Genomic DNA, 117,500 nt, shown 5'->3' with positions numbered 1-117,500 from the left:
GCCAGTTGATTTAGAGCCCACATCCTGCTTTACGTCTAATATGTACACAAGAATTGCAAACATTGGTGGATAAATACACGTCGTTAAATTATCGTGATCAGAAACACTCACCAGATGGAATTGTCTTTATTTCATAGTCATAAAAACCCCTGTTTTGTAAAACATTATTTCCGAAAAACACTACTGTTTTTTTATTACATAATGCTGAAGAGTCCTTTTCAGAAGTCAAATATTCAGAGACAATGTATTGTTTCTCAACATGGCAGCGGTTCTTTTAGCGATTTACGCTAAGTTTAATTACACTGTCATTTTAGTCATATGGAACCCTTTATTAGTAATTTACCAACACATCTGTGGGAAATGTTGATGTTCCGGATGGATTTAGTCTCATTTCGACTGTCATTCTGTTTTCATATTGCGTATATAAAACTCTGAGTGCTTATGTGCTAGATAGGTGAATTGTTAGCCTCAAACACTGCTAGCTTATGCTTAGTGCCCATATATTCCAGCAACATTGTTCTCACAACTATAACTACACCAATCAGCCATAACATTAAAACCACTGACACATGAAGTGAATAAACATTGATTATCTCGTTACAGTGGCACCTGTCAAGGGATGGGATATATTATGCAGCAAGTGAACAGTCAGTTCTCGAAGTTGACGTATTTCAAGCAGGAAACAAAAAGACAGACAAGAGCCAAATTGTGACGGCTAGACAACTGGGTCAGAGCATCTCCAAAACAGCAGGTCTTGTGCAGTGTTTCCCGTATGTAGTGGTTTGTACCTACCAAAAGTGGTCCTGTGGCCCTTTGCAGATAAGATTGGACACACCTGTGCTATAGGAAGAAGGCGAGCCAGTGGAGGAAGTGTGATGCTCTGGGCAATGTTCTGCTGGGAAACCTTGGGTCCTGGTGTTCATGTGGATGTCATTTTGACACGCACCTACCTAAACAGTGCTGCAGACCGAGTACTCCCCTTCATGGTAACGGTATTCCCTAATAGCAGTGGCCTCTTTCAGCAGGATAATACTCCCTGACACACTGCAGAAACTGTTCAGGAATGGTTTGAAGAACATGACAAAGAGTTCAAGGTGTTGACTCGGCCTCCGAATTCCCCAGATCTCAATCTGATCGGGCGTCTGTGGGACAAACAAGTCCGATCCACGGAGGTCCCACCTCACAACTTACAGGACTTAAAGGATCTGCTGCTAACGTCTTGGTGCCAGATACCACAGCACACCTTCAGAGGGCTTGTGGAGTCCACGTCTCAACACTATAAAACACACACACACACACACAAACACACATACATATACACACACACACACACACACACACACACAATTATGTCAAACTTTTACATTCATTTGCCAGCTTAAACTGCATTAAACATCTTTCTGCACGTCTCGTAACAACATTTTTTTTTTTAAAGCGAACAGAATGGCAACTATGTGAACATAATACTCATATTTCGGTTCTTCACATAGATTTCTCACGCAGCTAAGGTTTTAAATAATGAATTCTTGAAGTAATTGAGGTTAATTCATTTTTTTTTAATGAATCAAAAAAACTCACACCCCTACATACACACCCACACACCCACAAACACACACACACACAATGGCATTGCTTTCCAAACAGTATTAAACATGTTTTGTTAGATATAGAAAACAAAGGTGTGAGCGAAAGAACATTTTGAAAGAACATTTTAATGAATGAATAAGTAATCCCAAACACAATGCCATGATTATTGTTTTAATCTGTCACAATCTTAACTGAATTTTAATCTACCAAAAACGTGATTTTCCATCACATGTTCTATCATGCTCTGACATTCCTGCCAGCTTTGGCACACGATTCCACTTCAGGAACACAATCCAACCCTAAGTGCAATGTAAATCTGACAATCTTGGAATTATACCTGTAATTAAAGTCCATCAATCTGAAATGATTCCTACAAGGTGGTACGATCCAAAGCACTGCTTAGTAACAGTTTCTGTCATTACCTTGGTCGGATTTCATCACTTTCCCACGAATGTGTTTCAGTTTAAATCTTCAGATCTGGTCAATTATCATAGCCTGATATCTTAACAACATAAATGCTGGAATCTGCCCCCCCCCCCCAAAAAAAAACAGCTGAATGCAGAAACCATAACCAAATGTCACCAAATCTATCCATCCATCCATCTTCTATACCGCTTAATCCTTTTCAGGGTCACGGGGAAACCTGGAGCCTATGCCAGGGAGCATCAGGCATGAGACGGGGTACACCCTGGACAGGGTGCCAATCCATCGCAGGGCACAATCACATACACATTCACACACCCATTCACCAAATCTAATGACCAGGAATTCCACAAAGCTGGAGAAACACCAAAAACTGAGGAACTGGTGAAAATTCAACACAACCACCAAGGATCATGAATTTATGTTTGGATAAGTGACTTCAACAGGTTCCATGGATTATATAATTAAATCAATCTCACTTCAGAAGAACATTTCCACACCCTCAGCCTAGCTGTTTAGTGTTATTTCGTTAAACCTGTCATCGTTAAAAAATGTTTGTGGTATACGAGGGATGAACACATCAGGATGTGCTGTTATAGGAAAATAATCAGTTTTGGGGTGGTAACAGAAACTCACACCACCCTGTACCTGCAGCAATTATTCATATATATATATATATTTTAATTATTACATTCAATTAATTTGCTGTGTAATTTTACTTAACAGGGTGGAGGAGAACATGATGTTTCATGAGTTTCATGATGAAACTATATGAAGTATTTAAAAAGATGATATTTTATTCATAGTAAAAACAAAGATGAGTGTTACAATTATTCATTTAGCAGACGCTTTTATCCAAAGCAACTTAAAAATGACTTACAAATGTATATATATATATATATATATATATATATATATATGGAAATTGACCTGTGTAACTTTTTTTTTTAAAGAAAGTATATACATAATGTGACTGGAATAAGATTAAAGATTAACCTCCAGGGTTTGGGGTTTGAAAAAAGTTTGCATGTTATCCCCGTGCTTCAGGCGTTTCCTCTGGGTACCCCAGTATTCTCCCACAGTCCAAAGACATGCATTGTAGGCTGATTGGCATTTCTAAATTGTCCGTTATGTGTATGTGATTGTGTGTGCAATGGATTCGCACCCCGTCCAGGGTGTCCCCCGCCTTTTACCCTGAGGGATAGGCTCCAGGCTCCCCGCGACCATGTATAGGATAAGCAGTACAGAAAATGGATTGATGGATGGCTTAACATTTTATTGCATATAGTTTTTTACGGTGAGAACCTTGAGCCATATTTACTTTAAATTAAATAAAATAATCACATTGACCATTTTCTGACACTAGGCCCATCTTGGGTAACAGGTTGCATCGGTTTGCTGACTCACAGCATAGAAATTCACGTTCTCTGTGATAAGAATAGCATGAACGATAACGATCATGTACATCTACAAAATACAATAAAAACAAGAATTCTGGAATGTTCCATAGTCCTTCAAATGCCTACAGATTTTTTGTGTAGGCATTTGAACATGTAAAACATGTTTGATGTTTAGCATTTTCTTCATTACTTTTGTTTTCTTTATTTGCTGGAGCTACGAGGCAGTGACGTCTGGTCGTGAGATTAAGCGGTGGAGCTTAAATTCTTACATTTAATGTATAATATCTCTAGCTGGCAGTGAAAATATTAGGGTTGAGCAATGGATTATATTACGAGGTCACATCGATGGTATCGGGGCAAAACCGTCACTTCTTCATAACATTCTTTTGTATTTTTCTTACAAACCATTTGTGTTACAGTCACACTTAGTTCCACAGAAAAGATTAAAAAAAAAAAAGATAATGAGCCTTAAGACATTTTCAAATAAACATAATGGATGCCAAAAAACGAAACCTTATACTGATATCATTTGAAGACCGGAGAGAATAGCTCTGCTAGCCTATTTATACCAACCACCCCGCTATGAGGCTAACACATACTAGCTAGCAAGTTTCACCCAAAATATTTCCAGTGTTGTCACACACACGTCATTAAGTGGTTTAGGATATGGAGTGATTTACTTTTTTCATCCAAAAACATGGATATGTAAACTTATGGATATGTAAACCAAAAACATGTAAACTTCACAGTGTAACTGAACTCAGGAATATGTTATGGAGGCGGCCATCTTGGACAGCCACAATCCAACTCGATTTTTCCCCTCAGTGCAGGGTAGAATTATACCAGAAATCAGGAAGCAATTCAGATGATAATGTAGAAGTGAAGTTTCTTTGTAAGCTAGCTCTGGTGAAAAAAGAGCAAACATAAAACACTAAATATGTGTCTGATTTGGCACGCTCCAAAACAATGACAAAATTCGCATTTAGAAGATACATGCATTGAAAATTTACAGTCTCTCTCCACCACTGATACGGATCAACAATTTTGATGACATCATTCTGCACTTCAGCTTCTCATCAGATTTTCTGTCCAATCAAATGCTCTCTAGAATCTGAAGTGTCCAGCCCACAGCATTATAAAATTGCACAGAACTAACTGTCAAGTACGGCTTAGGCTGTGAAGGCTGTGAGGTAAGCTAAACACTATTGGCTATTTTAAAAGGGGGAGGAGCCACCAAATATGTATATACTCAATATACTCAATACCACCCTGACTTAAATGCAGGTCTCAGTCAGCTACAAGTAAGCGATACCAACTGTACCACCCTGGAGATTCATAAAACCATCTGTAGATACAAGATTACAACAAATATTAAAAGAGAATTCTAAAATAGCACCACAAGGGATAATAACTCAAAATGATATGGACCAATATCAGGATAAATTACTCATATATACAGATGGGTCAAAACAGCCAGAGACATTCCTCGGTATGAAGTAGCAGTCAAAAAAGGGCGACCGATCATTTATCAGTGTACACTGTAGAATTAGTAGGAGTCCTATTGGCACTGCAGTGGTTTTTTAAAAAATCATCAGAGCCAAGATGTCGCTATAGCTTCTGACAGTCTATCAGCACTATCAAGCAAAACCTCATCCCGTCTTCAAAAACATCATGCAGACAAGACATTGTTTACCAAATACTTAATTTGCTTCTCATACTTCATGCTAAGGGGCTGAGTGTTTCCTTCTTTTGGGTTCTTGCACATGTAGGGATAGAAGGGAATGAAATTGTGGATGTACTGGCAAAAAGATTGATAAAACATGAAACAGTTGATATACAAGTACCATTAAGTAGAGCAGAGATCAAAACCATTATAAAGGGACACGCGCATAAAACATGGCAGGAATACTGGGACACAGCTGACACCGGATGACACCTATATACCATACAAAAACAAGTAGGCATGAGCGTGAGGCAGGGCAGAAACCCAAAGGAAGAGATGATAATTACGCGTTTTAGAATATGCTGGCTTAAATCATGCTGGCTTAAATCTAGCATTAAACAGAAAAGGAAAACACCCCACTGGACTCTGCACACACTGCAGTACACAAGAGACGGTAAAACACATTCTGTTAGACTGCAAAAGGTATGAGGAAGAAAGAACTGAGCTAGAGATGCAGATTGGAAAACAAAACATGACACTAGAGAACTTGCTGGGGAAAACATCTGGGAAAATGCACTGCCCCCTAATAAACTATTTTAAAAATACTGGGATAAGTGAGAGACTTTAGTAATCTAGTAGGAATATCTACTATATAGCTATTTATCTCTTTATTTTTCTTTTATTTATGTATTATTGTTTTGGTATTATTATTATTATTATTAGTTTGTTTATTTTATTTTATTGTATTTTCTTTTTTTAATTTATTATTATTGTTATTATTATTTATTTATTTATTTATTTATTTTGCTTGTTTGTTTTTCTTTTCCTGCCAATCTACTGCCCACACTCCAGTCCAGTAGGTGGCGGTAATTCACCTTTAGTGGTTTGCCAACCGCCATTAAAACAAAAAGAAGAAGAAGAACCACCGTGACTTCCTGTTTCAGTGGAAATTACGTCAGTACATCGAATAACGCTGTGTGTTTCAAGGCACTTCATAGGGACTTTAATTGTAAGAGGCCTAATCTTAACTAATGCTCCTTTAAGAGGGACACTGCAATTCATCTATCTATCTATCTATCTATCTATCTATCTATTTATATGTTAAGGATAAGGTTTGGTATTAGGTAATGTATAGTATTTATATAGAGAACCAAAGAAGACTATATTCATCTGTAAAAACAAACAAGCAAACAAACAAACCCCAAAGAATATTATATTTTAAAATAAACAAAAAACTAAATTACGTACAGTAATTCAATCGATTTAAACTGATAATAATAATAATAATAATAATAATAATAATAACAACAACAAAGGTTAAAAAATGTACTCTCAGCATTTCCCGACTTTCCTTGCGGCTCCAGTCATCACGAAGACTAGACTCCCTCTCAGCAAATAGGAGTCGAGGATGACACTCGTTCTGACCAATCAGAGCCGTGCCAATGTTAAAGGCCTTTAAAAGGGGGATATTTGAAACTAAACAGCTCAGCCTGTCCTCCATTCGCGACTCGATTTGTTCCGCTGTCCGGCGTCGATCTGTTAAATAACACTTTTAATAGCAAATAGATATTTTAAATTAATGATAGATATATATGTATATATAAGACAACGTTAGATATTGTTTCTGTCACAAGTCATTTTTTATATAGAAGTTACTTTTAGGGGTTAGCGTTCGCTTGATTGCTAACTTGGCCAGCTAGTCGGTCACGCTAGCAAGACAGCGTTTAGGCTCAACGGTCTCCTGAAGTGCTGCAGAAGGTTTTAGACGCTGTAAGTTTGTTATTTAATGTAAATTATTTGTAGATATTAACCACGTATTGCTTGTATTTAAATACATATTCGATTTCTTGGCTACTAATGACTCACTGGCTGTATGTCAAAACCGCTGCGTGTTGAACATGAAGTGGGGAATATGTAGGGCGTATAACCATTCATTTATGTTTATATCTAGTGAGCCTATGTAGGGAATGTTCTTTGGTTTGTGATCCACCCATATAACGCGCCGTTAATATTTAAATTTAGATAACTAGCTAATTTACACCGCACTAGCAAATCAGCTAACTAGCTAAAGGACAATTATTGAGAAGTGTTTTCAGTAATAAATGCCTAGAACTATAAAACTTTCTAACTAATGACCCTAAATGTAAGTAATGTGTCGATTTCACTAATAATAAATGATGTTTACTATTATTACACTGAATGGAGTTTCTAAATATAGTGTTTTAGATATAAAAGAAGATGAAACGGTTAAGTATTGGTGACTGAGCACGTTATATCAGGGTGCTTCTCCATCGTGTTTGGGCAGAAGTAGTTCCGGCCGTAAGGCGAATAACAGGGTTGTATTCATGCGCCCTGTCATTCAGAGGGTCGTGCTACGTTAGCTGTTTCTCCATCTGCATATTTTTATGCGAATTTTGTGATATCGCAAAAAAACCCCACAATGTTGTATGGGGATTGCAGATGCAAATAAAATCTTGCATAAAAATTGCATGTGCTCAATTGAGATTTTTTTTTTTTTTAATTTATTTGGGATAAAACCTTGATCACACTAGGCTTTAAACATGTGTTTTTTGTCTGACGCCACATCAAATATGGGTGGAAACTGGATATGACCTCATCTGTCAACTTCCGCTGCTTCACGCGAGCTGTTTTTATAATCTTTCAAAGTTGTGTTGTAAAGAACAGGATAACTCGATACTGCAAAAATCAATGCTCCCTTTTTTAAATTTCTCCATGATTGCTTCCCCGGTTGCAAAAATGGCCATTTTGTATTGTTAGTTTGTGGCAGTTTCCCCTGAAGTGACTATTTTGTTCTCTTAACGCGTGGGATGGAAGCAGTGCTTTATTCGCTGATGATTTATGCGATATTTCGGATATAATGCCAGGCTTCTAAGGTAAATCCCAGACCTAGCTTGGATGCTGCATGCAAAAACACTTTCTCTTTGTGTGCCAATAATGTAAAAAAACAGAATAATAAAAATTGTGTTGCAAGTTGTTTTGTGTTGATGGTTCAGTGTTGCATTTCCTCACCGTGTGCTCCTCTGCCTCTGTTTAGGGTATGGATCCTGCTGCTAGGATCAGATCATCCAAGGACCTGATGATTCAGAAAGCAGACAGTGAAAAGGTAAAAAAAAGAGAGGGAGGGATACCTTGTTTAATTTCATATCTCGGGTAGAGCTTGTATAAATCGTAATGAGCTTTCAGTGTTGTGGCACGGTTTGCTTGATTGTGTTTTAATAAAGGTGACCCATGATGAAATGTCAGCATCATGTGATGTGAAATCCTGCACCTGAGGAATGTGTACAGTGTGTTGTTGATTTAGCCTCAGTATCAATATACCTGGCAGCTTTGCTTTTGTTTTAATCTCTGTAACGTTCGTTTGTTATTTCTAAGGAACTGGAGTTGGTTAGAAACATAATTCACCCAGGAGGTGTTGTGATCTAATTCCTCCTGTTCATGACAGCTTGGTAAACGTTTATGCACTGCAAGTGACTTGTAGCTTGAATGCTGACCTCTACACGTTGTCTTTTTGTGACTGTTTGTTCCTTTTTTTATTTTACATTCGTTTTTTTTTTTTTAACTTTCCCCTGCTTCCAGGGTTTAAGCAACTTGCCGAAGAGGGTTCCAGTGATGCAGGGCTGCCACAAACCGGCACCGACCCCGAGCCAAACATCCGTCCTCTGCGTTTCTCAGGGCCCGCAGCGTGTCCAGCGGCCTCGGAGTGAACAGAAAAGCTCGTGCGGTGGAGAGCAGAACGTTAACCCTACTCAGACTCAACTCAAACCACAACCAGCACAGAGTCAGCCCAAACCCGCTCACACCGCCACAGAGTGTGTTAAATTCACAGAGCACAAGCAGGACAAGCCTAACCGTAAGCACTTTATTTCTGCTTATTGTAAGATGCTCTGTGTGTTTTGAAATGTGTTTAATTTTTTTTTGTTCTTTCTTCAGCTAAACCTACCAATGGAACGACCAACGCTGAGAAGTAAGTCGTGCATCCCAAAAAATACACACACTAGGCCTTGTTTATCACGCTATCGTTCGTGTGAGGGTTTACCCAAGAAATCTGGTTTTCGTGGACATCCTGTCAATGTGGGAAAAACGTCTGTATCTTACTCGTGTAAATTTATGCATCAGAACACTAAACACTTACGAACGTAAAGACCTACTTAATCACATAATGTGCATGGATTACAGCACTTTTATATCTGGAATATACTGTTGCGTTTACGTTGTTTATTTTTTAAATTGCAGCGTTTAGGAGACATCCCTTATCCAGAGCAACTTGTAGAAGAGCTTTGGCGAGTGTAACCAAAATGCATCCTCATGCTAGTTCACTGTTTCAGCGATCAAGAGCACCACTGAGAACGTTTAGTGAAATCCAAAAAAACAAACAGCTGACGCAAGGTTTAGCATTTGTTTATTGTTATTTGTTTAATATTTTTAGCAAATCAAAATAACTTCCGCTTCTTCTGGTTTTTCAGCCTTTACCCTGATAGTTCATTTCGTACTCCCGGCTGCCTGTGCACTTGACCTTTTTATGGAGTTTTGTGGGTTTCGCTAAATGCAAATGAGCTGTGTCAGGGAAGTGCTTTGCACTTTACAGGCAGTGTACACACTTTCGTTAATATGGCGGAATATACGTGGCTTGTTTTTTGCTCGCAGCCTGATGGGTTCGTGGTTTTAAATGAACCCATCTGACGTCCCTCATGAGTGGGGTTATTTATTTATTTATTTATTTATTTATTTATTTATTTTTTATTTTTTAAAGCAGGATCGTTCATGGAAAAAGCCGTATTTCTCAATTCTAAATGTTTTCCAAAAGTAGTACGCTCTCGGATGCTAATGAGTTTTTTTTGGGGGGGGTAAAGAGGAATTTTGGTGTTTAAAATCAGTTATACACGACCGTATAATAAAGATTTAAATCGTTGACTATTAAACGGCACATTTACGATCATTTCGAACGAACCAGCTGTTTAACCCAAAGACATGGACCTCATGCCCTCAGAGCGTCTTGATTTGACAGTCCTCTTCCACCCCTCCCCCCACCCCTTGTGCTTCAGGAAGCCGTGGAGTCTGGAGAACTTCGACATCGGCAGGGCTCTCGGGAAGGGCAAGTTCGGAAGCGTATACTTGGCCAGAGAGCGACAGACAAAGTTCATCCTGGCCCTGAAGGTGCTTTTTAAAAAGCAGCTGGAGAAAGCCGGCGTGGAGCACCAGCTGAGGAGAGAGGTGGAGATCCAGTCGCATCTCAGGTGTGTGTGATTTGTGAATTCTTTGCAACGCAATCTGCTGATGGAGTGCGTGAGCTACAGGTCCTTTTTCTCACCCGTGACCTCACAGGCATCCCAACATCCTGCGCCTGTACGGTTACTTCCATGACTCCGCGCGCGTCTACCTCATCCTGGAGTTCGCTCCTAAAGGCGAGCTGTACGGAGAACTGCAGCGCTGCAGGATGTTCGATGATCAGCGCAGCGCCACGGTGAGAACACCATCATGTGTTTGTTTATTAAAATGACAAGACTGCATAAGTTTGGTTTTTTTTTATAATTTTTTATATATATATATATATATATATATATATATATATATATATATATAACGTTCTTTTATTTCTTTTCATTTTTATCCCTTCATTTGTTACATGTTAATGCTTTATAACATCAGAAAACCTCATGTCTTTGGTTACACCTCACTTAAAAAATAAATCCATTCATGACCCGTCAAGGCCTATAGATACAGATAACTAACACATTAGAAAGTGCACATTCTTGTGAACGATCAGAATCCTGAATTCAGGAGGTGTAAAGGAGCAATAGTGGTCAGGATTAGATTAAAATGAAAAGTATTTCACGTAATTCCTGTTTTGAAGAACGTTTTGTGCTACGTGTTTATTGTAATCCGAGCGGTAATTCCCGTTGACTTGTGTGTTCTGTCAAACGTGCAGTGCAAGTTCTTTCAAAGCAAAACTATTTTAAAATCCACAATGAAACGAATGCTTGTGCTGACACCATGTCCTGTGATTTTAATTTCCCTTTGTTTTTCCCTCTGCGTGGTTTTGTGACAGCACATCGCGTACCAGCTTTCAGTTAAAAATACGACGATGGGCGACGCCCAAGTGAATAGCGAGCAATTTTCTTTTTTTTTACAATTCATTCTGATGAACAAAAGGCAGACGAGCAGGTTTTTATATAATCGACTGGTGCAGCGTGATGGATATAATGTTATAACCTGAGGAGGAAACTATATAATAAGAGAATATTTTATTTCTGATGATGATTCGCAAGCTCTGTGAAACTATTTGAGGCTCAAGGGAATTTTTCACTGATGCCACACTGTTTGGGATTTTAATGTCCTTGTTTGAAGTTGTACAGTGTAAGGTTTTGCACTTGCCAAAAGCCGATGCACAGGTTTCAGCCTAGTTTCTGTATACTTTCCATATATATAATATAATATATATAATGATTCTTTATGAAAACGACTTTTAAAACAGCGTTAGTCCGTTCTCTTGCTGGGGGTGGGGCGGGGGATAACGTACGTTTTGCCTGCCGATCAGGTCGTCTCTTTGTGCTCTGTAGTTTCACCTTCATGCTGAGGAGACGGAACATGATCAGCGCTACGAGCCACACCGAGAACGCAGATATTGTATAAGACCCGGGCGAGCGCTTGGTATTCAAGCGTAAACTTAAGCAGTGGTTCCACCTAGGGATGGGTGATTATGACACATATCATATTGCAATACTTGTTGATGTTTCTATGGTACACGATGTGCATCATGATATGTAATCTGGCTCACAAACTGTCCACGAAACAGTAGTAAAATAAAGAAAACGTTAAACCGAATTTGACGATACTTTTCAAGTTATTTTCGGCAAATCAACAGCTTCCGCTTGGTGCTGTTTACTTTTTAGCAATTGATTTTTTTTCGATTTCTTGCAAAAGTGTATCACGTAATCGTTTATCACAATATCGATATTGTATCGATTATATTGCCCAGCCTTAATTCCACCTCTACATGTTTTTTGCTGCTCATGCTGAACATTCTGTAAACACACTTGGTACTGTTTGTCTTTACTCTTCTATACCTGTTTGCTGTAACTATTTATAATCCCATTATCTAGTGTTACTCAGAAATCTACTTCCTCTTTGATGTTGTCTCAGGGAGTTTTTAATCTTTTACACAATAAGTGCCATAAAGCAGCTTTACAGAAATCTGGAGGTAGATTTAAAGCACTATACAAATTAAACTGAATTGTAAAGGCCTTCTGATTTCTTTTAATAGTTGTTTATAATTGGAAAAACTTTTGGCACATTAGTTGCATATACTTTTGTTTTCAAGCTAAGGTTAGAGTGGGGCGAAATAACAAAACGTGGCTCACCGTCATATTATTTGAACTAAACTGTTGCATTTTCGCATTATTCTTTGAGAAATTGGTTTATTTTGTGTTTTACGTTTTTGCAGTATATAATGGAGCTAGCCGATGCTTTGTACTACTGCCATTCAAAGAAAGTCATCCACAGAGACATTAAACCTGAGAATCTGTTATTGGGAGCAAACGGGGAGCTGAAGATTGCAGATTTCGGGTGGTCTGTCCACACGCCGTCCTCAAGGTGTGTTTTTATTTATTCGAGAGATCATGGCATGTGCACATAGTGTAAAAACACTGGAGAGACTGATCATGTTGCACAGCAGATTGCATTTCCTTAATTTCAGGTCAAATCCTTGTTGGTTTAATGGTTTAATTACATGTTATAAAAGCGAGACTTTATAATTCTATGGCTTAATTCTTATGATGTTGTGTGTTATTTAATCCAAAGGAGGTCCACACTATGCGGCACGCTGGACTACCTTCCTCCAGAGATGATCGAGGGCAAAACCCATGACGAAAAAGTGGACCTCTGGAGTCTGGGAGTTCTCTGTTACGAGTTCCTGGTCGGGAATCCTCCTTTCGAGACGAAGAGCCACGAAGAAACGTACCGGAAAATATCCAGGGTAAGCGCAAGGACCGATTCGCCGGGCGAAATCGGTTGGCACGAAATCGCGACCCAAATGCTGGATGATCTTCCTCTAAGTGTTGTTGGTGATGCCTGCTTGTGTACAAATGATTAAGAATTGTTAACTCTAGTAACCTTGGATACTATAATGATACATGCCCTAGGAAATTAAGCAGATGTGTAAAATAACACTGATTCCTCCTCTGATCATCAGCAGACTGCATTCGAGACCGTCTGTCATTTTAGTTCTGAATTCTGATTGGTCAGAAGGTGTTTGACTGAATTTTCTTAACACAGCGGCATTGAATGCTCGGTCTGATTGGGTTTTTTTTTTTTTTTTTTAACTGTTTGACACTTTCTGTAAGGAGATGATTGTTTATGTAACGTTTTATGGATGGCGTCTCCAGTGTCGACGCTTTTGTAAAAAAAAAAATTCTGACTTTTTTAAAAATGTATTATTTATTTTATTAACTTCGAGAGAGAATAAAGAAAGGGCTGGTGAGGAAGCGACTGTTCATAGCTGCTGTAACATAAGTGAGAACAGGAACTAACATGTTTTGCAGACGTTTCATAAGATGTAAATGCAGCTATAAAAGGAGGAGTATGATTTTTAAAAAATTATAGTCATTGGTGAATTTCTGTTGTTTAAAAGGAATAAAACCACTTTGGTGTGGTCACAGGAACTCCACTCTGTTCTTTTTATCCCTTATTTTACATTTCAGCTGGTTGTTTATAAATCCAAATATTCCTGCAGTTTTATATCGGCGTCTTATAATTTGTGAACATTTTTTTTTTTTCTTTTCCCTCTTTCACACTTCTCACTGTTCACTCGTGTGTGAGCTCTCTCTCTCTCATTCACATATATATATATATATATATATATATATATATATATATATATATATATATATATATATACACATATATAAAATTAATATTTGTCCCTTTTTTGCAGGTCGAGTTCACTTATCCTTCCCACGTGAGCGAAGGTGCTAGAGATCTGATCAACAGGCTTTTGAAACACAACCCAATGCATCGACTTCCTATCCAGGGAGTCCTGACCCATCACTGGGTGGCGGAAAACTCCACCAAGAAGCCGAGTAGTTTCACTCGAACCGCTGAAGAGTCTCCATGAGCACGTTGTGCAGCTCAAACACAAACTATGGATTAGAGACGCTGAGAAACGGCAGGAATTCCTGAGCCTTGCTGCCTCTCGTGTGCATGTCACATTTTCCTCTCCTGGCTTCATTTTCTCTCTCCTTCCTTCCTTCCTTCCTTCCTGTAAATATCTAATTGTTTAGAATTATGAAAATGTACCTGTTTTACTTGAAACAATAAATCCTATTTTTAAAGTGTTTCCTTCAATAAAGTGAGGTTTGTGGAGCTTTTAAAAGTACAGTGATTTACTTCAGCTTTGCTTTTTTCAGTTTTTCCAGGCAAGATAGGAAGTCAAATTAATTCTGTGTAATTGTGATGAACATGTAGCCAGTTTTCAGCATTTCAGAAATATTCGGTGTTCATTCGTTTCTCCAGAAAAGTGCAATATGTGAATGTGATCTGCTTCTGCTCGGGTTAAAGTGCTTTTGCTGGAGGATTTGTGGGTTTGTGTTTAAACGTTTGTATTTGAAAACATTTCACATCACCACTATTTAAAAAGCTACACTGAAACAACTTTTTATATGCTTGTTTATTGCAAAAATAAATATTGTTGAATATTCTCCTCATTCTTTGAGTTCATGGTAATCAGTGGTGTGTTTGTGTGTCTGATATTTGGTAAGAATGTGTGACTTCAGTGAATAGTTAAGAGGAAAAATAATAGAGGTGAGCTGTTCGGGAGTCGGTAAATCTGACTTGGTCTGAAAAGACTCATCTTTATTGGTGGTGTTCACAAGTGAGTCGACTCTTTGAAATTAACCTTTTAGATGAACCCTGGGAAGCCGATTCGCAAAACAGTAGAGCTGATTATTGTTATTATTATTTATTTATTTATTTATTTATCTTAAAGATTTGGACAATGTAGTGTAGATCCCATGGTAGTTTAGCTGAGTAATGCTCAGTACTCTGTTTTCATGATTGGGTATTGCTTCATGCAGCGAAGCATCTGAATTGAAGTCATTTGACACAGTATAACCCCCTCCATAAAATCTGTATGGAGCTTTCTGGAGGGACTTCTTGAATATTGTCTCCAATTGCTTGTGGTCTGACTCAACCTGAACTCGGCATCCACACAGGTATTGGTGAAAATTCTTACATCTGTGCACAATTGCCAACAACTCTTTCTCAATTTGCACATAATTTTGTTCAGTCTGGTGCTCTTGAGCCATAGGCTACTGGTTGTCCCTCTTGAAGGATCACTGTTCCTAGACCTTGTGAACTGGCATCTACTGACAGGATAACTGGCTTGTTCACACCATAATATTTCAACACTGGTGCTGTGCTCACTAGCACTTTCAGGTGATTGAAACTATTTTTCTGTTCACTTTCCTAATGCCAGTGTGTTTGTCCTTCCAGAAGCTTCCACAGTGCTGCAGTCACTTATGAGGGATTTGGGATGAACTTTGCCAAGTACTGTAACATGCCTAAGAACCTCTGTAGCGTGGTTTTGTCCTGTGGCTCAGGCATCTCAAGTATAGCTTGAGATATACATTTGTCTTTGTTCAGTTTCAGGTTTATGCTTCTCAATCTTCCTGACAGCTTTCTCAGTCTTCTGTCATGTGAGTTTTTATCTTCTCACACAAGAATATAATCTGTTACATTAATTACTCCTTCCAGTCCATCCAGATGCTGGAATAAGCACCTTTGAAACACTTCTGGAGTCAATGAAATGCCAAGTGGAAACCTTGTCAAACTGTACCTCCTTAAAGGCATGTTAAATGTACAAAGGTTAGATCAGTCATCATCCAACCGAATTGGCCAAAATCCTCGATTGGTATCTATCACTGAAAATACCTTTCATATCTTTTATCGCTCTGCATTTCTGCAACAACTTCCTTGATTGATTTGAGAGCATAGTGTTCCCTTCTTATTGCTTTGTTTGGATCTTGAGGGTCTATGCAGATCCTAATCTTCTTGTTGGGTTTTTACAATTGTCCCCATGCTATTTACCCGTTCTGTGGGCTCGGTTTGTTTTTTGATGGCACCCAATTTTTCCATTCATTTCATTTCTTTTTCAACATAATTTTTTTCAGGGCCACTAGCACGTTCCTGGGAGCATGAATCACTGGCGTGACCTCAGGATTGATCTGAATGTGGTGGACTCCAGAAAGACAACCCAGTCCTGTGAATAAATCCTCAAATTGACTCTGAATGTTTGTTGCTGTGTTTTCTTTTATTTCATAAATCCTTCTTATTAAACCCAAGATGTTGCACCATTCTCTGCCCAGAATTGCACATGCATTTTGCTCGATGACTTGAAATCCCAGAGTGTAATACTTGTCTTTGTATTGGCATTCTTGGCCTTTGTAATGGCGATATTTTGGCCTCAATACGTCACTTGTTTGCATCATTTCTGTCAAGCTTCAGAGCATCCAGATCTCTTAGAGGTGTGGCATTACAATCTGTATCTAGCTTTACAACCAGTGTCTGGTTGTTTACCTTGAGAGCTTCAGTCCATGGTTCCTGTCATGTTTGCAGTTCTTTCTTTTCATCAACTTGGGTAGTCGAAAGAATTGATTCTTTCGATTCTTTTCGAGCCGATCGGCTCTTATTGGTGACCTGAATCGACTGGAGCTATTCAGTGAAAAGAGTAGATTGTCGGTGGTCAAAAATGTACTTTTAGTGTGAACAGAAAGGCAAAAGGGATTAGAAAAGATGTATTTTCAAATATACCTATGTTAGTGTGGACTAGGCCTAAGTTTTGCCTGGTTATTTGCATCCAAGTTGAAGTATCACCGAAAGACGAATCCTTCTGGTGTTTCTTGTCCTGCGCTCAGGATTTCTGACCTGTCCTGTCCTGGGGAAAAGAAATTGAAGATGTCAGTCAGACAGTGATGACACAACCTGGGAAGATGTTGAAGATGCCGTTAAATAAGAAAATGAATTTCTTATAGTGTACTTTACAACGTAAAGCCACTTAGGCTCTCTCTCTCTCTCTCTGTCTTTTTTTCCTCTTTACTAAAGGGGAAGATTTGTGTAACAGGCAAGGATAGTAAGAGTTGCATTTTTCCCCTCTTACTATTACACCTTCAGAAAAAATCAAAAACTTGAATTCCACTGTATGATTTTGGAGAAACAACATTTTAAACATAATCTCCATTGACTACAGCTGTATACTGCCCCCTAGGTATAAACTGAATAATCTTTCTCTCACTGTATAATCATCTGTCCTTTTGTTACCGCATAAATATATGCAATCTTAAAATGTATACGCCTTAAATAAATACGTCACAGCAAAGCATAATATATCTTAGATGTCGAAGTAAACCATATGAACAACGTATAGAAAATAAAATATATTTATTTTCATAACTGTTGTATTGTGGTTCTTTAAATTCAGTATTTTGTTATTTGTGTTCCCGCGCAGCAGAGTGGCGCAGCGGAAGCGTGCTGGGCCCATAACCCAGAGGTCGATGGATCGAAACCATCCTCTGCTAAGAATTTTCTATCTTTAGTCTGATGGCTTTGTGGAAGAAACTGGCCATGAGGGTCCATATGCTTTCCAGACGGCAGGAGGGTGAAGAGGGCGTGAGGGGTGTGGGTTTCAGCCATAATACTGGTGGATTTGCAGATGAACTGTGGTTTAAACGTCTGCGATGGAGGATAGAGAGACCCTGATGATCTACTCAGCTATTCTCACTATCTTTTACATGGCGTTACGATGCAGTTTCTAAACTAGGCAGTGATGCAGCTGCTCAGGATGCTCTCCATAGTCCCTCTGCAGAATGTGGTGAAGAAAATACAGGTGCATCTAAAAAAATAGAAATGGAAAAGTGCATTTTCCCACTGTAATTTAATTCAAAAAGTGGAACTTTCATATATTCTAGATTCATTACACATAAAGTGAAATATTTCAAGCCTTTTTTTTTTAATCTTGATGATTACAGCTTATATGTAATGGAAATAAAAAATCCAGTATCCCAACATATTAGAATTATGAATTTATAATACAGAAATGTCAACCTACTGAAAAGTATATTAATTTATCTAGACATTTCTGTATTATATAGTCTTTGATAGGATCAATACTGTACATCCTGTGAGAGTTTCTCTGCAACCAACTCACAGCAGAGTGGCGCAGCGGAAGCGTGCTGGGCCCATAACCCAGAGGTCGATGGATCGAAACCATCCTCTGCTAAATATGTTCTATTTTTATTAAATTATTTTTTCTTCAAATGTAATAATTACAAGATTGCATTATCAATGACGTCAAATTAATTATAAAAGCAATTATTATCATAAACTCAGCAAAAAACAAAGAAACGTCCTATGAAATTCAACTGCTTTTATTTCCAGAAAATTTCCTAACATGTGTACATATTTGTATTAACATAAAAACGATTCAACAACTGACATAAACTGAAAGTGTCTTAAAGACTGTTCCACAGGTGCATGTGCAATAATTGTTTAGGGTTCACTGAACACGCTTGAAAAACATCGTTTCCAATAAAGATCTGTAAAGCTTATCTAGATTTTACAAAATTATCTCCTGAAAAAGGGGCATATCTTTTTTTGCTGAGTTTATTATGTTTACAGTGTCCGTACTAGCAAAATCAGCGACACTTTATCATGTAGAAGCGTTTTAACTAGAAATAGAAATACAATTTACAAGCAGCCAATCAGGGCAGAGTCTTGACTCTGACGCCAAAACCGCTTCTGCGTAATGACGTCATCTCCAGGCGACGCCGGTACCACATTGCTGATGAGCAGCGATTAGGTTGTTAACGATTGTAAACTTTACAAAGTGACACTTACTGAAGTGTTTCCGGTTTTATTTCAAATTAATAAACATTGACATGCACTTGTACTTTAACATTTATTGTTTATTATTTATCGCCTGCCGTTTTTTTTTGATTACAAGAAGCCAAAATTCTGGTTCTGAAATTAAGCGAGTCTGTCTAACCGGAGTCGCTGCCTGTTTTGATTTGATTTGATTTGATTTGATTTGATCTGATTTGATCTGATCTAATCTGATTTGCACAGATATTTCACCATTAGAGATCTATTACCTCGATCTCCGGAATGAAGTGTCATTACGAGGTGCTGGGTGTGAAAAGGGACGCTGGAGACGATGAGCTGAAGAAGGTCTACAGAAAATTAGCTCTCAAATGGCACCCAGGTAGGTCAAAGTGCTCCTGTGTGTCTCATTCCTATTAATGCGCCAATTCTTATACATGATCTATCTCATGTTCTATAGTAGAAACTCATTCCCCAATCATAGGATTTGTAACGTAGTCACTGAACATAAACAGATAAAAAAAAAACCGTGTATGATTGTTGATATTGTGAATTTTCTCTGAGAGGAGACCTTAAAGTTTAGTTCAAATCTGTGGAAGGAGTCTGCAGTGTCAGTGCTTTGTAACAGTCAGATGTAAAGCTGTAACTTCTTCAGGACAAAGGAGATTATACTTTGCGGTTTCTCATTAACATGGCAAGCTGTTTTTTTGTCTTATTAACTTTGAGAGAGAGAGAGACTGCTGAGGAAACGATTGTTTATAGTTGCTATAACTTTAATTAGAACAGGGATTAGCTTGTATTGTATCGTGGACGTTCCACGCCATTAAATGTAACTATAAATGGATAAAAATTATGACATATTGTTTCATAGTTAGTATGAAAGTATCAACACCCTGTGTCACTCAGTATTTTACTGTAACAGCAACACACACACACACACACACACATACAAACACAGTGTTTATTACGTCCTTATGCTACATTGAAAAAGGGAGATGAAAACTTTTGAGCTGAGATCATTTTATTTAATTTTTCACTATTAATATCGTACCATGCACCATTTGACAATTTCTGCTGCTTAGTAAAACGAAGGAACATTTGTGAAGCCCAGCACACACAGGCTAACATTTCCCTTTTCATTTTGTTCAACGGGTGTACAAACTTTTGACTTTCTCATGTTGTAACAGGTCATGGTGTGCTTTTTTGAGCGCAATAACATGATTTGCTGATTTCAGATAAGAACCTGGAGAACCCAGAGGAGGCAGCGGAGCAGTTTAAACTGATCCAGGCAGCGTATGATGTTCTCAGTGACCCACAGGAAAGAGCCTGGTGAGCACCGTTTTAATGTCACGCTTCAGAACACACATTAAGATACGCGTAATAACGTGCTTCACAATGAGTTGTAAAATTGATGCTAGAATTGGTGCTGCAACTTTTCAGCAAAGCATAAATAAATAAAATGGAAATTTGATTCAAGAATGCAATTCAAACTTTATTTCAACCTTACACTTTTGTAGCGTGTGTATAATTTCACATATCTGTTTTTTTTTTTTAAATATTACAAACCGAAAATCCACTAGTGCACCTTTAACATGTAACAAACCTTAAATATTTTAATATAGCATTAACTGAAAGTCCCTTATTGCTCCTTTAAGGTAATACAAACCCAAAATCCCACAGTGCACCTTTAATATAAAATGAACCAGAAAATTCTATAGGACACCTTTGATGAAACAGAACCCCCAAAGCAGACCTGAAAACACAAAAAAGAGAAGCTGTTGAACGTGAAAGCAGAGTGTAGAAGATTATTATAAGTTCAGGTATTCATTTATTTCCTAACAGACTCTTTTTCTTTACAGGTATGATAACCACCGGGAGGCGCTCTTGAAGGGCGGAGTCAGTGGAGAGTACCAGGATGACAGCCTCGATCTCGTGCAGTACTTCACTGTAACCTGTTACTCAGGTTATGGAGATGACGAGCAGGTGAGTGAGCCAAACAGAAGGAAGAAGTGATGAGGACCCCATGCAGAGACGTTACTGCTACAGTACTGCGGTACCACTGTCAGCCACTAGGGGTCAGCAAAAGCGCGTAATTACCCTGCAGCTGGTCTTCAGTCAGTGCTGCTCTGATGTTTTTAAAAAAATTTTTTTAGAGTGTAGTAACAGAACAGAAAGTTGTTAGAATTAATTGAAAAATTGTTTTTAGAAATACCTTGATATAAAACAACACATTCATGTCTTTTTACTCAACTTTTGCCTTTTTTTCTCTCCACTTCATAATTTGTGTCCAAGTCAAATTTCTCATTATTGAATCTCACTTGGAACCTGAAACCTGCAGGGCTTCTACACGGTGTACAGGAACCTGTTTGAGTCCATCGCAAAGGAGGAACTTGAGCACGGTAAAGACGAGGATGATGACTGTGATGATTTTCCCACATTCGGAGACTCTCAGAGTGACTATGCTACGGTAACCAACTGCACTAAGTGACACTGTGCCATTGTTTAGCGTTCGTGTTGGTGTTTAAAACATTTTTTTTTTACCCCTATACATCTCATGTGTTTGCTCTACGGCTGCTCGTACATGGATTTGAGTTAAGTGTGTATATATGTTGTCAAGAAAGCTTGTTTTACTTTGATTTTAATCTTAAAACTCCACCCACTCCACGTCTTCGTTTTAGTGCTGCTCGTTTAAATTATGTTGCTTGAGGATTTGCCATGGAGACAGCAGCACTGGTATCGTACTGGTTAATGAATTTCAGCTGGTGAACTTTTACGTAGTCAGCGTTCAAACAGGCGCTGATGGATGGGATTTAAATACATTGCATGTAAATACAATGTACCTGATGTACAATGTACCTGATGTACAATGTAATGTGATACATTAACAAAATCCCATACTGTACCTTTAATCTAATACCTATTTAAAAAACAACAACAAAAAAAAAAACCCACCCATAAGTGCACTTTTATAAGTGCACCTGTAATGTGGTGCAGGTGGTGCACTTGTTCTATGGCTGCTGGCAGAGTTTCTGCACACGGAAAAACTTTGCGTGGAAGGAGGAGTACGACATTCGGCAGGCCTCGAACCGCTGGGAGAAGAGAGCCATGGAGAAAGAGAACAAAAAGACGCGCGACAAAGCCAGGAAGGAACGCAGCGAGCTTGTGCGCCAACTAGTGGCCTTCGTGCGGAAACGTGACAAACGAGTGCAGGCTCACAAGAAACTGGTGGAGGAGCAGAATGCAGAAAAAGCCAAGAAAGTGGAGGAGCTGAGGAAGAAGCAGAAACTGGAGCAGGCTAAGTGAGCATCTCTGTCGTTACACTACAACAGAGCAGTCTAGTCCTCTTCAAGCGAACTTAAATGCCTCAATCTCCATCTCTCCATCTCTCAGGCTGGCGGAGGAATATAAGGAGCAGAAATGGTCTGCCATGGCTGGACTGGAGCAGGAGCTGCAGCAGATGGAGCTTCAGTACGGACGAGAGTTCGGAGACACGGAGGAAGAGCTCGAGGAGGACAGAGTGGAGACGGGTACACGCTAGAGCTGGACAAATACTGTTCCAACTTTATAATCTAATACATGTATAAAACAAACTCAGAAACTTTACTTTATGCACTAGAGGCAAAGAATCCTTTAGCGCACCTTTAAGATTTATATCATGTTAAATCCCGTGACACATTTTTAATGTTGTAAAACCAAACTTTCAGAGTTTACATTGTAATGAGCTTAATAATACAATGTAGTAAACTTAATATAAACAGTAATCACTAGAGTGAACCTTTAATGTGATATAAACAGCCTTTATGTTTTAATAAACTCCAAATTCCATACTGAAACTTTAATATGACATAAACCTAATTCACTCACTTTAATGATACAACCCATAAAATCCCATAGTGCACCTTTAATAGAATGGTCCCAATTACAAGTCCCATAATGCACCTTTAATGGAATATAAATCCAAATGTTCATAATTTACAAAGTTTATTAACAGCCGGACATGTTTGGGTGTGTGTGTTCGATGAATAAACAGCTTTAGGTGGTTTTTCTTTTCCTTTATGTGTCTGTACCAGATGCTGTGGATGGCTCTGATGAGTTGGACGACCTTTATGATGACCTTTACTGCCCTGCCTGTGATAAATCCTTCAAAACTGACAAAGCGTTAGTAACTGTCCTCACACACACACATACACACACACACACACACACACACACACACAGACACACCACACTGAGAGACAAAAATACAACAGTGAATCTATTTATAGTTCTTAGGTTTCTTGTTCATGTGGAACTTGTCATTTTTTTCTCCTGACTCAGGATGAAGAACCACGAGAAGTCCAAAAAGCACAGAGAGATGGTGGCTCTGCTCCGGCAGCAGCTTCAAGAGGAGGAAGAGTCGCTGAGTCTGAATTCGGCAGAGAGAGACGGCGAGGAAGAGGAGGATGAAGAAAAGGAGGGTGAAGATGAGGAGAGGGAGGATTCATCCAGACAGAAGTGAGTCACAAATCATAGACTTAATCTTAGAATTAACCCCTGTGTCCTGTTTCGTACTGAATTCACTGTGGTGTGTCTAATTGTCTGGGGCATCAATATTTAAAATTCAATATAAACTTATAAACCTAAAGTCACATAGTGCACCTTTAATATGATATAAACCTAAAGTCACATAGTGCACCTTTAAGCATAAAGTCACATAGTGCACCTTTAATATGATATACATAATGTCACATAATGCACCTTTAATATAATATAAAGCTAAAGTCACATAGTGCACCTTTAATATGCTATAAAACGTTAAGTCACATAGTGCACCTTTAAGCATAAAGTCACATAGTGCACCTTTAATATGCTATAAACGTTAAGTCATATAGTGCACCTTTAAGCATAAAGTCACATAGTGCACCTTTAATATGATATACATAATGTCACATAATGCACCTTTAATATGATATAAACCTAAAGTCACATAGTGCACCTTTAAGCATAAAGTCACATAGTGCACCTTTAATATGATATAAACCTAAAGTCACATAGTGCACCTTTAAGCATAAAGTCACATGGTGCACCTTTAATATGAAATAAATCCAAATCCCTATAGTTTCCAAAACGAATTAATCAACAGTACTTTTATTTTGTGACATTACCCAATCTGGGTTTTTATGTCTCAGTTTAATTTAACACAAAAAAATATCTGGTTGCAGGTTGTCGAAGAAACAGAAGAAGAAGCAGCGACAGCAGAAAAACATGACTGTAAGTATGTTCCTACATCTCAGGATCTTAGTGAGAATCTTTTACCACAGATTTCACATGAAAAATCAGATTTGTGGCTGAAACTAACTGTAGTATAAATATCTATAAAAACTCAAACCTCACATTTTAATATTGATGGCTGTTGATTAAAGTAGAAATGAGAAACACGTTTAAACATCCACAAACACAGATTTTTTTTTCCTCACAGAACTTTCCAGAAGAGCCAGCAGCTGAGATTCAAGCTCCAGACTCCACAGATGACATCATCACTCCTCCTAACCAATCAGGAGATAACAAGGAGGACCCGGCCGGCTCCGAGGAGGCTGCAGAGGAAGTGAAGAAAGACGGATCTGAACCCAATAAAAGGTGTGACACTGATCCCCCAGACAACCCAAAACACACAGCACTTCCTGCAAATGAGTCGATTCAGAGTTGAATCACTTTCTAACTGGAGTTAACCTGAAAAGCGGACTGGGAGACCGCATCGCTCAGGCGCTCTCGGACCCGAGTGTGTTCTCCATCTGACTAAAGAACTGCACCGAGGAAGGGAACACATCATGGTTCTGGTTCTGTTCATGTGGAATAAACACTGCAGATGCGAAAGAACCCTGATTTTAACCTCTAAGTTGTTTTTGTTGGGGTTTTTTTTAGCTCTGGAAAGACGAAAGGAAAAAAGGCTGGAAAAGACCCCAAAAAGAGCAACAAATCCCACGGATCTGGCGACAGCAACCAAGAGGTGTGTGCGTGCGTGCGTGCGTGCGTGTGTGCGGTACTTTTTTACACTAAAATCCAACATTTCTCAACTTTCTCTCTCTCTTCCCCTTCCTCCCTCTCTTTCCTTTTCTCATCTCTCTCTCCTCCTCTCTCTGTCTCTCTCTCTCTCTCTCTCCCTCTCTCTCCCTCTCTCTCATGCTCTCTCCCCCCCCCTCCCTCTCTCTCTCAGCAGAAGGAGGTGAACCTGCGCTGTGTGATCTGCCATTTTGAATTCACCACCAGGAACAAATTGTTTGATCACCTGAAGATGACGGGTCACGCCACTGCATTGCAGTCCAACAGCGCCATGAACACCAAGAGCAAGAAGGAGAAGAGGAAGAACAGATGACCAGAGCAGCATCATCATCATCATCATTGTCATTATTATTATTATTATTATTATTAAGACTGAAGCAGCTTCTCAGTGGAAAGGGTTTTATAGAAAATACATCAGTCACTGGACATGTGTGTGTGCACGGGCATGTATGCGTGTGTGTGTGTGTGTACCTTCTCCTCCAGCATGCTCATCGTACAAGCTGTTTTTTTTCAGGAATTGACAAATATATGCAGATAAAGAACAGCACATGGGACTGTAAGTGGAGCGCACACTTCACAGCGCACAGGTTTTCTCTCCGTGAGAGAAAGTAGAAGGTAAATAGTAAGAGAAGATTTTTCTTGCTGCTACTGTTCATAAATATGTGATTATAAAATGTGAATATGAGCTATTCCATTAATGCACCCCGGAAACAATAACGTTGCTACGGTAACAAAATTAAAATCTGTTTGCTAAACTAAAATCTATATGCATTTATCCTGTGGTAATGTATTTGGGATTTTTTTTCTAAATCTGATCTTTTTCACACTCATTAAAAGTGTCCTTAAGTCAAAATTTCAGCGCGTCTGTGTTTTTAAACTGCCAGTGATACGGTAGTGCTGTACATTTTTTAAAAAAACTGTTTAACGATGTCTACAAAAATAGATTTTTCTGTTTATTATATTAAGAAAATATTTTTATTTATTCAAAAGTAATATGTAACTTATTATTTTTTACAATTATAGAGATACAAAATTTTACCACTACATCAGCTGCTTCCAGTCAGTTTGTAATGATAATGAGTCTTTATTGATCACATATACAGTAGAGTACAGTGAAATTATTTTCTTCGCATACCCCAGCCTGTCAGGAAGCTGACAGTCAGCCATGATACGACGCCCCTGGAGCAGAGAGGGTTAAGGGCGTTACTCAAGGGCCCAACAGTGGCAGCTTGGCAGTGCTGGGGCTTTAACCCCCGACCTTCCGATCAGTAACCCAGAGCCTTAACCGCTAAGCCACCACTGCCCCTAAATAAAATGTATATTAATTATTTTTCTAATTATAAAAAGATATCACCATATCACAAATTCATGTTGAGTGTTAGAACGGTGCAAAATATAAATCCGTCATTATTATTATTTTAAAACAATTATTACAAAAACAAGGACAATCAGTACTATGAGTAAACATTTCATACATAATATCTATATTAAATTGGTTTTAAACTGTTTATTAGTGTATTATAAACTAGATTGTGTTATAACACTATTACAATTAATCTATTATATAATTTACAGATAATAGCTCATTAAAGATGTATAAACTATTACCGCATGAATACACACACACACACACACACACACACACAGATGGGGATCAATTTAACTGGCTGTAGTAAAGCTGATACACCTGCCACTGTACACACACACACACACACACACGTGGTGCTAGGTGAGTGTATTACATTTGGCCGTAAAATCAACACATGTATAAGGGTTCAGTGTTTTGTGGGTGCATAAATAACACACACACACACACACACAGAGAGAGAGTATGGTAGGTCTTACACTGCAGGTGTCCGCAGTACATGGCGTGTGTGTGTGTGTGTGTGTGTGTGTGAGAGAGAGAGAGTGAGAGAGAGATAAGGCAGAAGTGAAATAGGAACAGATTTATCAGGAGCAGTTATCAGTGTGTGTGTGTGTGTGCTGGCTAATAAACATCTGTTTTATTTTAAACCGAACCTCAAATTTAAGCTGAGGTTAAAAGGTGAAGTACACACTCCGACCCTCAGATCCCAGACTCGCTTAAAACCATCACTTTCATTTGTTTATAACACGGATTTACAGAATTACGTTTATTATGCTACACTCATTTACATGTTACATATGTTCTAAGCTCTGAAATGCATCCAAATAGGAATGAGATATCGACTATGCATAACATTCATCCAAATACTAATTTTACATTTAATATTAGGTTTAATTTAAAGACAATAAAACAAAGCAGCTTCTCTTTTTATCATGTGACTGAAAAACCACAGCTCCTCTGTAAACTCCTCTGTCCTGACGATGTCAGAAAACTTGCACGCATGTTACAGCTTTATGAAGCTCTGACACTGGAGACTCCTTCCATAAATGTTAAATAAACCTCTCCTTACAGAAAACTTCAGCATATCGACGATTACAGACGTTTTTTAAACGAGTTCATGGAAGCGTCTACGCCGTAAACGTCCCTGTGAACGCACTGTTGCTATAGAAACGGTAACGCATTCAAAAGAGCGCGTTAATATACGCCTGTGATTTGCAGCTGTCCGACTGTCTGTTACAGAAAATTCATCAGCACCTTCTCAGCCAATCAGAATAGTTCCTGCTCTTACACACCAGACTCAAGAGTGATCCCAGAGACTTGATATTTCATCACAGGGATGATGTTAAAAGCAAAACAAGTCTGGTGGGTCTTCTTGTGGATGTTTCCCAATCCTGATTGAGAGAGAAAGTGGGGCAAATATAGCCGAGGGGTGTTAAGTGCCCTGGCTCGGCACATGCCCACACTATCAGGTAACTCATTTTGTACTTACGGGGGCAAAAAGGGATAAAAATAAGCCCCAAACCCCAGACATCCTCTGGCTTTAGTTGAACATACTACGAGTCTCTGTGTTCAGCTTAATCACCGATTCAGATGTGAAAAAGGTATGTAATAATTGTGTGACACATACAACGCTGTAGTGTGTGTGTGTGTGTGTGTGTGTGTGTGTGTGTCTATTTGGACTTGTCAGATTAAAATTCACAGTGAATTGTTAGCAAAGAATTATTTACAAACCATTAATTGTACTGTATAGAGAGACTGGAATTAGAAAATTAAACATGTGAATAATACCCGTATAATTTATACACCAGGTGCGTTAATCTCATGAACTGTTCACAATTGCCTTCAAAGATGTGTGTTTTAAAAAAATAAAATAAAAGGTTATATTAAAAGATTAATATAATTAAATTAATCATTCACACAAGGATATTTCTATTAGTGTTAGAAATTTGGATTTTCACTATTTTACTATTTGAATTATTTTTCAATATTTCACTATTTTAATATGCAATTACAGGAAGATTATGAGAAGCTGCACTACCAGTAGCATGGTGCGAGTACAAATGAGCATTTCTAAGCAATTTCTCTTAGCTAATTTCTATTAGCATTCCTAATAAGCAGAATTAGCAAGTAGCATTTACGTCACTATTAAGGACAACTATACCCCTATATTAATGAAACATCAATATATTGATGAAGTAACATTTCTGTGGGATTAGATTTGTCCCAAATGTATTGAAAGTAACTTTTCAAGAAACAAACAAACAAAAACAATGAGAAATTAGAAAATCACTCTGAAACTTCAAATAAACAGCATTCTTTGTTTTCTACAGTTTTCTAAGCTTTGCTAATCACGGTTTATGAATGCACTGCGTGAGTTTTCGTTTACACTGTCAAAGTTCAAAGTTCGCCATTCTGGCACAAATCTCACGTGTGGGCGGGGCTTAATGCTGGTTTACTCTCATTTTCTAGTGAAATATGGATGAACAGCTCCTTCACCAGAAATAGAGACGAGACTTCAGTGTAACGAATTTTGGAGAGCGTTCTGGATGCGGTTCTCTGCATAGTTATAGCGTTTGAACTCTGTAGTGGAAATGACTTAGTCAGTATATTCGTTCCTAATTAATATTTGAGGTTTGGGTAGTCTTGTGTGACAATTTTTTTTCGAGATAAGCTCTCAGGAGCGGCATGGAGCGCCGTCGCCATCATTGATGTCATCCTCTTCTTCCTCCTCCACAGCTGGACACTCGAGCTGTCGATCCAAATCTCGCTAGACAATGAGAATAAATCGCTGTTAAGCCCCACCCACACATGAGATTTGTGCCAGAATGGCGAACATAAACTTGCGGAGCATAAACGAAAACTTTGGTAGCGCGTTCATAAACTCTGATGAGCGAAAATGAAGAAAGCTGTTTATTCGAAGACCATGTTAAATTTTTGACAATGAGTTAACTGTTTTCAGTTTAAGAGAGTTTTTTTCTTTCTTTTCTTTCTTTCATTTTTGTTTGTTCCTCAAAAAGTTACGTTCAATATGTTTGGCACAAATCTAATCCCGTACAATTCTATCATACAGGTTCTGAAATACATGACTTTATAGTGGACATGGCTCAACATTCGTACCGAAAAAGTAGTTTTGTTTACAGCTGATACACTAGATTTAAAGTTACGTAAGGCTACTTTAAAACAATGCTACTTGTTGCAACTTATTTTCTGTAGTATTCCCTAAACTTGACCATTTAGTGACCATTTTTGTCCAGACTAAGCCATGATAGGGGTTATGTTCTACTGGTGTAACCGGATCCATGACCGTAACAATTGTGCTCTGTCTTCGTCTTATCTTATCTGGAGTTTTTGTTTTTATTTTCTTTGTCCTCCATTAACCCATGTCACCCCTCCCTCTGGTTTTCTCTTCAGACAGATAAGGATTTCAGGATTAAAAAAAAAAAAACCTTACAATTGGATTGCTATAAAATCATAATGAAATGTCCTAGAGCAGTCTATCAGTGCTAAGTATTTTTATTTATTTTAGTTTAATACATATCTAATTTGATGGGGGGTTTTTCTTCTTAGGAGACAAATACACAGAGAGGATTAGCAAGGAAATGACAACGGTTCAGGCTGACTCGCTTGCTAAAAATAAAAACAAAAACATTTGTGATACTTCAACAGCAACGTTCATTCAAGGTGCAGAAACTTTTTCAGAAATTGTTCAAGAGGAGACCAAAACTAGAAACGTTTAAGATCAGGCTTGCATCCAGACTCCTGTTCAGAATCTTTTTCCACAGAGGAACATATTTAGCAGAAAAGAAGAACATTTGGGATTGCTGGTGGTGCCATTTTGAGCCAGAAGATTGTGAGAAAGGAAGACTGCCTATAACTGACTTAGTAATAAGAGCATGTCAAAAGGAATAGGTGATAACGAAGGCATTGTGGAACTGCCTGGGAAGGTGACATCTCAGGATGTTGAAGTTGGTGGAAATAAATCTAACTCCCTCCCAAAAGGTTATAAGAATGCCAATGTGAATCCAAATGACCATATGACATCAAGGAAACAAGAGAATGAAAATAGGCAGTGCCGAAAGGGTGGAAATATAGAACCTACAAATACACAATCCCAGGATGAGTCACCATCGCTGGACCCCAACAGTAAGTCCACCACAATAGATGACATACCAAACATTGAATTTCATCCTCCCTGGATTAGCAGGACTGTTTATAACACTGACACACACAGACATTACTTCATGGATGAAGCTGTCCAACACGTTGACCCTCAAATAAAGGGTATAGCTGGAGAGACTATCACAGTTTCACAGGAACACATCTATCATATCAGTTCTGAAATTCATGACTGTGTAGTGAAGACAGCTGTCAATTCTGACTCCGAAATTGGCGCTATTTTAGAAAACGCTATCCAAAGCACTGATTCACAAATTGGTGGTGTTTTAGAGGACACTATCCAAAACAATGTCTCAAAAATTGGTGGTGTTTTAGAAGACACCGTCAAAAGCACTGATTTAGAAATCGGTGGTGTTTTAGAGGACACTATCCAAAGTACTGACTCAGAAATTGGTGGTGTTTTAGAGGACACTATTCAAAGAAATGTCTCAAAAATTGGAGGTGTTTTAGAAGACACTGTCCAGAGCATTAACTCAGAATGTGGTGGTATTTTAGGTGATGATTCAGGCCTACTACAGCAACCCTTCTCACTCTATTCAGTAGAATTTAATAACAATAACACCCTGGAGGCCAGTGACAACAATGCAATGTCAGACATGTTGACTGACTCAGCTGCTAATCTGGTGGAGAATGACGTGTCCCAGATGTCCAAGTCCCTTACTGTAAATGCAAAAACAGACATGGAATCAGCATCTTGTAATTTACAAGACCTTGCTCCAGACATGACAGTGGACCTCACGACTGAAAATAAGTCTGACACACGCCTGCTAATCTCCGGCTTCCCTCACAGACCAATCATAATCCCATCTAAGACTGAGGAAGGTGAGACATGCCAGATCACTTTCATACACTTTCTTCTGTCCAGGATTTTAATATTACAGAAATAAATATGTGGTCTATGATCTAATATATGAAAGATACATTTGATTCAGTACAGTACAATTTTGTACAATATTGGACTCACTTTCTAAGTAATTCTAAATGCTACAAACTAAAACATGGAGGTGTGTTCACCATTTTTGCAAGAAAACTTGACATGAACAGCCCACTCTCGTTGCATTATTGACAAAAAATTTCTAAGAGATTTTAATTTCCGAGTTCTGTTGCAGTATTGAAACAAGAATTTCAGTCATATGAAATCTTTTCTTAGTTATTTACCAACACATTTGAGGAAAATGTTGATATTCCAGCCTGTTTCATCTCATCTCATGTCTGCTCTCACACCACCTTTACATTGTACTTTACATTATATGTATAAAAGATGTAGCTATGCTAGCTTGCTATCATATTTCACAGTTGCCTAGTGTGTATTTTAGGTTGATTTTTATTTGATGTTTTTTACATATTCAATACAAGTAACATTTAGGGAACTTCCATAGTAAAATTTTACAGCTTTAAAGAAGCACTTAATTTGATCTGCAGTTTTCATTTTCTTCCAGGGATTGACATAGATCGCTCAGAGGTGATACAAATGATGTACAGAGGTGACACATCTAACGAGTTGTGGGTTGACGCTTTGGATGAGTGGGGACATCTTCCAGCCTCCTGTCCCACTCCGGTGTCTTCAAATAACACAAGAACCTCAATGGGTGCTAAGATTGGTTCCTTGGAATTACCTACTATTGAGAGGTGGTCCTCTTCGGACAGCTGGGCCAGTGCTTTATCAGACTGGATCCAGTCTGTTAGTGTCCTTCCAGAAGATTATCCCACTATGAGAACTCCTGAGTCTCGGCATCAGTTCTCCATGGCCATCCAGGACATGACCAAGGAGAAGGCCATGGGCCCGGAAAGCTCCTTAGAAGTAGGAGATGGGGATTCTGAGGGTAAAATGCTGATAAAAAACTCCAATAGTCTTCCAATAGACCTGTCTTTCCTATACAAGGAGGAGAGAGAAAACGCACTAAGTCTTAACACTAATTTAGATATGACCAGGACTCAGGATTTACAGGAAGACATGGAAGGAAGGACCCAGTCAGTTTTACAGGAAAAGGCAGAAGAGTCTCAGAATGATTGTACAAACGGAAGACTTGAAAACAACTGTGCCTGTGTATCCAAGGTAAACTAATTTCACTATTATACAGTTCTCAATTTGAATCACCAAGTAAAAACTGTTATTTCTGTTTACTCTTAAAGTATAAGTTTGTCATTTTTAGCACACTCTGTTGTCTGTGAGGAGAATCACAATTCTCAAAACGCCTTTGTTTTAAATTATGTGTGTGGACTGAATTGCAATTTTTAAAGAAAAGGTCCAGAGCTGAGCATGCTCTGTTTTGGCTGACGGTGGAGTTCATTTCTGGGCCAGAAAAATGAAACCCACAAAGAAGATAGTATATAGTATACTGTATATAGTATAGTATTTTGTAGTGGTCACCAATCCTGTTCCTGAAGACTTTAGCTCCAACCATAATGGTGCCCATCTGACCATCTAATCAATGCCTTAAGAAGTTATTTATCAACTAAAAGGGCTGGTGACCACTGGTATATAGTACAGTACATACTAACAGCTCATTGTAGACAGACGTTGCACGTAAAATAAATAGAAAATATGTGCTTGTTAATATGGTGCCATTTTCTGCAAGGAGACAATTATTTAAAATGTAAGGAAGGAGTCTCCAGTTTCAGTGCTTTGTTTAAGACATTAAGACGTAAATCTGTACCTTTAAGTTTTCCACCATCTTCAGACAGAGACATTAATGCTTCATGGTTTCTTGGTAACATGACAAAATGTGTTTTTTTGTTGTTTTTGTTTTCTTTACTTAGAGTGAGAGAAAAAAACAGAGGGGCTAGTGAGGGGCTGGTGAGGGGCTGGTGAGGGCATGACTGTTTATATCTGCTAAAAATATGCGCTAAAAACGTTCCACAACATTTAATGTAACTAAAAAAGGACGATGTCACCCTTTAATAAAAAATTTAAAAAACAGTTTGGTAAATGTTGTGCTATACGAAGTATAAACACGCTGGGATGTGCTGTTATAGGAAAATAATCAACTTTGTGGTGATAATAGTAACGCCGTTTAATCAACATGCATTCATGCACTTTCACCCCCCTGAGGTTAGTACACATAAATATACACACTATAGTGATAGCAACTGCTGAGAGTAAGACAGAGGGTTAAAAACAGATCAACACAAATAGCGTCTAATTACAGAGGGCACTAGATAAGAGTGTACACACACACACACACACACACACACACACACACACACACACACACACACACACACACAGTAAAGCAGAAGAAGAGAATGGAGAAGAGATGGCTGAGAGGGTAGTCAGGGGCGTCAGAGGAAACTGAGTGTTAGAGCACAGCTGAAAACTGAAACATGACCCCAAGGAAAAGTCAGGAGTGAATCAGAGCGCTGCCATTGGCTCAGTTCAGAAAGTTGCGTAGCTCCTCAGGTCCCCATAATAGTAATGAACCCTGCCTTGTAAAACTGTCTGTAGAGTGAACGAAAATGCAGGAAGGAGAGGGACGAAGTACAAAGCAAATGGTTAAAAAGAGAATTAAAGGGAGCGTTTTAAACCGAGCTTAAAGGAGAGACAGGAGCAGATGCAAAACTCTGTAGATAATTCTGTAGACTTCTGTCTATTTCTATCTCTCCAAGAGTCTTCATGTTCTTTATCATTTACGACCAACCTTTTAGGGCTTCCTTAGGGCTGACCTTTTACAGAACATTCTTTTCCTGTAGCAGGAGAGCAATGCACTGTGGGAAGTAGTTGAAGACACAGCTTTCGAGGAGGACGGTGAAAGGAATCCCAGTGCCTTGAGCTTCTCGTGTTACCCCATCACGCCGGATTCGGAGGTTCATCTCCTCAACAGCTATGAAGCAGATCACCTGCCATGCATGCGAGGAGTGAACAGGCGTGACGCGACACACGGGCCATGTGTGTTTCCTAACACAGGAGAGGTGGATTTTATTATGCCACTTACGCCGATCACTATTGGAACGTCATTCCTCCACTTGAAAGAATATCCAGATGAATCAAGGACTTCCTTAAAGCCATCCCTTGCAGGGATCAGTGATGAAATTAGACCAGATCTGACGGCAAGAACTGGCGGAAAATCCACAAATGAGTCATTGGACAAAAAGTTTTGTGACATCTCAAACAGAACTGGTGATCAGGGTCCATCTTTGTCGTTTTGTGAAGACCCAAAGTTCAAAACAGAGGCCGGTGACGTCAGCTCGGAACTTCAGAGGCTGGTCTTACCCTCAGGGGAGCAGTTAATGATCTGTGAGGAAAAGCATGTAGCATACGTGACTTTAAACGTGGATGACATTCTGAGCTTTAAGTTCCACCCCAAGGTTCGGCCGGCTATAAAACAAGTAATCTGCGAAGCGAAGCAAAGCTGTGAAAGAGACAGCGAGATGCCTCATAAAATGCAAAAAACGTCATCTGAGAACAAGACACGCTCCAATAAACACAAGGACAAAACCAGCAACAACCAACAGCTTGGCTGTCAAACCAAGAAACAAGAGAACGTGAGACCAGAATCGCACGTCGAAGAGTCTGGAGGCTCGGAGGAAAGCACAGTGACCATGATCGAGACTATTGTAATAACGGAGAAGGTCACATCCAGATCTCACGGGAAGAAGAAAAAGAAGCACGGAGTACCAAAGGTTGAAAACGAGCCGCTACTTGAAGTGGAAAATGGAACAAAACAGCCGAAAAGCACAAAGCCTAAAAACGAGACAGCAGCAACACAACCGAGCAAGGTGAGAGAGAAGCTCGCAAAATACGAGGGAAAGGACTCGAATGAAAACGATAAAGCAGCTGAAGGAAAAACCAAACCGAGTACGGAAACATCAAGCACATGCCTGCCTGGTACACTGGACGATGACATCATCAAACGCAGACGCATATCTGGGGACAAACCTGGATCCGTATCGATTAGGGCGAGGCCACAGCTTCCTGCTATCTTCCAGCAGAAGAAAAAGGAAGAGGTGGTGAAACAGAAGATTCAGACACCTATAGAAGGTACCGGAAACTTTTACAATTTTAGATGTTCATAGATTTTTAGTATGTATATACATTTTTACGAGAATGTTTCAGCAAAAAAGAAAAGTTTTGGGTTTTTTTTTTTTGCTTTGTACTGGAACCACAAGGCTAATGTAGCTACTAAATAACCGCAAACTGCATGTCTAAATAATCTGGCTCAGCAATTCCATAAAATATCACACACATCAAATGTGAACTTCATCGCGCAAATCACCAAACACCAAACACCAAACCGCGTCCTGTAGAAAAGAACCTGATGTAGCTACAACAGTGTGTACTACAGAGTCAAAAAGCAGATGATCAGGCTCGGGAAGTAACGGAGTACATGTAATGTTACGTAATCAGGATACAAAACACTGGTAGCTGTAATCCGTTACAGTTATGTCAAAACGCAAAGGAAACAGATTACAGGTACATTTTGTTTTTAAAAAATGGGAATATTATCAGGATTACAATTTTCATTCATTCAAACCAAAGAAATGAATCTTTTGACAGAACACAATACAGACAGCTGCTTGATTATAGTTCTGGTTCTCTCTCGTCAGTCGTGACTCATGTGAGTAATCTCCTGGTGAAGGCGCTAATAAATTTCACGCAAAGTTAATTTGGTAGAAATGAACACAAATTGTTCTCTAAAATGTTTTCGTTAGGGTGACCATACATCCTCTTTTTCAGACCTTAAAAAAGCGTCTAAATTTGAGAAAACATCCGGGATTCGGCTTTAGTTTCGTTATGATGTGCTTATGGTCTAATACGGCATCGTGTGTGTGTGTTTGTGTCACTTTAACCCCTCTCTGTAAGTCCCGCCTTCTCGCACACCGATTGGTCAATTATTAAAGGCTCTCAGCAAGTATTGGCCAAATTCCTGCCTCTCGACCGTTAGCCTACTCTCAGAGAATGCGTGAAGGTGAATCGTTGTTGTGTTCTACGTTAAACAGTTGCTCGACAATAGCAGCGAATGCCCGCTGTCCTGAGTCCAAACGACACCCATGTCCATATAAGGTCATTTTTAATTTCATGTTATCGCAATATGCTTCGTATTACATCTTCATTCAAATGTGTAAATGATGGCAGAAGGTTCACTCGTGGCGTCTAATATTTGATTTTATTCCCCAGACATTCAAAAGAATGTAGGAAAAACTGAGTGGAGTGAAACCAATTTTATTTATATATACTCATATTTATGTTTTGCTACAGTAATAGTGTGTCTTTTTCATTGTATTAAAGTCTGCATTCATAGTAACACTCTTTTGAATGCTATTAAGACCCCCCTCTTCCCAAATAAATAAATAATTTAAATAAATAAATAAATAAATAAATAAATAAAAGGTGTCCTCTTTTTGGAAAACCAGAATATGGTCACCCTAACTTTTGTGATGTGATGTTACCCGCATCTGACAAAGTGATCTTTTATTTATTTATTTATTTATTTATTTATTTATTTAATTATTTTAAAAAAACCAAAACAGATCCAAACATTGAACATTCTTTTAAGCTCTAAAATAAGCTCTAAATAAAATATATTTTATAGATATGTTTTAGATATTAGATACATAACGCTTTTCTCTGGACTTTATTTACACACGTGACCTTGACGTAATCCAGAAACAATCATATTACATATTACATATTACATACTTACATATTACATACTTATCATATTGTGACATTTGGATTACATTACTGGTGAGATTTTTTATGAAGTAATCTGTAACTGTACTGGAATACGTTTATAAAGTGACGCTCCCGACCCTGACTACAGAGTCAAGAAGCAGATGAGAAAGTCTGTTTGAGACACTGAACAACTTCCCAAAGCTGTTTAAAGAGACGCCAGTGGGATTATTTAAACGTTTACATTTACGGCATTTGGCAGACGCCCTTATCATCTAGAGCGACTTACATTTGTCTCATTTATACATCTGAGCAGTTGAGGGTTAAATGCCTTGCTCAAGGGCCCAGCATAGCTGGCTTGGCAGTGCAGGGATTTGAGCTCACGACCTTCCGATCAGTAGTCCGATCAGCGTAAACACTGAGCTACCGCTGCCTCATGTGTGGTTTGGACGGTGCTATAAGTGTGTTTGGCTGTGTAGACTTTCGGATAAAATATGAGTTTAATCTACATGTTACAGTGAAATGTACTAAATATGAGTGAACTGAGGCAGGTGTGGTTGTGTCTCTGACATTAAATGCTTCTTGTGTGTGTGTGTGTGTGTGTGTGTGTGTGTATGTTGTGTAGCTTCACGTGTCATATGTGAGATTGAAGCAGCGCCAATCATTGATGATCCTCAGAGCATTTCACTGTGGTGCCGCTTCAGCCCCATCGTGGCCGATTCCTCTGTCATGTGGGTGAAAGAAGGAGCGACGCTGTGTGAGGAAAAGAGGAAGTAAGAACTTTTCGTTTGATTATTATAATTAAATCCCAGTCCTCACCAGCCGCTCTGTTCTCCCCGTTGAAGTTAATAAGACATAATACGCAGCGTATCGAGTTTCTGAGAAACCGCAAAGAAGTATAAACTCCTCAGTCCTGAAGATGTCAGAAAACTTAGTTTTAAAGTTACAGCATTAACCTCTGACTGTTACAAAATGCTGACACTGGAGACTCCTTCCATACACGTTACATAAACGTCACCTTTTTTTAAGAAAACTTCACCATATCAGTGTTGTATAATACATTTATGTGGAACGTCTGATGTACACGTCCCTGTGAATGAGCTGTTACTATAGAAACAATAACTTAATCAACACTTTCTGACCAATCACAATGAAGAATTCAGCACTGCGGTATTTTCATATTTCAAACACATAAGAGTCTCTTTAAACATATCAGACATATTGTACACTGTATTTATCTCATGGTTAGTTCTGTCTCTGCGTCTCTTTCACTCTTTCAGAGTAGGAGATGATGGGCGGGTCTGTTTTTCAGTGGTGAAAGCCTGCAGTAAGGATTTGGGTTTTTATTGCTGTACTCTTATCAGTGCTCTCGGTTCAGTGTCCACCTCAGACTATCACCTCACATCAGAAGGTGAGAGACTTCTCAGTCTGAGCTTAAAATTCTGTTCTTGAATCCCGATATTAAACATTTGAAATGTTTACCACATGTTAAAGGATGCCAAAGATGATTTTTGTGCCTGTTTATAAGCTGATATCAGATGAGCATGCTGTGAAATATGATTTGGGATTGATTCAGTGTTGTCTAATGGGTTGTCCTTGCTCTTGTCTTCTCAGTGCTCATGGAGCTCGTCATCCCGAACCATGATACACCAGGTGAGACCTCGTTTCACCTTACTGTCCTCGGGATGCCTAAAAACAGATCGGAAACTCATAGGAGAACCACGACTCTTTGAACATAATCTCACACGACCTTTAAAATGACCTCCATGATGCTTGGTTGGTTGTTTATTCCCTGTAGACAGAGATGAGTTTCATAAATACAGACAAACACATGTGTCACGATCCATAAACAAACATCTCTCGACTTTCAGCTCGTTCATCGTTTTCAACCTCTTTCTGAGACGTTCCTGTAGTTATAAATGTATTTTAGGCATCTCTTATTGAAGCACAACACACACACATTCTCTCCCATTCTCTTCCCTTCTCTTTTTTCCCCCTCTCTCAGCTGAGCGTAAAGCAATAGATGGGGAAGAAGAGGATGTGTCTTGCAGTCCTCTCCTCTTTAAGGACGACATCCTGACCGATCAGTATTTTGGAGAGCGGCAGCACACGAGCATCGTGACCGAGAAGGATCACTTTGGTGAGGGAATGCACCGGAAAGCATTCAGGACAATGATGCGCACCGGCCTGATGCCTTTGTTTGACCCCGGACACACCTGTGTGCTCAAAGTGCACAGCTCCATCGGCTACGGCACCCAGAACAACGACGAGGTCGCCCAGAAGAACTACAACCTCGCTGTGGAGGTGAGAGCTGTATGAGTGAACACCGCGAAGCATCAGGCTTGACAAAACAAACAAAAAAAGTGTTCCGCAAAAACTAAAACCACTGAAGGGTCTATTGAAGGACGCTTTTCTACGAGTGTAGCTAGGGACTAATGTCCTGGTTGTAATTTTTCCTCAGGAGTGTTATGTCCAGAACACGGCCAGAGAATACATCAAAGCCTACACCAACGTGGCCAAATCTGCCGAGTCCTTTGGAGAAGTTCCTGAGTGAGTACAAAAACATGCTGGCACTCATAAGACTTTCAGAAATCGCTCAGTAATCTTTGAATAATTAACAAGTTATTTGTATGTGAGCTCTAGGTGATCTATTGCTCACTCAGATGTTTAACTTTAAAATAAAAACAAAAAAGCCTGTTATTACAAGTAGAATAAATTCTGTAGAGTTTCCTCTTTATGACGTAGTGAATGAGATGTGAGAGGTGTAATGATGACTGCTGTGTATATTTTTCAGAATCATCCCCATTTTCCTGGTGCACCGGCCATCTAACGCCATCCCGTACGCCACGCTGGAGGAGGAGCTGATCGGGGATTTCGTAAAATACTCTGTTAAGGACGGGAAAGAGATCAACCTGATGAGGAGAGACTCGGAGGCGGGACAGAAATGCTGTGCTTTCCAGCACTGGGTTTACACGCAGACTGGAGGAAACCTGCTGGTTACTGATATGCAGGGTGAGATTATTGCATTGTACCTTCCATGATTTCTGATTATTTTAAGATCACTCGTAGATCACCTACAGAACCAGGTGTTGTAGAGGTGAACGAGGTGCAAACAATCCTTTCGTATCCTTTATATCACTTTGAGATCCCGTACAAATCACTTACAGATCACGTGGGGTTCTCTCACAGATTACTAACAGATCACATATACAGTAGATCAATTACAGATGTGTCCAGATCTCTGCCAGATCACTGACAGATCCTTTTTAGATGACTTAGAGGTCACTCATAGATCATGTATACAGTAATGTGACTCAAGGAATGTCTTTATTTATGTTCAGGTGTAGGTATGAAGCTGACAGATGTTGGGATTGCCACCTGCAAAAAAGGGTAAATTCTCAATATGTGCCCTTTGACTTTATATTACTTTTGCATTGTTGTTAATCTGATCAGTAATGTATACATAAACGACTTATACTTAATATATGCATTAATAACTAAAATGTAAAATGTATACATGTTAACAATGGGCCAGTTGGTATCTGACGCTGGTTACTGAGAGTTTGTGTAAGGTTTTAAGGTGTGTGTGTGTGTGTGTGTGTGTGTGTGTGTGTGTGTGTGTGTGTGTGTGTGTGTGTGTGCAGTTATAAGGGCTTTAAAGGAAACTGCTCCACATCATTCATCGACCAGTTTAAAGCTCTTCATCAGTGTAACCGCTTCTGCGAGCTGCTCGGCCTCACGTCACTGCAGCCCAAAGCCAAACGGGCCTCCCCGCCCAAACCCAAAGCACAACCCGCCGCCAGGAAAAAGCCTTTTGGCACCACTCTCAAGGGCAAAACCTGATTGGACGCCAGCCCTTAACACTGGGTACTGTGCATAAATACTGTGAATCTGGTAGTTGGTTTCAAAGACATTACGACGTGATCTTTTTGACCTCTAGGATTTTTTTTTAGTTCTTATTAATGGATAAGTTTTTATGTACTGTGTTTCATTTGCAGATGATCTACTACTGTGCTATATGCCAATGAAATCGCTACTGTGCCGTATGCAGATTATATACAGCTGCGTCATATAGTGATGTGTAATTCATAAATCCAACAAGCTGCATATTCTCATACTATTCAGGAACAATTTAGCCAAAAATAATTTAAATAAAGAGGTTTATATTGGGATGCTTTGGATTTTTGGCTGAACTGTTCATTTAATCTTATTCAGGAAGTCATAATGAAAACGTGAAGTATTCTTGGAGTAAGTGTTAAATTGCACGAAGCAAACACTTACCCGAATCACGTTAGTCAAAATGTGGCATTTGTTCTGTGGTTAATATTTATATTCATTTTGTTATACATAGTTTATATTCATTTAATTTAATACATGGGTGTATATATTTTTCTAACGGCAACTCATTGGACTACATAGTAGCTTTTTGTACAATAATTTTTTTGTGAGTGAGGTAGCCTGAGGAAAGTGGTATGGCGGTGCTGAACGGTGATAAAAACATCTCCTGCTGAGCGATAAAGCCAGCTGTCCTCCTGCCTCAGAAAGAATGTGAACCTCGGCCAGGTTTCCAGAGACGCCTGATGTTCCGAAATGTTATACACACACCTGCTACGTGAAGCAGGTCATACCCATTTATTCGCCATTGGCAAAAGTAGTATTTATTTACAATTTTTGCAAGTTTCAAGATCCTCATGATAAATCTGGTCGAGGAGGAAAACATGTTTTTGTGTTGAATTGAATTGTATTCTTTCGAATAATTATCACATTAATGTGTGAGTGTGTATGTGATTGTGCCCTGCGATGGAGTAAGCAGTTGAAGATGGATGGTAACGCTAAGCGTTAAGCGCTAATGTTAAGCTCAGGACATTCATCTATGCAAAGTGAGAACAAAAGATATAAATGAGACATCACGACTGGGTATAAATGTTTTGAACAATGATCAGACAAACACATGAAATTTCTTCTTGTTCTTTCTTATTTCACCCTAAGGGTGTGCAAAAGACATTTGACCCACAGGAACATTTGAGCTCAGGAGACAAATTTCTCACATGAAGCCTGCATGAAAAAAAAAATTAGGTTAGAAATTTACTTAAGAGCAAAAAAGTTCAAAGCTGGGAGTAAAATGTTTTTTTTTGTGTGTGTGTGTGTGTTCTTTGTATTTCAAGACCTCTAAAATGTAGTCATATTACACACTCATGCCCAAGAAAGCGATTCGACGGTGGGAGAAAAACATGATTGTCCTACAAGTACTTTTTTTAATGCAAAGCTGACTGAGACTAAGCAGGGGAACGTCGGCGGACTTAAAAACGAATTCCAGGTCTGTTTTCTGCAGATCGAGTTACAGGTTCCCAGATACACCAAAGCTAAATGGAACAAGAGTCACGTTGCAGTGTGAACAGGGTAAAAGGGCAAAACATGATCTTTCATACAAAATATGCTGCTTTAGTACTGATTTTGACTGCATGTATATTTAGTAGCACTTATTCTACTCTACCAACATCCTGGTATTTCATGGATAATGTAGTAATTACAATTAATGTCAGGTATGTACTGTATGTCGCATGTTGAATATTGAAGTACATATTTATATAGAAACTTGGTATGTGCAAAAATATTCAGACCATAATTAAATATTATTATTTTTTTATTATTATTCATTGGTAAGTACATAGTAACTATGTGGAAAAACTACCAGTATATATTTCATTACTTAGTCGCGACACTAAAAGAAAAATTTGGCCACTTATACAATTTCAAAAATGTTCTAAACATCTGCTTATAGAAATATCAACAATTATAACACATTTTTCTGTATTAAATAACAACAGATTTTGAAAGTCTATTTAGAATTGGATTATGTGGAGATTATGTGGAGATTATGTGGAGCGTGCAGTGCAGATGTATTACAGTCAGAGCTGCCGAAAAATAATCACCTTCTGACCAATCACAATCCAGGATTCAGCAGCGCTGTGACTATATTTAGGTATAGGCTCGCATAACTGGAAGATCGGTCATATGATATCTGTCCAGATATTCCACATGCACAATTATAGCATTGTGAATTCATTAAAACTATAATTGGACAGATATTATATTATGGTCACATGCTGTATACACACACAGCTGTCTGTTAGAGAGATAACCGTGATGTCAACACGGCTCACTGAAGTGTTCCTGAGTGTAAAGGTTAGATGACACATATACACATACATGATACACTGATGAATCGCACATCCTCGGTGACCATCAAGCCCCGTTCTGCTGATGAGATGTGTGTGTATGTGTGTGTGTATGTGTGTGTGTGTGTGTGTGTCTGTGTGTGTTTGTGCGCGCTGGTGTGGTCTGATGGTCACGCCGTAGTTATTTAGTGTGATAATGGCGTTTGATTGGACATGACACAAACACCATTGTCACACTCCATAACTGCGGAGAGAGAGAGAGAGAACGAGAGAGAGAGGAGACACAAACACACACACGGCCTAGAGAGAGAGAGAGAGAAAGAGAGAGAGAGAGAGAGAGAGAGAGTGAAAGTGTTAAACTGACAGATAAATTAGACATCCAACATACAATAAACAATTATTTGTATTTAAATTTGTGCTGTTGGATTCTGGATTCTGATTGGTCAGAAGGTGTTGATTAATTTTCTATAACAGCGACTCTGAGAGTAGCACATTAACACGCTCGTTCTAATATCGTTTCTATAGTAACAGCTCATTTATAGAGCCGCGTACGATGGACGCGCCACCGATAATAAACGGATTTTAAAATCTCATCGACAAGACAAAGTTTTCTGTAAGGAGATGTTTATTTAACATTTACGGAAGGAGTCTCCAGTGTCAGAACTTATTAAAGCTGTAACTTTTAGTTTTCTGGCGTCTTCAGGACAGAGGATTTTACGCTTCTTTGCAGTTTCAATGTCACATGACAAGCTGAGGTTTTTGTGTCTTATTAATTTGAAGAGAGAGAATAAAGAGATGCTGTTTATAGCTGTGGTAATGTAAGAGAACAGGAAGTGGTTTCCACAATACTAAATGTAAATAAATGGGTAAAAAGTATAATGTTTGATTCTTTAATAAATAAAAAATGCAGTTGGTAAATTGCTGTGGTATAAGAGGAATAAAACCCTTGAAGATGTGTTGTTACAGGAAATGAATTCACCGTCACTGATTATTTTACTATAACAGCTCCACACACAGTGTTTTATCCATCACTGAACTGACTGAGCTCTACAGGCCACTAAAATGTTTTTTAGTCTTTTATCATTTACTGTAAATTTGTGTTTTAATATGAAGACTCTCCAGATTATATTAGCCTGAGAAAAGTAGCTGTTGGAAACATGAATTTTTGAACAATCAAAGCAACATGGACTGAACATTCTAAACCAGGCGGCTAAATTAAATCCACATTTTTCTCGAATATATTGCAACAACCTTCCTATTGTTTGGGGGGGGGGGGGGGGCACACCTTGCGAAAAGATCTTCCAAGATTTTTATTTATTTATTTTCCCCCAAAATTTTATCAATGTTAACATAATTTCATATCAAGACACGACGACGTTTCTCTCGTATAGAGAAATGTTCTACATATCACTAAATGATTCATAAACTAATAACATTTTTCAACCCACCTCTGGATCCGATCGTAAAGATGGCCGTCATCAAGCTTTCCGGTCTCCACAGCATGTGTGTGATCACTAAATAACAAAAATAACACTGCCATAATGTAAGAAAAAACTCAAAATATAAAAAAGCCATGACTTTGCGTACCATTTACAAATTCCAGCACACTTTCCCATCGTCTCTACGCCAGTGATCTCCCAGCAGCAGTTCATTTTGACGATATGAGCTAAGTTCAGGTCGGTCTGCTCCCTTCTGGTCCTCTTTATGTGGCCTCCAAGGCTTTTAGTCAAACAGTAAATGGAAGTGGGAGATAAGCTCTGAGCGCTATTGATCAGCTCGCAACGTGGAGTGCAGGTCACTCACCCAAAAAAACCCAACCTCCAGGAGATGAAGAAAAAAAGAAAATAGTCACTAACTACACAATACTCAAGTCTAGTACAATGAACATTCACTACTAGCATACAAGCTAATGCTAACTGACTAACATTCAGTACTAACACACAAACCCAGCCCTAAAATACTAACATGCACTACTTACAGGTTTATTGTGAAAATGTACAGACTTTCAGCTGTTTGCGATGAACAAATCAAACAAAAGCAATTGAAATAGTTCAACACAATGAATGCTTCAAGTGGTTTCCCCAAATTCAACTGAAAATGCAATTTATAATGATTTCTCCAGCCTCAATATTATTCACCCCCTTCATGGCGAGCATCTTTAGTACTTAGTAGAGCACCCTTTTGCTGTTATGACCTGCTGCAAATGAGATGCAGAGCTTCTGAGCCAAAATCACACCTGAATACTGTGGCCCATTCATTTCTTCATACAGGAAGCGTCTTGAAGCTGTCATTACAAATAAAGGCTTCTCCACTAAGTATTAAATACGTTTCAGTTAGCGTGTTCAATACTTTTTTCCCGTGTCATTCCTCTTTATTACACAGAACTTTATTTATGGATTTAATGTTGTGAATTTTTTATATTTGCGGATTTCTTAAGTTAATACTGATGTCTGGTTTAAATTTCATGTGAATAGCCTTATTGGAAATATATTTACTGAAAAACACGTTCAATGTTTACATGTTGACACGTCCAATACTTATTTCCCCCACTGTATTATAATGTCAATATACGCTAACTTACTGAAATACACTACTAAAATACTAGCTAGTGTAGTATATACTGCTGTCACAGTAAAGTGCACAACTAGCATTAAAACTATCGTTAGCATAATAAAGTCCATTACTGTTAGTATTTTAAACATTACTAGCATAACTTACTTGAGTGTACTACTAAAATATTAGCATATACTACTAAGACACTAATAATACTATCATCCATTACTAGCATACAAACTAGCCATAACTAACTAGCATCGACTACTAAGATGTTAACAAGCCCAAATATGCTAATGTCCGCTGGTGATATACACTACTGCGAGTATTCTAACTAGCACTAGCATAAAAACAGATGATGTTTTTTAAATTATACTTTTTAAAATGGAGGTGATAGAGAAGCTTGGTGAATTTTTGTTAACTCTCTGTTGTGTAATGAATGAATGAGACCGAATTGTTAAGATTTCTTTATTATGCATATTAGCAGAAGAGGTGACATTAGTTATGCATGTAGCTTCAGTGTGAATAGCATGACGATTAGCCACACAGGCACAACGCTTCAAGCTAATGTCACTGAGCTGCATGTTTGCAAAACAGTCTGGAACGTGCTGTTACAGGAAAATAATCAAGCTGGGGTGGTGTGATGAAGCCGATTTACCAGAGCGATTTACCCCTCTTCTAACTGCAGTACAATGAGTAAAATTTGTATTAACTAAAGAATTATACATAATTTTTTATGCATTTATAGTTACATTTAATGTTACTACGATGTCACTAATTATGGCATACACAAGCGCAGATTAAATTGTAGCCCTTGACTAACAGACCTCCTTTAGCTAAAGTCTGAGTTTGTGTTTTTGCTGGACTAAAGTTCGTTGTGGAAAATTACAAATGAATTGAGTTTTGCAGCGTAATTTCACAGAAGTGCGATCCGTGCACCCTGACCGACCCGTAAGCTGCGTTACTATGTTTGGGTTTCTTTTTCCCTGAATTATCCCTGAGGTTTGATTCAGAGCTTTTGAGAGAGTTGGCGCTGGAAATGTTTGAGCGTCTGATAAAATGTCCCGAGCAGCTTTTATTTGCTCGTCCTTGAAACTGATAACCGACTGAGTGTCTGTGTGAACGAACCGAGTTCCCTTCACCTCTCAACACACACACACACACACTCAAATATATGTACAAGTGTATCTTAAAAAAATAAAAAATAAAATAAAATAAAATGTGAATATCGTGGAAAAGTTCATTGTTTTCCGCAATTTAATTCAAAAAGTGGAACTTTCATACATTCTAGATTCATCACATAAACTGAAATATTTCAAGCCTTTTTTTTTTTTACGGCTTACAGCTTATGGAAATCAAAAATCCAGTGTCTCAAAATATTAGAATAAAGAATTTCATGACGTTCATGATGCCATCTTTCCTAACAAAATGTCCAGGTCCTCTGGCAGAAAAACAGCCCCAAAACATTAAAGATCCACCACCATAGTTAACTGTGTACATGAGGTACTTTTCCATATGGCTACTTCTCTGCACAGTGAAATCCCTAGTGTTGAATTAACACCCAGAGTGTTTATACGAGTCTATTGGACTCGCATAAACACTGTAGGGTGTGAATTCAACACTGTGGGAGTTAAATCAACACTGGTGATTTTGCTACGCGTGTGCGCCAAAACCACCTCTGGTGTTTATTGCCAAAAACTTCTACTTTGGTTTCATCTGACCATAGAACCTGATCCCATTTGAAGTTCCAGTAGTGTCTGGCAAACTGAAGACGCTTGAGTTTGTTTTTGGATGAGAGTAGAGGCTTTTTTCTTGAAACCCTTCCAAACAACATGTGGTGATGTAGGTGACTTCGGATTGTAGTTTTGGAGACTTTCTGACCCCAAGACGCAACTAACTTCTGCAATTCTCCAGCTGTGATCCATGGAGATTTTTTGGCCACTCGAACCATCCTCTTCATAGAGCCTTGAGACGATATAGACACACGTCCAATTCCAGGTTGATTCATAACATTTCCAGTTGACTGGAACTTCTTAATTACTGCCCTGATGGTGGAAATGGGCATTTTCAATGCTTGTGCTATTTTCTGATAGCCACTTTATATTTTGTGAAGCTCAACAACCTTTTGCCGCACGTCACAGCTATATTCCTTGGTCTTAGCCATTGTTATGAATTTAAGGGACTTTAGCCTATGTGTTTCCTCATATTTATAGCCCTGTGAAACAGGAAGTCACGGTTGAACAATTTTCTGTTCCTAGTCACCCAGGTGTACTAAAAAAAAAGTAAAATATTAATTGATAATTGTTGCACATCTATATTTAACAAATATTTCATTTTTTGTGTTTTGTTTGCATGTATAGAGAGCACACAGGCCTTTGGGTGTCATTTTTATTTAAAAAAAAAAAAAAAAAAAAAAAAAAAAAAAGGATGAATGGATTTATTACTCAGTCAGGGTACACACACACACACACACACACACACACACACACACACACACCCCTCAACCTCACATAAAAAAACCAACCCCAAAATCTCCACAAGGCCAAAACTGTCATGTCGTTATCATACACCCACGCGACTGACGTGACCTCTGACCTGCTCGGGGCTGATCTGTCGACTGTGGAGTAAAAGCACGACTCAACCTGACACGACCGGACCTAAACTACATTTACACCATCGGTTACAGCTATAAAGCTAAAACACTAAAGTTCTCTCATTAAATTCTTTTTCCTTTATGTTCTTTCTGTGATATCGTGATGTTGCCTGACGAAGTCACTTTGAACACACAACCCTGTTACACAAGTAAATGATCAATTTATAAAAACATTTAAAAATATTTCGGATATTATTAGAATGTCCTTCATGCTCTTAGCATGGACGCTAGACAACCATGTTTTGATTTTAATTTTATTTGCTAATTCTACATTAAAAAACTGAACCGTTACTCATTTAAGAGCAAAATGCAGCAAAGAAATGTGATTATTATTTTTATATTACTTTTATATTATTATATTACACCAATGAGCATAAATGTGTGTCGTCTTAGACTCGATCCTGGAAAATAGTTTTAAAAAAATAAAATAAAGTATATATTTTTTAAAAGAGCTAAATGGCAAATTTTTGATCTATTATATCTATTATTAAAAATTCCCCAGCTGGCCAAACTGCTAATTATTTCCAAAATAAAACAAAGTTAAAAATTTTAATCCAAGTTTAATCTAAGATCCATTTCATGGAATTCAATACAATTTCTGTGTGTGTGTGTAAGTAAAGCAGGACAGACTCAGCTCTTGACTCCCCCTCTGACCTGCTGTTTAACATGGAAATCAAACATTACTTGGTAGTTTGTAGCCTGAGTTTCTAATACAGTATCGATTACTGAAAAGGAATTACACCACTATTTCAATCTTCCTGCCAGACGAGTTAGAAATCTGCACACACTTAAATCAATAATATGGACTGGAGTTTGCTCCGGTGAAGTTTTCTGTGAAGCAAATATTTGTTTATTTAACGTTCATGGAAGGAGTCTCCAGTGTTTTCCGACATCGTCAGGACAGAGGAGTTTACGTTTGACACACCGTACACAGATTAATTATACTCAGTAATGATCCTACAAAACGGATATGTATGTTACACAGTAAATGAAAAAAAAATCCAGACAGGAACATAAGAGTTTCATTCCTCAGTTTTAATTTGAACCAAGTTATACGAATTGCAAGGGTGAACATTCCCCATCGATACAAAAACAACAGGCTCTACAAAAGAGACAGAGAGAAAAGAAAGAAAGATAACAATAACATCAGAGTAGATCAGAAAAATCGGCTGAGCCACGCTGTGACCGGCAGAAAAGAGAAAGCGTAGAAACCAAGTAAGAGAAATAAAAGGCTCAGATAAAGTGATTCAGAGAATCTATTTCAGAGAAATTGATTCAGAGAATCTAATTCAGAAAAATTGATTCAAAGAATCTGATTCAGAGAATGTAATTCAGAGAATCTAATTCAGAGAATCTGATTCCGAAAAATTGATTCAGAGAATCTAAACCAGAGAATCGAATTCCAAGAAACTGATTCAGAGAACCTGCTCCACAATGACCCTTTTTTACAGTCCTGATCCATGTCATTACGACTTTGGGGGCGAAACTGACCCCGGATCAGATGTTTGCGAGGCCGGGGTGAGCGTCAGAAAGCAGACGAGAGTATTGCACCGTGTCGTTTGTGTGCTCGAAACAGAAAAGATATCATTGATATTATAGCAAAGTCACATTCAAGTTAATATTAATAAAAGAGAAAAAAAAAAGTCGACCCACAAGGCTCGCGAGTGACTGATAAAGTGCCCTTACAGCTTTTAGTGATGTTAGAATGGACATAAATAATAAAAAGGGGGGGGGTTGGGGGGGATAAAAAGAAACGTGACAGAACGAGGAGTTTCAGTACTAAAAATCTGCAGCAGTCAGAACGTTCACATCTTCATTCATGCTGTTAATACTTACAGAAGCTTTAATACATACAGTGACTCAGTTAAACGTTTGTTTGCTTGTTTTTTTTCTTCCTCAAACCTCAAAAAAATTTACAAACAGCATAATAATTGTAAGAATATTAATAATACACTTGTGAAGAAAAGCGTCGTTTACACGGCGTCTCAGTTTTCCCCGGCAGTTCCAGGGGAGCAGGAAAACAGCATTAATTACTACGTAATCATATCCATAACACGACATACACGCATGTTCATGCCAGTTTCCTCAGCACTAACACACTGATCAGGGAGTCGGCCGTAATCCCATTACAGCCCGGCCAGCTCACCATGCAGTATTCATTCATCTCTTTATTTGTTTTTTTTTTGTTTTTTTTTAACCTAAAATTGTAAACCACGTACATTATCGATACAAACGCCAACGTGATAAGATCATCCGGATAATAACTGATAAAAATCTAAAAATGATGATTACTTCCGTGTTTTGAAAAGAAAAGAAAAGAAAGATTTAAAAAAATATCCCCAGCGTGGAAGAAGAGAAGAGCGAAGTAGATGTGAGAAAGAAGAGGAGGAGGAAGAGGAGGAGTGGCTCTTCGTCGCTCTTCTTCGTCTAAGGTAATCTGGTGTTTATAAGACCTGATGTGGGTTTACCGATTACTGCACCTTCACTACTCATAATCCTTTGTGAACCGGTGTAGATGGAGGGGGGGGGGGGGGGGGTCGTCAATTGTCTGAGAGCAAGAAAGATTGAGGGATTGAAAAAGACAGGAGAGTTAAAGAGAAATAAAGACTGAAAAGAGAGATGAGTAAAAGCACCCCAGAGAGAAAGAGTGAGAGAGCGAGGGAACGAGATAGGGAGAGTGAGAGAGAGAGAGATAGAGAGTTAAAGGACTGTGCTGTAGTGTAGCGTAAAGTCTCAGTTCAGTCTCAATGTGCACACACACACAAAACTGATAAAAGGCTCCGGGCCTCAGATTCGACTGTGTGTGTGTGTGTGTGTGTGTGTGTGTGTGTGTATCTCTAGTCGACTCCCTCGAAGCCCTGTGCGTTCTCCACAGCCATCAGCAGCTTCTCCCTCAGATCATCGAACGTCTCATAAGCTGGCAGATCCAAACGGTTAAAACTGCGCACAAGACACAATATTTAATAATAAAAATAATAATAATAATAATAATAATAATAATAATAATAACAACAACAACAACAACAACGCCAAAGTAAATGTAATAGCTAAATAAATAACTGCTATAAGAACCCCACTGAACCACTTCAATCATATTTATACGCAAAAACAGCACGTAAAGATGTCTGTGTACGCTGCGTTCATTTGTTTTTCATTTTTAATATGAGAAGAAAGTATACATACAGTCCCCTCTGAAACTATTGGAATGGCAAGCCTAATTCATTAGTTTGTGCTCTACACAAAAGACATTTGGGTTTGAGATCAAAAGATGATAATGAGTCTTTATTGGTCATGTATACATTACAGCACAGTGAAATTCTTTTTCTTCGCATATCCCAGCATGTTAGGAAGTTGGAGTCAGACCGCAGGGTCAGCCATGATACAGAGCACAGGGTCAGCCATGATACTTCCACCATGTTTCACAGATGACCTATATGGTTTGGATCATGAGCAGATCTTTTCTTTCTCCACACTTTGGCCTTTCCATCACTTTGGTAGCGGTTCATCTTGGTTCCAGATCTTTTGTGGCTCATCTCTGTATTTATTTATGAATTCCGATCTGGATGTCACTGACTGTTGTTTTTGGGTTTTTCTTCACAGCTTTCACAATGTTTCTGTCATCAGCTGCTGTTGTTTTCCTTGGCTGACCCATTCCACGTCTGGTTGCTCAGTACATCAGTGGTTTCTTTCTTTTTCAGGACATTTCAAATTGCTGTATTGGATATGCCCAATGTTTGTGCAATGCCTCTGATAGATTTTCCCTCTTTTCTCAGCTTCAAAATGGCTCGCTTTTCTCCCATAGACAGTTCTCTGATCTTCATGTTGGTTTATCCTTTTTAACAACAAATGTAGTCTTCACAAGTGAAACCCTGGGTTTAGACCAAGAGTAGACATTCAGAACTATTAAATCTTTAAACAGTCAATTTAACAGGTCACACCTGGGCAGCAAGAAACACCTGTCAGTCACATGTTCCAATATCACTTCAAATATGGGTGGGTTCAAACAAAAAGAGCCACTTTTTAAGTTGTTTAACATGTCTAGATGTAAATATGAGGAGATGAAAGCTGAAAATCTGATCCATCATCTCGTATTCATTTTTCGATCTCAAACCCAAATGTCTTCAATGTATAGAAGGAATTGGCCCTGCTGTTCCAATACTTTCGGAGGGGACCGTATATACACTCTCGTCTTTCTCCTTCGCTCGGTTTTCCTCACTTTTAGATTCATTAAACGACCCACAATTACTCTGTAGCTTGCAGCAAGGAGAGATTATAGATCAGCACTAGCGCCTGATTCACTTCTAATACGGATTTAACAACAGCAAGAGTGTGATTTTAAAGATGGGAGTCTGCGGATGAATAACGTTTCAGTTAAGAATATTTTAAACCCACAAAATTTACTTTGTGCATATCTTGATCCCCTTTTTTAAAATCAAGTCTTTCATGAAAACAGAAAAAGGTTGGAGAATAGACATCTTACATCACGTTATACATTTCCCAAATTTTATTTCGCAATGAAAAATGGAACCATAACAGCGCATGTTCATTTTACTTGAAAATGTATTACATTTCATCATGAACACAGCAGGTTAAAAAAAGAGAGATCATTTATCCAACATATGCCAAAATGCAGTGAACCCCCTGTGGTAGCAGAGTCTTGGTAAATTCCAACCTATATGTATTAGGGAAAGTGGACTGTACCATGTGTGTGCACGGGGGAGTTTGTCTGGGGTCCCCCACTGCTCGATGGTAAACAACTGCGGCCCGTTCGAACCTGGAACACACACACACACACACACACACACACACACACAAGGGCTCAGCATAAAAACACACATACATAGCATGGAGATGAACATTTAAAAAATATTTTCTCTGCCATATAAGATTTGATTTCCTAAATTAAAACATTAAATGAACATTTTCTTCATTTCGCCCTTTTTCCCCCGGCACTTCAGGCAAAACACAGATACTGTTAAGTCAATATTTGTCCCTCATGCTCCCATTTCTCAGTGTTTGATCTGAGGTTATCTAGGGTTTTGGAATGTACCATTAGTCTAAGAGGGTTAATATGATAGATAGAACACAGTGACTCTGAAAGTTCAAAGGTTTTTTGAGGATCATAAATCTTAAATCGTTTAAGTATGTTTTAAGGAATTAAGGTATCTTAAGGTACCTCACGTGAGCCGTGAGTATTGCCTGGCACTGCAGTTTATTTCATAGAACGTTATACTTATTTCCTCGTCACCCCCAAACCCTACACAGGTGGTACAGTCCAAGAAGGTACACGAGACCAAAGCTCAAAGTACTAATTATTTCGAACTAGTTTTAAGTTTGTTTTTTTTTGCTCTGCGAGAGAACAGACCAAGTGACTGAAATTACAAATTTTTTTGCATCTTTTATTCTTATAATTATATTTTTGTACTTGATAATTGAATAATCTTCTATTTTAATACAAGAAATACTGGCATACAGAGTTCCTTACATTCTACATCAATTAACTGTCAAATAATTCTGTTTTTGAAACACAGCAGTGTTTGATGTATACGTGTGTGTGTGTGTGAGATCTCACCATAGAGCTCAGCAAAGCCATTCATAGGAACTCTAGACGTTCCTGTGACGAACTGCAGCAGCCGAATCCTCTTCTCAGCGTCCATCAACAACACGGCCTTCACACACACACAGAGTTTATAGAAGAATATATATGCATGTGACTGTTTCACCTGTTTATTTAAGTTGGAGAAATTGATAATTAAATCAAGAACTGTCAGTAATTGACAGTAAATCGGTCATTTTAGTAATAATCAGTAATAATCCGATCACTACAGCTGTTTTAACGTAAAAAAATATTACCAATGTTTAAAACTAGTGTGTAGCTTGTGAAAACATGATTATTGAGTCAAAAAAAAGAGAAAGAAAGAAAAAACACTTTATAATAAGCCAGAGATTTAGTCATGAAAGAAGTACATTGCGACTGATCAGGGCAGAGAGAGAGAGGAAGTGAGACTGTGAGAGAGTCAATCTAATCTAATCAATCAGGAAAATGGATTCAGGTGTGATGGAGTTTCATTTATTTATTTAGTTATTTCGGCTAATGTAGTGGAAAGGTAGTAAATAACGTCTGATTTATCCTCGCTCTGGAATCCGTGTCGTTACCCAGTAGTGAGGTTATTTTAGATAATAAGATAACGATAGCTGGAGAGAGAGTGTGTGTCTGTGCATTGATAAGCAGGTTCTGATGTGGTTCTTTCATCAGAGCAAACACAAGACATGAACACATCAAAAATACTTTGATCATCAGAGAAACACACACACACACACACACACACACACACACACACACAACATACCTTCCAGAACCACTGGATGACGGGGTGATTTGGACAGTAGCCGTTTTTATACACGGTGTGTTGTCTCCAGTCATTAACGTCCACATCACCCAGACCACACATCAGCAACTACACAACAACACAACACCTTTAATATATTACACACTGGTATGTTAGTGTGTGTGTGCGTGTGTGTGAGATTACCTCCAACTCGTTCTCATCGAAGATCTTAATTAAGTCGATGAGAATCAGTTCTGTGAATCCCTGCAAGATAAAAAAAAACCCAACATCAGATCCCAATCAGAATTTTTTTCTTTTATTCCCTTTCTCTCTCTCCCTCTTTCTCTCTCTGCTTATTTCAGTCAATTTTTCTTTTCCTTTTTTTGCCATTTCTTTCTTTATTTCTTTCCTCTATTATGTCTTTTTCGTTTCTCTCCTTCTTTGTGTATTTTTCTTTCATTTATTTCTTTGCTCTCTGACTATATTTTTTGTCTTTAGTTTTTGTCCCCCCTTTTATTTACATTTCTTTCTTTCTTTTTCATTTGCTTTTATTCATTTTTATTTATTTATTTCCATTTCTTTCTATCTCACCCATACTTCCTTTTTACAAACTCCTACACTGGGAGGGAAAGTGTTCGAGGGGCGGCTTTGAAACAGAACTGCAGCACAGGGCAGTCCCTCAAGATTTCACGATTTTGTGATCACAGAAATGAACAAAAAAAAAAAAGAGAGAAATACAATGAAACAAAAATCAAGCGAACTCCATAACATTCGGAGGAGCTTGCAATTTTTCTAAATTACCACAGGTTTCCGTAGATTCGGGCCGAGACGTGTCATGTGACGTCATCATGACGTGCGTTCAGCTAAAGCCCTCTTTGATCCACGTGCGTCGAACGCGAGTACAGCTAAAAGGTCTCGTTTACCTACAAACATCACTGCGAGAAAGCGCGCGAAAGTATTGTGCGATTGCGATTCTGCGCAAGTTTTCCACAGAAAAGCACAAAAAACTCATCACAAATATAAAAATAAAAAAAAACTTCATCAACTGGATAAAAAAATAACTAATAATCAATGAATTTTGGCCGCAACAAATCACAAAAACATGTCTGGACTGCCAGGGCAGGATTATTAAACACACACTGACACCTAGTGGTGAGATTTGGTGGTGCAGAGAGCAGTGATGTTCATTACCTCCATAAAGGCGTTCATCTGTTTCTGTACCCTGTTCACAAACCGCCACTGTATCACCAAACTGAGAGAGAGAGACAGAGAATGAGACAGACAGACAGAGAGCGAGAGAGAGAGACAGACAGAGAGAGTGAGACAGACAGACAGAGAGAGACAGAGAGAGAGGGAGAGAGACAGAGAGAGAGAAGTTTATGTAGTAAGATTACCTAGAAGTACAGAAATGTAATTAACTTTGTACATGAGAGGTTTGTTAAATTTAAACACAATTTTTTTTATTTAAAATGAAAACCACACATTCAATGGAATGTAAAAATGTGTGTGACATCATCATAATCCCATCCTGATGATCACACCTCAGACATGGCCATATTTTTATTCAGCTTTCCATGTGCACAGATGAAATCTTTAGAACCAGCTCTGAGACCGGACATGACTTACTCGATATACTCCTTCTTGTTGTCGTTGGTGACGACCAGATCAGACCCGCTCGGCTTCAGATCCACTTGGTATGTCTATGGGGAGAGTCCAATCCATCAATCAATCAATCACATGACCAGGTTTGATTCTCACCAATTTAGTTTATTTCAGCGTCTTCATAAACACAATACTTTTACAGTCACAGTAAACGTTATAAAATGTCCGTAGTTCTTTCAAGTGTGAAAATGAAGACGGAAAAGGTTTTAAAAAAACAGTACTCTATAAATCTTATCTGAGTTTGTTGTTCTGTCATGTTTTACACGTGACAGTCACATGTTATTGTGTCATCAAATATAACAGCCAATCAGGTTCCATATGCAAATCAATATAATGGGTATCAATATAATGTAGACTTCTTAACGCTCCTTTTCTTTTTTTTTTAGTTTCTTCCCCTGTGATGGAGGGATTAGAGTAAAGGGTACGAGTGTAGAGTGCTACAGTGTGAGGTACGAGTACGCCCAGTGTTTGGGGTTTGAAGGGGAAGAAATTATTTTAAAAACACACTGAGGAAGTGAAGGTTTGGTACCTGCCCGAAGTTGTCCTCATCGATACAGAAGCGCAGGTCGAGCTCCGTCGGGTCGTTCTCCAAAATCCACTTCAGTGAGTTGTAGTATTCACTGTCCTACACACACACACACACACGCACACGCACACAATAAACACTAACAGCCAGGAACAAAATCTGCTTTGATGATCTCATAAAACTGAAGGGCAGTTGCATGAACCTGAAAGAATGGATTTATCTATCTATTTCCTTCCTTATTTCTTTCCTTCTTTATCTTTCTTTCCTTCCTTCCTTCTTTATTTCTTTCTTTATCTTTCCTTCCTTCCTTCATTCTTTCCTTCTTTATCTTTCCTTCCTTCTTTCTTTCTTTCCTTCCTTCATTCTTTATTTCTTTCCTTAATTCTTTCTTTCCTTCCTTATTCCTTTGCTTCTTTTATTCCTTCTTTCCTTATTTATTTCCTTCCTTATTTCAATCCTTCCTTCTTCTTCAACTGGGCTTAGTAGATTCCACTCATTTCTAGAGCTTTAAAATTTTAGCTCTGATTGACATCAAAGAATCTTTTAATTTGAGATTTATTTGGAATTTATTGAAAAATTTCTGTCGGTGCCGCAGAGAATAAAAACGCTAGCATGTGGAAGAATTTGTGCAGCGAAAAATAACTATTATTCTGTTTACTGTGTGAATAATCTTGTGCATATTTTAAAGTATGTATTTACTTTTTAAAGGTAAATACATTTTATATCAGGATACAAAAATGAAAACACTTGTGATTTGTGATATTTGGTAAAATTAAGTGTTTATATTGTTTCTACTCCGTCTGCCGATGTTTATTCCTGTTTTACTTGTACCCCCCGCCCACCGGAGAATTATCTGCCTGTGCTGGGCGCTTGGCGATTTCAGACTGAGATGTGGGCGGAGTGAAAAGGCATTGGGGCGTGTCTATAAAACGACTGACTGGAGGCCTGTGCAAACACACACATGGAAACAAGCGTTCCGGACCATAAGCCAGTTTTCCAAACGGGTTTCCTCAGCCACATACTACACTCGTCAAGGCCACTGCTTAAATCATTCATTTTTTTATCGTGTTATACGTATTTATTCAGGTTATTTGTAGTAGTAAACAATATAAAATTTCTATCGGACCTTTAAAGAGCAAAAATGGTTGAAATGGGAGGGGAGGAACGTACCACTGACTCCATGTCATTCAATGTGATGGGTTTTCCCAGCATCATCTTATAAAAAGGTCGGATGAAGAAACCTGCAAGACGAAACACACCGACAGCATAATTAGCGTTCCTGAGGGCAGATTCTAAGATGGTATTGTGCATCAATAACATTATAACCATCTCTGATGGTACCGTACCGTCCAGCAGCTTGCCGTGATACACCGCCATGCCCGCCACTCGCCCGATGAACTTGAAGTACGAGAGATGATCCTCGTTACACAACCCTGAGTTTGAATTAATCTGGAGCGTGTAGTTATCTCTGCACACAAACACCACAAACACAACGTGGTTAAACAGGTCACATTAGCCCCCCCCCCCCAAAAACCCACTTTAAAGCGCGGTCCGCAAAATGTACTGTAAAGTATCTTAAACAGTAATATGATTTAAGTGTTCCTTAGAAAGTCTAAAAATCACGGCAAAATATTTCTATGCACTGGATCTTGCTATATGTTTCATTCAGGCTTATGTTAAGATCTGTTTTTTTCTGGCCTTGAAATTAGCTCCGCCCACAGCTGGAACACAACCGAGACGGTGTGAGGTTATCAGCGTTTTCACCTCAATTTTCATTACAATTCAAATTACTGCCACTAAGGGGAGAAATTACATACCGCCGCTTTAATTCAATACACAAATGCCTCAAAACACTGCAAAACATTTTAAATCTATAAGGTGATTTATAAATACAGGTATTTGTATTTTATTTTTATTATTATTAATAATAGGCAGCTCACTTTATTTGTCATAAATAATCAGTATCTCTGATTATTGTGTGTTATACTTTATTGTTCCTCTCCCCCTTTTTATTCCTTCCTTCCCATTTTATTCCTACCTCGACAAACACAGACACACACACACACACACACGTGTATAAATATAGCACAGAGAAGACTGGGAGATTCTGCAGCTGCTTCAGTATCAGAAGGAATAAAAATAGCACGAGACGAATGAATGAATGAATGAATGGCTTTGACACTCACGTGGCAGAGTACTCAAACAGCCCATAATAAGGGTTGAACATCTCCTTAGATATAAGGAAGAACCACTCCCTGGCCACGCCCCCATAGTCCAGCCCTTTCTCCGACTCAAACTCGATCCAGAGGCGGGACTTCAGAACGTCCGGCCTCTTCAGAGACATGATCCGCCTGTAGGACTCCTCGAATATACTGCCTCTGTGCAGCTTCATCTCAAAACGGTTAGGAATGTCCGCCTGGGGGGAAAAACACACACACACACACACACACACACACACACACACACAGACACACACACACGCACGCACGCACGCGCACGCACGCGCACGCACGCGCACACACACAGCGTTGCAATGTTTAGTTTTCTGAATAAACATCCAATTAAAAATTCCATCTGAAGTTTATAAAACTTTAGAATTAAATATTATTAATGATGGATTTGGAGAATTTGTGTTGAATCTTACTGGCTTCTTTAACTTCTTCCTGAAGTAATCATACTTCTGTTTAAACTCTCGCGAGTATGGCACGGCCTGAGGAAGACACATGCACACACTCAGTGTGAGAGAGGGAGAGAGACAGACAGAGAGAGAGAGAGACCAAAAGAGAGAGACACAGAAACAGAAAAATAAAATGAGAGACCAATCAAAACACAGAGAGAGAGACAGACACAAAGAAATAAAGGGATACTCAGGCAGACAGACAGAGTATAAATATAGAGACAGAGAAAAACAGCAAGAGAAACAGAGAGATAGGAAAATACAGAGAGAGACAGACAGAAAGACACACACACACACACACACACAGATAGAGAGAGCGAGAGAGAGAGAGAGAGCGTGAGAAAGAGAGAGCGAAATAAAGGTAGAGAGACAGAGAAGCAGACACAGAAAGAAATGGAAAGAAAAATAAAATGAGAGACCAATCTAGACACAGAGAGACAGACAGAAAGGGATACACAGACAGAGAGAGAGAGAGAGAGAGAGAGAGAAAGCGAGAGAGACTATTAAAAAAAACAGACAAACAGAGAGAGTGAGAGAGAGACGGACCGGTCCTGTAATAGCGGGACTCTGTAGTCGAGGGTCTTCCCACTGTGTGTTCTTCGTGTCTGACAGAAAAACAGAGAGAAGCTCTTTAGAATCATGTTTAAAGTACCACAGGTTCCAGTTGCAGCATTTCTGGTACCAACAGGAACGAACGGTACTCGAGAACGGTGCTAACACTCACGCAGCTCACTCTCAGAACATTTAACCTCCGGACCTGCCTGATCCGTTTCGGATGTCCTGCCTCTGGATGGAGCTCTAATCTACTCCAATGCCAGACTGCTGGGACTATGGCTGCTTCTAAGGCCATACAGACTTCATATAAGTCAATAATGAACTTTTTCACATTATCTGTTGTTACCCAGATGAGGATGGGTTCCCTTCTGAGTTGGGTTCCTCTCAAGGTTTCTTCCTCTTAAAACATCTTAGGGAGTTTTTCCCTTGCCACCGTCGCCACTCAGTGGCTTGCTCAGTTGGGATAAATTCGCACCTTTAATATCTGTATACCGTGTTGATATTTCTGTAAAGCTGCTTTGAGACAATGTCTATTGTAAAAAGTGCTATACAAATAAAATTGAATTGAATTGAATTGAATTAACACCAGAGCTGCATGGCGTGGAAGTGAAAAACAAAAAGAAAAAAAAAAGTAAAAAAATGTAAATAATCTACAAAAGGGCAGCAAGGGATATCATAATGGCATAGCGCCCCCTATTTATTGCACTTCATACTGTAAACATTATTTGAGGGAAAAAAGCCTGGCGTTAAGGTAGAACTGAACGTAAAAATGGAATTTTTGTCTTTACTCGAGTAGGAACAAAAATGTGCTGTATGAGGGGTGCCATTATTTTTGTTTTGTTGCTGCTTCATGATAATTCAGTTTTGGTAAAAAAAAAATTTTTTTTAACCCCAGATATGATAGCCTGTCAGATTTGTTGGAGATGTTTGTGGCGTTTAAAGCAACACCAAGTGTCTAATTTCTTCGAAATATTTACATTCGATTTCTCTCAGATTCTGATCCCCAGCACTGATCTAATCTTATAATGAACTTCATTTAAAGATGGCTTAATAAATTACACAAATCAACAAAAAAACAAAACAAGTTGATTATTAAATAATTACACAACACAGTGTGTACTCTACATCACACACACACACACACACAAACACAAACACTAACGCTGCTGTTTGGGGAAACATCACTGTGTTAGTGTTTCATACCCGAGGAAATAATAACAGGGCTTAATCATGTACCTGTTAATCCCATCAGAGGCGGGGTGTGTGTGTGTGTGTGTGTGTATACACAGGTGACACCGCAGTGTTGCGGAACAAACAGGTGTAATGTGACCTGAAGGATCAGATAACACACTGCCGTTGATCAGAAAGTGTGGAGCGAGACAAGAGCTGCAGGTACACAGCGCCGAGAGAGACATTTCCCCCTAAAACCCTAAAAACCACAACTAAAATAATAATAATAATAATAATAAAAATAAAAGGATTCCCCTAAAAATGACTAAAATAATAATAATAATAGTAATAATAATAAAATGATTCCCCTAAAATCCTAAAAACAATAATAATAATAATAATAATAGGATTCCCCTAAAATCCTAAAAACAATGACTAAAATAATAATAATAATAATAATAATAATAATAATAATAATAATAATAATAATGCTTTTACCCAATATAATTGAAACGATATTTTCCTCAGTGAATGCGTGAATTCTACAAAAGGACGTTAAAGCGTCACTTGTTTATCGTTAGCGGCCTTGTGGACTTTGACAGCTTTATTTTGTGATTAATAATGAAGAAAACAACAGGCGTGGTGCTGTCCCGGGAAAACTAATCAACAGTGAGGTTGCGTGATGAAGCGGCGTCGCTGTTACCACCCTGAAGGCCATTATTTACCATCCTAAAAAGTGTTTGATTTCTCTTATACCACAGCAATTTGGCAATGATAGCAATTTTTATTTAACGTACTTAAAAATAAATAAATAAATAGATACATAAATAAAAACCCATCTTACTTTTTTTTTCCCTTTACAGCTTTACATTTTCAGAGAATCTTCAGGACAGAGTTTACGCTCTGCGTTTTTTTGTTGTTGTTATTAACTTTTAGAGAGAGAAAAGTTTATAGCTGAGAACACAAATTAATTTATTTCGGAATAATTAAAACGTAACTACAAACGGATAAAAAGCATCACGTGTTGTTCTTTAATAAATTACAGATCATTGTCGTTGGCGAGTCGCTGCGGTGTGGGAGGAATAAAACACTCGGGGACGTGCTGTTAGAGGAACATTATCAGCTTCAGGGTGAGAACAGGAATGCCATTTCATCACACCACCCTGGTGTTTATTTTCCTCTAACAGCACGACATTCACAGTGTGTTATACCTGTGATTAGAAGGAATAATTTTATATCAGTGTTTCAAAACGGATTATTTTCTCAGCGTGTAGGGAACAGGGATCTTACTGTGGTCGATGTAGAACGTTCTTCCATCTGCGTGGACTCGCTCCTCCCATCCCGGCTTGGGGGAGAGAGAGAGGAATAGGTGAGCATACACACATCTTTATACACAGAATTGACTCTCGTATCTTGGCATTAATTCACTCTTTAGTTTTTTTTGCAGGCAGACAGACAGCAATAAGTGAGACAGGCAAGTTAATGTCTCTGAGTGAGCAGTAGTGCATTGTGGGTAATGTGGGTCACTGGTTGTCTTTATGGACTCACAGGAAGTGGGCCGAGGTCGCCGGGGTCCAGCGCTCCTTTAACCCTCATGTGAACGGGGTACTTTAAACGTGGATCCTCCTGAGGGGTGGGGGGTGGGAGTAGAGAGAGAATTAGGGAGAGACAGACAGACATAGAGAGAGAGAGAGAGAGAGAGAGAGAGAGAGAGAGAGAGAGAGAGAGAGAGAGAGACACAGAGAGAGACAGAGAGAGAGACACAGAGAGAGAGAGAGAGAGAGAGAGAGAGAGAGAGAGACAGAGAGAGAGACACAGAGAGAGAGAGACAGACAGAGAGAGAGAGATGAGCTCAGTCAGTCCTTTAACTCTCATTAAACAGAAGAGACTATTCACTCTTGGTTCCCCATAATGCACTGCTTCTCCCCTGAACAGAGGAATGCTTGTGTGTGTGTGTTTGTGTGTGGTGCAGAGTGCAATACTGCAGCCTTACACACTGTACAATAGTGACACAAAATGCAGCAATTATTCATTACAAAAAAGAGCAGGCAGGCAGGCAGGCAGGCAGGCAGGCACACACACACACGCACGCACGCACGCACGCACACCAGGTGGCGCACTGACTGTCTTCAACCCATCTGCCTCAAGTGTGCGCGCGCGTGTGTGTGTGTGTGTGTGTGTGTGTGTGTGTGTGTAGTTGTGTGCGCGTGTGTGAGAAGTCGTGAAACAAGGAGGCTCCTCCATCTGTAGAATAACAGACAAGTGAGAGATGTCATAGGGCCTTACGTCATCAGTATCCTGACTGCAGCTCAAAACACACACACACACACACACACACACGCTCGCACAAACACACACACGTCATACTGTGATTCAAAACAAACAATGACGAGGCAAATCAGTGTGAAGACACCAACCAGCAGCAGGAGAAAATAAACATCTATATCTGATCTAGTTTTCATTCCGTCATCACAAACAAACACCTTATTAACACTCAGTTAGTGTGTGTGTGTGTGTGTGTGATTTCATGGGTGAGTTAAAGATGAAGGTATCCAGCACAGTGTGTGTGTGTGTGTGTGTGTGTGTATTTCTGGTTGATCAGCGTGGGAACGGCGTCGTCACTGCACATCACCTCCTGAACAACACACTGAGTAATGAAAAAACCCAGCAACGGCCGTGTGTGTAACATGGTAAACACACACACACACACACACACACACACACACACACACACACACACTTTCTCTCTCTCTCGCTTGTTCTTTAAGAAGCACCATGATGCCAAACCAAGATATCTCAGTACATATTTTTGGAAATATTTCGCTTTTATTCCACATTAATGAGCTGAAAACCGTCTTGGTTTCCCAGGACAGGAAGTGGAGCGGCGCGCGTGACCCAGGAAGGAAGTCGACCAAGAGCACAAACCATGAAGCTGTTTAAAAGAGCAGGATAACTACTGTCCATTAAATCACACATCAGTCGCCCTGCATGTTATCGGTGTGTACAGTTTCTGAGAAGATAGCCGTCTAAGGTGAATAACAGATTTGACAGTGATGGGGGATGTTTTTGTTGTTGCCATGGTTACGCTATTCTATGCAGAGCTCCAGAATCTAATTACATAACAGTCCGGCTTTCAAACCGTGAGCTGGGTAAAAAACCAGAACGATCACAGAGGAAAAGTGGTCTGTTGTTATTTGTGTGTGTGTGTGTGTGCGCGTGCCCGCATCTCACCCATGTGGTCGTCCTGCTATTGTGGTCGATGAAAAACGGCCGTCCGTTGGGGGCGATCCTCATCTCCCACCCTGGGGGCAGGAAACTCTGAGTGACCTTGTGTTGGGATTTGGGCGAGCTGTAAGGCGAAGGCTGAGGCGACTGCGGGTTCGAGAGTGTGTCCTTCACCGCCCGAGGATGCGGCACACTATTGGCTCCCTGCAAACAGGAAGTAGAAATCATCAGCCAGAGTTCAAGAGTAGGGTTCTCGCTACGAAACTCGCTTGCCCCACCTTACACTTCACATGGCTCCACCTCCTGTTACTGTAAACCCTTGTTCATTAAAAATGGCAAACTTTAGGATCGCTTGTTTGTTGTTGCGTGCTGTTCGATTAGAGTGATGGGAAGGTGAAATACAGTGCATCCGGAAAGTATTCACAGCGCTTCACTTTTTCCACATTTTGTTATGTTACAGCCTTATTCCAAAATGGATTAAATTCATTATTTTCCTCAAAATTCTACAAACAATACCCCATAATGACAACGTCAAAGAAGTTTGTTTGAAATCTTTGCAAATTTATTACAAATAAAAACCAAAAAAAAGCACATGTACAAGTATTCACAGTCTTCATATTCACAGGCACCAATTACAGCCTCAAGTCTTTTTGAGTATGATGCTACAAGCTTGGCACACCTATTTTTGGGCAGTTTCTCCCATTCTTCTTTGCAGGACCTCTCAAGCTCCATCAGGTTGGATGGGGAGCGTTGGTGCACAGCCATTTTCAGATCTCTCCAGAGATGTTCAATCGGGTTCAAGTCTGGGCTCTGGCTGGGCCACTCAAGGACATTCACAGAGTTGTCCTGTAGCCACTCCTTTGTTATCTTGGCTGTGTGCTTAGGGTCTTTGTCCTGTTGGAAGATGAACCTTCACCCCAGTCTGAGGTTCAGAGCTCTCTGGAGCAGGTTTTCATCAGGATGTCTCTGTACATTGCTGCATTCATCTTTTCCTCGATCCTGACTAGTGTACCAGTTCCTGCCGCTGAAAAACATCCACACAGCATGATGCTGCTACCACCATGCTTCACTGTAGGGATGGTATTGGCCAGGTGATGACTGGTGCCTGGTTTCCTTCACAAATGACGCTTGCCATTCAGGCCAAAGAGTTCAATCTTTGTTCAATCTTTGGTCTGAGAGTCCTTCAGGTGTCTTTTGCCAAACTGCAGGCGGGCGGTCATGTGCCTTTTACTGAGGAGTGGCTTCCTTCTGGCCACTCTACCATACAGGCCTGATTGATGGAGTTCTGCAGAGATGGTTGTTCTTCTGGAAGTTTCTCCTCGTTGGACACGTTGGAGCTCTGTCAGAGTGACCATCCATCGGGTTTTTGGTCACCACCCTGTGTAAGGCCCTTCTCCCCCGATCGTTCAGTTTGGCCGGGCGGTCAGCTCTAGGAAGAGTCCTGCTGGTTCCAAACTTCTTCCATTTACGGATGATGGAGGCCACTGTGCTCACTGGGACCTTCAGTGCTGCAGAAATGTTTCTGTACCCTTCCCCAGATCTGTGCCTCGACACAATCCTGTCTTGGAGGTCTCCAGACAATTCCTTGGACTTCATGGCTTGGTTTGTGCTCTGACATGCATTGTTAACTGTGGGACCTTATATAGACAGGTGTGTGCCTCTCCAAATCATGTCCAATCAACTGAATTTACCACAGGTGGACTCCAATCAAGTTGTAGAAACATCTCAAGGATGATCAGTGGAAACAGGATGCACCTGAGCTCAATTGTGAGTGTCATGGCAAAGACTGTGAATAGTTATGTACATGTGCTTTTTTTGTTTTTTATTTTTAATAAATTTGCAAAGATGTCAAACAAACTTCTTTCACGTTGTCATTATGGGGTATTGTTTGTAGAATTTTGAGGAAAATAATGAACTTAATCCATTTTGGAATAAGGCTGGAACATAACAAAATGCGGAAAAAGTGAAGCGCTGTGAATACTTTCCGGATGCACTGTAAGCGTTTTAGAAGCGATGAAGAAGGAAAACGGAGAGACACCGTGGCTCTTTCTGTGAAGAACGAGACGGCGGTCCTGGAACGCGCTCGCTTGCGGCAAATGGCCGAGTGGCACTGACTCCAAGGAACAGGTTTCACACAGCGGCCGGTTAAAGACTGCTGCCAAGAAGAAGAGGGAAAAACCGCACACATGCTGACTAGCATGCAAACACACACACACACAGCGATGATGAATCAAACCTGATATGCACAACAGCTGCAAAGATCATTTCATCACACACAGTGTTTCGTAATCATGCTCGAGGTTGCAACCTTGAGGCCCGAAAACGTTCGAAAATACAATGTTTTGCTTTAAAGAGAGGAACTGGGGAAACGGTTAGTTTATTCTTTTATATTTAAATCAGCTGAAGAACTGATGATGATGAACTGATGAAGAAGAACTATTCCTCAGAACTTGTATTTATTATCGTTTATTTTGGATTATTAATGGATTGTTATTCCGGCCACTTTACAGATTTTTATGAAACACTCCTACACCAGTATAAAAAGTAAAATGGTGAATTATTATTGATATTAATAATAATAACAATAATAATAATAATAATAAGTGTTCTGTGGTGTTCCTTCAGATCAGATAGAAGAGAATTCAGGAGAGTTGTATAATCCCGAGTGATTAATAATCCAGGAAATACAGTAACAGAGAGTCAGTATAAAAAGACAGGAAACTAAAGGACAGAAAAATAAACTATTGAAAATGGATAGCGGGGACGGTAAGGGCTGGTCAGATGGAGGGAAGGATGAGTCTCACCTCTGGAGGAGTGGACAGGGTGACTGTGGGGGAACTAAGGCTACGAGGTCGGCGTATTTGGGGTTCACTAAGATGGCCGCTGGATGAAGGTGTAGTAGCTACAGCACCTCCTACAGCTCCTGCAGTAGAACTCACTCCATCCTCAGTGTGCTAGCAGAGGGAAATGAGGAGAGGGTTAACAGGAACAATGCATGCACACACACACACTTTCATAATTTACTCCACACAAACTCTCATTTACACTATCACATATTCTAACAGACAGACAGATAGACAGGCGCACAGACACACAGAGACACAAATTGCGGGATACACAGACAGAGAGACAGACAGAAAAACACAGACAGGGCCCCTCACACAGAAAGATAGAAAGACAAAGACAAAGACAGAGAGAGACAGATACAGAGGCACACAGACAAAGAGGCAGACAGATACAAAGACAATCAGTATGTTTACATGGGCAACGATAATCCAATATTAACCCAATTAAGATGATACTCTGATTAAGAAACTAGCATGTAAACAGAGATTATTGATGACCTTAATCCGACTAAAGTCATACTCGAAGTAAACACAAATGGAATTAAGACATGTGGAGTATTCCTGTTTTAGTCGCATTATCGATGTGCATTACATACATGTACACACCTTAATCACACTATTAACATCGTGTGAGAGTTTTCACCGTATTGTGTGACAGGACACATACACACACAGGAGTACGCGGTTTCAGACGCAGCCCACGGCTTCAAGCAGTCATATATTAGCACGTATAGCATGACAAATAATTAACTGCACTTGAAGCTTTTGTAAAGTTAACAATTAAAACACCCAAAACTGTATACGGTACCATAACGAAGACCAACTGTATGTTTGGAGGGAACATCGGACGGCGTGGCGCTGGGACGTAATGACGTGTACCGTTAATCGATCTATGTTCTATAACACGTAAAACAGGAACATGAAAGCAATATTCTAAAAGCAACTCATGTAAACACCTTTATCAGAATATTATACTGTCTTATTCAGAACAAGGTCAATAATTAGATTACTGCTGTCCATGTAAATGTAGTCACAGACAGACACACAGACAGACGGTCTGCTGTACCTGGAGAATAGGGCGTGTCCACGTCGTGCTCCGGTTGTTGTGGTTGACGTAATAAGTTCGGCCCTTGGTGTCTTTTCTCTCCTCCCAACCTGAAGGCAGGGACTGAAACACACACACACACACACACACACACACACACACACACACACACACACACACACTTAAACAGATGAACACTCAGTTTAAACCATGTTGGAGATTCAGGAGCCACTGATGCTGATCTGTCACGGATTGAGATCAGGAGGAAATGATGAGCTGATACACACACACACACACACACACACACACACACACACACACACACACACACATACATACACAATACACACGTTACACAATACACACGGCTCTGCTGCCTGGCCACCTGCGTTACAGATTCACGTTCGTAATAAGCAGCGGAGAGTGAAGGTGATGATTGGGTTAGATACAGTGTTTAAATAAAAAATCTGAATTCTGACTAAAAGCTATATACACACACACACACACACACACACACACACACACCAATAAAATAAAAACAAAAATCAATAACATAAAACATGAAGACCGGGTATGATGGTAAAACAATCCCCAGTACACACATCACCACGAAAACCAACGTGAAATGAAAAACTTAATATATGAAATTAAAATAAATGAAAGGAAACCAGAAGAGTGTGTGACAGAGCGAGGAAGAGGAGGACAAGGAGGAGGAGGAAGAGTGTATTACCATGGGCTGCTCTAGGCCTGTGACCGTTTGGGCTCGGGTTCGTCTGGACTGCGACGTCTGCTGACACACAACAGCTCAGTTACACGACAGAGGCATCATGGGTAAGGAGGAGAAAAAGAGAGAGAGAGAGTGTATGTGTGTGTGTGTGTGTGTGTGTGAGAGAGAGAGAGAGAAAGAAAGAGTAGGAGTGATCAGGAAACATGTTCACATCAGAAGAGTGAAGGAAATATTTGTAATCAAAGGTGATTTTTAGGGTAGGAATGAATATAAAGGGGAACTTAAAGGGGTGGTGGAGAACATTTTAAAAATCAAAGTAGAATGTAGAAGCACAACAAAGTGAAGCTTTGTGAACACAGTGAATTTAAAGGGACGGTGGAGGTTATTTTTTGGGAACAGAGTGGATTTAAAAGGGATGGTGGAGGTTATTTTTTGGGAACAGAGTGGATTTAAAGGGAAGGTGGAGGTTATTTTGAGTACAGAAGTGAATTTAAAGGGACGGTGGAGGTTATTGTTTGGGAACAGAGTGGATTTAAAGGGACGGTGGAGGTTATTTTGAGTACAGAAGTGAATTTAAAGGGACGGTGGAGGTTATTTTTTGGGAACAGAGTGAATTTAAAGGGACGGTGGAGGTTATTTTGAGTACAGGAGTGAATTTAAAGGGACAGTGGAGGTTTTTTTTTTTTGGGAACAGAGTGGATTTAAAGGGACGGTAGAGGTTATTTTTTGGGAACTTTTGGTAATTGGAGGTGAATTTAAAGGGGCAGAGTCTGTAATTTTGGGCACTGGCCTAAATTGAAAGAGATGGTGGAAGTGATTTAGGAATCAGAGTGAATTTAAAGGGGCTGTGTATGCAATATAACAGGGTAGGGAGTGAATCTGTGCGCTCAGGAGTGAAATTAAAGGGATGGTGAAGATTATATTCATCTCTGGTGTGAATTTAAAGGCTCAGTGGATACTTATATTAAGTGCGATGTCACAGTGAATGAAAGAGCAGTGGAGGATTTTAGAGTCGGGTGAATCAAGAAAAAGCAAACACTTAGAGGAATAAATGCCAGAGTGTAGTGATTAGACTGGATTAGTCAATGGATTAGATTAGATTAGAGCGTCTCAGGAGAGAAGTCAGAAGAAGCAGGGCAGTTGAGACAGGATCGTTAACATGTGTGTTATAACACTAACTCTTTCATTTCAACGCTGAGGGAGATGAACACGCTGACCCGTCTCTACTGCGGTCATTAAATTAATTAGGGATGCACCGAAATGAAAATTCTTGGCCGAAGCCGAATATAATGTAAAACTTGGCTGAATGCCGGACACGGTTTTTTGCGTTTTTTCTATTTATTTTGTCATTTTTTTCACCGTTGCATAAATAGTCAAAATGTGCTTTTTACTATTTTGTGTAGCTTTTCAAAGAAAAAAAATCAATTACAAAAACTACAATTTCAAAATATTTAATTAACACATTTTTTCACATTTTTTTTTCATTCCAGCAGGCCTAGTCTACCAGCAAGGCACAATATAACTTTAAATAAATAAATGAGTAAAATAAAAATATTCTGATGTGGTCATCTTTGAGCCCCCCTTGAATAGCCTATGTTAGGTCTATAACTGACTGCTGAAAGAATAGAACACTCTGTAGCCGACAACAAAAAGTGCATTAAAAAGTGCATTGACAAGAGTGCAAAAAATGGTTTTATTCGGTTCTATACGGCTGATTATATTGGGGATATATACCGCTCGCGTCCCTGTACATCTCGCAGAGTATTATAGTAGATATAGTATAGTTAGACACGTTGTTAATGTTATGTCTCTTGATAGATTTAGTTAGTTTAAACTATAGATTAGTTCATTTAGTCCCCGCTGGTTTTTCCACTCCCAGTCCATAGTACTAGTTCATGTTTCTTGTTTTGTGTTTTGACCCTGTTTTCTGTGACCGCGACTCTGATTCCTGCTTTGACCCGTTTATGCCTGTTTGCCGATCGCCCGACCCTTTGCCTGTCTTGACTACGTTTTTTGGATTACGATTTGGATTTGTCTGCTTGCCCTTAAATAAGTACGTCTTTACCTGCTTCCGTACTCTACTTCCTTACGTCTCGCGACGTGACAGAATACTCCGGAACAGAAACAAAAAAAACACACGTGTCCACAGTAAACATCCGAAGAGCACATAGCTCGTGCATGCGCGCGCCCCCTCATCGAGGTCGTGACATTCGCGCATCTCACTCTGGTTGCTAGGCTATTTGGTCGCGTCATCAAACATGTCACTGTTTGGTCAAATTCATTCGGCCTTTTCACTTATTTCAGTTGCCGAACATTCGGTGCATCCCTAAAATTAATGAATCAAATTTACTCCATAGGAACTGGTTTAAAGCCAGGAGATGATGTCACTTCCTGTCTCTGCAGCAATACAGCACCAACATCAGCTGTGTGTTGTTGTTTTTTTTTTTCAACGGACCCTTATTTGCGAAATAATCAACGCGAAAAAATCAACAATATGCGAAAAACACACACACACCCACACAGTGTATTACGACTCAGTATTTTAGAATATAGGAAATATAAATGCTATCTCTTTCCTATATTCTGGATTTATGAATCGCAGGAAAAAGCTACCACACAGAGACGAAACAAAATCCACAGAACACAAAACAGAAAAAAATAATCAGCCTAGACCTTCAGTATCAGGACCATGAGGAGAAAAAGAAAGAAAGGCAAAGAGAAGAAAGAGAAGAAGAGGGAGAAGGAGAAATGGAAAAGAAAAGGAAGGAGAAATGCAGGAGGAAGTCAAAAACAAGAAGAAGGAGAAATGGATGTGAAAGCTTAAACGGAAGAATAAACGGAAATGGAAGAACAACAGAAAGATGAAGAAGGAAATGAAAGAAGGAGAAGAAGGAGAAAAAGAAGAAAAAAATGGAGAGGAAGAGAAAGAGGTAGAGGAAGAAAAAATGAAGAAGAAGAAGAAATGAATGTGGAAGATTAAGAGGAAGAATAAATGGAAAAGGAAGAACATGAGAAAGAAGAAGAAATGGAGGGGAAGAGAAAGGGGCAGAAGAGGATGATGAAGTAGAAGAAGAAAAAAACACGAGAAAGATGAAGTAGGAAAGAAAGAAGGAGGAGACAAAGAAGAAGAAGTAATGAATGTGGAAGATTAAGAGGAAGAATAAACAGAAATGGAAGAACAGCAGAAAGATGAAGGAGGAACAGAAAGAAAGAAGAAGAAAAAAAGAAAAAAATATAAAATGGAGAAGAGGAGAAAGAAGTAGAGAAAGAAAAAATGAAGAAGAAGAAGAAGAAGAAGAAGAAATGGATGTGGAGGACCACAAGAAGAAGAAATGGTACAGGAGAGAAAGAGGTAGAGGAAGAAGAAAAGAGGCAGAAGAGGACTATGAAGAAGAAGACGATGTTCCTCACACTACAGTTCAATAGCCAATCAGATGTTAGATTATTACTGAGTTAACGTGAGCTTCAGTTCCCGTCATTACAGCGAGATGATTTCATGAACAGGTTTGCTCACGTTCAGCTCGGGGAATCTGCATGTACTAGGGTAGCGACTAGCAGCTAATAAAACCACGCCATGACGTGTCTCTTGGTATCTCCAGTCCATCTCCTGGTCCACACGGAGACGCAGATGATCCTGTACGGTTGTGTACTTATCCTAACCGTGACACTGACACCAACCCGTATGAAAGCCGTCGCTCGGTCAGGCACAACCCCACCGACTTCATATATACGATTCATTAAAAAGTTATAAATAATAAAATAATCAAATTAAATTGGTTTAAAACAAAAATAAATAAATAAATAAAAGAAAGTACTGACCCCCTACATGTTGACTTTTTAAACAGTTAAACATTTTTATTTTAGTTTCAGGATTTCAGAACCTCCAGGATCTTGAAGTGAAGCCCGTCTTACCTTCTGACCCTGAGGAAGACATTTAGTGTCCACGACAAGGCTGTGAAAAGCGCAGCGAGCTTCTCCCAACATCCGAAACGACAGAATTCCAACACAAACACACAAAACATTCATAAAACTCCACTGTGTGAGAGAAACATCCTCACTCAACCTCAAACCTCAAACATGCCAGACTGCGAGCACACCGACTGACTCATCCGGCAAGCCCGAGCACTTCCACTCCACCTTCAGAGGTGTTTCTCTTTCTACACTCACCCAAAAAAAAAAACCCTCCCAGCTAGATAATTCACAGATCGACTATCTTGGCCACGCCCCCTTCCGTGCAGCGGAAACTATTCTGTTTCCACCAACAGTCGCGAGAAAGGGAAAACGAAAACAAAGACGATGTCAATCGGGAGGCCGGATGGTCTGACATCTCGTAGTGTGGAAACAGAATCTGTATGTCTGAAACTACTCAAACAACCATGAGAGCAGTCCTTAAACAACACAAACACCTTCCCAGAACAACAAAAATAGCAAAAGGTCACATGATGGGTCTAATAACTTCCACATATGGTTTTAATATATGATGTTTATGAGAAACCAGTAACACATATCCATACATTTTCACTGGATACCAAACATTCCTAACGAACAGTTTGATCACCGACACACACACACTCGTTTTCTGATGGATGTAAAGACAAAATGCCAAATGGCGGACACAAATTATGATCAGGCACTTGATCTCCAGGCCAGCAGCTCTGTATTCATAATATTAAAAAATTGTAAATGAAGGCCTGCTACGATGAAAGCCTACGATGAAGGCTTGCTATGATGTGCAGCATTACGTAGTTTTACTTTATCATTCCGCCTAGATTTTAAAAGTCATCTTGACAATTTTATCATACTACAAAAAAAAGAAAACTCAGAAGAAGAAGGTAGAGCTCTCTGTTTACTTTGCTCGCTTTGGTTTCTGCTCTCCAGCACCGACTAGCTCAACCAATCAGAGAGCTTCGATACGTTCGCTAGGCCGAAACGTGCAAACCCAAAAACTGCAGCCGTTACGGGTGCTCTCGGTCTCCGCCCACTTCCAAAAAACAAACAAAAAAACCCCAAACATCCATTTATTCTCAGCTGGAAAGGGGAATAGCGTGTGTGTGTTTGTGTGTGTGTGTGTGTGTGTGTGTAGGTGTACGGCCAATAACAGCGATGAAGCATGTTCACGGCAAACAAACTGCTACTGTAGAGCAAGACCCACCCCCTGGGCATGGGGCATACAGTATATACACTCCACAGAGCATTTCATAGGAATGAACACAAGATTAGTACACGATAAGTCAGCAAAAAGAATTTTCAAAGAAGTGACAAACTATAAAATTCAAAAGAAGAAAACTTTGTGTGTGTGTGTGTGTATATATCAATCATTGTATTGGTGATTTCAGGAGCATTTTAAAACCTTAGTTTCAGGGTTTAATAGCAGTATTTCCAAAAGTAATGATGACACACAAACATGCCTCATCCAGTTGTACGGACATGATATCCTACATTCTTCTGATCAGGCCTCGAGGGAGAGAATCACTTCACAGAGAGGCGGGAGGTAGTTACACAAATACCAGAATAAACGGTTTCTCCTAACAATAACAACATAAATTGAAGAGCACCCACACATACTCTCTCTCTCTCTCTCTCTCTCTCTCTCTCTCTGTGTGTGTGTGATTAAAGCCACTTGTCATGAGGAAGAACTGGAAAAGTGACACAGAGCATGTGCTTCAGGTTTAGCAGCATAAAATATATAAATAAACACAAAAGAGAGAGAGGGACGGAGAGAGAAAGAGGGAGGGAGAGAGAGAGGGGGGGAGAGGGGGGGGGAGCAGGTGGGTAAGTAAACGAATTGCCCCATGCAGAGAGGAGTGGAAGAAAGAAATGAGGCGTAATGAAGGAAAGAGACGTACCATAGGCGAGGGAGTCTGAGCCTGATCACTCACTCCATCAGTCATACTGGAGGAACGCAACCTGGATGACAGGAGAGACTGAGAGAGAGAGAGAAAGATCAACCCATACCCTCCGACCATTACACCATTCCCTCAACCTCTCTAATGAACATCCCTTTCTCCATCCATCTGTCCATTCCTCTATTCATCCACACATCTCTTCATATATCCAGCCGTCCAAATCACCAAATCAATCAGTCCATCCATCAATCCCATCAATTTTACCAGTCAATCACTTCATCGCTCTATCTATCCCTCCCTCCTCATCAGTAGTGTTCATGAGCCTGCAGTCGGATTAGCCATAATTAAAAAAAGAAAAGCAGATGTAACCCATGTAAACACTCTACTTAACTCATACGCCACGGTTTAATCGTTAAATTCACTAACAACCACAAAATCGGGATGAAAAAATGAAGCTACGTTTCTCCACGTCATCGGCTTTCGCTGCCCTAATTATTAATAATAACTGATGAGTAATTATAATTATAATATTGTTATATAATTATAAAATTATCCTAACGTACATGACGTTTTATACAAATATTTCTGTGAAATATGTTCTTGAAAAAAAGGTAAAAAATTTTAATTAATTAAATATATTTAACAGTAAAGGAATAGAAAAACTAAACAACTGCTAAATCATTGCACAAAATACTCGTAATATTAAAATTATTAAAATTGAAATATAATTTAGCAAAAATCAGGATAGATTAATCGGTAAAATATAGATTTTTAAACTGTAACTTTCATTTCTACTCAATCACAACTGAGAATAACAATTCAGCAGGTCAGTGTTAAAAGTAATGGCACCCTGTAAGTTCGACTGGACTCTGCTGTTCCATCTAAATCCATCCATATATCCCTCGCATATGCACCTCTCCCTCATCCATCTATCATCTATCTCCCCTCATCCATCTATCATACCTCTATCTATCTACAGATTCCCCCCATCCATCCATCCATCCATCCATCCTTCCTTCTCTCACCCCGGTGTTGTTCGCTCCGCCCATTTCTCCGTTGGTGTTAGGCGTGAGTGACAGTCTCATGGTGATCTCCTCTGAAAACTCTGGAGTGCTGAACTGATGAATGGGTGTGGCAGAGGGGGCGGGGCCAGCCACAGCCTCACTCATCCCTGAGAAATCCTCTTCTGTGATAGGGTCCCAGGACTGGGAGGGGAGGGGCTAATTAAAAATTACCCAATAACAAAAAGGAATGTTTTTTTTTTTTTTGTTAATCAGGAGAACTGTAAAATATCAAGATCAATCAAGAACATAGAGTACACTGCTTTTATAAAAAAATATTTATAAACAAGGGACAAACAAGGGTGTCAATCTCACATCATCAAGCTCTCGGGGGTCGAGGTGTTCGTTCTCCAGGTCCTCGCTGATATGACGTCTGGAGCGAAACACTCGGTGCGCTTCCTGGTTGATCTGATGCAGGTGATTATCGCTTTCCGTCTCAGATACCATGTCACTGCCAGACAGAGAGACACAACAAGCAGGAAATGACATCACACCTCTTCCACAATGCTAGTCAGCAGGATTTATTATTATTATTATTACTATTAACTCAAACAAAAACACGGATCTTTTCTCAGATTTTCACTCACTTCATTCATATTTACAGAAAAAAACACTGCAAGCCAAAACACAGCATTTTTGATTCACTTCCTGCAGTGAGTCGACTCGGAGACGAATCCCTTGCTCAAGAGAGTTGACTCAGAAGCAAATCAACAGCACTTCACTCAGAACCTCCTAAAGAACCACACCGAGGGGGAGAACGCACCCAGGTTCTACTCAATTGCACTTGAACGCTTTCAGAAATGAAAGTACTGTAAAACCTGTCTCCGACACAAGGAAGAGATCCTGAGTAGCGCAACTGTGTAAGATTCTGGATCCTCGACAATGCCACAGACATCAGGGCATCAGGACAAAAGGGGTGCCAAAACTTTCAGTCAGTTCCGTAGGTGACGCGTTATCTGTTAGTGTGAATTTGACAGAGCGCCCGAGAGAGAGATGAGCGAAACTGTTCGGCAACGCAAAGTGGGCGGGGCAAGTACAAATTTATGCAAATAAGGAGCGAAGTGACATGGCGATTACTGATAGGTGAGAGACGGAGGTGAACTTACTTATTGTTTCCCACCTAAGACACATAATCTGTGTTACTGGTTCCATGTCTACAGAACCGGTCGTTGTGATGGTACCCGTGAAACCATGGCAACCAGTAGTAAACTGAAGATAGGATAGAGACTTGAGTGACGTACGTTAAGTGTGCGTGTGTGTGTGTTTGTGTGAGCATACACTGTGCTGGGTCTTTTCCACTGCGTGGTTCGGTTGTTGTGATTAACGTAATACGTCCGGCCGAGATTATCCACTTTCTCTTCCCAACCTGCCGGCAATGGAGGAAGGACCTGCTGAGAATGACGAGAACCGCCGTGATCTACCGAGTCCACCTCCCAACCCTGAGAGAGAGAGAGAGAGAGAGAGAGAGAGAGACAAAGAGACAGAGATCAATACAGACAGACGAAGAGATAATGAGAGACAGTGGGAGAAAGGGAGACATGGAGAGAGAGAGAGAGAGAGAGAGAGAGAGAGAGAGAGAGAGAGAGAGATGAAGACAAAGAGATAGACAGATGGGGAGAGACATTAAGTGAGACCAGAGAGTGAGAAGGTGAAAGATCCAGAGAGTTAGAGAGACAGAGACAGACGTAGAAAGAGAGAGAGAGAGAGAGAGAGAGAGAGAGAGAGAGCGCGCTCACCTCAGCCTCCTCCCTCATCTCGCCGCTCTCCTCCTCCTGAGCACCGTTCTTCGGCAGGTATGCCATCTTCAGCCTCAGATAACCTTTCACCCTTGACTTATGACTGAACGAACGAACGAACGAACGCACACACACATGCACACACACACACACACACAAGCAAGCACGAAAAATACACTGACAATCAGTGACAGAATGTAAAAAGTATTAAAGCAGCAACCAGTGCAGGGAATAGCTAATTTTAGGGCCAGAAAAAAAAAAACAGAAGCCTGAAATGATGAAACTAATGAGATCCATCATATTTTAAACTCATAACCAACTATTTTTTAAGAGGTCTTTCAAACTATATATTTATTACAGATCCAGAAACAACACAAACTACAAACTGCACCTTTAAAATATACACACACAAATATTAGCAACCAATCCAGATCCTATCCAGACTGTAACAAGAAAACAATCATTCAAATAATCTGGGGATGTACTGTACGCAGAACATTTTAGGAGTTATTTAAAAAGTACACAACAACAAATTTTTTTTTTAATGTTCCTAAATTTATAGTTATTTTAGGGGCCCAGGCACTTTAAATGAATAGTTTGGTTGCACAAAAGTGGTTGAAAAGTTGTGCTAGGGTTTAAGTGTTACTAGTGTGGCCAACAAACTTACAGCTGCCAGTTTTAACTTAAAGATTCTGCACTACAACCGTTTGTAGCTTTCTTCTGTCTATGTTTATAGACAACACACACCAATCAGCTGTAACATGAAAACCACTTGTCTAATATTGTGCCTCCAAAACAGCTCTGAGTCATCGAGGCATGGAGTCCACAAGACCTCTAAAGGTGTGCTGTGGTATCTGGCACCAAGACGTTAGCAGCAGATCCTTTAAGTCCTGTAAGTTGTGAGGTGGGACCTCCGTGGATCGGACTTGTTTGTCCCACAGACGCTCGATCGGATTGAGATCTGGGGAATTCGGAGGCCGAGTCAACACCTTGAACTCTTTGTCATGTTCCTCAAACCGTTCCTGAACAGTTTCTGCAGTGTGTCAGCGAGCATTATCCTGCTGAAAGAGGCCACTGCTATTAGGGAATACCGTTACCATGAAGGGGTGTACTCGGTCTGCAGCACTGTTTAGGTAGGTGGTACGTCTCAAAGTAACATCCACATTAACCTCAGGATCCAGGGTTTCCCAGCAGAACATTACCCAGAACATCACACTACATCTTCACATAGTGCATCCTGTTGCCATCTCTTCCCCAAGTAAGCGACGCACGTGCCTGTCCACATGATGTAAAAGAAAACATGACTCATCAGATCAGACCACCATCTTCCATTGCTCCATGGTCCAGTTCTGATGCTCATGTTCCCATTGTAGGAGGTTTCAGTGGTGTACAGGGAGTCAGCATGGGCACTCTGACCGGTCTACAGTTACGCAGCTCCATACGCAGCAAGCTGTGATGCTGTGTATTCTGACTCCTTTTTCAGCAGTTTGTGTTACAGCAGATCTTCTGTGGGATCGGACTGGACAAGCTAGCATTCGCTCCCCATGCACATCAATGAGTCTTGAGCGCCCATGACCCTGTCGCCGGGTCACCGGTTCTCCTTCCTTGGACCACTTTTGCTAGGTACTAACCGCTGCATACTGGGAACACCCCACAAGTCCTGTTTTGGAGATGCTCTGACCCAGTCTTCTAGACGTCACAATTTGGTCCTTGCCAAAGTCACTCAGATCCTTACACTTGGCCATTCCTGCTTCCACATCGAGAACTTCGAGAACTGACTGTTCACCTGCTGCCTAATAAATATATCCCACCCCTTTACAGGTGCCACTGTAACGAGATAATCAATGTTATTCACTTCACCTGTCAGTGGCTTTAATGTTATGGCTGATCGGTATAAACCGGAGGCTATATGCTTCCATCACTTATTAGCTACTTGTTTGTGGATACAATCCAGACATTTTGGTTGATTGACCATATTTTGGGGTAAACAAAATCCAAAAAAACCAAAACAAACAAAACAAAACAGAAAACACTGACCTTCTTGGCCTGAGGAGGAAGTCTTTAAATGTGTATGGCCGCTCCATCGCCGGATCCTCTGTCTGCGAACAAACCAAAACAGACTCAAAGTAAATAAAGAAAGCAAGAGCCTCAGCTCTATCACACTGCAAAGCTGTGAACATCTGAGCGTTGGTGAGTGAGTCAGGGAAAGCAGTTAGAGGCTGAACACCATGGCGAACTTCCAGAGTCCTGCTTACGTAATCAACATCTCCTGTTACATATTCCATGCAGGCCACAGGTTGTAGCTCTACAGAACAGCAGCTGTTATTAGTGGCTCCACAAGAATCAACGGCATCAGCAAATCTGCCGGAGACCAAGAATGTACATAAACAAGGAAAATTTAACCAAAAAAAAAAAAAAAAAGAAGGATTTCAGAATCTGAGACTGGAAACTGCATCTACAGGAAGCTCTGAGAAACCCATCAGCTTTAGCAGTATAACTGCTTCGAGGTGATCAGCTCATTATATCATCTGTTCCTCTTTATTTACTCATTTAAAGCTGGATTTTCCGAGACTTGGTGCACCCAGCACCTGGCAGAGGATGTTAGATAGCAATCAGATTAAACGTGAGGTGTGGACAGCTTGGGGAGGAAAAAAACAACAACAAAAAACCAGCACCATTCTAGGAAGCAGCTACGTGTCTGAAGTGCCACTCACATCCGCGAGATAAATCCCGGTATTTCCTTAAAAGATCCTATCAGACCAGTCTGGGACATAAGTGGCCAATTTCAACGGTTTCTTCCACTTTTTATCTTTATCTTTCTGTGGTAAGGATGTCATCTGTGTAGAACTATCCATATCCAGTACACAAACGATTAGGAAACACACCAAAAACACCCCAAAAGAAGTGTGTCTGCTATAGACGTGACACTGAAGAGCATCAGCAGTCCAGCCTCATGAACACGAGTACAGGTTAGCTTTAATATCAGTTCTGAATTAGTCGAAGACTAGCTTTAGCAAAGAACCAGGACTATTTTTTTAAATTAGCTTTAATACAATACTAAGATTAGTTATACTAAGGATCCAGGATCAGCTTTAGCATCGGTCCAGGAGATCAGACGAGAGTTTCTAGTTAAAAAATATATTTACACAAGATTAGCTTTAATTTAGGGCTAGTGCTAGCTTTAATATAGATCCAGGATTAGTTCAGGATGAACTTTCCTAGCTTTAATATAGAAACAGGATCAGTTTTAAACACAGGCTCAGGATTAGCTTTAATATCAATTAAATGTATGTCTAGAATTTGCTTTAATATATACTAAGCCAGCACAGGTCCAGGATTCCATTTTACGGTGGTCTAAGATTAATTTCAACATAAATCATGCACAAGTCCAGCCCCTTTTTTAAAGCATGGGCTTAGGACCAACTAATAACAATTTGACCAGAATTAGTCCAGGACTAGCTTTAATACGCATCAGATCAGCTTTAATAAAAAGGTCCAGGACTAGCGTTAATGCTGGTCCAGTATTAGTCCAGGACTAGCGTTAATGCTGGTCCAATATTAGTGCAGGACTAGCGTTAATGCTGGTCCAGTATTAGTGCAGGACTAGCGTTAATGCTGGTCCAGTATTAGTGCAGGACTAGCGTTAATGCTGGTCCAATATTAGTGCAGGACTAGCGTTAATGCTGGTCCAGTATTAGTGCAGGACTAGCGTTAATGCTGGTCCAGTATTAGTGCAGGACTAGCGTTAATGCTGGTCCAGTATTACTCCAGGACTAGCTTTATTAGCCTAGCCTATGACTAGCTGTAATTTGGCTCCTGGACTAATTCGGGTGCAGGATGACTCCAGGTGTAGCTGTACTACAAGGTCAACACGATACCACGGGCTAGTTAAAAGGACGTCTACACAGTTCCCCCGCCTCCGAGTTTGATGCACCTCTGTGCATGCTAGTTCGACAGCAGGTAGATATTGTTAGCCTTAGGTTAGCATGCGCCCCTGCCTCATGTGACTAACCCCCATATTCATATACGCATATCCAGTGCGTTAAACCTGATATGAAATATTTCAAAACAAATTCAATAGCGTAACAAAAGATTCAAAAACAGCTTAAAAAAAATTAACATCTCTCATTTATAGAACTATATTTGTGTTACGTTCAGACATTTTAAGAATTTTTAAAAGACCCACAGACACTCTGGATAAACCCAGAACTAATACGAGTCCAGTTCAAAACCCTTGACCCTTGCTAAACCCTCTCTGAACTAGCTTTACATGGTTTAGGGATTAAATAACATGTAGGAAGTGTGGGATTAGCGCTAATATACACCCAGACTTCTAGCACAAGGTTGAAGAGGGTCCTGAGATCATAAGCTGGTCGTAAATGAGAGGAAGTGAGTAAGTCAGGTGACGTGAAAGAGTGAGTGTGCAGAACACGCTTCAGCTTGTAATTATACATGGCGTTTGTCTGGGATTTAGCTGAAAGCCCACAGGTGCACCCGCTACCACTGAAGACGTTGTGTAATGAGTGATGACAGACACAGAGATTCTGTTTCATAGCTTTGGATTTGATAACTTTAGTCACAATGCTCGCTTAACACAAACATCCTGTAATGTGTTTTACTTTTAACTACAAAACAGCAAAAATTCTCTCTCTCTCTCTGTATGTAGTGTGTAAGAAAGGAACAGCGGGGTTTGCTTTGAATTGAGGCTGACTTTTTTTTTTTGTTGCCCAGGTTCATCTAAATAGGGATACCACTGTAACCAATCAGATCTCAGTTCCTGCCCCAATAATACCACTACAACCAATCAGATCACAGATCCTGCCCCCAATAATACCACTGCAACCAATCAGATCCTGCCCCAAATAATACCACTGCAACCAATTAGATCTCAGATCCTGCCCCCCAGTAATACCACTGCAACCAATCAGATCACACGTCCTGACCCAACAGTACCACTGTAAACAATCAGATCTCAGTTCCTACCCCCACTAATACCACTGCAACCAATCAAATCAGAGATCCTGCAGTTCCTACCTCCCAATAACCGATCAGACATCAGTTCCAGCCCCCTCAATGCCCCTACAACTAAGTGGACCCCAGTTCCCACCCCCGATACCAATATAACCGATCGGACCTTAGTTCCCGTCTATAACACCAAAGATTTCTAGAACTATTTACAGTTTTGCATTCACCTGGAGCTTTGCTTAAATGTAAACGTTATAGCATTGTCATGATCGCACACAAGTGTCCGTATTAGCAGTGTACAAAATGATCAGATGATCAAATAAAACAATAACTTACAAAAAATATATAATAATAATTCAGCAACAGACTGATGATCAAAATACCAACTGAGGTTTTTGGCAGAGTTTTAACTTTGTTATAAATTTGTATGTTTTCAATTTTTTTAAATCACAATTCATAAAAATACATATTTATGTGCAGTGACACATGTACATGGCAAACATCGGATATAGGGATTGGTCCGGAATTCCTGTATCAGTGCCTCAAAAATTTTTTACTACCTACTAAACTGGAAACTGTTGTGTTTATACTAGGGATGTCACGAGAACCGATACTTCAGTACCAACATTCTTAAAACGTGACATTACTTCTTTTTCTGCAGTAGCGTTAGCACCATTTGTAACGAAAGTACCGAAGTACCGAGGTTGCGATTCTTCCGGAGCTGAAGGGGGCAGCAAATACGCGCAAGTGTTTTAGTCGGTCCACAAGACGTGAAGAAGAAGAGGAACGCCTACAAGCACACGGGAAAAACTACAGAAGTTTAGCTTAGCTTAACACGTTTAGCTCCGCCCCGACTCGTTGAGAGGAAAGCTAGTATCGGTTTCCGGTGCGCAACTGATGCTATTGTTCATTTCAAACAAAGCAAGGAAACACCTGGAATTTGGCGAAGCACCTGAAAGACGGTCCCTATATTATATTTGTTTGAGGCAGCTGGCATCGTTGCCGTGAAACCAGCGAACGTTATGCTCCATGTAATGTTAGCGATAGCCAGTTATTTGTTAACGACGCTAACGCATTGCAGTGTTATAAACTACCTCCTAATGGGCCAGCATGCATCGCCATTCAGCCCGTGTCCTGTCAGCTAAATGTAGAATAATGTCACTAATAATTATTCACATGTTCATGCTTTTAATAAATCGTTTTGGCCTGCCACCATATCAGTGAATTTAAACTAATGCTTGCATTCAGAGTATAAGGTGTGTGTGGGTGTGTGCATGCACACGTTTAGGAGTGCACCTCCGGAGACTCATTGTCAGACAGTGTTTGATAACTAAAATACCCCGCCCCCTCTCCCTCTCTCTCTCTCTCTCTTTGCCAGTATCAGCCAGAGGAGGATGTCATCCAGGAGAGTTTTAAAATTTTTTTTATTTTATTTTATTCTTATACCACACTGTGGTATCGACTTTGGTATCGAGTATCGTGTACTTTTGGTGGTATTGGTACCAACTACTAGATTTTTGGTATCCTGACATCCCTAGTTTATACTGTATACTAAAAAACCTTTGATGACAAAATCACAATGAAAAGGCCTTGTTTTGCCTAGCTTGACTAAAGCTCTGTGTGTGTGTGTGTGTGTGTGTGTGTATGTGTTTACTATGGCTTGTTGTTCAGTTTAGTGGTATTTTTCCGTCGTTAGCTGAAGAGGGACACCCTCCTTAACTGGCCCACATGTTTACATTTCAAACGCAACCCCCTGTTTCCACTCCCTACAGGGAGAGGGGCTTCGGAGGTTCATGTTTTCAGGAAAGTCGTCCGTGAGGGCATTCCAAGTAAAACACACACACACAAACACTCTTATACAAAGAACTTACCGGCAAGTAATTCAGAGGCACATCCACCTGTCCCAGGAAGTCATCTCGAGTCTGTGTGAATCAGAGGAAAAACAGAATTAGCGCTTGAATTTTGAGGGACTCATGACACACACACTCACACACACACACACACACACATACACGCGACCCCGAGAGAAAAACTGGCTACGATCTGAAGAATGGAGGAAAAGAAAGAAGAAAGGGGAGAGTAAGTGAGCAAGGGAGAGAGAGAGAGAGAGACACCCAGTTTACGATTACTCCAGTGAGGAAGAGACGAGGATGTAGAAGGGAAAAGGTCAAAGGTTCAGTGGGTCAGGGGTCGTGTGTCAGTCACCGCGTGAAGCCTCGCCTCGCACCCTGAAAGCCACACAGTGAAACTAATCTATGCTGCGTGTCCAGTTACGCTAACTCTGCTCATAGGCTCATTTACCTGTCCGAAGTGTAAAAGCCCATTCCTGTGTCGATCGAGACCAGAGTGAGCCTGCATGTGGAATAAACTGGTTGAAACAACAACAACACCACCAACAACACCACCACCACACACACACACACACACTCGAGCATCGCGGTTTTCACCCTGTTTATACCAGGGGTTTTCGAATAAAATTTGTTCAGCTACGTAAAAGTCCTTTTTTTAGATTATTCCTCGTCACACCGTACGAGATCCTAATAAAATTCTATAAACAGACTGGATGATAGCGCGTGCTCTCAGTGTCGGATTATACAATGAAGATCCATAAACGATAGATCTGCGATTAAAGTAAATCGCTATGTATAACACTGCTTAAGTCATCGATCATCTGGCCGTCGGCTCGTGTGGAAACCCGGCTCGCATAAATGCAAACGTTCAAGGTGAGCTTGAGATACTGATGAGTAGAGGTCGATCCGATTGATCGGTTTTGCTGATCGTGAAAAATTCCACAGGGATAGTGTTTCTCGGTTGCGGAGCAGCTGAGAAGCGTCTGCTGTCGTTATACGGTACAAGAATGGCCTCTAGAGGCGAAATAAAAACCCATCGCTGACCAATTTTGTCATGTTATTTGAAGTGTTTTTAATTGATTTTGGACGACTCTTAATTTGTTATTCGGAGCGCTACTTTTTTGGTTCAGTTTGGATGCATGTTATTTATTTACTTTAATAATTATTAATAGCTAAAATATATTAATAGTTATATATGTATTTCATTTTTTTAAAAGTACAGTAAATTTTCATGGTACAGTCAGTACTGTTTATTTTTGTAATAAAGTTACACTCCGAGTATTATACTTTCATTCAGTATCAATATTAAACACTATGGGTTGATTAATCGGTTATCGGCAAAGGTTAGATTTAGCCGCCCAACCGGTCCACCTCTAATAACGGGATTTTTTCTACCCATTAGCGTTTACGCTTAACATTTCGTCTTCGTTTATGTTTCGCCATCGCCACCATCATATCAGTAGCCATCCCGTGAGTTTGGCGTCCTCCTGTTGGCTGATTTTTACATGTGCTCGCGCCCTTCATCCATCTTTGTTCGCAGCGAAACGAAACTGGCATTGTGAGTTCTAAGACCACGGATCTCGACTCGCGTCCGAATAATTACCATAATATAATTTAAGGTGTGCGATGTTTGTCAGGCAAAAAATCAAACAGTGCAAAATCAGAAGTTTTGTGTCCTTTCCTCTCAAACACGTACCGAAGCCTCGTCGAGAGAATTACGAGCCAAATTACAATCAGTTGTTGTTTTTCACTTGAGTCGTTCTCAAATGCTCGGTTTTACTTTCATTGCTCGTTAGCTACTTGCAGCTTCAGAGTCAAATTAATGAAGCTTCAGAAACTTCAGATACCGAAGACGTCTCAGTCGACCCCCCCGCAAACCGTTTCAGGTTCAGTCATCACATCTGTACAACATGGCCCGGTCCGAGATGTAAGAACATTATGGAAATTAGACTGAAATTCTTGACAAAACACTGATTTGTTTGAAGCGTTTGGAAATGAAGATATGACGCAGCGAGCTGCTCAGCATCAACACTCAAGCTGTTTTATTTTCTCTCTAGTGAACTTTGATCTGGTTGAGTTTTGTCAGAAAATCTGCGACGTTCAGCCCACGTTCTGCACTTTGTTTTTCCAGCTCGTTTGACATTTAAACCAAAGTCCAGTGTGTTAACGAGAACACAGAGACTCTGTACGGCTCTAAAGAACGGCCTACAGTCTCCGCTGAGAGAGATAGAAAGAAGGAGAGAGTGTGAGTCACCAAGTGCGGAGATAACACAGATCATCCACAACATTTTCCTTCAGTTTCAGCAACCGATAGAGTAAAGCTGATGATTCACTGGTCACGTATAGTGTACACAAAACCTCAGAGATCCAAAAAATGCCAGCAAATCATACGACACCAATGGGGAAACTCCTTCATTCCTTCTTAGGGGGCTTTCCACAGATTCTTATCGCCATACTAATTACTGCACAACAGGAAGTAAGAAGGAAAGCCTCTAGAGCTAAGGAGGATAATTAAGGTTTTGGAAATGATTTCCTACAGAATTGACCTCTGCTTCCGAACCAGTCATATTGGACAAGAGCACAAACACCAAACTTTCTTTACATGTAAAAATTTTTTATTTATTTATTTTTTTAAAATCCTTCACAAACCTACAAAGTGGGTTAAATTCCGGTCAGATGACCGATTCCATTCGTAAACACAGAAATAATCAAACGTTTTGAAATGCAAACTCAGCTAGAAGTGCAAAACAGTAAATTTAGCATGTACCATCAAGGCTAAATAAAACTCATTTCCAGAGATGCTAGAAAATAAAATTAGTCTAGTAAAATTTTTAAAAATATGACAAATATAGCTAAGAAACAAATGAGGTTATTTTCTGAGCAGCAGCTGCAGGAGCGAACCGTCATCATCGTAGTAGTAGTAGTAGTAGTAGTAGTCATCATTTGTACATACAAAATCTTACAGTCCCCTCTGAAATGATTGGAACAGCAGGGCCAATTAATTTGTTTTTGTTCGAGTTTGAGATCAAAAAACATATATGAGGTGATAGATCAGTATTTCAGCTTTTCTTTCCTCGTATTTACATCTAGACGTGTTAAACAACTTAGAACGTGGCACCATTTGTTTGCACCCACCCATTACTGGAACATGTGACTGACAGGTGTTTCTTCTTGCCCAGGTGTGACCTGTAAAATTGATAGTATAAAGATTTAATAGTTCTGAATGTCTACTCTTGGTCTGAACCCTGGGTTTCACCTGTGAAGACTGCATTTGTTGTTAAAAAGGATAAAACAACATGAAGATCAGAGAGCTGTCTATGGGAGAAAAGCGAGCCATTTTGAAGCTGAGAAAAGAGGGAAAATCTATCAGAGGCATTGCGTATAGCCCATACAGCAATTTGAAATGTCCTGAAAAAGAAGGAAACCACTGGTGTACTGAGCGACAAGACGTGGAACGGGTCAGCCAAGGAAAAAACAGCAGCTGATGACTGAACACTGTGAGAGCTGTGAAGAAAAACAAAAACACTAACGGTCAATGACATCAACAACCTCCACAGGGCAGGGGTGAAGGTATCACAAGCCATCGTTCAAAGAAGAATTCAAGAGCAGAAATATAGAGCCTGTACCACAAGATGCAAACCACTCATTGGCAGCAAGAATCGGGAAACCAGACCGGAATTCGCAAAAAAATACAGAGATGATCCACGAAATTTCTGGAACCAAGATGAACCTCTACCAAAGTGACGGAAAGGCCAAAGTGTGGAGAAAGAAAGGATCTGCTCATGATCCAAACCATACAAGCTCATCTGTGAAACATGGTGGAGGTAGCGTCATGGCTGCTTCTGGAACATTCTCACTAATCATTATTGATAATGGAACTCATGATGGTAGCAGCAGAATCAATTCAGAAGTCTACAGGAACAATCTATCGATGAGTCTTAGACTTGATGTAGTTACTGCAAGCAAGGGATATGCAACCAAATATTAAGCGTTATTCACTTTAAATTACTTTCTCTGTTCCTATACTTTTGCTCACCTATAAATTGGGAGGTCTGCTACCAAAGGTGCCATGTTTTAAGTTGTTCAACACGTCTAGACGTAAATATCAGGAAACGAAAGCTGAAATTATGACCTATCGTCTCAGTCACTTTTTGATCTCAAACCCAAATGTTTTCAACGTATAGCAGGGGGGAAAAAAAAACAGAACTGACCTTGCTGTTCCGATACTTTCGGAGGGCACCGTATTTCCCCCGATACCTTCCTTCCCCTACCGCGTCTGGAAGCGTTCGATCACCGAGGACACCTGAGAGTCTTGGCAGAATGTCAGGGAAGTTCCTAAAGCGTAGCAGTTTTCAGGTAGAAGAAGTGGTGGCTTAGCGGTTAAGGATCTGGGTCACTGATTGGAAGGTCGGGGGTTCAAGCCCCAGCACTGCCAAGCTGTCACTGTTGGGCCCTTGAGCAAGGCCCAACAGTGCTCCAGGGGCCCTCTCTGCTCCAGGGGTGCTGTATCATGGCTGACCCTGCGCTCTGACCCCAGCTTCCTGACAGGCGAAGAAAAGAATTTCACTGTGCTCTACTGTATACGTGACCAATAAAGACTCATTAAGAAGCCAGAGAAGATACCACAGCACTGTCCGACTCTCGATTCGGATTAGTCGAAAGCTGCTGATTCATTTCTAGCTGCAAATCACCGGGTTTATATTAATGTCGTTTCTATGGTAACAGCTCATTCACTTGGACTTGGTCGGCGGACGCTCCGCATAAACGCATTACAAAACACCTGTAATCGGTGAATAAGTGACAACAGGAACTTTGCTTCGTGACACCACTCCGTCAACGATTATTTTCCTATAAGAGCACGAAACAGAGCGCTTTACTCCATGAAGACTTCACTCTGACCTTTAACCCTTTAAGATAATAAGTAAGAACACACCTGTAGTCCATGAGATCCCAGCGGAGGAAATAGGATCGTTATGGACATTTGATTCAGCTGACGCAAACAACGTGGGAATTCCCAGATACCTCGCTTCCAGTAACCTCTTTTTCTCCTCATATGAAAACAACACTTTCTTATGATCATGAAACATACAGCGAGGTTGCGACACCGAGCGACTAAAAATGTCATTTACAAAGCAAAATACTCTTAACTCTTAAGTAAAACACAAAAGGTCAGTGAGAAGCACATTAGAAATCCATCACAGTCATTAAAGAAACCAACGGGTTTGGAGCCGAGATTTAGTTTTAATATTTGAGGTTGGCGTAACCGTTTTCATACAAAGGAGCATTGTCAAGACTTGGATATATTCAGCAAACATCTCGAAACCTTTTTGCAAACTGATACGTGCAGCGTGTCAAAGGTCTTTATGGTCACTTTAGCTGTAACTGTATCCTAGACCTTAACGACCACAGAGCAGCTGAGGCGTACAGTGATCCAAGTCAAGGGAGAAGGGCTGATCTGAAAACCCAACAACAGCACTTGATGCAGGTCTAAAGATAGAACAGCCCGCTCTTATAACGACAAGAGAGAGACAAAAAAACCAAGCTTAAGAGCGCTTCTGGGCAGGCAGACATATCTGTCAGTGCTCCTTTCAGTTCCTTTACTCCCAACACCCCCCCACTTATTTTTTTACATTAATTTTTTTTTTCTCAAGAAAAATCCACTGGTAAAATTTTGAACGTCTGAGGTCGAGAAACCAAAAACCAGTGCGGTTAAGCTTTTCTCCTGCCTTTCCATTTTTCTTACTCTTTTTTACTTCCCAGAAAGTCCTCCCCCCTCCCCATCACACAGTCCCAAACTCCCTACCTCCTCTCCTCTGCTTTTCTCATTAGCCTTCCACTTATTAACTACTGACACGGTGAATTATTGACAAAACGTCACATTCCAGGTCTAGACACACACACACACAAAATTTGCATTGTGTAATAAAATCAGCCATCTGGTAACACACGGGGCCTAACGTGGTGACATTCCAACAGAAACCAAATCAATACATGGATAGAAAATGAGAGAAAACCTGCATACGATGTGAAATTCTAGACCTCCGGTGGTAATTACCTTTGGGTCATTCCAGGTAGGTCCTTTTCCAAAGCTAATATCCTGTGTCGAGTTAGACCTGTGGGTGCCTCCTTGGCTGAAATATATCTTGAACTTGGCCTGCCTCGGATCCTGTTCTTTCCTGATCTTAAAGGTGCAGCCTTGAGCTCCGTCCTCATCGACTTCGTTCTCGGAGATGGGGGCATGAAGGTTAGGCATAGATCCAGGGCGTGATGGTACTTGTCTAGGTTGTAAGGGCTGAGAGGTGCTCCTCTCGAGTCGGATTCGAGGGTAACGTACTGCACGGCCACCTTTACAGCCTAGCTCGGACGCCTCTCTCTGGCCATTTGTAGCCACGGTTCTTCCACTGTCCTGTTGGAGCTGGAAGACAAGTCTCCGAGTACCAGAATTTCCATCTGTGGTTGGCTGAACAGACCAACGGCAGGCACCGTTTTGCCCATCCTGGCTGTACGGAACTATTCTGAACTGCTGGACATCAGATCCATTGGTGGCACTTCGCTGGATACACAACCTACCGATGCTGATTCCTGGAGACCCTTCGTTGACGATTCCCGAAGGAGAGAGTCCGTTCTGTAAATCGTGTGGCCTGACGCAGAAAACTCGCCTCTTGGGCTGGGCAGGATCCGTTCCTGGGTTAGTCTGATCCGTGATCAGAGTGGTTTGACTTTCTCTTCTGCGATAAAATGCAGATTGAGAAGATAACCAGTCCTCTGCAGGCTCGGTGTATGCCGGAGCTGGATCCTGGGGGTATCCTGGTGGTGAATCCATGGACTGTACATCTTCCTGGGGTGTAGACGAGCGCTGGAGGGAGATCTGCATGGACGTGCTCTTGGTGGGCCTTGGCGGTTCGGTTTGGCTCTGGAGCTGCGGGATAAACATGGAGGAGCTTCGTTTTAAGAAAGCGCCAGAAACAGGAGCGTCCTCCTCAAGCGACGGGTTCTGCGGACGCATTTGGAAAATCATGTCTCCCGATCCAGCGACGTCGTATTCTGTGTGATGTGTATTCTGGTCTTCGTCCTCGACTTCCTGTAACTCTGGAGCTGTGTTGCTGCGGTTGGACCCAAAGTAGAGACGCAGCCGGCGAGACATTCTCGCGTCTCTGTCTGGTTCCACTCGACTCTGTCTATTGCCCACCCTTTAAACGTGTCTGATCGGCTCTCTGCACTCTCTCTCTCTCTCTCTCACTCAGCCACACAGTTTTCCCCCTTTACTTTTTGCCTTCCCTCGCTCACTGGGAGAGAGAGAAAAAACAGGAGTGCATAGTAACAAGAGAAGCACTGCCAGAGATCTGCAAAGTTCAGACCACAAACTCCCAATGAGACTGAGAGTGTGTGTGTGTAGGGAAGAGGGGTGGGGGGGACGGTTTGGAGAGAATATACCCACTATCATTTGGCAAACTGTTAGCACTGCACCTCGATGGTGACAGGCAGCAGAAATAACCAGAGTGACAAGTAGCATTCCAAGCGTGATTGGGTAAGGACGCCTGGCACTCAGGAAAGCCGAGGTGAGGGTAGGATGGCCTTGGTCACGTGCCTCAAAAATGGCACAGACTTCCTGTCCCTCTTAAACACACCCCACCACCAATCCGAGAGATCTAAACAGCCTTCTGTCAGCTGCCACTGATCTGTCAGGATGAAGCTGGCCCCCGGCAGAGGGACAGAAAAAAAGGGGGCGAGAAGGAGCGAGAGAAAGAGAGAGAGAGATCACAGCTAAGACAGGAAACACTCTCCACTAACTCGTAAATCTGCGTCTTCTCTCTCCCCACACACCGAGGACACGAGGAGAAGCCAAGCAGCATTGGATCAAAAAGGCTTTAAAAAAAAAAAAAAACCACACACAAAGAAAAATAATTTGCTTCCCGTTTAAAAACGTAGTAATTAATACAAAAACAAAAGCACACATGACCACGTCATTCAGCAGCTAGCAGGTGGCTTCTGAAACACGATCTTATTTATACAGATGACTCGCTTCAGTGCAAAAACAACAAACTGGTTTAAAACTTATTCAGAAGTTATTAAGGAAAATAAATTTATGCAATTTTCCCCAACACATTTGATGTCCGAGTTTAGCTCAGTGCCTTACATTCTTGCACTGCAGCAACAAAGATAATGTTGCTAAAAAGGAAGGGACGCTTATAGCCTCCAGTTTAGCATCGTACTCCATACGTGCACGTGTAAATCCTCCCACGTCAGTGTCTCCAATTGTGGAGGTGTTCGTTTTCTACGTACATACGCGACATGGTGCTGCAATTTAAGCGACAGCTACAAGCGACAGTTTCTCAGTCGTGTTGTATCGCATAATATGTATAGAGATTTGTATTATATCATATATACAAAACTATAAGGCCAAAAGTATGTGGACCCCTGACCAGCATACTCGTAAGCCCTTGTTGAATGATGCGCATTGTGTATCGTACACTACGTATCGAGACGCGCATCGAATATCGTACACTACATATCGAGATGCGTATCGTGTATCGTACACTACGCATCGAGACGTGTATCGTATATCGTACACTACATATCGAGATGCGCATCATACACTACGCATCGAGACGCGCATTGTATATCGTACACTACGCATCGAGACGCGCATCGTATATCGTACACTACACATCATATATCGTGCACTACGCATTGAGACGCGCATCATATATCGTACACTACATATCGTATATCGTACACTATGCATCGAGACACACATCATGTATCGTACATTATGCATCGAGACGCACATCGCGTATCGTACACTACATATCGAGACGCGTATCGTACACTACGCATCGAGACGCGCATCATGTATCGTACATTATGCATCGAGACGCGCATCGTGTATCGTACACTACATATCGAGACGCGTATCGTACACTATGCATCGAGACGTGCATCGTGTATCGTACACTATGCATCGAGACGCACATCGTGTATCGTACACTACATATCGAGACGCGTATCGTACACAAACTTTTCCAGGGCGAGGCCCCCCAAATGGCATTAACATTTGACTGAGGCTTCCCTTTTGCAAGATGTCTTTAAAACACATTAAAAATACAGACTTCTGAATATATCCCCCTTTTTTATTAATAATTACATCTTTATATTACATTAGGAATTGATTGTGTGTGTGTGTGGGGATGTCTGAGAGTGAAAATTTATATTTCTCACCAAATTGTTGAGGCCCCCCGGGCGCCCCCTGGTGGCCCCCACTTTGAAAACCACTGGTGTATTGTACACTATGCGTCATACACTACGTATCGAGATGCGCATCGCGTATCGTACACTACGCATCGAGACGTGCATCATGTATCGTACACTACGTATCGAGACACGTATCGTACACTATGCATCGAGACGCACATCGTACACTACGCATCGAGACACGCATAGTGTATCGTACACTACGTATCGTACAGTATGCATCGAGACGCGCATCATGTATCATACACTACACATCGAGACGTGCATCGTGTTTCGTACACTATGCATCGAGATGCGCATCGTACACTATGTATCGAGACGCGCATAGTATCGTACACTACGTATCGAGACGCGCATCGTGTATTGTACACTACGTTTCAAGACGTGTATCGTATATAATACACTACGTAAAATCAGATAAATAATGAATGAATCTCACACCACGCAGCCTGAAATACTGAGAACGTCAAGAACATCAAGCACGAAATCTTTGAATATGAGAAGGTCACAAAAAGAGAGAAAAATAAGACGAGTGAAAGAAGAAAAAAAAAAGAGATAAGAGAGGCAGAGGTAAAGAGAGAAAAGGAAACCTCAACACTGCTTCTCCTCCTCAGACATATAAGGACATCACACAGAGCCTGAAGAGTCTCAACACTGACACAGTGCCAAGAGAAAACACACGCACACACACAGAGCTAAAACCTGTACTTAAGATTATACACAGAAACACACATTTACCGTGCGTGCAATCTCACACACACACGGATCGGCATGTACACACTCACTCGTGCAGACACACACAGCCATCCTGTATATGTAAATGTGTATGACTGTTTACAGTTACACAAATAAAAACAGTGTGAGACTCTGTGGAGTTGCGTTCGGCCTGAAGGCATCCGTTTCACCCGAAACATAAAGTGAGCATGTGGAGAGGAACGTTCCGCCTCACTGAGGCATCACAAACAGTTCAGACCGAATTTAACACCGCTCATGAGGAGGAAGAAACCCTCCGGTGATGAAGAGTGCTGAGAATGATTAACTTTTTAACACAAAAATATCACATTGACATGATGACAAAATGATGAAGTGTGTTACAGGAGAGGGAAAAAAAGTTTCTCACCAGTCTGTTTTCATCAAACACCTCGAAAAGGAGCCTGTGGTTCTGAGGACACACCTGACACACACACACACACACCCCAATATCAGCATACTTCACCAGAAAAAAGTCTAAAAAAAAATCTAATACAGACGCAAGACTGGTGCAATTTATATCAGTTATTATTATATCATCAACAACAACAACGATAATAATAATAATAACAACAATAATGTGCAAAAAGTTTGGGACACTGCCGGTTATTTTCACCTGCACAGTGCAGACAGAGAGCAAGGTTTTAGATTTCCTGTGAAGTCCCACTCAGGGGAAATAAAGAGCGTGAGGGAAAAGAGTGTGAGCGTGAGGAAGGGAAAAAAGAAGAAAAAAAAAGACTTACTCTGAAATAAAACTCCTCGTTCCATTTGGGGTTCAGAGTCTGAAAGAGAAGAAAAGACACAATGTTGATTCATATGCATTTAATAATTAAAAGAGGGAGAGAGAGTGAGAGAAAGAAAAAGAGAGAGACAGAAAGAGACAGAAAAAGAGACAGAGAGAAGGAATAATAAATAAATCAACTTTTGTATTTTATTTTGAGACAGAGGATAAGAGAGAGAAAGAGAACGAGACAGACAAAAAAAGAGATTTATTATTTAAAAACCTGACAGCGTTCTGCGCAATTAAAATAACGAGTATAATTGTGATAAAGAGGAATAAACCTCGGTCGTCATGGGTGCAAGGTTCTCTACACTGCCTGCTCTGTAGGGGGCAGCAGTGAGGGACTGAAATCACACCTGCTGAGGGAGCAGGTTAAACGCTGAGTTAACTTCCACCTCAAAGCAATATGCACTGATTAACACTTTGTGTTAAAACACTCACTCTGGAGAACAGTTACAGATTTTTAAGATAACGTATACACACACTCACACTCACTCACACACACAGCAAGTAAAATACTGCTTATACAAGGAAACCTTTTCAGTAAAACCTTTTTTACACGAGTGGTAGATCTGATTATTTTCCCCAAGTGTTTTATTCCTCTTACACCACAGCCACGTGTCGTCTTTATCCGTCTATAGCTACATTTAACGCTGTTGGACGTCCATGACACGAGTTAGTTCCTGTTCTCACTTACATTACAGATCTGTGTAATTAAGTGTCCTTTATTATACCTGCTTGAAAAACTTTATTAAGAGACTCGTAATATTTTAGAATATAAATAAATAAATAAATGGCTGAGCATTTAATCCAACTGCTGTTCTGTTGAGTATTGTGTAGTGTAAAGAGGAGCAGCAAACAAGCTCATAAAGAGTCATGTAGAGACTTGAACTAACACACACACACACACATACACACACACAGTTTCAATTCCAGACATGTGGAAAGACTTTTGCAGAACTGTGATTTTTTTTTTTTTTTAAGAATAACTGGTTTCCATTCATGCGCAAACTCAAACCAGGTCAGCTGGAGTGTGTGTATGAGTGTGTGAGTGTGAGAGAGTGAGCGAGTTTCTCCGAGTAGCAGTTTGCCCCCTGCTGGTCTGTTTAAATCACCTACATTCACTTCAGAGCACTCGGTCAGTCTTCACATTCGGCCCGAGCCCAGTTCCGAGCTCATTTGGGGGCGGGGCTTAGAACACTTTGAAGAACTCCTTCTCAATCAAGGCTCATGTGCACATTTGCTGTTTATTTATTTATTTATTAAAAAAATTTTTCCTTCGGTACTAAAAATTCATGCAGTGAAGAACAGAACAGCGCACATCATCATGCACGAACATCCGCAAAAAAAAAAAACTACAAAAATCTTTAGTGAAGTGCGGCGGAAGTGTAACCTCATGGACGAGGCAGCACGTACTGCATTAAATCCCGAGACCTGGTTGGGGGTAAAAACTCCAGGCAAAATCCCTGTTCACGATCAAAGCCTCAAAATAAAAACCGAACACACATCATCACATCAAGGTTCTCCACCTCCTCCATCTCCACCTCCTGTACACTCGCGCACTCGGTGCAGATGTGTTTCTGATCGTCAGTTTCACACTTCGAGAGCCGACAGCTGCACGGTGCCGACGAGTCCTCCCCGAGAATCACATTTTCCTCCTGTTTCTTATTCAGACACGAAGTGGAGGATGAAGATGAGCGAGGTCTCAAATACGCACCATGGAAACATTTCCTTCTGCTCTAATTTACAGCTATTCAACCCCCCCCCCACACACACACAGCTGTGTAATGTAAAATATAAAATGCTACACACAGACCCTGATTTATTTAAAGGTTAGTGTTTCGAAATGTGTGCAAAAACAGGCGGATTTCAGTCTTTCACGTTTCGCACGTCTGCTTTAACCAACGTGCGCAAAATACAGTACAAGCGGTGACTATGCAAAAAAAAAAAAATCTATATTAGCTCCTGCAGTGTGGTTTACTAATAATCATACAAAATCACATTAAATAAATAAATACGCAGCTTGTCAGGGCAATGAGGAAACCACAAAGCAGAAATTCCTGTGTCCCAAAGACGCCGTTAGAAAAAAACCAATGAACTCTGGAGAATCTTCTGAGCTTGTTATCTGGTAAACATTACCTTTTTGATGGTTTTGGTCTGGACTAAGGCGAGCTCGCGGTTTTCATCAGCGACATACAGAGAGAGTTTGACGTAAGGATCACTGTGGAGAGAAATATGGGGAGGGAGAGAGAGAGAGAGAGAGAATATAATTGCATCAATATAACTGCACACACTGAATCATATTCCTCCATTTCTCTCCACGTAATTAAAATGAATTTCAATATGCGAATGTGCTTAAAATATTCCTCAGTCAAAATAAAATATAAAATAAGTTAAAATAAGTTTTTTTTTGTTTTTTTTAAAGATCTTTAAAAAAGATCTCAGAAAAATATATTGTGACATAAAAGATCATTTTTCTTGCCCTGGCTCTTCTGGAAAGGTCTCGGTGAATAATTACAGTTCATTTGGATGTTAATTGGTTGTTTATAGCACGCTTCGGGATTTCTCGATTAAGCGGATACAGTGAGCTCCACTCCACTCGCGTTCCTCTAATCCTCCTTTACTCTTCTCTCGGAACAATGTCGCTGAAGACATTTCACATCTCTCCTGAAAGCCTGATTGAACAAACGGGGCTGGGTCGTAAACAGGAAGTAGTAACAGGTTTTAAAAAAAAAAAAAAGAGAGAGAGAAGACGGAGAAGGGGACCAAGTAATTAGCTGTGCTAGTCGGGCGACTCTGTTCCAACAGGGCTAACATCCAATCTAGCTGGTTTGCTAATTAGCTTGCACGCTAACTAGCAAAACAGCCAGCAGTGCACAGTAGCGCGGTTCCATTAGCATTCATGTACGGATAAAACAATCAGAAGTCAAAACATTCATGATTTATTCGCTCTTTTTTAAGCTAATAAATCGATTTTGTCGGCCATTTTGTCAGGCTTGATCCTGACTGACTTTCTACTGATTTATAACATAACTACATTTAAAAACGTAAATGCCAAACCATTCTCTAAGGGTGGGACTGCTGTCAGACAATCGGAAAAACAAAATAAAAGCCAAACCGTCTTCAAGCGACACGTAATTTTGGTGTTTTGCGATAAGGAATGAGCAAAGAAAGAAAAATTTAAAAGCATGCAGGGAACGGAAGAAACCCGTTTTCTTAGACTTCCAACAGACAACACTTTAATTAAGCCCGATTAAAGGTGACTTTTTTTAAAATTATTCTATTGTTTTTGCTATACACTGAAGACATTTGGGTTCGAGATCGAAAGATGAATACGAGACAATAGATCTCCTCATATTTACATCTACACGTGTTAAACCACTTAGAACATGGCACCTTTTGTTTGAACCCACCCATTTTTCAAGTGATCAAAAATACTGGAACATGTGACTGACAGGTGTTTCTTGCTGCCCAGGTGTGACCTGTTAAATTGATAGTATAAAGATTTAATAGTTCTGAATGTCTACTCTTGGTCTGAACCCAGGGTTTCACTTGTGAAGACTACATTTGTTGTTAAAAAGGATAAACCAACATGAAGATCAGAGAACTGTCTATGGGAGAAAAGCGAGCCATTTTGAAGCTGAGAAAAGAGGGAAAATCTATCAGAGGCATTGCACAAACATTGGGCATATCCAATACAGCAATTTGAAATGTCCTGAAAAAGAAAGAAACCACTGGTGTACTGAGCAACCAGACGTGGAATGGGTCAGCCAAGGAAAACAACAGCAGCTGATGACAGAAACATTGTGAAAGCTGTGAAGAAAAACCCAAAAACAACAGTCAGTGACATCCAGATCGGAATTCACAAATAAATACAGAGATGAGCCACAAAAGATCTGGAACCAAGATGAACCGCTACCAAAGTGATGGAAAGGCCAAAGTGTGGAGAAAGAAAGGATCTGCTCATGATCCAAAACATACAGGTCATCTGTGAAACATGGTGGAGATAGTGTCATGGCTTGGGCTTGGACAGCAGCTTCTGGAACATTCTCACTAATCTTTATTGATGAGGAACTCATGATGGTAGCAGCAGAATCAATTCATAAGTCTACAGAAATGTGTCCAAATTAATCAGGAGGAACTTCATCATGCAGCAAGACAACGATCCAAAACACACTGCCACCTCAACAAAGGAATTCATCAGGGGGAAAAGTGGAAGGTTTTCACCAGACCAGTCGATCACCGGACCTTAACCCAAATGAGCAGCATTTCACGTCCTGAAGAGGAGACTGAAGGGAGAAACCCCCCGAAACAAACAACAACAGCTGCAGTAAAAACCTGGAAAAGCTTCACAGAAGAAGAAACCAACAGTCTGATGTCAGTGAGTCGCAGGCTTGATGCAGTTACTGCAAGTAAGAGATACACAACCGTATATTACGTGTTATTTACGTTTTAGACTGTCTGTTCCAGTACTTTTGCTCACCTAACACTAAAAGGTGCCATGTTCTAAAATGTTTAACACATTTAGATGTACAGACAAGGAAACGAAACCTGAAATCCAGATCTATCATTTCATATTCATCTTTTGATACGTTCATCTTTACCACCAGGGCCAGAACTCGATCACGGAACCGGCGTGTTTTTTGAGAACCAGCCCACGTTTCCACCGGTTTAAGAGCCGAGACATTACATAATCAGATGTAGGTGTTATCTCATGTACGGTATAAAAATAACAGCCACTGCAGGATTTTAACGCCGGAGTCAAATATCAAAATGCCTCATTTGTGGTAGAAAAATCACCAGTCATTAAGAGACTGGAACATATGAAATATGTTTTTACCTATACGCTATATAATAAATAAAACACTCAAGGTTTTAAGTTTTCATTTAAAGTGTAGTAGGAAAAAAAACACACCCATGACTGACCATCACGGAGAGGAACACGAGGTACTAGATATGATCTGCATCTTCATGATTTTATTTTTCCAGGTACCGTGACAAAAGTTCTTCATGGTGGGTGTGTGATATAAGACAGGTTAATCCTTCTACACCTCACTTTCCTTCATCTACACATCTAATTCATCCACTCATCTATCCATCCATCCAGCCACTCAACCATCCATCCATCCAGCCACTCAACCATCCATCTATCCAGCCACTCATCCAGCCATCCACTCAACCAACCAACCATCCATCCATCCATCCACTCATCCATCCATCCACTCAATCATCCATCCACTCAACCAACCAACCATCCATCCATCCATCCACTCATCCATCCATCCACTCAACCAACCAACCATCCATCCATCCACTCAACCATCCATCCACCCATCCACTCATCCATTCAACCATCCATCCATCCACTCAACCATCCATCCATCCACTCAACCATCCATCCATCCACTCAACCATCCATCCATCCACTCAACCATCCATCCATCCACTCAACCATCCATCCACTCATCCATCCATCCATCCATCCACTCAACCATCCATCCAGCCACTCATCCATCCATCCAGCCACTCATCCATCCATCCATCCATCCACTCATCCATCCATCCACTCATCCATCCATCCACTCATCCATCCATCCACCCATCCAACCATCCATCCATCCATCCACTCAACCATCCATCCACTCAACCATCCATCCATCCATCCATCCATCCACTCAACCATCCTTCCAGCCACTCAACCATCCATCCAGCCACTCATCCATCCATCCGTCCATCCATCCAGCCACTCATCCATCCACTCAACCATCCATCCATCCAGCCACTCATCTATCCAGCCATCCAAGCTCAATATTGTAAATATTCTCCTTGAGGTCGTCATGCTGCAAATCAGTGACTTATGGTGAAATACCTGAATTAGAAAATGTTTGTAGCCTTGAACTTGCTCTCGTGTCCTCGGGGATTTACAGCAATAAGTTTGTGCGTTTAGTAATTAACCCATGATTTGTGTCTTTCACGACCCTGTCCACTTTCTAATACAGTGAAATTCCTGCCATACTTTGCCCTCTAGAACTTTACCAAGGCTTTTTATCGTTAAAACTTCACACCTGACGAGTCCAGCTTGTGTGTTTAACCCCTAAAAACTGCTGCTTTTATTTTTGCTTTGAGGTCATGCCTTAACAAACAGCGTTCTTCTGAGAAGAAATAAAACTAAACAATAAAAACATGAACAAAGATTAAAAATTAACCACCTTTTTCTTTTTTTACAGAGATGTGATCTGAGAAGAACTCCAGGCCATGTTCTTTTTCCCATGTTTTTCACAATAATTTTTTAACCCTTTATAGTTACACCCAATGTCGTGAAACTGGAGACTCCTTCCATAAATGTTAAATAAACAGTTTTCTTCTTGCAGAAAATTTTACCACATCAACGAGTTTTTAATCCGTTTATTATTAGTCCAGTGTCCGCCGTACACATCCCTGTGAATGAGCCATTACTATAGAAACGATGATGTATTGATATAGACAAAGGGCGTTAATATAAACCTAAGAGTTGTTGCTGCGCTACTGTAAGAGCTGACCAATCACAATCCAGAATTCCTTGGAATGTTTTGTGTTTCTGTTCGACCTTTCCCAGAGGACATACACAGGAAGTAGATGATTTCCCAGCATGCCTACAGGGCCCTGACTGTATACTCGCTCAGTTTCTGTAAAACCACGTGCAGAGTTAATTCCTAATCTGAGTCGTGTGTGTGGTGTATGCGTGTGAGTGTGTGTGTGTGTGTGTCAGCAACTAAAGGCAAAATTCACACTTTAAGAACGTGCACACACATTCCAAATCTCACTCTTAGTACAGGAAGCAGGTGTAGTGTGTGTGTTTTTTTACCTGGCACCAATGATGTCCTTCTTTGCCAGATCAATGCCTGCAATAACCTTGACACGAAGAACGCGTGACTCATTCTGGGACGGATGGATAGACACACAGAGAGGATAGTAAATTAGTAAAACACCACGAGTAAACCAAACACTGACAGCGTGTTAAAAAAAAAAAAAAAATACTAATCATGAATAAACTGCAAACATTAGCAGCCTGTGAGTGGAGGAGGCGTGGCTTCTGTGGCAGTCTCTATAAAGGAGGCATGGCCTCTGTACATCAGCTGTAAAGGAGGCGTGGTCTCTGTGTCTGTGAGTGTCAGTTACAGGAAAGGAGGAGTGTCACAGTTCATAAAGTCATTATGTGGAAGACACATGGAAGTTGGCTGAAGGCGTTGGCTCAAACACAAATCCCCGTATACACACACACACACACACACACACACACACACAAAAGAATGATGACCTACAGAGAAACAGTTCTTTCCTTTTTCTCTATCCCTCTGAAATCCTCCTCTGACTGCTGAGTGGTAATTTTTATCTACACACACACACACACACACACACACACAAACACACACACACACACACGCTCTGTGTTATCAGTCCGGTTGGTAGTAAACCTGCGAGTGTAAACATTCATTATGTGATGTATGATTTTATCCACATGGAGACACTGAGACAAGGAGAAAAGGAAACACAGAGACAGTGAGACAAAGACAAGGAGACAAGAAGACACGGGGACAATGACATGGAGTCACTGGGACATGGGGACATTGAGACACAGACGCGGGAACACTGAGACACAGACACTGAGACACGGGAACAGTGAGACACAGACACTGAGACACAGGGACATAGACACAGATGCGGGAACACTGGCACACACTGAGACACAGACACTGAGACACGAGGACATAGACACAGATGCGGGAACACTGAGACACGGGGACATTGAGACAGATACGGGGACATAGACACACATGCGGGAACACTGAGAAACAGACACTGAGACGGGGACATTGAGACACGGGGACACTGAGACACAGATGCAGGGACATTGACACACAGATGCGGGAACACTGAGACACAGACACTGAGACACGGGGACATTGAGACACTTGACTAAGGCTGCACAATTAACTGAATATCAATCTCAATTACGATTTTGACTGCCCACAATTACATTAATATAATCGATTGCGATACTGACATTTAAAGTTCGTCCTCAGCTCATAGAAAACTCCGCTGCAGATCAAATCAAGAGCTTCCTAAACTTACAGCCAATCACCACAGAGCGGCGCAGGGATGACGTCATTTTGTAATGCCAAAACCCAGAAGCAAGTTAGCATTCATCCCGAATCAGTGGGTTTTTTGAATGGGATTTTGGTTAAAAGCCTGAAATAAAGTCTGTGGTGAACACAGCCTCAAAATATTTTCACGTTTTAATCTACGACATAAAATACGCCAGTAAAACCCCACTCGTGAGGTTTTTTTTTTAAAGCATTTACATGTATTGAAAAAGGCAGCTGCTAACATGATGCTAAATGGCACTACAGACGTTGTCGGGGATGTGAAACGTCATCACGCCGAACAGGGAAAAAACAAGTTCAGGTATGCGGTGCACAATTCCCCGTTGATTTCATTTGGGTGATGGCATATTTATTTTTATTTATCCTATATTCTGGGTACAATTTTATTTATATTTTGCTTCTACGAGATGATGCACTTTAAGGACCAGTCTAATTTGATGCAAAAGATTTGTGGTCTGTTTATTAAATGTGAAACTGCAATAAAAATATGCTGTCCCTAAAAGCAATGAATAATCATGATAAATAATCGTGATCTCAATATTGATCAAAATAATCATTAGGGATGCACCGAAATGAAAATTCTTGGCCGAAGCCGAATACGATGAAAAACTTGGCCGAAAGCCGAAGGCCGAATACCGGACATGTTTTTTTGCGTTTTTTCCATTTATTTTGCCATTTTTTTCACCATAGCATAAATTAAATCGTCAAAATGTGCTTTTTACTATTTTGTGTAGCTTTTCAAAGAAAAAATCAATTACAAAAACTACAATTTCAAAATATTTATTGGACACTGAACATTTTTTTTTCATTCCAGCAGGCATAGTCTACCAACAAGGCACGATATAACTTTAAATAAATAAATGAGTAAAATAAAAATATTTTGATGTGGTCATCTTTGAGCCCCCCTTGAATAGCCTATGTTAGGTCTATAACTGACTGCTGAAAGAATGGAACACTCTGTAGCCGACAACAAAAAGTGCATTAAAAAGTGCATTGACAAGAGTGCAAAAAATGGTTCTATTGGGTTCTATACGGCTGACTATATTGGGGATATATACCGCTCGCGTCCCTGTACATCTCGCAGAGTATTATAGTAGATATAGTATAGTTAGACACGTTGTTAATGTTATGTCTCTTGATAGATTTAGTTAGTTTAAACTATAGATTAGTTATTTAGTCCCCGCTGGTTTTTCCACTCCCAGTCCATAGTACTAGTTCATGTTTCTTGTTTTGTGCTTTGACCCTGTTTTCTGTGACCGCGACTCTGATTCCTGCTTTGACCCGTTTATGCCTGTTTGCCGATCGCCCGACCCTTTGCCTGTCTTGACTACGTTTTTTGGATTACGATTTGGATTTGTCTGCTTGCCCTTAAATAAATACGTCTTTACCTGCTTCCGTACTCTACTTCCTTACGTCTTGAGACGCGACAGAATACTCCGGAACAGAAACAAAAAAAACACACGTGTCCAGTAAACATCCGAAGAGCACGTAGCTCGTGCATGCACGCGCCCCCTCATCGAGGTCGTGACATTCGCGCGTCTCACTCTGGTTGCTAGGCTATTTGGTCGCGTCATCAAACACGTCATTGTTCGGTCAAATTTATACGGCCTTTTCACTTATTCGGTTCGAACATTTGGTGCATCTCTAATAATCGTGATGACCAATTTAGCCATAATCGTGCAGCCCTACACTTGACTGCTGCACTTTTAATCCTGAGAGAGAGAGACAAATAGGAAACGAGCACAGAAAGCAGTTCTCTAAACAGGAAGTGATGAATGTCTGTGTAAGCTAATTTTACTACAGTTTACCCACTTTTAGAAAAGAACAAAGAAGGTACATCTGTTGTAAGGGTTCTGGAGATAGACAGACACAAAGACAAACAGGCACACAGGTAGACAGAGAAAATGACAGTCAGATATACATAGATAGACAGACAGACATGCAGAGAGATGGACAGATAGAGAGAAATACAATCACATTACACACACACACACCTCTCTGGGGAAAAAAACCCTGTTACAACGACAACAACGGATGTTCAGAGAAACTTCTGGAAAACAAACAAACCAAACTGATTCACTTTTCATTTTGATTCAGACGAAGACATGATTAGAAAAGTGTTCTGGACGCATGTAGAGCCGCTTAACATTCCCGTCTTTATTTATTTTTTTTAATAAAAATTATTTTATACGATATATTATTGACCCAAAAATGAGCTGATGTAAGAGTCAAGAGGAGAAAAATCATGATTCGTGAAGAATCGACTCTTTTTCCAATTCTTACTAATTATCACAAATACTAATATAGATCAAATGTGATAGTCACAGAGACAGAATGTTTGGAATAAGCGCGTGTGTGTGTGCGCGCATGTGTGTGAGCGTGTGTGCGTGTGTGAGTCACAACGTTACATAAGACCTCCAGGCTGCTTTTACACGTTTCCTCCAGGACGACTCGTGTTCTTACACACCTGATCAAACACCTCGTCCGCGTGTAATTTAAGTCCTGATGAAACTTGTTTAGAGTCGTGATTTGATTCTGCTGATGCATTTCCTTTTCAAACAGGAAGTCAGAGTGACAGCACTTTGCTTGAGTGATTTACACAACAGTCAATAGCGTTCCAGATACGCCAAGCCACACCCTCTGAGAACCGAACCACACCTGGCAATAGCTTACCAAAATAGCTAATATACTGTACGTGTTAATCATTTTACATCTAGCTCAAACAGACAGACATGTAAAAAGATAGACAGACAGACAGGTAGATAGCAGTGACAGAGAGACAGAAACAGAGAGAAAAACAGAGAGAAAGGCATACAGATATGCAGGCATTTAGACAGTCACAGACAGACAGACAAATAGATAGATAGAGAAAAAAACAGACAGACAAACAGAGTAAGACAGGCAGACAGTCAAAACGATTATGCAACACGGCTTTACACGTGTGTGTGTAACAACACAATCAATCACACTGACCACAGAGAGAGAGACAGAGAGAGAGACGGAGTGAGAGAAACAGACAGACAAACAAAGACAGAGAGAAACAGACAGAGAGAGACAACAAGTGAGAGAGAGAGAGACAAACAGAGAGACAGAAAGAGAGAGAAGTTAATCTAGTGGAGTTTAATTAGGTGGTTATATATTAGATGTAGTCATCCAATATTCACCTTGGATGGATGGATAGATGAGTGGATGTAGGGATAGATGAGTGGATGGGTGGATAGATGGATGAGTGGCTGGATGGACGGATGGATGAGTGGCAGGATGGATATATGAGTGGATGGAGGGATAGATGAGTGGATGGATGGATGGATGGATAGATGAGTGGCTGGATGGAGGGATAGATGAGTGGCTGGATTGATGGATGAGTGGCTGGATGGATGGATGGATGAGTGGCTGGATGGATGAGTGGATGGATGGATAGAATGGATGGATAGAATGGATGAGTGGCTTGATGGATGGATGAATGGATGGATGGATGGATGAGTGGCTGGATGGATGGATGGATGAGTGGCTGGATGGATGGATGAGTGGCTGGATGAGTGGCTTGATGGCTGGATGGATGGATGGATGGATGGATGGATGAGTGGCTGGCTGGATGGATGAGTGGCTGGATGGATAGATGAGTGGCTGGATGGATGGATGAGTGGCTGGATGGATGGATGGATGAGTGGCTGGATGGATGGATGGATGGATGAGTGGCTGGATGGATGGATGAGTGGCTGGATGGATGGATGAGTGGCTGGATGGATGGATGAGTGGCTGGATGGATGGATGGATGGATGAGTGGCTGGCTGGATGGATGAGTGGCTGGATGGATGGATGGATGAGTGGCTGGATGGATGAGTGGCTGGCTGGATGGATGAGTGGCTGGCTGGATGGATGAGTGGCTGGATGGATGGATGGATGAGTGGCTGTATGGATGGATGGATGAGTGGCTGTATGGATGGATGGATGAGTGGCTGGATGGATGGATGGATGAGTGGCTGGATGGATGGATGAGTGGACGGATGAGTGGCTGGATGGATGGATGAGTGGACGGATGAGTGGCTGGCTGGATGGATGGATGAGTGGACGGATGAGTGGCTGGATGGATGGATGAGTGGACGGATGAGAGGCTGAATGGATGGATGGATGAGTGGCTGGATGGATGGATGGATGAGTGGCTGGATGGATGGATGGATGAGTGGCTGGATGGATGAGTTGCTGGATGGATGGATGAGTGGCTGGCTGGATGGATGAGTGGCTGGATGGATGGATGGATGAGTGGCTGGATGGATGAGTGGCTGGCTGGATGGATGAGTGGCTGGCTGGATGGATGAGTGGCTGGATGGATGGATGGATGAGTGGCTGGATGGATGGATGGATGAGTGGCTGGATGGATGGATGGATGAGTGGCTGGATGGATGAGTTGCTGGATGGATGGATGAGTGGCTGGCTGGATGGATGAGTGGCTGGATGGATGGATGGATGAGTGGCTGGATGGATGAGTGGCTGGCTGGATGGATGAGTGGCTGGCTGGATGGATGAGTGGCTGGATGGATGGATGGATGAGTGGCTGGATGGATGGATGGATGAGTGGCTGTATGGATGGATGGATGAGTGGCTGGATGGATGGATGAGTGGACGGATAAGTGACTGGATGAGTGGCTGGATGGATGGATGGATGGATGAGTGGCTGGATGGATGGATGGATGGATGGATGAGTGGCTGGATGGATGGATGGATGGATGAGTGGCTGGATGGATGGATGAGTGGCTGGCTGGATGGATGGATGAGTGGCAGGAAGGATGGATGGATGGATGAGTGGATGGATGAGTGGCTGGCTGGATAGAAGAGTGGCTGGATGGATGGATGAGTGGACAGATGAGTGGCTGGATGGATGGATGAGTGGACGGATGAGTGGCTGGATGGATGGATGAGTGGCTGGATGAGTGGCTTGATGGATGGATGAGTGGCTGGATGAGTGGCTTGATGGATGGATGAGTGGCTTGATGGATGGATGAGTGGCTGGATGAGTGGTTTGATGGATGGATGAGTGGCTGGATGAGTGGCTGGCTGGATGGATGGATGGGTGGCTGGCTGGATGGATGGATGAGTGGCTGGATGGGTGAATGAGTGGACGGATGAGTGACTGGATGGATGGATGAGTGGACGGATGAGTGGCTGTATGGATGGATGGATGAGTGGCTGGATGGATGAGTGGCTGGATGGATGAGTGGCTGGATGGATGAGTGGCTGGATGGATGAGTGGCTGGATGGATGAGTGGCTGGAAGGATGGATGGATGAGTGGCTGGAAGGATGGATGGATGAGTGGCTGGAAGGATGGATGGATGAGTGGCTGGAAGGATGGATGAGTGGACGGATGAGTGGCTGGATGGATGGATGGATGGATGAGTGGGTGGATGGATGGAGGAGTGGATGGATGAGTGGCTTGATGGATGGAGGAGTGGATGGATGAGTGGCTTGATGGATGGATGAGTGGCTGGCTGGATAGAAGAGTGGCTGGATGGATGGATGAGTGGACAGATGAGTGGCTGGATGGATGGATGAGTGGACGGATGAGTGGCTGGATGGATGGATGAGTGGCTGGATGAGTGGCTTGATGGATGGATGAGTGGATGGATGAGTGGCTTGATGGATGGATGAGTGGCTGGATGAGTGGCTTGATGGATGGATGAGTGGCTGGATGAGTGGCTGGCTGGATGGATGGATGGGTGGCTGGCTGGATGGATGGATGAGTGGCTGGATGGGTGAATGAGTGGACGGATGAGTGACTGGATGGATGGATGAGTGGACGGATGAGTGGCTGTATGGATGGATGGATGAGTGGCTGGATGGATGAGTGGCTGGATGGATGAGTGGCTGGATGAGTGGCTGGCTGGCTGGATGGATGAGTGGCTGGAAGGATGGATGGATGAGTGGCTGGAAGGATGGATGGATGAGTGGCTGGAAGGATGGATGGATGAGTGGCTGGAAGGATGGATGGATGAGTGGCTGGAAGGATGGATGAGTGGACGGATGAGTGGCTGGATGGATGGATGGATGGATGAGTGGGTGGATGGATGGAGGAGTGGACGGATGAGTGGCTGGATGGATGGATGAGTGGACGGATGAGTGGCTGGATGGATGGATGAGTGGACGGATGAGTGGCTGGATGGATGGATGGATGAGTGGACGGATGAGAGGCTGAATGGATGGATGGATGAGTGGCTGGATGGATGGATGGATGAGTGGCTGGATGGATGGATGGATGAGTGGCTGGATGGATGGATGGATGAGTGGCTGGATGGATGAGTTGCTGGATGGATGGATGAGTGGCTGGATGGATGGATGGATGAGTGGCTGGCTGGATGGATGGATGAGTGGCTGGAAGGATGGATGGATGAGTGGCTGGCTGGATGGATGGATGAGTGGCTGGAAGGATGGATGGATGGATGAGTGGATGGATGAGTGGCTGGCTGGACAGAAGAGTGGCTGGATGGATGGATGAGTGGACGGATGAGTGGCTGGATGGATGGATGAGTGGACGGATGAGTGGCTGGATGGATGGATGAGTGGCTGGATGAGTGGCTTGATGGATGGATGAGTGGCTTGATGAGTGGCTGGATGAGTGGCTTGATGGATGGATGAGTGGCTGGATGAGTGGCTGGCTGGATGGATGGACGGATGAGTGGCTGGCTGGATGGATGGAGGGTGGCTGGCTGGATGGATGGATGAGTGGCTGGATGGATGGATGAGTGGACGGATAAGTGACTGGATGGATGGAGGAGTGGACGGATGTGTGGCTGGATGGATGAGTGGCTGGATGGATGAGTGGCTGGATGGATGAGTGGCTGGCTGACTGGATGGATGAGTGGCTGGCTGACTGGATGGATGAGTGGCTGGAAGGATGGACAGATGAGTGGCTGGATGGATGGATGGATCGATGAGTGGGTGGATGGATAGAAGAGTGGCTGGATGGATGGATGGATAGAAGAGTGGCTGGATGGATGGATGGATGAGTGGACGGATGAGTGGCTGGATGGATGGATGAGTGGACGGATGAGTGGCTGGATGGATGGATGAGTGGATGGATGAGTGGCTGGATGGATGGATGAGTGGACGGATGAGTGGCTGGATGGATGGATGAGTGGACGGATGAGAGGCTGAATGGATGGATGGATGAGTGGCTGGATGGATGAATGGATGGATGAGTGGCTGGATGCGTGGCTGGCTGGCTGGATGGATGGCTGGATGGATGAGTGGCTGGAAGGATGGATGGATGAGTGGCTGGAAGGATGTATGAGTGGCTGGATGGATGGATAAGTGGACGGATGAGTGGCTGGATGGATGGATGGATGAGTGGCTGGATGGATGGATGGATGGATGAGTGGCTGGATGGATGGATGAGGGGCTGGCTGGAAGGATGGATGAGTGGCTGGATGGATGGATGAGTGGACGGATGAGTGGTTGGATGGATGGATGAGTGGCTGGATGAGTGGCTGGATAGATGAGTGGCTGGAAGGGTGGATGGATGGATGAGTGGCTGGATAGATGAATGAGTGGCTGGCTGGATGGATAGATGAATGAGTGGCTGGATAGATGAATGAGTGGCTGGCTGGATGGATAGATGAATGAGTGGCTGGCTGGATGGATAGATGAATGAGTGGCTGGATAGATGAATGAGTGGCTGGCTGGATGGATAGATGAATGAGTGGCTGGCTGGATGGATAGATGAATGAGTGGCTGGCTGGATGGATAGATGAATGAGTGGCTGGCTGGATGGATGAATAGATGGATGTTGTAGTATAGAATGTATGAAAGTTCCACTTTTTAAATTAAATTACGGAAAAAAATGAACTTTTCCACGATATTCTAATTGTTTTCCACCTGTATTTATAGAGGATTAAGTGTAAATTCTGACTAACAGAACTATTTCAACACACACGCACACACATACACACACACACACACACACACACAATGACCTACTGCATTTCTGTTCAAAGTGTAGCTGAGCTGGCGGACAGGTAACAGGGATGATGAGAAGGGGTATAAAGGGGTAATAGGGTTGAAATTAGGACCACATTGTGGACAGGGGTGACATTAGGGGTGACATTAGGGGTAAGAGGGTTGACATTAGGACCATATTGTTGACAGGGGTGACATTAGGGGTGACATTAGGGGTAAGAGGGTTGACATTAGGACCATATTGTTGACAGGGGTGACATGAGGGGTAGAAGTGTTGACATTAGGGGTGACAAGGGTAAGAGGAATGACATTAGGCATGGCGGGTGACATGAGTGACATTAAGGGGTAAAAGGGTTGACGTTAGGGCGACAGGGTTGACATTAGGGATGACAGGGTTGACATTAGGTGTAACAGGGTTGACATTAAGCGTAACAAGGTTACAAAAACAAGGTTGAGATAAAATGGGCCAAGCTTAAAATGGTAAAATATTAAGATTTTAACGACCTTAACAACTTACCATTATTCAGAAAATTAGCAAGAATTAAACTAATTGTCCTGTGTAGGGCTGTGACGGTGACCATGACAACCACGCCACCGCGGTGGTGTCACATCACACGCCATGTTAATGTTTCTGCTTGAGTGGGCACTATGACAAGTATTCAAAATGTTGTACTTTGTACAAGTGTAATTATAATAATAATAATAATAATAATAATAATAATAATAATAATAACAACAACAACAACAACAACAGTTGCAATATTAATTTGTATTTAAAGCCATTAAAAGCTTAATATTTTGCCACGGGGGGGGGGGGGGGGGGGAGCAAGGAGACTGTCCCAAGTTCCAGAGTAGGAACTGAGGCGGCAACCGTCTTTCAGTGTGAGAGAGAACAGAAACAGGGAACGATACAGGAAGTCAGTTGTGAAGTGTTCTGAGCTGATTTCTGATGTTATGTGCAACATGGGAATTCGATCCACTTAACCGTAATGCACAAAGTGAAAAATTACCGGACTCCACATGTGCGTGCGTGTGTGTGAGACTAATTACGAATGAAGCCTAGTTGAAACTCGAGGTAAAACCTGTTATATAAAGCCTTTTACACCACAGCATTTTGATTTCTGAACTCTGGATTGTGATTGGTCAGAAGGTGTTGATTAATTCTCTATAACAGCGGCTCTGACAGTAGCGCACCTGCACATCACAGGTTTACTTATATTAATGCGCTCGTTCCAATATCTGTAAGTTATCGCTTCTATAGCAACGGTTCGTTCACACGGACTTGCCCGGCGGACGCTGACACGGATAATCGCTGATGTTTTCTGTAAGGAGACGTTTACGGAAGGAGTCTCCAGTGTCAGCGCTTTGTAACAGGCAGAGGTTAAAGCACTAACGTGAAGTTTTTCTGACATCATCAGGATGGATGACGTTACGCTTCTTTGCGGTTTCTCTGTAACATGACAAGCGGCGATTTTGTTTGTACCTACTATAACGTAACTGGAGAACAGGAACTCACTTTTTTTGTTTTGTTGCGCATTCCATGATTTTAAATGTAACTATAAACGGATAAAAAGTATGATGCAGCATTCACAATATTTCACATTTTATTAAATTAATGAAACATTGTAACAGTTGGCAAATCGCTGTGGTATAAGAGGAATAAAACACTTCAGGGTGTGATGGTGTGGTTTAACAGCGTGACACGGAGTGTTTTATTCCTTTAATGCTTTTAGTGCGATATTAAATTGAATTGAGATGCATTGGCTTGAACGTGTGTACATTTTTGACATGTACAAGGTGTTACACACATCTTTAGGCTTTACGACTTCTCGCTGATGGTTCGTTCCTTCAAACCTGTAGAAGGTTTAAATAAAAGAAGACGATATAAAATTTTAAAAAAGCACAGAATGTATGTTTTGGGAAATGATTTCACATGTGGCACTGATTCACCAGGCTGGTCTTCTCCCTGTACGTTTATACAACACGGTGTGATGATTCACAGCTCTGGATTTAAGCTAAAGACAGAGTTTGCATGGATTATTTTGCTAATAATGATTCATGCTAATCATTTGATTTGGTTTAAATGATTATTGTTGTTGTTGTTGCCAGAGGGAAGTCCCAGTTTGGATGAAAACAGTAATATAACAGGACCTCGCCCTGACACTATGCTCACACTCCTCAAGCCTGACAATTACACAATTACAACATAGTGCTCAAAATCGTGTAAATGATCTCACCTCGTCTTCAGAAAGTCCATAAATTGGCTCAAAATTGGCAGCCATGCAGGCAGAAATGGGAGTTAAAGCAGTAAGAGCTCAGGCAGCCAGAACAATAGTGCCCCCTTCTCCAGAAAAACAACGCTGTCTCTTCACTTTACACCAAAAGTTACGCTTTAAGGCAGTCCTTATCCGTTGTCAGGTCTTATACAAATCATATACATTAGCATAAATATAAAATGACAGCTCTGTTTTCACCACAACGCCCAGAAACTTCGCGGGTTAAAAGAAATCCGTTTAGGCGATGATGTGATTCCCTTCTCTCTCTGACGAACAGCACTTCCTCTCCAGGACACACCGCCTTCCGAGATGACTGACAACTAATCCAACCAATCATGATATTTTCTTTGAGACGACCCAACCAATCAAATCGCCCGAATGGCGGTTGAGGAATATGTAGTTTTCTACGGAGTCCTTCAGAGCTCATGGCGAAGTGGGGGGGACAAAACAAACTTAGCCGTTATGCAAATTTGTTTCGTTGGAAATCACGATTATTGATTAGTTAAACCAAATTAACGAGTTACTCCAACTCCATCATTGTTTACAGTGATTACGTTTCAATTTCTCAGGGTTCTGTTCGTTATTTTTTTAATTTTAGGCTTTACTATAACACCACAAGGTGGTTGTGACTAGCTACATGCTAGCAGGCGGTGGCGATATATCAGAATTGTATAATATATCACGATATAACGATATTTCGCATTATGTGCTCACATTATGTGAGGTTGTTAACAGGTTGTGAAACACTCTACAAGTGACTTGAAAAAAGAAAAACGAATGTTACTTAAACATTTGGTTTTTAAAAAAAACTAAAATGGTATTGAGTCTGAGTGAGTTTGTGGTTAATTGATGGCTCTGTTTTACTTTAACGGTTTTTAACTGCATCATTTTCTTACACATGTTACAGCACACAATGTACATACATAAAACATAGGTACAGTCAGGATCTTTAAATCATTTTGAATAATATATATATAAAGATATATATATATTTATATATAAATTTATATATATATATATATATATATATATATATATATATATATATATATATATATAGATTCCAAAGATTTTTTTTTTCTGAAATAAACCGCACTCCAAAAAAAAATCATGAAACCTGATTTTCAGGATGCGATTACAAAAAACAAAAAGTCCAAAGAAGCGTTTTCTTACTGCAACAATGCCCTCTACAGTTCTGTCTATGCCAAGTGCAAAAGTCTGCACACTCAAGCTCGGTATTTACAGATGTTTGTTATAAACACATGTAACAAAAATGGTCAAGGTTATGCAAAGATAATAAAAAAGGTGTTTCTGTATGTGATACAAATGTGAAGTGGAGTTACTGCTTCCACACAGAAGTTGATTGCTTTCTTGTAACGGCACACCCTGAAGTGTTTTATAACTCCTACACCACAACGGTTACAAAATGTTATTGCTTAAAGAACCACACCTCTTAATTTTTTTCCTTTTATAGTTACATTTATTGTTGTGACGTTAGTTCCGTACATTATAGCGGCTATAAACAGTCACTCCCTCACCAGTGTCTCTTTTTCCCCGCACTGTTTTCAGGTACTCCTTCAATAAATGTTAAATAAACATCTCCTTACAAAAGATTAAGGATTATTTTTTTAATCTGTTTATTATTATTAGTGGATGATCTGTTACCCTGTGAATGAGCTGTTACTATAGAAACAATAACATATTAGAACGAGCTCACAGCTCTCTCCATATTCAGGTATTTGGAAAGAAATGAAGGCAAAATGAAATGAAAACAGCCGGAAATAGACAGAGAGAAAAGTAAAAAAAAAAAAAAAAAAAAAAAAATCAGTTTTGTAGTTTATTTATGAAAAGTGCTACAGAAATAAAATGTAGTGTTCTTATTATCCAACCACTAGATGTCTACAAACCCCACTGTAACACTGTAACACGCTCCAACACACTCTAACACTCTGACACACTTTAACACACACAAACACACTGTAACACACTGTAACACACTGTAACAACGTAACACACACAAATACACTCTAAAACACTTTCACACAATCTAATACACTGTAACAAAGTGTAAACACACACTGACACACATTAACACACTCTACACACTGTAACACTAACACACAAACACACTCTAACACTAACACACAAACACTCTAACACACCGTAACACTAACACACAAACACTCTAACACACTGTAACACTAACACACAAACACACTCTAACACACTGTAACACTAACACACAAACACACTCTAACACTCTGTAACACTAACACACAAACACTCTAACACACTGTAACACAAACACAGTCTAACACTCTGTAACACTAACACACAAACACTCTAACACACTGTAACACAAACACACTCTAACACTCTGTAACACTAACACACAAACACACTCTAACACACTGTAACACTAACACACAAACACACTCTAACATACTGTAAAGCACACAAACACACTCTAACATAATGTAGGACTCTGTAACACACGATGTAGTGCAGACAGACTGTAGCATAGCGTCAGGGTAAATCATACAGAACAGAACAGTGTTTTTATCAGAAAAGAAGCCACACACAGTTGATTATATAACAGTAAAGAGCTGAAAGTGTGTTTAAAGCAGAGAGTGAAATCGTTCTTCAGAGGTTCTTCACCGATGCCATCTGATCACAGGAAATGAGTGATCACAGCACTGTGATCACAGATCACAGTGCCACACAGCACAGTATAAAAACTCTCACAGCGTCTGGATACAGTCTGGGCAATTTTAGCCATTAACCATGAACCTAGCTGTGTGCGACTGGAAAAGCATTCCTGAATATGTTTATTTTGTTTAATATATGTATTTCCTATTACCTTTTACATCGAATTTACATTTCATTTTAAATGTGATCAATTTCTACATTTATTTTAAATGTATTTTTATTTAATTTATTCAATTTTGATATTAACAATACTTTCATTGGATTTTTTTATACCACAGCGCTGTTGAATTCTCGAGTCTGACTGGTCTGATGTTGCTGCTCTGACAGTAGCAAAAAAACAAAAAACAAAAACAAACCCCTCTTAAATCTAATCTAAATTATTGCAAGTATATCCCCTTCAGGAAGCTGAGAACCAAAGAAGAATCTTTAACTATCCAAAAGGAATCCTTAAAAGGGGAAACATCTTTAAGGGTTCCTTCATAGGAACAAACCAAAGATTCATTAATGGTTCTCCATTTAACTTGTTTTGTCTAAAATGGATGAATGGACTAGGTTATAGCTTGTAATCTGGATTTCAGAACCCTTATAGTGTTTGTGTTGTAATTTTGAAATAAAATAAAAGACCCTGTAATTATCCTCTTAGAAAAAAAATGGGTTCTTCAAGGTTTCTTTGGAGAGTTAAGGGTTCTTTGCTTCCTGAAGGGAACTCTACCCAAAGAAGATTACAACTAAGAATAACTCTTTTCAGAAACTAAGACATGCTCTTCTAAATTTGTACCAATAATGTAAAAAAAAAAAAACAACAACAACTCTTTGTGTTCTGAAGGGAACTCTCTCAGAAAAGGACATATTCTGCTGTAAAGTTCTACAGTGCATACACA

At 40.6% G+C, this 117,500-nt stretch overlaps 4 protein-coding genes, 1 long non-coding RNA gene and 2 other non-coding genes across 16 annotated transcripts; 5 read left to right on the top strand and 2 right to left on the bottom strand.

Annotated features, from left to right (window-relative positions):
• The first annotated feature begins 4,925 nt into the window (after positions 1-4,925).
• On the top strand, positions 4,926-14,792 carry aurka (aurora kinase A). Of its 3 annotated transcripts, none has more exons than XM_053649389.1 (9): positions 4,926-6,082; positions 8,129-8,197; positions 8,671-8,944; positions 9,025-9,058; positions 10,137-10,328; positions 10,417-10,555; positions 12,536-12,684; positions 12,892-13,066; positions 14,024-14,792. In XM_053649389.1, the coding sequence occupies exons 2-9, from the start codon at positions 8,132-8,134 to the stop codon at positions 14,201-14,203; spliced, it is 1,209 nt and encodes a 402-aa protein (XP_053505364.1). In that variant the 5' UTR covers positions 4,926-6,082; positions 8,129-8,131; the 3' UTR covers positions 14,204-14,792. The 3 variants fall into 3 exon arrangements, with proteins under 3 accessions (XP_053505364.1, XP_053505363.1, XP_053505362.1); XM_053649388.1 differs by lacking the exon at positions 4,926-6,082 and adding an exon at positions 6,546-6,843; XM_053649387.1 differs by lacking the exons at positions 4,926-6,082; positions 8,129-8,197 and having other exon boundaries at positions 8,208-8,944.
• Positions 14,793-17,588: 2,796 nt separating this feature from the next.
• Positions 17,589-17,660, top strand: trnam-cau (transfer RNA methionine (anticodon CAU)). Its single transcript has one exon. It is a non-coding gene; the product is annotated as a tRNA-Met (tRNA).
• Positions 17,661-18,289: 629 nt separating this feature from the next.
• Positions 18,290-18,361, top strand: trnam-cau (transfer RNA methionine (anticodon CAU)). Its single transcript has one exon. It is a non-coding gene; the product is annotated as a tRNA-Met (tRNA).
• A 539-nt stretch (positions 18,362-18,900) lies between these two features.
• Positions 18,901-27,082, top strand: dnajc21 (DnaJ heat shock protein family (Hsp40) member C21). Of its 2 annotated transcripts, XM_053649528.1 has the most exons (13): positions 18,901-18,940; positions 19,207-19,342; positions 20,196-20,289; positions 20,820-20,943; positions 21,299-21,427; positions 21,955-22,259; positions 22,351-22,487; positions 23,031-23,118; positions 23,278-23,454; positions 24,162-24,210; positions 24,419-24,576; positions 24,862-24,946; positions 25,154-27,082. In XM_053649528.1, exons 2-13 carry the CDS (start codon positions 19,246-19,248, stop codon positions 25,310-25,312), a joined length of 1,602 nt encoding a protein of 533 aa, XP_053505503.1. In that variant the 5' UTR covers positions 18,901-18,940; positions 19,207-19,245; the 3' UTR covers positions 25,313-27,082. The 2 variants fall into 2 exon arrangements, with proteins under 2 accessions (XP_053505503.1, XP_053505504.1); XM_053649529.1 differs by having other exon boundaries at positions 18,916-19,342; positions 25,157-27,082.
• A 407-nt stretch (positions 27,083-27,489) lies between these two features.
• alpk2 (alpha-kinase 2) lies at positions 27,490-40,994 on the top strand. The gene is made up of 12 exons (XM_053649379.1): positions 27,490-27,966; positions 29,933-30,508; positions 31,981-32,597; positions 34,232-35,519; positions 37,777-37,924; positions 38,432-38,562; positions 38,766-38,804; positions 39,157-39,455; positions 39,613-39,701; positions 39,946-40,163; positions 40,493-40,541; positions 40,796-40,994. The coding sequence occupies exons 2-12, from the start codon at positions 30,259-30,261 to the stop codon at positions 40,992-40,994; spliced, it is 3,327 nt and encodes a 1,108-aa protein (XP_053505354.1). The 5' UTR covers positions 27,490-27,966; positions 29,933-30,258.
• Positions 40,995-41,768: 774 nt separating this feature from the next.
• LOC128622626 (uncharacterized) lies at positions 41,769-45,151 on the bottom strand. The gene is made up of 3 exons (XR_008388433.1): positions 44,918-45,151; positions 44,779-44,844; positions 41,769-42,206 (listed from the first exon to the last, which is right to left on the bottom strand). It is a non-coding gene; the product is annotated as an uncharacterized LOC128622626 (long non-coding RNA).
• A 4,399-nt stretch (positions 45,152-49,550) lies between these two features.
• nedd4l (NEDD4 like E3 ubiquitin protein ligase) lies at positions 49,551-114,256 on the bottom strand. Of its 7 annotated transcripts, XM_053648121.1 has the most exons (32): positions 113,872-114,256; positions 102,384-102,457; positions 97,679-97,760; positions 95,502-95,540; positions 95,129-95,182; positions 85,208-85,258; positions 84,778-84,828; positions 79,979-80,040; positions 77,942-78,044; positions 77,484-77,644; positions 76,521-76,656; positions 76,170-76,364; positions 75,145-75,222; positions 69,302-69,358; positions 68,593-68,694; positions 67,485-67,634; positions 64,687-64,884; positions 63,004-63,081; positions 62,746-62,800; positions 60,277-60,335; positions 59,698-59,763; positions 59,240-59,469; positions 58,400-58,521; positions 58,224-58,294; positions 57,057-57,152; positions 56,492-56,565; positions 56,057-56,117; positions 55,070-55,129; positions 54,887-54,994; positions 54,109-54,205; positions 53,238-53,310; positions 49,551-51,476 (listed from the first exon to the last, which is right to left on the bottom strand). In XM_053648121.1, the coding sequence occupies exons 1-32, from the start codon at positions 113,914-113,916 to the stop codon at positions 51,374-51,376; spliced, it is 2,991 nt and encodes a 996-aa protein (XP_053504096.1). In that variant the 5' UTR covers positions 113,917-114,256; the 3' UTR covers positions 49,551-51,373. The 7 variants fall into 7 exon arrangements, with proteins under 7 accessions (XP_053504096.1, XP_053504098.1, XP_053504099.1 ...); XM_053648123.1 differs by lacking the exon at positions 85,208-85,258; XM_053648124.1 differs by lacking the exon at positions 85,208-85,258 and having other exon boundaries at positions 76,170-76,349.
• Between the last annotated feature and the right edge of the window lie 3,244 nt (positions 114,257-117,500).

Source organism: Ictalurus furcatus, chromosome 18 (genome assembly GCF_023375685.1).
Source record: "Ictalurus furcatus strain D&B chromosome 18, Billie_1.0, whole genome shotgun sequence".
NCBI classification, from domain to species: Eukaryota; Metazoa; Chordata; class Actinopteri; order Siluriformes; family Ictaluridae; genus Ictalurus; species Ictalurus furcatus.
Note: the sequence above shows the minus strand (reverse complement) of the source record. Positions and strands in the feature narration are given on the sequence as shown.

Coding starts and splice junctions, on each gene's coding strand:
- aurka (XM_053649387.1), top strand. CDS start 8,578: ATGCTGACCTCTACACGTTGTCTTTTTGTGACTGTTTGTTCCTTTTTT. Junction 9,059..10,136: donor GGAACGACCAACGCTGAGAA/GTAAGTCGTGCA, acceptor CTTGTGCTTCAG/GAAGCCGTGGAGTCTGGAGA. Junction 10,556..12,535: donor ATGATCAGCGCAGCGCCACG/GTGAGAACACCA, acceptor ACGTTTTTGCAG/TATATAATGGAGCTAGCCGA.
- dnajc21 (XM_053649528.1), top strand. CDS start 19,246: ATGAAGTGTCATTACGAGGTGCTGGGTGTGAAAAGGGACGCTGGAGAC. Junction 23,119..23,277: donor TCCTTCAAAACTGACAAAGC/GTTAGTAACTGT, acceptor CTCCTGACTCAG/GATGAAGAACCACGAGAAGT. Junction 23,455..24,161: donor GAGGATTCATCCAGACAGAA/GTGAGTCACAAA, acceptor ATCTGGTTGCAG/GTTGTCGAAGAAACAGAAGA.
- alpk2 (XM_053649379.1), top strand. CDS start 30,259: ATGTCAAAAGGAATAGGTGATAACGAAGGCATTGTGGAACTGCCTGGG. Junction 30,509..31,980: donor ACCATCGCTGGACCCCAACA/GTAAGTCCACCA, acceptor ATTTTCTTCCAG/GGATTGACATAGATCGCTCA. Junction 40,542..40,795: donor ATTGCCACCTGCAAAAAAGG/GTAAATTCTCAA, acceptor GTGTGTGTGCAG/TTATAAGGGCTTTAAAGGAA.
- nedd4l (XM_053648117.1), bottom strand. CDS start 91,900: ATGTCTCGCCGGCTGCGTCTCTACTTTGGGTCCAACCGCAGCAACACA. Junction 59,764..60,276: donor GTCCCGCTATTACAGGACCG/GTCCGTCTCTCT, acceptor TGTCTTCCTCAG/GCCGTGCCATACTCGCGAGA. Junction 58,295..58,399: donor TCACGGCAAGCTGCTGGACG/GTACGGTACCAT, acceptor TTCGTCTTGCAG/GTTTCTTCATCCGACCTTTT.